General features: G+C 42.4%; 2 protein-coding genes and 3 long non-coding RNA genes across 14 annotated transcripts; 2 read left to right on the top strand and 3 right to left on the bottom strand.

Annotated features, from left to right (window-relative positions):
* Nucleotides 1–1642: 1642 nt before the first annotated feature.
* LOC110536956 (lysine-specific demethylase RAD23B) lies at nucleotides 1643–19726 on the bottom strand. 2 transcript variants are annotated; one of them, XM_021622638.3, is made up of 10 exons: nucleotides 19121–19726; nucleotides 18305–18386; nucleotides 15023–15102; nucleotides 8678–8856; nucleotides 8055–8110; nucleotides 7665–7792; nucleotides 5868–5988; nucleotides 3932–4059; nucleotides 2798–2986; nucleotides 1643–2506 (listed from the first exon to the last, which is right to left on the bottom strand). In XM_021622638.3, the coding sequence occupies exons 1-10, from the start codon at nucleotides 19184–19186 to the stop codon at nucleotides 2393–2395; spliced, it is 1143 nt and encodes a 380-aa protein (XP_021478313.3). In that variant the 5' UTR covers nucleotides 19187–19726; the 3' UTR covers nucleotides 1643–2392. The 2 variants fall into 2 exon arrangements, with proteins under 2 accessions (XP_021478313.3, XP_090047866.1); XM_090191740.1 differs by having other exon boundaries at nucleotides 7593–7792; nucleotides 19121–19519.
* Nucleotides 19727–22357: 2631 nt separating this feature from the next.
* Nucleotides 22358–25360, bottom strand: LOC149979070 (uncharacterized). The gene is made up of 2 exons (XR_016484870.1): nucleotides 25147–25360; nucleotides 22358–24962 (listed from the first exon to the last, which is right to left on the bottom strand). It is a non-coding gene; the product is annotated as an uncharacterized LOC149979070 (long non-coding RNA).
* On the top strand, nucleotides 22689–26861 carry LOC110536957 (uncharacterized). 2 transcript variants are annotated; one of them, XR_002475531.3, is made up of 3 exons: nucleotides 22689–22996; nucleotides 24035–25044; nucleotides 25159–26626. It is a non-coding gene; the product is annotated as an uncharacterized LOC110536957 (long non-coding RNA). The 2 variants fall into 2 exon arrangements; XR_016484869.1 differs by having other exon boundaries at nucleotides 22700–22985; nucleotides 25159–26861.
* Nucleotides 26862–36189: 9328 nt separating this feature from the next.
* On the top strand, nucleotides 36190–36438 carry LOC149979071 (uncharacterized). The gene is made up of 2 exons (XR_016484871.1): nucleotides 36190–36279; nucleotides 36330–36438. It is a non-coding gene; the product is annotated as an uncharacterized LOC149979071 (long non-coding RNA).
* A 1952-nt stretch (nucleotides 36439–38390) lies between these two features.
* Nucleotides 38391–109526, bottom strand: LOC110536958 (zinc finger protein 462). Of its 8 annotated transcripts, none has more exons than XM_036936915.2 (13): nucleotides 109023–109526; nucleotides 75086–75342; nucleotides 69529–74861; nucleotides 69060–69197; nucleotides 65127–65497; nucleotides 64113–64231; nucleotides 57883–58083; nucleotides 50344–50602; nucleotides 49923–50059; nucleotides 49247–49470; nucleotides 47955–48156; nucleotides 47595–47724; nucleotides 38391–41385 (listed from the first exon to the last, which is right to left on the bottom strand). In XM_036936915.2, exons 2-13 carry the CDS (start codon nucleotides 75309–75311, stop codon nucleotides 41157–41159), a joined length of 7569 nt encoding a protein of 2522 aa, XP_036792810.2. In that variant the 5' UTR covers nucleotides 75312–75342; nucleotides 109023–109526; the 3' UTR covers nucleotides 38391–41156. The 8 variants fall into 8 exon arrangements, with proteins under 8 accessions (XP_036792810.2, XP_036792808.2, XP_036792809.2 ...); XM_036936913.2 differs by having other exon boundaries at nucleotides 65127–65500; XM_036936914.2 differs by having other exon boundaries at nucleotides 65127–65500; nucleotides 108118–109323.
* Between the last annotated feature and the right edge of the window lie 34653 nt (nucleotides 109527–144179).

The following is a 144179-nucleotide window of genomic DNA, read 5'->3' on the forward strand; positions in this document are numbered from 1 at the left end:
ATCTATTATTTCAAACTATTTTTTAAGATTTTCACTTAAAAAAGTACTGCCAAAATGTTTTTAGGCACGTGCAGATAGGGCATTACCTGTGCAGAACACATTCCCCATTTGCCCTTCATCTCTAGTGTCCTTTTGTTTTGGGTAAAAATACCTTTTCGTATACAGATTGTCGTTGTTATTCTGAACCCTCTGCCCGCAAGTCGTTAAACTTACCGTGAATGTGTCATTTAATTTGCCATTAATATTTGGCCATCTATTGTTTTTTTGTAAAAATAATTCTAGCCATAATTGCCCAACCAGTCTGTGACCGAAGGCTTCGGGGGGATTTTTTTTTTTTTGGGGGGGGGGGGGGGGGGGGGGGGGGGGCTTTTTTAAGTTTGAGCACCTGTCACCAAAAGGCCTGCGCACGGGCATGTCTAAATCCATTATATTTGGACATGATCATGAATGGGAAAGATGTCATGCTTGAGTGCTACAGACAGATGAGTCACCCAGGCAGGTTGATGTACCGGGAGAAAGTCGATGTTTAGGTAACAATCACACAGAAATCTGCTGGTACCTGCGCAGAACTGAGGGTATTATTTATTGGTACTGAAGAGGGCTAGACATGCGCAGGGTTAGGGTGACGTTATCCTTAGACACTAATCCTGGGTCAGTTTTGCATTGCTCCGACTTTCAATGCGTGGAGGGGCAAGCTGATCCTAGATCTGTATAGGGGCAACTTCCGCAGAACACTTACGTGTCATGTGTTTTTATAACTATCCTAATGCAATCTCCCTTCTCTGAGTGAAATCATATACTTGACTTGAATGTTTGCCATTTGACTGACTGATCTTGACGAAGACTTAACATTCAAATTATATTTAACCAGGCAAGTCAGTTAATGGCTTAGTACAACGTTCTCTTTTCCTATGTTAGATGATCACACGCTGTTCCGTCAAAATTGGCCTTGCATAAATCAAAATGTCTCCCCAGCTTCATATCATAGTTTGAATTAAAGTAAATCAGAGCCAGCTTGCGTTATAGTGGTGAATTTTGATGTCAGACAGTTACAACAAATGTTGACTTGAAAATAACATTTACATTCGGTTTCTGAGTGGAAACAGAGAAGGCTCATTTAAGGGTCATAAATCACAAAATATCAAACCCTTGAAAAGAATAAAACACTAGATATTTAATTGCCAAAGTTCGTTATAGAAATGTCAATAAGCAACAGATGCACGATGTCGAACTTCACTTTCAAACGGAACACATCTCACAGTACAATAATGTACCAAGCGTAGTTAAGTCAGTCAAAAATGTATTTCATTGAGTGTCAAGTGACATATAACATGTGGAAAGCCGGTTCTCACACAGACGCACACCTAGTGGTCTGGATCGAGCATTTCAATGTATGTTGGTCAATACTGCCCCCTGCTGGTCTATGTAGAACAGTCTGCTCGGGGAGGGAGGATTGTTTACATGTGATCGAGTATGGTCGTATGGCTTCCTCTCATGTAGAAGACTATGGTGGTACAGAACCTGACCAAAATGCATTTTTAAATAAGAACAATATCCTATTCCTAGTCTTGAGTATTATTCATGGGGTTAACTGTTAAGTCAATAGGATGTTTTTACCCCCACCAACACAAATTGGGCATTATTCAAGTTGAAAAGTTTTATTTTTGTAAAAATGACAGTAAATCAAGTTGATAGTAACTGTAAACACTAGGCTACTATAAGCAAGGGAAACCATATACATGCCTCGGATGACAAAGAACTAGGTTAAACTTATTTTTTCAGGTTGCATGAAAATATATCAGTACTTCCCATATTTGTACAGTTGCCTTGGCAACTCATTTTAGATGTTGTATCACACTTCTCTAGAAGTTCATGTCGGAAGTTTAATACAAGTTTAAAAACTTTCACTGTAATTTCAAATTGCAATTTATTTTATTATGTACTGGGATCCCTATACTGGTAAATTGAGACACAGAAAAAAAGCAAGAACAATTATGTATAGGAATGAATATACCATAAACTTCCCAATCACATACAATCTCCTCTTTTATAACATTGGGAAACAACATTCTGCGATTAACCCTTTAAACCAGTATTTATTTCCTTGTGAGAAACAATCATGTTGGTCTTTGGCTGAATGAAATAAAAACAGGTACACTGGTGATCTGATGAACTAAGTAGCTGTTACTCAATTCAACCATTAAGGTGATTAGAAAAAGCTTTTATTTCTCACAAAAAACTATGATCCACTGTTACCAAGAAGATGTATCATGTATTTGTAGGAAAATTCAGGAAACCGTGAAGACCCATGTTTTTATGCTTTTATGAGATATTGATCAATCAAAAAAGTAGAGGGGAAAAAAGGATCAAAATTACTATCATGGCTTCCTTTCTAGTCGTCGTCAAAGTTCTGTTGTAAAAGGAAGTTAGCAGCCAAGTTCTCGTTCTTCTCACAGGCAAAGTAGGCCTGTATAACAAGTCCTTCTGGGAATCCTAGGGCTTTTAGCTGAAGAGGAAACAGACAAAGTCAACATGGAAATTCAATTAACAAAGATCAGAAATTACAGGATTTGCATGACTTGTTCAGATAGATATCTATGTAATGGAGTCATTCATCTTCAGTTGAAAACAACGCAGTCAGAAATCAACACTTGGCTTTTTGTTATTAGGTTTATTTGACATGGAGAATGCAGATTAACTGACATTTCTGTAAATGTTCCAGATTTAGCGAACTAGCTAATTTTCAACTGTAGCCACATATCAACAGCCATCATGACCTGTGAGATTCCTTCCTTACCCGCTCAATGGCCTCCTTCTCCTGGGGTGTGACCTGGATGTAGTTCATGCCACTTCCAGCCTCCCCACCAACCCCCACTCCACCACCACCACCACCACCTCCTCCTCCTCCTCCTCCTCCTCCCTGTCCCCCCTCCTGGGCTGGCTCATTCAGCATCTGGATAAACTGCTCTTGGTGGCTGCTGATTTGCTGGGAGGGAAACAAACAAGACATGGTCGTGTTCATTAGGGCACACTGTAGCAAAACATTTCCAACGGAAAACAACAGCCATTTCTTAAAGGGATACTTCCGGATTTTCACAATGAGGCCCTTTATGTACTTTATTTTTTAAATGTAACCTTTATTTAACTACCCAAGTCAGTTAAGAACAAATTCGTATTTACAATGACCGGCCTAGAGTCAGATGAACTTGTGGATATCATTTTTATGCATCTGTGTCCAGAATGAAGGAAGTTAGTGTCGCGAGGTAATGCTAACTAGCACTAGTACAATGACTGGAAGTCCATGGGTATCTACTAGCATGCTAGTAGATGCCCTGGTCAAAAGTAGTGCACTGTAAAAGGGATTAGGGTGCAATTTGGGACATACAACTGTGTTTTAGACAAGTCTCCCAGTGGGGGTCTGCTGCGATGCCTTCAGGCTCTGATCTCATCACTATGTAGGCCTGAAGAGATGAAGGATACAGAGGGGAATTGATTTGGCAGACAAAACTATCTGGAATTCAGCATTCAACTAGTCTCCCTACTGCTCATTTTAACCAGTTCAACTACAAGATCGTGGAATAATAGTCTGGATCATCAATTCAGGAGTATATCGTAAATAGCAGTGTGTGTGTTGTGTCTTTGGTGGCGGTAAGAGTGGCGCAGCGGTCTAAGGCACTATATCTCAGTGCTAGAGGCGTCACTACAGACCCTGGTTCTGTATCACAACCGGCCGTGATTGGGAGTCCCATAGGGCGGCGCACAATTGGCCCAGCGTCGTCCGGCTTAGGGGACGGTTTGGCCGGGGGTAGGCCGTCATTGTAAATAAGAATTTGTTCTTAACCGACTTGCCTAGTTAAAGGTTAAATAAACACAAAAATAATAATAATAATAATAATAATAATGAAAAGAGCAGTGTGCGAGTCATCCATACTTGCAGAAGCTGGGGGTTCTCCCTCCCTATCTGCTGTAGTAAGGCAGGGAGCAGAGAGGGGTTCTGCTGGATGATCCGTCTCATCTGGAGGAACTGAGGCTGGTTAACCAGGAACCCCAGAGGATTGGCTGGATACACAGAGGGGAGAAGAGGTGTTCTGTTTCCACAGTTCAACATTACATGTCCACACAGGTCCTTGTACTATACTGATAAATGTAAAACGCAACAACTTCAAATATTTTACTGAGTTACAGTTCATAAGGAAATCAGTCAATTTAAATAAATTCATTAGGTCCTAATCTATGGATTTCACATGACTGGATCAGAAAACCGGTATCTGGTGGGACCCTCATTTGCCTCTCCTTTAGAGTTGATCAGGCTGTGGAATGTTGTCCCACTCCTCTTCAATGGCTGTGTGAAGTTGAACATTGGTGGAACTGAAACACACTGTCGTACACGTCAATCCAGAGCATCCCAAACATGGCGTCTGGCGAGAATGTACGCCATGGAACTGAGACATTTTCAGCTTCCAGGAATTGTGTACAGATCAGATCCTTGTGACATGGGGCCGTGCATATCATAACCCGACCTCCACCACGGGGAACTCTGTTTGCAACGTTGACATCAGCAAACCGCTCGCCCACACAACGCCGTCTGCCATGTACAGTTGAAACCGGGATTAATCCGTGAAGAGCACACTCCTCCAGCATGCCAGTTGAAACCGGGATTAATCCGTGAAGAGCACACTCCTCCAGCATGCCAGTTGAAACCGGGATTAATCCGTGAAGAGCACACTCCTCCAGCATGCCAGTTGAAACCGGGATTAATCCGTGAAGAGCACACTCCTCCAGCATGCCAGTTGAAACCGGGATTAATCCGTGAAGAGCACACTCCTCCAGCATGCCAGTTGAAACCGGGATTAATCCGTGAAGAGCACACTCCTCCAGCATGCCAGTTGAAAGCGGGATTAATCCGTGAAGAGCACACTCCTCCAGCATGCCAGTTGAAACCGGGATTAATCCGTGAAGAGCACACTCCTCCAGCATGCCAGTGGCGATCAAAGTTGTGTTTGCCTATTGAAGTCGCCTTACGACGCCAAACTGCAGTCAGCTCAGGACCCTAGTATGGACGACTAGCACGCAGATGAGCTTCCCTGATACAGTTTCACAGTTTGTGCAGAAATGATTTGCTTTTGCAAACCCACAGTTTCATCAGCTGTCTGGGTGGCTGGTTTCAGACGATCCCACAGGTGAAGAAGCCAGATGTGGCGGTCCTGGGCTGGCGTGGTTACACGTGGTCTGTGGTTGTGAGGCTGGTTGGATGTACTGCCACATTCTCTAACAATGGAGGCGGCTTATGGTAGAGAAGTTAACATTAAATTCTCTGGCAACAGCTTTGGTGGACATACCTGCAGTCAGCACGACAAATGCATGCTGCATCAAAACTTGAAACATCTGTGGCAATTGTGCTGTATGACAAAACATCACATTTTAGAGCGGCCTTATTGTCCCCATTACAAGGTGCACCTGTGTAACGATCATGCTGTTTAAATCAGCTTCTTGATAAAGCCACACCTGTCAGGTGGATGGATTATCTTGGCAAAATAGAAATGTTCACTGACAGGGATGTAAAACAAATTTGTACACAACATGAGAGAAACAAACTGTGTATGGAATATTTATGGGATCTTTTATTTCAGCTTATTAACCTCCAGTATGACAAACCGCTTACGGCATGGAACAATCAGTGCAACATGGAGGCCATCTCAGAATCTAGCTGATGCTGAGAATGGTCAGTCAATATGTTACCAGTTTCTTATTATTTCAGAGAAAGAAAAAAAAAGAGAATAAAAATGCATCAAATGTTTTCTTAGTGTCCACAGCATACATAAGTGTTGTTACCCAGTGTAGAGGCAGGCGCGCCCACCCACACTCACCTCCTGTTGCAACGCTGGCGGGGGTTGTCATACTGCCTGTGTTGAGAGCTGGAGTTCCTCCACCCACAGAGGGCACCACTGGGTCAGCACCCGCATGGCTCTCCTCCCCAGCTGGGATCCCCTGAAGAACACACACGACAACGTTCACTACCGCATTAGCGACCCAACGTGAGAACTGTCAGACTGTGGAGGAATCTAGCTTGCTTCATTCCAGCTCTATGTAACATGTGGATGAAAACCATCATAAAATAGAAAACCTGAAGTACTTGAAAAACAAGGGGTATTTTGTTTGTTTTACTATGGAATAACCAGTCAATATCATGTGTGACTCATTTCAGGAAACTCGGCGTATGGCGCACGACACTACTTCACAGGAGAGGTATTTGAACGTAAACATAATTATAAAAAAATATTTAAAAAATCGAAATTCGTTTTTTTGTCGTTGCAGAAATGCCTACTGGAACATGTGAACTTTCATGTGACATAATAAACTTATATGCCATCTGTAAATACTAATAAAATCGTTAAATTACGAACCTAGTTGATTTAGCCACGGAAAAAGCCAGGAACCCTCCCGCTAGCCATGATTGGCTGAGATAATGGATGGGCTGGACATGCCGAGAGATGAGTTCAGATTGGTCTGCCATGTAGCACGCTTCTGTCTATAGCATGAGCTGCTCAGTATGTGTAGATAATCCTTTCCACTGCAGCTTTTTTGAAAGATATCATGAATAGCCACAAAAGTGTTGTTTCTGATGACAGTGATGGGGAAGAAATGGCAATCACAGAAGTTGAGTTTTGAAATCAGTCAAATGCCCGGTGGAAGAGTATGATAGCTAAGGAGATGGAGATAATTCTGGCATTTTGATTGCAAATATGTGGAGGGAGTTGAAAAGAGAACACAGAAGGCTGTTGCATAAAACACCTGTCCCCGGATAACATCTTCAAACTAAGGGCATCCACGGCATCGTGACAGAGGAAGAATCGTTCATTCATACGGGTAAGATAGCTACATTTTCAGATATTATACATTTATAATTTTGTCAGAAAGTCATTATCATTCATTGCAAGTTAAAGTTAGCTAGCTTGCGTTGGCTGGCTCGCTAGCGTTACATGTATGATCTCTGAAATAATATTATTTAACATTGAACCTAGTTAGTTAGCTTTAGTTACCTGCAGATTCAAGCTTGGTGGCTAGCTATGACAATCAGTTTTTATTGCTAGTAGTATGGGTTGGAACTATTGCCCCATTCAAAACAACTGGCAAGTCGGAAATCTGACTTCAGTGCGTTCAAGACAACTGGGAACTCTTGGGCGGGGGGTGTTAAATGGGAAAAAGTCATGATTTTACCTTGTATTTTTCCAAGTTCCCAGTGGTCTGAAAGCACCATTGGGTTCATTGTTTAGCTAGCTACCTACTTGTCTAAACAAAATACTAAAATTCTCTAGATGATTACATGACCCATCCGGTTAGCCAGGTGTGTCTGTGGGTTATTACGGCCATCTATTGTATTTAATGAAGATGTGTATACGTCTAGACAATAGTTACCCATCCACTAAGCTAGATGTGGCTGGGGGTTGGTTATAGCATTTCTTTCACATGACCATTCACACTGAATAAAAAGGCGTGTCAGACTAGAGAAGGGTATGGTGTGATGGGGAGATACTGTTAGCAGGTACTCCACAGCTGTACGGGTTGCTAAAGCTTTGTGTGTGTGTGTTTACTGTAAGCAGGTACTCCACAGCTGTCTGGGTTGTTGAAGCTGTGTGTGTGTGTGTGTGTGTGTGCGCACTTACTGTAAGCAGGTACTCCACAGCTCTGTCTGGGTTATTGAAGCTGGCTCTGAGCGCTGCCACTACCTGCTCCCTCTCGTAGCCCATCAGCATCATCTCTGTCACCATGTTCTCATACGATTGGCCTGTCACTGAAGAGCAGGAAGAACAAACCAACCAGACAGCATTTTGAGCTGAGAGATTCTGTAAGCTTCAGATGACGTCATTCACTAGGATAAACATAGCCTAATAAAAACAGATTGTGAGGCAGAGCTATACCTTTCACTTCTTTATCTATATAGGGAAGACCACCAAGACACATGGCCATATACCCATCTATTACAGGACAAGGTAAAGGATAGTCAATCACATAAACACTCAATAATGTTAACTTATATCAGGAAGACCATTTACCCAGAGCAGAAGTTGCCTCCTCGAACATGTTCACATTTGTCAATAGACCAGAGGAACTGAAAGAGAAGGAGCGTGACACCGATGAGTACTGTTCAAGTAGTATATCACATGGTCTGCCCTGTACTAAAATACAACCACAAAGAGATGCATTCATCCTTCTATAAGCTCAGACACTAGCAACATGTCTACTGGCCTCGTCTTAGAAGAGAACACACACACCGCACGTCCATCTGCCGTTCGTTCAGTGTGTTTCAGGGACCACCCACCGGTGGGCGACTGCCGACATTTTTACACATGATTCTACATGTAGAATCAGTTCGCAAATGACGGCTGGCACTCTGTTCAGAGGTGCTAAGTAGTCTCAGCTGGCAAACGCTACCGGCGTGTCTGTGCCTTTGCATGAGGCTACCGTTGAGATGGACCGGTAAAAACAGCCTCCTATTAATGGCTGCCAGCTGGGCTGTGGTCTTCAGGCCGAGGTAACATCGACAGCATCCCCCAATGGCACCTTACTCCCTATGTAGTGCACTATATAGGCAACAGGGCTCTGGTCAAAAGTAGTGAACGATATAGAGAATAAGTTGTCATTTGTGACACAGCAGTGACTGCCAAACCAGACCTACCTGGTGGGGGTTGATGCTGGTGCTGAAGTGCTGCAGGGCCTCTCCTCGGCTGGTTTGGACCCCTCTGGTGGGTTATCTGAGCCTGGCGAGGCAGCAGTGGGTACAGTGGGGGCTGTAGTGCTGGAGGAGGTGGTGGCGGCAGAACCGGAAGGCTGGGCAGCTGCTGGGGCTGCTTTAGGCTATAGAGAGAAAGGGGACGCCCACAGCGCTCGGTTTTTGTTTCTTTCCAAGGCATCTTTTAAAGAACACTTATGCCTTTAAGTGATACAGTAACAATGATTTAACCAATATGGATCGTGTCATGTAAGAAGCCTGTGATCTGCTTTAGGCTACATACAGACATGGACACATTGGGAATTACTGTGAAGCAGTATTCATTTTAGGTGACTTTCACTTTGTGAGGTAGCAAAAGTTCCTTTTTTACTAAGCAAAAACACAGCAAGAAAACAAGCTTGCTAGCCTCGTAGGCTACTCATCTTGCTTAAAGTTAGATTTTTCCATCAATATAGGATCAGAGCCAAGACTCATAGATATGCAAATAAACAGCCATCTTTACCATTCAATCTTTCAAGGACACTACCTGCTGCCAACTATCAGACACTCAAACTGCGCAGAAGTGACATATTGTAGCTCAGTGTGGTAGAATATTCAATCATTGGATGAACTGTTGCTGCACCTGTATGCATGGGAAGGGGGGCCTGTAACAACGGATTCCAATCGACTCTGCACAGTGGGATGCAATCTGCATTCTGTCAGTGTGATATTGAGGTGTGTGTCAGCTAATTTTGGCACTTATTTTTTTAGATTTAGTCATTGACTAAAATATCATTAAGTCTTATTCAAATGACAAAAAGGATTGAGTCTACAGTGGCAAGAAAAAAAGTGTGTGAACCCTTTGGAAATACCTGGATTTTTGCATCAATTGGTCATAAGATTGTGATCTTCATCTAGGTCACAAGAATAGACAGTCTGCTTAAAATAATAAACAATTATACGTTTCCATGTCTTTACTGAACACATCGTGTAAACATTCACAGTGCAGGGTGGGAAAAGTATGTGAACCCTTGGATTTAATAACTGGTGGACCCTCCTTTGGCAGCAATAACCTCAACCAAACGTTTTCTGTAGTTGCAGATCAGACCTGTAGAGCTGCTGGCAAAACGCACAAAAGTGCTGTTTGAATGAATGCTTATGAGCCTGCTGCTGCCCACCACCGCTCAGTCAGACTGCTCTATCAAATCATAGACTTAATTATAACATAACACACAGAAATACGAGCCTTAGGTCATTAATATGGTCGAATCCGGAAACTATCATCTCGAAAACAAGACGTTTATTCTTTCAGTGAAATACGGAACCGTTACGTATTTTATCTAACGGGTGGCAGGCTGCATTGTACAACCTTCAATGTTATGTCATAATTACGTAAAATTCTAGCAAATTAGGCGGCCCAAACTGTTGCATATACACTGACTCTGAATGCAATTTCACCTGGTTAATATTGCCTGCTAACCTGGATTTCTTTTAGCTAAATATGCAGGTTTAAAAATATATACTTCTGTGTATTGATTTTAAGAAAGGCATTGAGCTTTATGGTTAGGTACACATTGGAGCAACGATACGCAACGCAGGACACGCTAGATAAACTAGTAATATCAACCATGTGTAGTTAACTTGTAATTTTGATTGATTGTTTTTTTATAAGATCAGTTTAAATGCTAGCTAGCAACTTACCTTGGCTTACTGCATTCGCGTAACAGGCAGGCTCCTCGTGGAGTGCAATGTAATCAGGTGGTTAGAGCGTTGGACTAAACTAAGGTTGCAAGATTGAATCCCCCGAGCTGACAAGGTAAAAATCTGTCCTTCTGCCCCTGAACGAGGCAGTTAACCCACCATTCCTAGGCTGTCATTGAAAATAAGAATGTGTTCTTAACTGACTTGCTTAGTTACAAAAATATTCAATAAAAAGGTGTAAATTATTATTATTATATTTTTTTAAATCGGTGTCCTAAAATACCGATTGTTATTTAAACTTGAAATCAGCCCAAATTTAAAAAATAAAAAAAAATTGGTCGACCTCTAGTCTTGTGAACTGCTCTCGAGATCATGCCACAGCATCTAAAATCAGGTTGAGGTCAGGACTTGGACTGGGCCACTCCAGGTGTATTTTCTTCTGTTGAAGTCATTCTGCGTTTTGGGTCGTTGTCCTGTTGCATCACTCAACTTCTGTTGAGCTTCAATTGGTGGAAAGAGTCTTACATTCTCCTGCAAAATGCCTTGATCGACAGAAAAATACATTTGAAAGTTTATGATAGCAAGATGTCCGGGCCCTGAGGCAGCCCCCAACCATGACGCTCCCATCACCATACTTTACAGTTGGGATGAGGTTTTGATGTTGTTGTGCTGTGCCTTTTTTTCTCCAAACATAGTGCTGTGTTCCTTCCAAACTCAACTGTAGTTTCATCTGTACACAGAATATTTCGCCAGTAGCGCTGTGGAACATCCAGATGCACTTTTGAAAACTTCAGATGTGCAGGAATGTATTTTTTCAGACAGTAGTGGCTTCTTCTGTGATGCCCTCCCATGAACACCATTCTTGTTTGGTGTTTTACGTATTGTAGACTCGTCAACAGAGATGTTAGCATGTCTTTAGCTTTAGCTGACACTCCAGGATTCTAGGACTGCTCTTGCAGTCATCTTTGCAGGACGGCCACTCCTAGGGAGAGTAGCAACAGCGCTGAACTTTCTACAATTATAAACCATTTGTCTTACCGCGGACTGATTAACATCAAGGCTTTTAGAGATCATTTTGTAACCCTTTCCAGCTTTATGCAAGTCAACAATTCTTAATCTTAGGTCTTCTGAGATCTCTTTTGTTCGAGGCATGGCTCACATCAGGCAATGCTTCTTGTGTTTTTTATAGGGCAAGGCAGCTCTAACCAACATCTCCAATCTCATCTCAGTGATTGTACTCCAGGTTAGCCGACTCCTGACTCCAATTAGGTTTTGGAGAAGTCATTAGCCTAGGGGTTCACATACTTTTTCCAACCTACACTGTGAATGTTTAAATTATGTAATTTTTTTGTCTATATTGAATACAATAATTTGTATTAAACTGTTTGTCTATTGTTGTGACTGATGAAGATCAGATCAAATTTTATGACCAATGTATGCAGAAATCCAGGTAATTCCAAAGGGAGAATCGGGAGAATGTCAAATGTCATGGCATCCCCATTGATTTTACGTTGGAGTCACTCAGCATAAGCACCCGACAAACCAGGGCAAAGTGTAGAATTGCAGGAAAGGTGCTTAAAAACTAAAATCCTCTCCGCACCATGCCAAAAGGTGTAGGATTGCAGGAAATGAATAAATAGGCAACAAAATGGCTACAGGGACTGAGTTGACCATTGTGTGTGGAGTCAGTATAATATTAAATACAATCTTTCTTGTGCTCTTCTATTTATCACGAGTTTTTGTTCCACCTTGCTATTTTTAGTATTACATTCATAACTGCATTTAGAGCTGGCAAGAAAGGCATTTATCTGACAAGTCTCTCTCGACACTTCTTCAAAGTATTTGCAAAGTAGTATGGGTTGCATCTCAGTCACATTGTCATCGTTATCAACGGTCCAACAGCCCAACGTTATTTACTCAATAAATTGTTTGCTATGCATTTGTTTCTGTGCCAGCAAAATGTTTGCATACAGGCTACAGGGCCACGTTCAGTTGCAAAAACAGAGCCGACGTTATTCCTTATTCAACATGTCAGACAGCCAAGTTTGTTCTACAAAGCTGAAAGTTACCAAATGTTACATCCCGCTGAACCAGGTTGTTAGCAATAGCTAGCTAATGACATAACATGACTGAACAAGGCGTAGCCTAAACAAATGGTTAACAATCCGGGCCGCAAATAGCCTTGTTTTAGAATGGCCCGCAATATGCTTTATGAATGGAAAATGCGGCATGCCAATGTCGCGGCGGTATTATGGGTCATACGTTTTGAACAGTAATGGCTAGAATCAAGCTGCTTTCTCTGAAGAAAAGAGGTAGACTTAGCTAGTACGTTGGCTACAGAACCTGGCTAAGAAATGCAGTGAGGAAAGTGTGAGGGTTGCGCAAGACTAAAAATGTAAATACTTTTCTATACTCAAGGGAAGGAAAAACAGATAGTGCCTTGAGAATGAATTCACACCTGACTTTCTCCACATTTTGTTGTGTTAAAGACAATTTAAAATGAGTTCAACGTGGACCCCCCCACTGGCCTACACACAATACCCCATAATATCCCATAAAAGTAGAATTATGTTTAGAAATGAATTAAAAATGAAAAGCTGAAATGTCGAGTCAATAAGTATTCAACCCCTTTGTTATGGCAACCCTAAAGTTCAGGAGTAAAAATGTGTTTAACAAGTCACCTAATAAGTTGCATGGACTCACTGTGTGCAATAAGTGTCTACCTCATCTCTGTAGCCCACACATACAGATAATTGTAAGGTCCCTCAGCAGTGAATTACAAACACAAAGACCAAGGAGGTTTTCCAATGCCTCCTTCCAATGGCACTTATTGGTAGATGGGGCAATATTTGTATTTTTTTAAAGCAGACATCAAATATCCTTTTGAGCATGGGGAAGATACTACACTTTGGATGGTGTATCTATACACCCAGTCACTACAAAGAGACAGGTGTCCTTCCTAACTATGTTGCCGGAGAGGAAGGAAACCACTCCGGATTTCAACATGACGCCAATTTGACTTCAAATCTAAATGCATTTGTCACATGCGCTGAATACGACAGGTGTAGACCGTAGTGAAACACTTACAGCCCTTAACCAACAATGCAGTTAAGAAAAATGTGTGAAGTAAAAATAGATAAATCAAATAAATAATTGAAGAGCAGCAGTAAAATAACAGTAGTGAGGCTATATACAGGGGGTACCGGTACAGAGTCAATGTGCAGGGGGCACAGGTTAGTCGAGGAAAGATGTACATGTAAGTAGCTATTAAAGTGACTATGCGTCGATGAACAAACAGAGTAGCAGCAGAGTAAAAGAGGGGGTGGGGGGGACAACGCAAATAGTCTGGGTAGCCATTTCATTAGCTGTTCAGGAGTCTTATGGCTTGAGGGTAGAAGCTGTTAAGCCTTTTGGACTTATATTGGTACTCCGGTACAGCTTGCCGTGCAGTGGCAGAGAGAACAGTCTGACTAGGGTGGCTGGAGTCTGACCATTTTTAGGGCCTTCCTCTGACATTGCCTGGTATAGAGGTCCTGGATGGCAGGAAGCTTGGCCCCAGGGATGTACTGGGCTGTACGCACTACCCTCTGTAGTGCCTTGTGGTCGGAGGCCGAGCAGTTGCCATACCAGGCAGTGATGCAACCAGTCAGGATGCTCTCAATGGTGCAGCTGTAGAACCTTTTGAGGATCTGAGGACCCATGCCAAATCTTTTCAGTCACCTGAGGTGCAATAGGATTTGTTGTGCCCTCTCCACAGCTGTCTTGGTGTGTTTGGACCATGATAGTTTGTTGGTGATGTGGACACCAAGGAACTTGAAGCTCTCAACCTGCTCCACTACAGCCCCGGCAATGAGAATGAAGACATGCTCGGTCTCCCTTTTCCTGCAGTCTGCAATCATCTCTTTTGTCTTCATCACTTTGAGGGAGAGGTTGTGGTGCTGGAGAATAATTCCCCTTTCAGCAGGACAATAACCAAAAACACAAGGCCAAATCTACACTGGAGTTCCTTACCAGGAAGGAAATAAAAGTTCCTGGGTGGCCGAGTTACAGTTTTGACTTAAATCTGCTTGAAAATCTATGACAAGAACTGATGTAGGCTAGACGTGTGCACCCAATGCTGAACAGAACTGAGCCTCTCTGCTGCTAATATTAATTGTGCTCGTCACTGAAAAGCGCTCAATCTCTCCAAAAACTATTGTTCAGTCCACTGAGATTTTAGTCACAGGGATAATAGTCTTGTTTCAGTCAACTGAAATTAAAAATAATTTGTTTAGTAATTTTTTCCTGGGTCTATTTAGTCAGTTATAATCTCGTCAATTGCCACTGAAAAGAAATTGATGTTTGATTAATATTTGTCACAATTTTTGTTGACTAAATGAACACGGGTGTGACAGGCCTAGGAAATCTACATCACACACACAGACACGTACGTCCAATGACATGGAAAGTTAATTAAGTCCATCTGCCAATATCAGTGGGTGCCACAGTATGTGTGTTATGGTCTGGTGTGTGTGTGAAAATGGTTTTACGATGCAAAAACAGTTCTGTGCCATCTACTCTTAAATTCTCCACCACAATAAAGGCCAGATCTCAACCCCTCTAATACCTTACCTTTGCCACCATGACAACCACAAAGTTCTTCTCATCAATCTTATAGTCCTTGATAGCAGTGTCATCATTTAGGATTTTCCCTGCAAGGAACAAACATGAAGATTAGAGGTTGACCGATTAATTAGGGACGATTTCAAGTTTTCATAACAATCGGAAGTCAGTATTTTTGTACACCGATTTGGCAGATTATTATAAAAAAAAATTTACACCTTTATTTAATCTTTATTTAACTAGGCAAGTCAGTTAAGAACACATTCGCCTTTTTCAACGGCGGCCTAGGAACGGTGGGTTAACTGCATCGTTCAGGGGAAGAACAACAGATTTTTACCTAGTCAGCTCGGGGGATTCAATCTTGAAACCTTACAGTTAACTAGTCCAACACTAACCACCTGCCTCTCATTGCACTCCACGAGGAGTCTGCCTGTTACGCGAATGCAGTAAGCCAAGGTAAGTTGCTAGCTAGCATTAAACCTATCTTATAAAAAAACAATCAATCAATCATAATCACTAGTTAAACTAGTAATATCATCAACCATGTGTAGTTATCTAGCGTGTCCTGCTAGATATAATCGATGCGGTGCGTATCGTTGCTCCAATGTGTACCTAACCATAAACATCAATGCCTTTCTTAAAATCCATACACAGAAGTATATATTTTTAAACCTACATATTTAGCTAAAAGAAATCCAGGTTAGCAGGCAATATTAACCAGGTGAAATTGTGTCACTTCTCTTGCGTTCATTGCACGCAGAGGGTGTATATGCAACAGTTCGGGCCGCCTAATTTGCCAGAATTTTACGTAATTATGACATAACATTGAAGGTTGTGCAATGTAACAGGAATATTTAGACTTATGGATGCCACCTTTAGATCAAATACGGAATGGTTCTGTATTTCACTGAAAGAATAAACGTCTTGTTTTCGAGATGATAGTTTCCGGATTTGTCCATATTAATGACCTAATGCCTTTCTGTGTGTTATTATGTTATAACTAAGTCTATGATTTGATAGAGCAGTCTGACTGAGCAGTGGTAGGCAGCAGCAGGCTCGTAAGCATTCATTCAAACAGCACTGTCGTGCGTTTTGCCAGCAGCGCTGCCGTTTATGACTTCAAGCCTATCAACTCCCGAGATTAGGCTGGTGTAACCGATGTGAAATGGCTAGCTAGTTAGCGGTGTGCAAGCTAATAGCATTTCAAACGTCACTCGCTCTGAGACTTGGAGTAGTTATTCCCCTTGCTCTACATGGGTAACACTGCTTCGAGGGAGGCTGTTGTCGTTGTGTTCCTGGTTTGAGCCCAGGTAGGAGTGAGGAGAGGGACAGAAGCTATACTGTTACACATAAGAACATCCAATAGCCAAAGGTTAATGAAATACAAATGGTATAGAGAGAAATAGTCCTATAATAACTACAACCAAAAACTTCTTACCTGGGAATATTGAAGACTCATGTTAAAAGGAACCACCAGCTTTCATATGTTCTCATGTTCTGAGCAAGGAACTTAAACGTTAGCTTTTTTACATGGCACATATTGCACTTTTACTTCTCCAACACTTTGTTTTTGCATTATTTAAACCAAATTGAACATGTTTCATTATTTATTTGAGGCTAAATTGATTTTATTGATGTATTATATTAAGTTAAATTGTTCATTCAGTATTGTTGTAATTGTCATTATTACAAATAAAAATGTAATTTATTTTATATACATATAAAAAAAATATCGTCCGATTAATCGGTATCGGCTTTTTTTGTTCCTCCAATAATCGGTATTGACGTTGAAAAATCATAATCGGTCGACCTCTAACGAAGATAGTTATCAGCCAACAATGCTTCAAGAACCCTGACAATCTATGCCAATGAAATTCACAGAAGCCTATCCCTGGGGAAAACCCTGATATCCTGTCACCTATAAGTTAAGTCATAGTGCATCTTTTAATGTTTCTTCACCACTATGCTGAAATCGCTCCACCATTTCCTAGTTACTAAGAATCTAACAGTTCGCCTAAATTCAGTTTATTTACAAAACAAGCAACTATAGTGTAGATAATCATTATACCATCTAAACCGCTGTGAAATATTTTTCATAACCAAAAATAGTATTTGAAGCTGGTGTAGAAAACCAAAAATTAAACACAAAAACTAAACTTAAGACCGGGAAGCATATAAATAATGTACATAGAACAGCTCTATCACACTTTCTTTCAATAATAATAATAACAGATCTATAACTTAAGTTGATATGTGAATTTGTTCAAGTCTCCCAAAAAGTCACATTTTGCAGCTTTAAAATGTCACATACACGGACTGAATACTATTTCTGCATTCCCACAACATAATTATACTGATCAAAAATATGAAAAACGCAACATGCAACAATTTAAATGATTATACTAAGTTACAGTTCATAAGGAAATCAGTCAATTGAAATAAATAAATTAAGCCCTAAACTATGGAATACACATGACTTGGCAGGGGCACAGCCATGGGTGGGCCTGGTAGGGCATAGGCTAACCTACTAAACCAAAATTATTTTTTCCCCACAAAGGGTTTTATTACAAACAGAAATCCTCCTCAGTTTCATCAACTGTCTGTGTGGCTGGTCTCAGACGATCCCGCAGGTGAAGAAGCTGGGTGTGGAGGCCCTGGGCTGTTGTGGTTACACGTGGTCTGCAGATGAGGCTGGTTTGACGTACTGCCTAATTCTCTAAAATGACGTTGGAGGCGGCTTATGGCAGAGAAATTAACATCTCTGGCAACATTCCTGCAGTCAGCATGCCAATTGCACACACCCTCAAAACTTGAGACATCTATGGCATTGTGTTTTGTGACAACTGCACATTTTAGAGTGGCCTTTTTATTGTCCCCAGCACAACGTGCACCTGTGTAATGATCATGCTGTTTAATCAGCTTCTTGATATTCCCCAGTGTCTGCTGGATAGATTATCTTGGCAAAGTAGAAATGCTCACTAACAGGGTTGTGCACAACATTGTTGATAAATAAGCTTTTTGTGCATATGGAACATTTCTGGGATCTTTTGTTTCAGCTCATGAAACATGGTACTAACATTTTACATGTTGTGTTTATATTTTTGTTCAGTATACATGAAAACATTGAGATGACAACCTGTGTACTGACATACTTATGCAGCTCTCTTATCAGTGCGGCGCAAGGCAAGCCAACAGGAGACATGTAATTATATTATGACAGCACAAAGATTTATCAAAGTCCTTATACTGCCAAACGAAATGTAGAGTAGGGTAATAAAATACAAACTGTACCTGCATATATCAATTTCTGCCCTGCAACCGGAAAACCATCGTTTCCCTTCTCATTCTCAATTCTTTCCTTTAAGGTTTTTACCTGTAAAGAAAAAGAGTAGACAAAGTATAAAGGGATCGAAGTCCATTGTGAGAAATATATGTTGTCAAACCTAGAGCTGTCGTTAGATAGCTAGCTATATGGATCAATGATCTGAACCATTAAAATGTTCCAAATAGGTAACAAACTATTCAACTGCTTCATAATTAGCTAGCTACCGAGCTACGTGTGACTAACGTTAACAAATTAACGTTAGCTAGCTATAATAGATAACTAATATTACTTAACAGTAGTTAGCTAGCGAACGTTTGCTAGCTAACTAGCTATAAAACAAACCCAAAAGTTGCCGTTTTGAATAAATATCTATTGTAAACATAAATTGCAACTATGCATGACAAAGGTGATTTAACTAGACAGCGTTGGCTAAATGAGCTCGCTAGTTGAGATTGATAAAGTTCAGCTAATTAGGTAGCTAACGTTACTAGCTAAAGCTAGCATAAATCAGCCAACGTTAGTTACTATTTCCTCAAGTTTCAGATCTGTTTTTGCATCATAAAATCGCAATAAGTGTATATGAAGCAATTTACTACTTTACGTTAAAGACTATTACTAATTCACTACTTGAATGGGGACTTGAACATGTTTAAATTGCTTCGCTACCTACATTAGTTATCCATGTCAAACTAGCTAGAATGTGTGCTAGCTAACGTTAGCCAACGGTAACTTAGCCGAAGCCACCCACCCCCTTCAACAAATGCATGGTGGTTTCAACTCACCGTCTCCTCTTCGTCTATGTCGATTTTAAATGTCTGCTGCTGGAGGGTTTTCAAAGTGATCTGCATTTTCGCGATGAGCAATTTAGCTTAGGTTTCTTTACTTATTTCACCACGTACTCTTTCCGAGGGTGTAGGTCGATTCGTTACTATTCCCGCTAGCTCATCACAACCTGTCCGGCGCCATTACGCTTTTGGCTTTTCAGTGCATAAACAAACCTGACTTTGCACAAAAAGACGAGTAGGCATGTGCAACTGGTGACGCGAGGGCGACATTGCAAGAAACATGGGAAATTGAGTATTCATTTGAATTAATCCGTCCATTCATTAATTCATACATGCATTCATTGTTAGCAGCGCATCACAGATATAAAAAAAAATAATTAAATAAAAACTTGTTTTGAGTGCATCATCATCAACACCAGCATCATCTGCGCATCCATGATCATGCCGGATCGAGGGAATACTTTTTTTGTTTCCTCGCGACTAAAGATTTGAAGCTAAATTAACGCACTCGGGTTTAATTTTCTCTCAAGTTAAATAGTTACCCACTCACTAGCTTTTAGGCAGGTGTGTGTCTTTAACAACATTAGCGTCAGCAACAATAGTGGAATCGGCGGTTCGCCTTCAAAATAAATCACCCATTGAAACATGCAAAAGGATAAACATTGTGAAAACATGCCACAATTGGACTAGATAATGATAAACAAGGTTGGAATGTTATATAAATTCAACAAAGAAACAATTATGAATCAAATTGACCCCCAAAAAGTACAAATATGTTGAAAATGCAATGTGGATGCATTTAAATTCAGAATTGCATTGGGCGCATGCTTACACGCGCTGTACAGCCTAACCTATGGATTGAGCATCCATGAAATGTGGTATAAACCTACACAGTGACACCCACAGAACACAACAATACGGAATACGCATTTAGATCTTCTTGTAATTGAATGACTGTTTCATTTGCCAATTTGAGCAGATGGTGCTAACAAACTACAGTGTATATCCTTCCTGTATTTCCTGCACCTTCTGCTTAGTAGTTTACTTTCGAGCACTGTTGCGTTTTGGCCTCATGCGATTTTTTTAGTTGTTGGACTATTTAGCTAACCATCCTAGAAAATTTTGTTTAGTTAACCTTTATTTAACTATGCAAGTCAGTTAAGAACACATTCTTATTTACAATTTACAAAAATCTCAATAAATTAGGTGTTGTTTTTGGTGTAACAGTAACGTGATAGTATGCTATTATATGTGTTTCTCTTATGCAGAATACTACTGAATCATTATGTGATCTTCCAAGACATTGATTCAGCTTTGATTTTAACTTTACTAAACGAGCACCACTGTCAGAAGTGGCGAAGTGACGCTCCGGTGCGCTCTGGCAGCACTACAGTATACCTACCCCCTGCAGTTCGCTGCACAGAACGAGCTCATTTAAGCGCACCAGCCACACCTAGTCTATTATTTTCCCTCGTGCAAACTTTGGTGATGCAAAAACGAGAGACCACAAGTGTGGCTGGTTTATGACAATATGGGAATATGTGGCACAGGAAACATTCTGGTTGGTCTCGGGGACTTCTTAAACGGTATTGAGTGAAGAAGCGGCAAATGTGTTGAATGAGCAACTAATGAGCATTGAGACTGGAGAGCCTGACAAGTTTGATTAAATTATCTTATATCTTTCAGTCTAATTCGGCTATTTAGTTACTTTTGCTCTTCAGCAGAAGCACGCATTTTGTGAGTAGTCAGGACTAACTGTCCTCTTCAAGGTTAGCTGGAATTTAGCCTGAAAGGATTTCAAAAATGTGATTGGTTGACTATAGGCCTCTGACATTGGCCTACTTCTCGTCTTGCGCTCCGCTAATATTAGATCTCAACAATAATTGGACAAGTGTTAATCATCAGTACCACATCCGTATATGCTATATATATTTTCCTACCAGCAACATTAATGCAAGAGACAGGTTGGAATGTCTGACTGAAATACGGGACAATTTACCTTTTGTTCTACATTTGTGGTGTATGAATTTGTTGATAAAATGCGGGACATTGTTTGGTTGCGGGACGTGGAATAAAGGGCCAAAATGGAGGACTGTCCCGCACAATCCGCGTCACCCTACTGTGGGTCTCAACAAGTAGGTTGATACCCCAATTTCATTGGTGCACAATCTATATGTCAGTCTGTACAGTGCAAAATTAATGTTCATTACACACAATAGACTAACTGGGGAGGTGATTGTCCACAGTCAAAGTCCCGAAATAAGATTATGCTTATATTTGTTCAACTCTACAGCGTTGTGTTCTGTGGGAGTCATAGAGTAGGCTGATACCCAGTGGTGGAAGTAACGAATTACAACTACTCACGTTCCTGTAATTGAGTAGCTTTTCTGTGTACTTGTACTTTTGAGTATTTTTTAAAGGCTGTACTTTTACTTAAGTACATTTTTAATAAAGTACATTTTCAAAACCATCTGTTACAGAGTACAATCTAGAAAACGGATACACATCATGGCAAGCACATAAAATGTGCGCCTTTTGTAGCAGCTAGAACTTTTATTACATTTTTATTATTAACTCAATACAGGAAGTACATGTGGGAACACAAGTATATATGAAAAATATACAATGGACAATTGGGCTAGGGGCGGGGCTAGGGTGTACAATACACATTACACAAGGACCTTAAGGGACATACTGTCAAGAGTCCGTGTGCAGCAGGTAGGGCGGAGTCAGGCGCAGGACACAGAACTGAGTAACAACGTACTTACACTGAAAATCAAAAACAAATTCCATACAGGGAAAAATATTCCAGCTCGACACACCAGAGCGACTACTTAACAAAGAACAAACACACACAAAACCATGTGGGAACCAGAGGGTTAAATAGGGAATACATTATAACTTAATGGAAACCAGGTGTGTACAATCAAGACAGAACAACTGGAAAAATAAACGTAAATCGGTGGCGGCTAGAAAGCCGGTGACGTGGACCACCGAATGCCACCCGAACAAGGAGAGGCACCAACTTCGGAGGAAGTCGTGACACATTACACATACACTTATAATTCCAACAGCTTTTTTGTTAGCAGAGTATTTAATTGTCTTAAAATACAGTTCAATTTATTTTTGTAAGGTAAGAAAATGTGTTTTTTTGTTTGTACATTTACATTTGTGAATATGAAACGTGGCCCAAATAATAATAAAATTAATTACATAAAAATGTTTCAGCTTATTTCTATCGTAGGTAAAGAATCCAAGCGGTATATCTCTCCACAATAGTGTAAGAACTTCATAAAAAATGTGTTCAATTATAAATCTACTGATGGCTTACCACAGTTTTCTTATATGACTACAATGGCAAAAAAAGATGCAACACTGTTTCTTAGAGGTCATTACAAAAGGAACAATTTGAGTTTATGTTTTCCTTAAACTTCTTTATTTTGTAGCAGCTAGAACTGTTCACTTCTTTGTCAGTGACAAGTTACATGACCAGATGGACCAATATAATTCAATTTCACGCGTCGCATAAAAGCGGCCCAATCACAGCTGTGTATGTAAACCAAATGATGATCCGTAGCAGGATTGTGTAACAGTAAAAAAAAAAACGTAGCTACATGCCATGAAAAAAAGGTTGTCTAATCAACTTGAAAAACAAATTGAGCAGGTTCAGGAGACAATACAGACACATACAGAGACAGTGGTCGGGTCTTCTGAAGACCACGAGGAAGGAAATCCCTGACCGCTTCTCAAAAAACACAAGCAGAGAAGAGCAGACAGTGTAACTATGGAATGTAAACTCTGCTTACCAAAGATGGTGGAGGTGGCTGCCTACATTTACTCTGCTTCAAACTTGAGGAAACATGTAAGTTAATGGTACGAAAAGTAAAGTTCTAAATATATTTTATCGCCATGAATGTCGTTTGTTGTGTAGGCTATGTAATGAATGCCAGTTGCATTCAATCTGTAGCATAATGCTAACGGTAGCTAGCTCATCCTGTTGCTAGCTAGTTAGAAGCTAACCCTGACCAATGTCTTTACACAGCTGAAGGAACTATATATAAGCTGTAGTGCGGGCTACTACCTCATTGACATTATGGTGGCTAGTAGCTAGCCATCCTCATAATTTAAGATGTTGGTGATAGCTAAACCCCATTATTTCTATCTCTACTTTGCACATTCTTACACTGCAAATCTACGATTCTAGTGGTTTACTTGCTATATTGTATTTACTTCGCCACCATGGCCTTTTTTTGCCTTTACCTCCCTTATCTCACCTCATTTGCTCACATTGTATATATACTTATTTTTCTACTGTATTATTGACTATGTTTGTTTTACTCCATGTGTAACTCTGTGTCGTTGTATGTGTCGAATTACTTTGCTTTATCTTGGCCAGGTCGCAATTGTAAATAAGAACTTGTTCTCAACTTGCCTACCTGGTTAAATAAAGGTGAAATAAAAAAACGTGAAATTAATAAACTTGTGAAGATAAAATAAATAAATCATTTTGAGACCTGGGATTTGTAGGTGTGTGCATTCTTTTTTGTTTGTTTGCTTATTACCTAGCTATATCTGGTTGGATCACTGGGTTTCAAATAATAGCCAAAAATCATGTTTGGTAAAACTATAGTTCTTATAACTGGGGAAAAGAAAGAACAATATCCATATGCATTTGGAGAGTGACATTATTCAAAACACCTTCTTATAGCTGACAGTCTGCATTTTAACCCCATTGTCATTGTAGATTTTAAAATCCAATGTGCTGGACTACAGAGCCAAAACAAAAATGTTGTCATTGCCCAAATACGTACAGATTGCACTTTAAGTGCTGGTTTAAGTTAATTTGTATAAAACCAAACTGGTCAGGCTATATACATTTTGCCCAGACTGATGCAGTCATTTTGTCCACAGAGGAAACATCCATTAAAGATGACAAACTACAATATGTTCACCTCTGCAACCACATACAAACGAACCAAGGAACTATCAAACACCTCTTCAACTTACAAGCAAGCAATGATGTCTGATGATGGCAGTGGGAGGAGCCAGGTGCATCTCACAGGCAACCGTTGACAAGCTTGTCATTCATTTGATCTGTGAGGAGAGTTGGTAACCACCCTGCATCCTCAATGCAAAGTAATCTCCAGTCCTACTGTTCGTTCAAGAATACATGAAGCTGCCAATCACATGAAGAAGACGGTTATGGCACACCGTGGCAAGGTAAATTATGTTGCCACCACCACTGATTGTTGGACAGCTCATCAAAGGAGTTACATCGTGGTCACATGTCACTGGATAGATGAAGAAACTCTGGTGAGACATTCTGCTGCACTCGCTTGCAGGAGATTGAGAGGTTCCCATACATATGATGTGCTTGTAGGTGCCCTCGATGACATCCATTATGCATACAGGATCAGGGCGAAAGTGGTAAGAACCACAACAGACATTGGATCAAACTTCATCAAAGCATTCAATGTTTTTGGTGAGCAGAGCCAGGCAGTCGAGTCAGCAGACCCGAGACTCGGATGCTGAAGAGCCAGCAGAGCAGGTTGAATACCAAGACACCTATTCCATCCTGGAAAATGACAGTGGCCTAGAATATCAACTCCCTCAGCATCAACGGTGTGCCTGTCACCTGCTGAACCTGATTGCAACAACAGATTCTGCTTTGGCAGAAACAAATAGTGATGGCTACAAAAGTTTGTCCAGGTTGTCTTTTGCCAAATGCCATGTGGAATAAAACGGGGCGGTCAACCTTTAGCTGCTGAAGTTGTAGAGACTGAGTACAAACTGCAGTAGATCCATCCAAATCAAACACGCTGGAACTCAACTTACCTGGCTGTGGAGAGGATCACCGGTATCATACAAGAGAAGTGGGAGGATGCCATAAGAAATGTGTGTGAAGAATTAAAAGTGAAAATGTGAGTAGCAATTCTTTGAATCAATGTAATGTTTTTCCTATTACAGTAATATGTATTGTCCATGAAATGTTAGAATTCTAAGAGGTATTACATTTACCTTACCTTATCTTTCAGGCTGAGCCCGGCAGAAATGTCCTTCTTGAATGTGTACTGCAAAGTTTGGTCTCAGCTCTAAACATTCTACAGTCTGAGACCAACACGGAGTGTGGTGTCAGGAAAATAACCTCACACTCAACGTCAACAAAACAAAGGAGATGATCGTGGACTTCAGGAAACAGCAGAGGGAGCACCCCTCTATCCACATCGACGGGACAGTAGTGGAGAAGGTGGAAAGTTTTAAGTTCCTCGGCGTACACATCACAGACAAGCTGAAATGGTCCACCCACACAGATAGCAACAGCGCCTCTTCAACCTCAGGATTTTGAAGAAATTTGGCCTGTCACCAAAAGCACTCACAAACTTTTACAGATGCACAATCGAGAGCATCCTGTCGGGCTGTATCGCCGCTTGGTACGGTAACTGCTCCGCCCACAACCGTAAGGCTCTCCAGAGGGTGATGAGGTCTGCACAACGCATCACCGGGGGCAAACTACCTGCCCTCCAGGACACCTACACCACCCGATGTCACAGGAAGGCCATAAAGATCATCAAGGACAACAACCACCCAAGCCACTGCCTGTTCACCCCGCTATCATCCAGAAGGCGAGGTCAGTATGTGTGCATCAAAGTTGGGACCGAGAGACTGAAAAACAGCTTCTATCTCAAGGCCATCAGACTGTTAAACAGCCATCCCTAACATTGAGTGGCTGCTGCCAACATACAGACTCATCTTTAGCTACTTTAATAATTAATAATTGGATGTAATAAATGTATCACTAGTCACTTAAACAATGCCACTTTATATAATGTTTACACTACTCATCTCATATGTATATACTGTACTCTATACCATCTACTGCATCTTGCCTATGCCGTTCGGCCATCGCTCATCCATATATTTATATGTACATATTCTTAATCATTCCTTTACACTTGTGTGTATAAGGTAGTTGTGAAATTGTTAGTTTACTTGTTAGATATAACTGCACGGTCGGAACTAGAAGCACAAGCATTTCGCTACACTTGCATTAACATCTGCTAACCATGTGTATGTGACCAATAAGATTTGATTTGATTTGACACGCATATGGCGTGGCTGCTGCCAGTGATCTTCTTACTAAAAACAAAACTTCAAAGGCTGGATGCATCTTGCCAAATGTGCCTACCACTTATCAGAGCCATTCAGAACGGTCTCCAAAAGTGCTTTGGAGAAATGATGGAGTAGCCACAGCTTATTGCTGCTGAAATCCTTCTGCCAAAGTTCAAGACGTCTTGGACTGACAAAGCTGATGTCATCACAGCCGGTATGATTTCTTTACTCCGAATGGTTTTAACCTCATTGTCCATTAATTATATATTTTTGTCTTTGAGTCTTTTCTTTAGTTGTTTTTTGTTATGATTTTTATTTTTTTCATTATTTAAGTTGCATTACAGATGCTGAACAATAACCTTTGCATATAACTAAACTCAGCAAAAAAAGAAACGTCCTCTCACTGTCAACTGCGTTTATTTTCAGCAAACTTAACATGTGTAAATATTTGTATGAACATAACAATATTCCACAACTGAGACATAAACTGAACAAGTTCCACAGACACGTGACTAACAGAAATGGAATAATGTGTCCCTGAACAAAGGGGGGGTCAAAATCAAAAGTAACAGTCAGTACCTCAGACCTTGCATATTCCAGGATGAGATAGTAAAAGCTTTGTGTTCCATAGTGTCTAGTGTTGCCATTTGTGTGGTTTAGGCCCGGACCATTAGGTGTGAGCAGAGCATGCTGGGCGTCTGGTGCATGCCTCTTGGGTCGCAGGATGGGGCTTGGGCGGGTGTATTAGTGGAGGTTGGACCTGTTGCTCTACTCAAGGTCTGGGCATGTGCAGCTGCCATGTTGAGGTCCTCGCTGTAGGGGCGGGGGGCATGGGCGGGGGCAGAAGGGCAATAGGTCTGATCTGGGGGTGCCTATATAGGGTGTGGCCAAGGTCTCAGCTCACACACACATTCTGTATTTTTCTTTCTCTCTCTCTCTCTCTCTCTCTGACACACACACACACACACACACACACACACACACAGTTATGTTCTTCTATCCTTGTGGGGACCTAAAATTGATTTCTTTAACCCCTAATTCTATCCCTAACCCTTACCATAACCATTGCCTTTACCTTTACCATAACCCTAACTTTAAAAAGAAAAACTACTTGGGAGTATATACCCACTAGAGACACAGTATAGACCCACTAGAGACACAGTATAGACCCACTAGAGACACAGTATAGACCCACTAGAGACACAGTATGTACCCACTAGAGACACAGTATAGACCCACTAGAGACACAGTATAGACCCACTAGAGACACAGTATATACCCACTAGAGACACAGTATGTACCCACTAGAGACACAGTATAGACCCACTAGAGACACAGTATATTTCTACTAGAGACACAGTATAGACCCACTAGAGACACAGTATGTACCCACTAGAGACACAGTATAGACCCACTAGAGACACAGTATAGACCCAATAGGGACACAGTATAGACCTACTAGAGACACAGTATGTACCCACTAGAGACACAGTATGTACCCACTAGAGACACAGTATAGACCCACTAGAGACACAGTATAGACCCACTAGAGACACAGTATAAACCTACTAGAGACCCAGTATGTACCCACTAGAGACACAGTATAGACCCACTAGAGACACAGTATAGACCCAATAGAGACACAGTATAGACCCACTAGAGACACAGTATAGACCCACTAGAGACACAGTATATTTCTACTAGAGAGTATGGACCTACTAGAGACACAGTATAGACCTACTAGAGACATAGTATAGACCTACTAGAGACACAGTATAGACCTACTAGAGACACGGTATAGACCCTCTAGAGACACAGTATAGACCTACTAGAGAGACAGTATAGACCTACTAGAGACACGGTATAGACCCTCTAGAGACACTGTATCGACCTCCTAGAGACAGAAAAATCTACCCCCTTTTTCTCCCCAATTTCGTGATTGCGATCTTGTCTCATCGCTGCAACAGCAGAATGGGCTCAGGATAGGCGAAGGTCGAGTCATGCATTCTCTGAAACATGACTCGCCAAACTGTGCTCCTTAACACCCGCCCACATAACCCGGAAGCCAGCTGCACCAATGTGTCGGGGGAAACACCTTTCAACTGACGACCAAAGTCAGCCTGCATGCGCCCAGTCCGCCAGATGGCATCGCTAGAGCGGGATTAGCCAAGTAAATCCCCCCCGGCCAAACCCTCCCCTAACCCGGACGATGCTGGACCAAACCCTCCCCTAACCCGGACGATGCTGGACCAAACCCTCCCCTAACCCGGACGATGCTGGGGCAATTGTGCACCGGCCTATGGGACTCCTGGTCACGGCCGGTTGTGACACAACCTGGGTTCGATCCCAGGCTGTTGCCTTAGGCATCCTGAGTGGTGCAGCGGTCTATCGTAACCCTAACCTTAAACCAATTCTAACCCTAATTGTAACGGGGGAAATGTCCCCACGAGGGAGAATTTTCCATGTTTAACTATCCCTGGATACAATAACCCCCCCCCCCACACACACACACTCTATCTTACTTCCTCTCTCTCTCTCTCTTTCTCTATCTCTCTCTCTCTCTCTCTCTCTCTCTCTCTCTCTCTCTCTCTCTCCCCCCCACACTCCCCTGTTTCATTCTGGTCCAGTCATTGGATAGCGGTGCCTTAAAGCATCAGGATTCCTTCTATCCCTCTCCGTCTGTCTCTAGGGGTCGTCAGTCTGCTGTCGGCCCCTCAGAAGTGGTGAGCTTCAGAGATTACTACTCCTGATCCCCCATGTCTTGGAGATATTTTTAAAGATGATGTTAGACCTGTGAAATACTAAGCTGAGAGTAAGACTTTGATTTGGACGTAGTAAGAAAAGAAACTCAACGCTTAAACGAGGTGGTTTGATGAGCGACTCATTGACGAATAACAGCTGTCTTTTAACACTACAAGTATATTATATTCTAAAATGCCAAAGGCTACTTTTTAATTAGTCATTTATTATTATTATTATTATTTTATTTTTTACATAGGCCTACATTTCCCCACTGTTTCTGTGTCCCAAATGTATCCGTTGTCGTTTATCATGTACACGACTAGCAGTCTTGCGTTCCTCTGGGATTGTGGTTCGGATCAGTTGAACTCAGTTCCACAGAGTTGATGAGCGAGATGTGAATGAGTGAGAGAGAGAAGCCATGATCATGTAATGGGTGGAAGGGTGGAACACAGAGTTGCAGACCACTGGGATGTCGCCTCACTCCAGAGCTATTTCCTGTGGACAAGCTGTTTTGACAAATATGGGCTGCTCTGAGTGTAGACTCTCCATGGCAACCATCCAAGAGGACAGCCTACATAGAGCATGGTAAAATCAAATGCATTTTGAGTAAAACTATGATAGATATTGACATCAACAAGAGGCAGAGCAGAAGCGGTCAATATGGGGTTGAGACTGGCATATCTAGTATTGGTATTTGGTTCATCAAAATATTAGAAGGGTTCAATGAAAGTCCTGTATTTAAGGTTGATATATACTTCAAAGTGCACAAGACTTCACTCTCATATCTTACTATCACTTCGATAAGGTCAGGTCAGTTGATGTGATCATGTCGCAGTAAAAAAAATGTGGCAGTGGTGTTTGCACCAAAGACGAGTAGCAAACAATGGCTGTTTAATACAAACAGATAGTTCTAAGAACTCTCGCCTGTCCAAGAACAGCTCATATTTCTGGTAGCTACAGTACTGGCTGTTGTCTTTGTCCTTTCTCTCTCTCTTCTCTGGCCACTCTCTCAGACAGATAAAGAGGGAGCCCCAGCCTGGCTTTGTCCGTTGGTTTCAAAGCCTAAACGACTGTCTGTCACATTCTTTTATTTGAGACTGGAGGTGAGGGATTCAGGCTTGCGTCCCAAAATGGCACTTTATTCCCTACACAGTGCACTACTTTTGACCAGAGCACCTATGTACCCTGGCCAAAAGTAGTGCACTAAATAGGGGATAGGGTGCCATTTTGGATGCACCCTCACTACGCCTTCTCCTGTCAACCTTCTCTTTGTCCTCTGCTGCCCAGGGGTGGCTGCATCCCTCCACTAACACAAGATTGACGATGCATAAAGACATTTGATCTAACAAAAGATTGCCACTGTCTCTGACAGACACATTCAAACAAGCCACGTGTACTACCACAACTACAGCAAATAAAAGGTATTTGGTATTATTATCCATGTCTCGGCAATCATCCAAAAACAATAATTACACTCAAAGGTGATGAGAACTCATGAGGGTTGGGATGAGTAAATACTATGTAAATAATGAATGATCAGTGCAAGGAATTAAAATGTATTGGCTGGCATAGCCGTGATTGTGAAACACTTCAGTATTATTTTATCTCACTGAATCACATCTGTTCTGCCCTTGAAAGCCAAGCATTCATTTTTGCTAATTGCTTTCCTGGGAGCTTGCTTACCTTTATTTGACTATGCAAGTCAGTTAAGAACAAATTATTATTTACAATGACGGCATGCCGCAGCCAAACCCAAACCCGGACGACGCTGGGTACTCCCTATGGGGCTTCCAATCACGGAATGGAATCGAACCAGGGTCTGTAGTGACGCCTCTAGCACTGAGATGCAGTGCCTTAGACCGCTGCACCACTCAGGAGCCCCTTAGAGCTTATTCATTTACGATTCATGACATCTGTCGTGATAAGTATACTAATAGATACGCCTGTACAAAGTGCTGTTTTTGGAGTGTCAATAACCTGAAACAATGGTATGGTGTCCTATTCAAAGTATTGGGTGGATTGACCTGGAATTTCTGGGAATTTGTGACAATGGAGAATATACTGATCCTGTGGTGTCAAAAGACACCATATACAGTGCCTTGCGAAAGTATTCGGCCCCCTTGAACTTTGCGACCTTTTGCCACATTTCAGGCTTCAAACATAAAGATATAAAACTGTATTTTAAGAATCAACAACAAGTGGGACACAATCATGAAGTGGAACGACATTTATTGGATATTTCAAACTTTTTTAACAAATCAAAAACTGAAAAATTGGGCGTGCAAAATTATTCAGCCCCCTTAAGTTAATACTTTGTAGCACCACCTTTTGCTGCGATTACAGCTGTAAGTCGCTTGGGGTATGTCTCTATCAGTTTTGCACATCGAGAGACTGACATTTTTTCCCATTCCTCCTTGCAAAACAGCTCGAGCTCAGTGAGGTTGGATGGAGAGCATTTGTGAACAGCAGTTTTCAGTTCTTTCCACAGATTCTCGATTGGATTCAGGTCTGAACTTTGACTTGGCCATTCTAACACCTGGATATGTTTATTTTTGAACCATTCCATTGTAGATTTTGCTTTATGTTTTGGATCATTGTCTTGTTGGAAGACAAATCTCCGTCCCAGTCTCAGGTCTTTTGCAGACTCCATCAGGTTTTCTTCCAGAATGGTCCTGTATTTGGCTCCATCCATCTTCCCATCAATTTTAACCATCTTCCCTGTCCCTGCTGAAGAAAAGCAGGCCCAAACCATGATGCTGCCACCACCATGTTTGACAGTGGGGATGGTGTGTTCAGCTGTGTTGCTTTTACGCCAAACATAACGTTTTGCATTGTTGCCAAAAAGTTCAATTTTGGTTTCATCTGACCAGAGCACCTTCTTCCACATGTTTGGTGTGTCTCCCAGGTGGCTTGTGGCAAACTTTAAACGACACTTTTTATGGATATCTTTAAGAAATGGCTTTCTTCTTGCCACTCTTCCATAAAGGCCAGATTTGTGCAATATACGACTGATTGTTGTCCTATGGACAGAGTCTCCCACCTCAGCTGTAGATCTCTGCAGTTCATCCAGAGTGATCATGGGCCTCTTGGCTGCATCTCTGATCAGTCTTCTCCTTGTATGAGCTGAAAGTTTAGAGGGACGGCCAGGTCTTGGTAGATTTGCAGTGGTCTGATACTCCTTCCATTTCAATATTATCGCTTGCACAGTGCTCCTTGGGATGTTTAAAGCTTGGGAAATCTTTTTGTATCCAAATCCGGCTTTACACTTCTTCACAACAGTATCTCGGACCTGCCTGGTGTGTTCCTTGTTCTTCATGATGCTCTCTGCGCTTTTAACGGACCTCTGAGACTATCACAGTGCAGGTGCATTTATACGGAGGCTTGATTACACACAGGTGGATTGTATTTATCATCATTAGTCATTTAGGTCAACATTGGATCATTCAGAGATCCTCACTGAACTTCTGGAGAGAGTTTGCTACACTGAAAGTAAAGGGGCTGAATAATTTTGCACGCCCAATTTTTCAGTTTTTGATTTGTTAAAAAAGTTTGAAATATCCAATAAATGTCGTTCGACTTCATGATTGTGTCCCACTTGTTGTTGATTCTTCACAAAAAAATACAGTTTTATATCTTTATGTTTGAAGCCTGAAATGTGGCAAAAGGTCGCAAAGTTCAAGGGGGCCGAATACTTTCGCAAGGCACTGTATATCTGATTGGAAACAACAGATGCACTAAGTGGAAATATGATCCATAACAACAAACACAATATACCGTTATCTGATAACTTTATTAACAAGTTAAAAAAAGACAATGAATTACAATATTTACAGAATATCCAGAGATCAAATGGAATACAATTGTAAACAATCATTCTAGGCCCACCTTTAGGAATCAGATTTTCACAGGAGAAAAGGCAAAATGGAGAATCTAAAGTAGTAAAACTATAGAGAACAGTCTGAAGAGAGGAGAGAAACGTAATGAAGACAAAGTAAATATATATATTATATATATATATAATATATATATTACACACACACATACAAGTATCCAGTGTGTTATGACGAGCAGGGATTAAATTGGGAGGTGGGAGGAAGGGGTGTGACCAACAACCAATAGTCCCACCACCTTCAGGGTACAGTGACAGTTCAATAGATTTATATGAAAAATTTAGCAATTTTGTGGGACAGAGAGACAGGACAGTTTCATCACCTTACAAAATCCATATTTAACCCCTGGTTTTAAGTGGAGCGGCTGCCACTTTAAAAGCTTATTTCCTCAAACAAACATTTCTCTAACGGGTTAATGTTTAAAAAGCTAGGCTAGTCCTTTAAAAGGAAAATAGGACAAGGGGTAAAAGACTCAGCACCCCCCCTCCCCCCTGCCCCCCAAGTTGTTTTTAAAGGTACAAAAAAATAACCGATATTTCTTATCAACCAGACGTTGTACAACAGCTTATTATTAACATTTTGATTTGGGAGTCTGAAAAACACTCCAAAAGGTTTTTATCTTTAGATTTTTTGTTTTATTTATTTGTTTAATTTGAGACCAACACCTAAAGGAAAAAGGTTAAAGTATCCTTTCTGAAACACCACAGTTTCAAACACTTAACAAGCAGTTTGTTTTCTCTATACACGGCTGCATGTCACATACGTACATGCAGGACACCCTATAGGGGAACTGGATTCTATCAGAGCCATATATACATTAATACTGTATATATATATATATATGTCTCTGGGTTCTTCCCCCTATGCAACAATGGTTCTTTACCCAGGAAAGACATTTGTAGCAAACATAGCCAGCTAAATATTTTGGTACCAAGAAAACATTTTTTTTTTTTCTGTCATTTTGATGGCTCAAATGAGTTATACCAATAACTGTCAATCACTTTGTATTGTATAGTTTTTTTGTATTGGTTCCAACCAACCACTGTTGGAAAGAAAACATTTGTTTTGATGAAGCTTGAAATAATTGCTATTCATAATTCTAATAAGGCTTTGGGGTATTTGAGCAGCAACTTCTAACATATACAATCTCTGCCTTGTTTGTCAAAACAGCCTAGTCTAAAAAGAAGCATACAGAAGAGCAGGCTCTCCTAGTTATCTCCATCAACAATGACATAATCATAGAATACAGCACAAATGCACTGGAGAACATTAGTTAAACACCCCAGTGTTCTACTTTCACATTGCTGGTCAGTCACATTTAAAATCATTTTTCTTTAGCATACAAGTTGGTTGTCTTTCAAATGCTGTCACAATTCTCTATTGATGAGGTGAATTAGCTGCTTACGTCATGCTATTTTCCCCACATTATTCCCTCTATTGTCTTCTGACGTTGAAGATATATATATATATATATATATATATATATATATCACCAGAGTACAGTGTAGCTCGCTATCGATAGACAAAATAGCAAGGGAACTTAACCAATTAAGTCAAGCTGCTGGTTATCATGTTGTGGGAACACGGTTGTGTCAGTTCACTTTCAAATGTCAAAATCTCAACTGTCAGAAGTTGAACTATAGACAATAAATGCAGTTATAAAGAGTGGAAGTGATGGGAATGCCTAAGGCTGAAGGCATCACATCATATTCAAGGAAACCATATTAGGGCAAAAGCCAAGACAATATTCTAAAAGTTGGATATATACTATAGATAAATAAGGTGCAACTATTCCTCAATGAATTATTCTACTTGATTTACACAATGCTAAACAAAAAAACGACTGTAAAGTTATCATTCGGGTCAAATCACAGAAATGTCCTACTGTTTTACAGCTAGTATAGATGGGTGAAGAGTGACACGTTGAGAAGGCATATCTAGGATCAGGTCCACATAATCGTCTTCATTATGATCTAAAAGGCTAAACTGACCCTAGATCAGCACTCCTACTCAGAGACACTTGAATACAGGCACAGGTCAAGAAGAGTCATCTCTCATATACTGTCCGTCTCTCAACATCATGAAACCGACGGCAGTCAGCTGCTCACAGTATATCGTCCTCCACTGTCCGTGTCCCCATAACGGGCTCAAACCAGCGACCATCCTCCTTGACAACGTACCGGCCGATTGAGCTATACAAAAGGATCCAATTTGATGGCTCCATCGACAACATTTCAAGCTAGCTGTGGAGTGACCTTACGGCACATTCTTAACTCTGTGACAACGACAACACTAGACGATGGGATTATTAGGATACGGAAATGAGGATCTGGATGGTAGCAGTGAGGTTAAAGGTGGGTCAGGGATTAAATGGGGGTCAGTGAGCTGAATGTGTTACCCCATACAGGAGGAGGTTAAAGGGGGGTCAGTTAAATGTGTGACACCATACAGTAGGAGGTTAAAGGGGGGTCAGTTAAATGTGTGACACCATACAGTAGGAGGTTAAAGGGGGGTCAGTTAAATGTGTTATCCCATACAGTAGGAGGTTAAATGGGAGTCAGTTAAATGTGTTATCCCATACAGTAGGAGGTTAAATGGGGGTCGAGGTGAAGGGGGATCAGGGAGCAGGAGGAGGTTAAAGGGGGATCAGGGAGCAGTAGGAGGTAAAGGGGGATCAGGGAGCAGTAGGAGGTTAAAGGGGGATCAGGGAGCAGTAGGAGGTTAAAGGGGGATCAGGGAGCAGTAGGAGGTTAAAGGGGGATCAGGGAGCAGTAGGAGGTTAAAGGGGGATCAGGGAGCAGTAGGAGGTTAAAGGGGGATCAGGGAGCAGTAGGAGGTTAAAGGGGGATCAGGGAGCAGTAGGAGGTTAAAGGGGGATCAGGGAGCAGTAGGAGGTTAAAGGGGGATCAGTAGGAGGTAAAGGGGGATCAGGGAGCAGTAGGAGGTTAAAGGGGGATCAGGGAGCAGTAGGAGGTTAAAGGGGGATCAGGGAGCAGGAGGAGGTTAAAGGGGGATCAGGGAGCAGTAGGAGGTTAAAGGGGGATCAGGGAGCAGTAGGAGGTTAAAGGGGGATCAGTAGGAGGTAAAGGGGGATCAGGGAGCAGTAGGAGGTTAAAGGGGGATCAGGGAGCAGGAGGAGGTTAAAGGGGGATCAGGGAGCAGTAGGAGGTTAAAGGGGGATCAGGGAGCAGTAGGAGGTTAAAGGGGGATCAGTAGGAGGTAAAGGGGGATCAGGGAGCAGTAGGAGGTTAAAGGGGGATCAGGGAGCAGGAGGAGGTTAAAGGGGGATCAGGGAGCAGGAGGAGGTTAAAGGGGGATCAGGGAGCAGTAGGAGGTTAAAGGGGGATCAGTAGGAGGTTAAAGGGGGATCAGGGAGCAGTAGGAGGTTAAAGGGGGATCAGGGAGCAGTAGGAGGTTAAAGGGGGATCAGTAGGAGGTAAAGGGGGATCAGGGAGAAGTAGGAGGTTAAAGGGGGATCAGGGAGCAGGAGGAGGTTAAAGGGGGATCAGTAGGAGGTTAAAGGGGGATCAGGGAGCAGTAGGAGGTTAAAGGGGGATCAGGGAGCAGGAGGAGGTTAAAGGTGGGGTCATAGAGTAGGTTATATATCTTTAAAGAACCCCTTGTTTGGAACTTCCATGGTGTCAAAGGTGCTTTGATACATACAGTGCCTTCAGAAAGAATTCACACCTCTTGACTATTTCCCACATCTTGTTGTGTTACAGCCTGAATTTAAAATGGATTAAATGTAGATTTTTTTGTCAATTGCCGACACACAATACTGAATAATGTCAAAGTGGAATTACAGTACTAGTCAAAAGTTTGGACACACCTAGTCATTCAAGGGTTTTTCTTTATTTTTTTTACTATTTTCTACATTGTAGAATAATAGTGAAGACATCAAAACTGTGAAATAACACATATGGAATCATGTAGTAACCCAAAAAAGTGTTAAACAATTCAAAATACATTTTATATTTGAGATTCTTCAAAGTAGCCACCATTTGCCTTGAAGACAGCGTTGCACACTCTTGGCATTCTCTCAACTAGCTTCATAAGGTAGTCACCTGGAATGCAATTCAATTAACAGGTGTGCCTTGTTAAAAGTTATTATTAGGTATTTAAAAGGTATTTCATTCCTTCTTAATGCGTTTGAACCAATCAGTTGTGTTGTGACAAGGTAGGGGTGGTATACAGAACATAGCCCTATTTGGTAAAATACCAAGTCCATATTATGGCAAGACCACCTCAAATAAGCAAATAGAAATGACAGTCCATCTTTACTTTAAGACATGAAGGTCAGTCAATTCAGAAAATGTCAAGAACTTTGAAAGTTTCTTCAAGTGCAGTTGCAAAAACCATCAAGCGCTATGATGAAACTGGCTCTCATGAGGACCGCCACAGGAATGGAAGACCCAGAGTTACCTCTGCTGCAGAAGATAAGTTCATTAGAGTTACCAGCCTCAGAAATTGCAGCCCAAATATATGCGCTTAGTGGGACTATCATTTGTTTTTCAACAGGACAATGACCCAAAACACACCTCCGTGATGTGTAATGGCTATTTGACCAAGAAGGAGAGTGATGGAGTGCTGCATCAGATGACGTGGCCTCCACAATCACCCGACCTCAACCAAATTGAGATGATTTGAGATGAGTTGGACCAAAGAGTGAAGTAAAAGCAGGGGGTGATTGTGGAGGCCACGTCATCTGATGCAGCACTCCCATCACTCTCCTTCTTGGTCAAATAGCCATTACACATCTAGGAGGTGTGTTTTGGGTCATTGTCCTGTGCTATAGTATATGTGGGAACTCCTTCAAGACTGTTGGAAAAGCATTGCAGGTGAAGCTGGTTGAGAGAATGCCAAGAGTGTGCAAAGCTGTAATCAATGCAAAGGGTGGCTTTGAAGAATCTAAAACATATTTTGATTTGATTAACAGTTTTTTGGTTACTACATGATTCCATATGTGTTATTTCCATAGTTTTGATGTCTTCACTATTATTCTACAATGTAGAAAATAGTAAAAATAAAGAAAAACCCTTGAATGAGTAGGTGTGTCCAAACTTTTGACTGGTACTGCACGTTGTTAGAAATGATTTGAAATGAATAAAAAATGTCAAGCTGAAATGTCTTGAGTCAACAAGCATTCAACCCCTTTGTTATGGCAAGCATAAATAGGTTCATGTTACATAATACGTGGCATGGACTCACTCTAGTGCAATAATAGTGAATCATAGTAAAAAAACATGATTTTTGAATAACTACCTCATCTATGTACCCCACACATACATGTAAGGTCCCTCAGTTGAGCAGTGAATTTCAAACACAGATTCAACCAATGCCTCACATAAAAGGGCACCTAATAGTAGTTGGGTAAACAAAAGCAGACATTGAATATCCCTTTGAGCATGGTGAAGTTATTAATTACACTAATTACACCCAGTCACTACAAAGATAGAAGCGTCCTTCCTAACTCAGTTGCCGGAGAGGAAGGAAATCGCTCAGGGATTTCACCATGAGGCCAATGGTGACTTTAAAACAGTTACAGTGTTTAATGGCTGTGATAGGAGAAAACTGAGGATGGATCAACAACATTGTAGTTACTCCACAATATTAACATAATTTACAGAGGGCAAAGAAGGAAGCCTGTACAGAATAAAAATAATCAAAAACATGCATCCTGTTTGCAATAAGGCACTAAAGGAAAAAAGCAAAAAATGTGGCTTTTTTTTTTTTTTTTTACATTTTTTGTCCTAAATATAAAGTGTTATGTTTGAGGCAAATCCAATACAACACATTACTGAGTACCACTCTGAGTACCACTATTTTCAAGCATAGTGGTGGCTGCATCATGCTCTGGGTATGCTTGTAATTGTTAAGGACTGGGGAGTTTTTCAGGATAAAAAATTAATGGAATGGTGCTAAGCACTGGCAAAACCTGGTTCAGTTTGCTTTCCACCAGATACTGGGAGATGAATTCACCTTTCAGCAGGACAATAACCTAAAACAAAAAGCCCCATCTAGACTTGAATTGCTTACCAAGAAGACTGTGAATGTTCCCGAGTGGCCGAGTTACAGTTTTGACTTAAATCTACCTAAAACTTTATGGAAAGACCTGAAAAGGGTTGTTTAGCAATGAACAACAACCACTTTGACAGAGCTTGAATGATTTTGAAAATGATAATGGGCAGATGTTGTACAATCCAGGTGTGGAAAGCTCTTAGAGACTTACCCAGAAAGTCTGTACTCGCTGCCAAAGATGCTTGTATCTCCAACAAATTGACTCAGGGGTGTAAATACTTACGGAAATTAGATATTTCTATGTTTAATTTTCAATACATTTTCAAAAAAATCTAAAAAACATGTTTTCACTTTGTCATTATTGGGTATTGTGTGTAGATGGGTGAGAAAAAAATAATATTCAATACATTTCGAATTCAGGATGTAACAACCAAATATGGAATAAATCAAAGGGTATAAATACTTTCTGAAGGCACCTAGGCTTCAAAATTGAATTCTCCAATTTCAAACATGTTTTGGGGAAATGTCACCCACTCTTTCTTTAAACAAAATAAATATCTTAGTTCAGTAGACGTGAACTAGGACTTAACCTGTGGAAACTGACGATTTGACCTGAATGTATGCTTTTTACAGTACCATTACTATTGGTTACCAATATATTAACATCTATTCTATGGGACCAGTGACTCATTTTAAAGTTCAGCCATTTACATTTTTTTGGGATGTAACACAAACGGTGATGTATATAAACCCTGGATTGCTGATGCTATGTATTGGCCAATGAGAGGCTTTGAAGCCACCGGTCGGCCATATTGGCACTCCACAGAAGAAGCAGTCCATAGAAATGAATGGAATTCTACAGTATTACAATATAATGATTCAAGGTCAAAATTAAATATATTTAAGTATTTTTGTTGCTGTAGTAGGGAAAGTAACATTTGCACTTTCAAAACATTATACTTTAATGAAAATGTTTTTATATATATATATTTTTTCAAATTTTATTTTTATGTTTAGCTCACATAATATAATAACAAAAATATGCATTAACATGTCTGTAATATACTGAACAAAAATATAAATGCAACATGTAAAGTGTTGGTCCCATGTTTCATGAACTGATATAAATTATATGTTCCAAATGCACAAAAGCTTTTTCTCAGATTTTTTTTTACATCCCTGTTAGTGAGCATTTCTCCTTTGCCAAGATAAACCATCCACTTGACAGGTGTGGCATATCAAGAAGCTGATTAAACAGCATGATCATTACAGGTGCACCTTGTACTGGGGACAATAAAAGGCCACTCTAAAATGTGCAGTGTTGTTACATAACACAATGCCACAGATGTCTCAAGTTTTGAGGGAGTGTGCAATTGGCATGCTGTCTGCGGGAATGTCCACCAGAGCTTTTGCCAGAGGTCCACCAGAGCTGTTGCCAGAGAATGTTATGTTAACTTCTCTACCATAAGATGCCTACAAGGTTATTTTATAGAATTTGGCAGTACGTCCAACCAGTCTCACAACCGCAGACCACGTGTAACCACGCCAGCCCAGGACCTCCACATCTGGCTTCTTTACCTGCGGCAGCATCTGAGACCAGCCAACTGGACAGCTAAAGAAACAGGAGTATTTCTGTCTGTAATAAAGACATTTTGTTGTGAAAAATTCATTCTGATTGGCTGGGCCTGGCTCGCCAGTGGGTGGCGCAGGCTCCCAAGTGGTTGGGCCCTGCCCAGTCGTGAAATCCATAGATTAGGGCCTAATTTATTTATTTAAAATGACTGATTTCCTTATATGAAGTGTAACTCAGTACAATCGTTGAAATTGTTGCATGTTGCATTTAGATTTTTGTTCAGTATAGAATAAACATGGCAAAAACAAATGTAGACTTTATAAATGCATTTCTATAGCTTCCAAAATATTTTTTCAACGGTGGGGGAGTTCCAAGATGGAGGCGCGGTGGCTTCAACACAATGGTGGGGGAGAGCCAAGATGGAGGTACGGCGGCTTCAAAACAGCGCTCCCTGTCAGTCATCTAGTGTATATATAAATCATTGAACACAACCTATTGTTTCCAATATGTTACACTTAAAAGCTAACAATGCTCCAAAAGGTGACAATTCCTTTGACTTAGTTTTTTATGTTTACATCTTTTTTTTTGCAGCCTATTTTTGATACCCAACCCAACATCAATATCCATACAACCTAATGTTATGGTCTCTAGCACAGTGACTACAATGTTAGGCCACAGTTCTCTTCTCTTCCATCTCTTCCTATAGGTCATTTTTGGTCTCAAGTATTTCTTTGTCTTCCTCATTCTGATTTTTACTACTCTGTGATAGGTCAGAGGCATATCCTCTCTCCACCTCCATGCCGTTGCTGGATAGGTCCATCCCTCTATCGGTCATTGTCACGACATCCAACGAGCCAATAAGAAGCTGAGCTGAGGTTTCTATTGCTGGAGTGGTGCTAGTGTCTGTTGTTCTGCTGTTGGTAACAGTCCTGCATGGGGATGAGAGGGTGAAAGGTCAGTGTCCATCACCATAGGAACATACTGGGGGAAAACATGCCGAAGGAAGAGGCTGAGAGGGAGGGAAAGAAGTAGGAATGGAGAGAGAGACGGGAGAGAGATGGGACAGGGAAAGGAGAAGAGAGGGATGCAAGATCTTAGTAAACAAAATTATGTTGAAAATATGTCTTTTAGACATCTAGTTGCTGAATCAAAGTTGAAAATATGTATTTTCCGGACTTTGAAAATACATATTATACAGGGCATTGAAATCGGGTGCATTTCAGGTGCGGAATGAAAGGTGAAAATACCAATTATACAGGGCATTGAAATCGGGTGCATTTCAGGTGCGGAATGAAAGGTGAAAATACCAATTATACAGGGCATTGAAATCGGGTGCATTTCAGGTGCGGAATGAAAGGTGAAAATACATATTTCCCAGACATTGAAAAGACATTAAAATACTTATTTTTTCAGTCATTGATTCTATGGCCAACTTTCATATGCATATACACTACCGTTCAAACGTTTGGGGTCACTTAGAAATGTCCTTGTTTTTGAAAGAAAATAACCTTTTTTGTCCATTAAAATAACATCAAATTGATCAGAAATACAGTGTAGACATTGTTAATGTTGTAAATGACTATTGTAGCTGTAAACGGCTGATTTGTAATGGAATATCTACATAGGCCCATTATCAGCAACCATCTCTCCTGTGTTCCAATGGCACGTTGTGTTAGCTAATCCAAGTTTAGCATTTTAAAAGGCTAATTGATCATTAGAAAACCCTTTTGCAATTCTGTTAGCACAGCTGAAAACTGTTGTTCTGATTAAAGAAGCAATAAAACAAACCTTCTTTAGACTAGATGAGTCTCTGGAGCATCAGCATTTGTGGGTTCGATACGGGCTCAAAATGGCCAGAAACAAATAACTTTCTTCTGAAACTCGTCAGTCTATTCTTGTTCTGAGAAATGAAGGCTATTCCACGTGAGAAATTGCCAAGAAACTGAAGATCTCGTACAAGGTTGTGTACTACTCCCTTCACAGAACAGCACAAACTGGCTCTAACCAGAATAGAAAGATGATTGGGAGGCACAACTGAGCAAGAGGACAAATACATTAGTGTTTAGTTTGAGAAGCAGACGCCTCACAAGTCCTCAACTGGCAGCTTCATTAAATAGTACCCGCAAAACACCAGTCTCAACGTCAACAGTGAAGAGATGACTCCAGGATGCTGGCCTTCTAGGCAGAGTTCCTCTGTCCATTGTCTGTGTTCTTTTGCCCATCTTTTCTTTTTATTGGGTCTGAGATATGGCTTTTTCTTTGCAACTCTGCAAAGAACTCAGACACTGTGTTTTCTGATCAATTTGATGTTATTTTAAATGGACAAAAATGTTGCTTTTCTTTCAAAAACAAAGACATTTTTCAGTGACCCCAAACGTTTGAACGGTAGTGTACATTCTCAATGAAGTATGCATTATATCACAATATTTTTCAAGCCTCTTTATTATATGAAAAAGGAACTCAAGATTACAACAGAATATTTATTCTGTCACATGCACTTATTTATGTGAGCTTTTTCAAAAGCTTTAAAATGTGCTATTCTTGCTATGACTCTGATATTTTGTGGTTTATCTACTTAAGTTGAATGCACTGACTGTAAGTCGCTCTGGATAAGAGCGTCTGCTGAATGACCAAAATGTAAATGTAAAAACAAACACTTGCAAAGCATGCCGGGTATTATTCTAATATGAGCCCCGCCCCAAACAAGTACATATTTGGTCAGTATGGACCAGATCCAAATCTGAAGAAATCATAGATGTCTATGCTATGTTTCATCAATTTGAACATTACAGTATGGTACAGTACAGAAGAGTACAGAAGAGTACAGTACAGTAGAGTTTAATTCAATAGAGTAGAGTACATTAAGAGTAAAGTAGGGTACAATACAGTAGAGAGGGTGGGGTGAGTTGAACCAAATGGGTAAGTTGAGCCACCCTTGTTTCTAGGAAACCATACATAAAATGAATAAGGTCATCCTTTCATTTAGTCTGTGAAGGAAGAAACCACATGGAAAAATTGGTAAGCAAGTTGCGTAAAAAAACAAACATTTTTTTTACAAAGTCAAATTAATTTATTGTGTTAGAGGTTTTGTGATGCTTGTATCGAAACCACATTAGATAATGTAAAGATTATTCTATACATCAGTTGGGATCTATATAAGCTTCAATATAAGGTCATAAAACTAGCATGAAAGTGCTTCATTGTAGCTGTGGGCTAATAGTCAAAATGTTTGCCTTGGGGTAAGTTGAGCCAATGGCCATGGGGTAAGTTGAGCCAATGGTCATGGGGTAAGTTGAGCCAATGGCCATGGGGTAAGTTGAGCCAATGGCCATGGGGTAAGTTGAGCCAATGGCCATGGGGTAAGTTGAGCCAATGGCCATGGGGTAAGTTGAGCCAATGGCCATGGGGTAAGTTGAGCCAATGGCCATGGGGTAAGTTGAGCCAATGGCCATGGGGTAAGTTGAGCCAATGGCCATGGGGTAAGTTGAGCCAATGGCCATGGGGTAAGTTGAGCCAATGGCCATGGGGTAAGTTGAGCCAATGGCCATGGGGTAAGTTGAGCCAATGGCCATGGGGTAAGTTGAGCCAATGGCCATGGGGTAAGTTGAGCCAATGGCCATGGGGTAAGTTGAGCCAATGGCCTTGGGGTAAGTTGAGCCAATGGCCATGGGGTAAGTTGAGCCAATGGCCATGGGGTAAGTTGAGCCAATGGCCATGGGGTAAGTTGAGCCAATGGCCATGGGGTAAGTTGAGCCAATGGCCTTGGGGTAAGTTGAGCCAATGGCCATGGGGTAAGTTGAGCCAATGGCCATGGGGTAAGTTGAGCCAATGGCCATGGGGTAAGTTGAGCCAATGGCCATGGGGTAAGTTGAGCCAATGGCCATGGGGTAAGTTGAGCCAATGGCCATGGGGTAAGTTGAGCCAATGGCCATGGGGTAAGTTGAGCCAATGGCCATGGGGTAAGTTGAGCCAATGGCCATGGGGTAAGTTGAGCCAATGGCCATGGGGTAAGTTGAGCCAATGGCAAGTTGAGCAAATTCAAGTGTTTTCTTCCCAAGCGTAATGCAAGGCATTATCACTGGGATATATTGGCCAATGTTAAAAGTGTTTACAAAAGTACAAAGTGTTTGTTATTTGTTCAAAGATGCTTAAAATGATTAAAGTACAAAAAAAAGGGATTGTGTTGAATTGTGTTTGGGGAAAAAATACAGATATAGTTTTTAAAAGGTAGTGGTAATATTTCATTCAGTACATAAATGTGTAGGCGGCTTAACTTACCCATTCCCCTTTTTTTGGACAAACTATGTTTTCAAAACAGTAATGTTTACAAGAATTCAGATTTTTTTCCAGGGATACACAATATCCTGAAATATGTGTAGATATCTTTATTAGAAAGAATACTATATTTCCCTTGATGAAGTGATGCTGAATGTAAAAAATGGCTCTACTTCACTCTACTTTATTATTATTATTTTTTATTTTATATTTTATATTTTTTTAAATATTTTTTTCAAAAAAATAAAGGGAACACTAAAATAACACATCCTAGATCTGAATGAATGAAATATTCTTATTAAATTATTTTTTCTTTACATAGTTGAATGTGCTGAGAACAAAATCACACAAAAATGATCAATGGAAATCAAATTTATCAACCCATGGAGGTCTGGATTTGGAGTCACACTTAAAATTAAAGTGGAAAACCACACTACAGGCTGATCCAACTTTGATGTAATGTTCTTAAAACAAGTCAAAATGAGGCTCAGTAGTGTGTGTGGCCTCCACGTGCCTGTATGACCTCCCTACAACGCCTGGGCATGCTCCTGATGAGGTGGCGGATGGTCTCCTGAGGGATCTCCTCCCAGACCTGGACTAAAGCATCTGCCAACTCCTGGACAGTCTGTGGTGCAACGTGGCGTTGGTGGATGGAGCGAGACATGATGTCCCAGATGTGCTCAATTGGATTCAGGTCTGGGGAACGGGCGGGCCAGTCCATAGCATCAATGCCTTCCTCTTGCAAGAACTGCTGACACACTCCAGCCACATATGGTCTCACAAGGGGTCTGAGGATCTCATCTCGGTACCTAATGGCAGTCAGGCTACCTCTGGCGAGCACATGGAGGGCTGTGCGGCCCCCCAAAGAAATGCCACCCCACACCATGACTGACCCACTGCCAAACCGGTCATGCTGGAGGATGTTGCAGGCAGCAGAACGTTCTCCACGGCGTCTCCAGACTCTGTCACGTCTGTCACATGTGCTCAGTGTGAACCTGCTTTCACCTGTGAAGAGCACAGGGCGCCAGTGGCGAATTTGCCAATCTTGGTGTTCTCTGGCAAAGGCTGTAAGCACAACCCCCACCCTCACAGAGTCTGTTTCTGACCGTTTGAGCAGACACATGCACATTTGTGGCCTGCTGGAGGTCATTTGCAGGGCTCTGGCAGTGCTCCTCCTGCTCCTCCTTGCACAAAGGCGGAAGTAGCGGTCCTGCTGCTGGGTTGTTGCCCTCCTACGGCCTCCTCCACGTCTCCTGATGTACTGGCCTGTCTCCTGGTAGCGCCTCCATGCTCTGGACACTACACTGACAGACACAGCAAACCTTCTTGCCACAGCTCGCATTGATGTGCCACCCTGGATGAGCTGCACTGCCTGAGCCACTTGTGTGGGTTGTAGACTCCGTCTCATGCTACCACTAGAGTGAAAGCACCGCCAGCATTCAAAAGCGACCAAAACATCAGCCAGGAAGCATAGGAACTGAGAAGTGGTCTGTGGTCACCACCTGCAGAACCACTCCTTTATTGGGGGTGTCTTGCTAATTGCCTATAATGTCCACCTGTCTATTCCATTTGCACAACAGCATGTGACATTTATTGTCAATCAGTGTTGCTTCCTAAGTGGACAGTTTGATTTCACAGAAGTGTGATTGACTTGGAGTTACATTGTGTTGTTTAAGTGTTCCCTTTATTTTTTTGAGCAGTGTGTATATATATTTATATATATATTTATTTTTACTCTACTATACTATACTTTTCTGTATTGAACTATACTTTTCCTTACTGTACTGTGTATTGTACTAAGCTGTGCCATACTGTACTTTGCTGTGCTCTACTGTACTGTGTACTGTATTGTACTCTACACTGCTCTACTGTGTTGTACTATACTCTGCTGTGCTTTACTGTACTGTGTACTGTACTCTACTGTACTGTATTGTACTGTACTCTACTGTGCTTTACTGTACTGTACTGTACTCTACTGTGCTCTACTGTACTGTACTGTAATGTACTCTACTGTACTCTGCTGTACTGTATTGTACTGTACTCTGCTGTGCTCTACTGTCCTGTGTACTGTATTGTACTCTGCTGTGCTCTACTGTACTGTGTACTGTACTGTGTAATGTACTCTGCTGTGCTCTACTGTACTATTGTACTGTACTCTGCTGTACTCTATGGTCCTATACTGTACTATATTGTACTGTACACTGCTGTGCTCTACTGTACTGTACTCTGCTGTACTCTATTGTACTGTACTCTGTGCTCTACTGTACTGTAATGTACTGTGCTCTACTGTACTGTGTACTGTACTCTGCTGTGCTCTACTGTACTGTGTTGTACTGTACTCTGCTGTGCTCTACTGTACTGTGTACTGTACTCTGCTGTACTGTGTACTGTACTTTACTGTACACTGTACTCTGCTGTACTGTGTACTATACACTGCTGTGCTCTGCTGTACTGTGCACTGTACTCTGCTGTACTGTGCACTGTACTCTGCTGTACTGTGCACTGTACTCTGCTGTACTGTGCACTGTACTCTGCTGTGCTCTACTGTACTCTGCTGTGCTCTACTCTACTATATTGTACCGTACTCTCCAAACGTATGAAACATAGAACTCTATGATTGCTTTTTGGTAAGGACCAAATCTGAACCAGTTATAGATGTCTACGTTTGGGCCAAATAAAGGCCAGACCGGACCAGTTCTGAATCAAACATAGACGTCTATGATTGGTTCAGATTTGGTCTGGTCTGGACTAAAAATCTAACCAAAAAAAGATGTTTCTGTCGGTAAATGCTTAGCGGGGGTGGGTGGGGGGCACAGAACTAAATACTAATATAAGATATTATAATGTATCTCTATGGACTCACATTCCGTGTCGGAGGACGTGGCGTTCCCACTCTATGTTGTTGGTGAAGCAACGACCACAGAATTCACAGGGGAAACGCTTCTCAGCGGAGGCAGACACACTGCTGCTGCTAGGGGAAACCACAGGGACATCTGGGGGACAGACAGCGATCAGATGATGAGGGGTTAATATCAGACATACAGCAAACACAGATATAACAGGCCCCCAGTCACATCACATTACTGATCAGTGACAGGGCCAGTAACAGGGTTGTGTTCATTAGGGCACATGTAACAAAACGTTTTGAAACAGTCCCTCCCTGATTCAGTCAGTTTTCTTCTGTTTGGTGCCTAATGAACACAGCTCAAAGATTCTTGTTTACCTTTAGGAAAATGCTTTTCTGCCACTCCCCCTTCCTCTTCCTCCTCTAGATCTTCATCTCTACACTCCTCCATCATCTCTTCTTCCATGACCGTTCCTTCCTCCTCTCTCTCCTCTTCCTCCTCGGCGTTACTGCGAATCTCCTTTAAAGCATCCAGCTGATCCAGATTGACCCGCCCCATCGACTCAAAGTTACGGATCACCTGATCAACAAGAGAAAGACAGAGGTATCAGCAGTATGTTCTTACTGCTGTCAAGTTGTTGTTTACTTGTCTCCTCGTAAAACCCAGAAAAATGGCCCCTCTGGGATGAATTCAGCTTATTGGATTGACTTTATTAGAATTAAATGTGACGTTTTTTTTGCATCTATTCATGTTTAACGATACTGTATAACACCATGATTCAACGTGAAGCACAATTTCTATCATTTATGAGCACCACAAACCATGATTGATAAGTATCATGTCAGAAAATAATTATATAATTGGCTTTTAGTACAAACAATGAGTTCAAGGAACAGGAGCTTCTTAGTCTTCCCTTAAAAAACAGCTAGCGTTGTCTGAGCCCTTTTAATGTCACTTCAACCTCATGAAAGGCCATCTGCACTCGTTCAGCATCTCATGCATTATCCCCATTTAGGGACTATGGGAAATGAAACCTATTCTTTGTGATATGCACTCAGAATAGATAGCAGGATGTATGTGTGTGGGATGTGAATCATCTTGCTTGGTTTACTTTGTATGACTTCAGATCCTTTTTTACAGATAAGCACATTTTATCTGCATGTAATGGAGGTTTAATAAATTCTATGATAAAGTACTGAAATAACTCAGAACTTATTAGACACGGATGTAAAATGCACTGAGACCTCTTGAAGCCATCTCTGAGAGGAAGGGATGCCAAAACAGAATTGTATACAAGTTGGCACGATCTTGTGATTTTCTCAGGATGACATCCTTAGAGAACTGCCTATTTTAAAAAGCAAGTAGGTAATTTTTTATTTTTTTTAAAGCCGACCCATCCCCAGGACACGTACAGCTGAATTAAAGATTGATGTGTAGGCTACCCCAAAGTAAAAATAAATAAAAAGATGAACAGGAAAAGCATGGGTCAAGGCAGAGTATGATGGGAGTTGGAGTTCAGACCACATCGTGGAGGGGTGTGTGCCACAGAGTGAAAACAAGACTATACTATAATATCGAACACTTTCAATATTGACAGGATGAAGTTTCTTGCATATGTGCCAGCCAGACAGGCTGCATGATGGGAGTTGTAGTTCTGGGTCTGACTTACCTTGTGCTCGTCTCGGAGGTGTTCCTCCAGCTGGTAACGCTGCCTGCTGTCGTAGTAACACAGCTGGCACTGGTAGGGTTTCATCTCGTTATGCTTGGTGATGTGCAGCTGCAGGCTCTGGTCGCTGGAGCAGGTGAAGGTGCACTTGTGGCAGCGGAACACCACGCCCGCCAGGTGGCGAGACAGCTTGGAGCGGGACACCTCCAGGGGTACCACACGCTCCTCTGTGGGGGTGAGGGAGAGGGCGGAGAGAGAAAGAAAGAGATAATGACTATTGTGTAAACACCATAACACTTACAACTGTGAAGTCATATCTTAGCACAGGAGGTTGGTGGGACCTGGGGAGGAGGGGCTCCTGGTAATGACTGGGGCGGAATCAGTGGAATGGTATCAAATACATTAACCACGTGGTTTCCATGGTTTCCAGGTGTTTGATGCCATTCCATTTGCTCCATTCTGGCCATTATTATGAGCCGTGCTCCCCTCAGCAGCCTCCACTGTATCTTAGTAAGTGTAGCTAATCACTTTGGTTTGCGACAATATAGTGTAATGTCCCGGAACTCCGAGGCTAGCACAGCTGTGACTTTAAGCTCAATAAGATCATGACACCTGGCACTAAGAGATATTTCCCTCTGAATTGTCTTATCAATATTTGAGCAGATAAACTATGGCATACCCCTGTGCAGGACAATGTGGTCGATCATATTGCTCTTGTATTTGGTGTGGTAGAGACAGAGTGGACAGCGTAGGTCTTTGTGACCCTCCTCAAGAACCACGGTGTGTCCTGCTTCCACATGCATGGTGAATGCTGACCTGAGAGGAACCGAACAGATGCAGTGAGGCCCAGCGGACAGAAGAAAACAACAAGCACAATCAGTTGCCAAGCAACCATCATAAAACTCCCCCCCCAAAATAAGATAAATAAGACCATTTTTCTTTCCTTGATTCCTCATGTCCACTCTCCTCTCCATTTTGTCAGCATGTATTTGTGAGGGACCTTGGATCCTCTCCTCCAATGCGGTTTAAGGAGGAAAGAGGATGTGAGGACTCGAGGAAAGACAAATTTGTTGTCACAGTATCATTTATCATTTTCTTACTTGGAGCAGGTGAAGAAGGAGCAGTCCTTGCACTTGAACAGCTTCTTCCCTCCGTGTCTGTCTCTGTAGTGGCGGCGCAGGCTCTGCATGTACCCCGAACTGAACTCACAGAACTCACAGGTCAGGATGCCATCCGGACGCGTGTCGGAGGTCGCGCCCTGGGCCGGGGCGGTGGGGGAGGTCACATGACTACGAGATGCTAGCTGATAGTGACTGAGCTGCTGCCGTACGTCCGCCGTCTCATGCAGGTACCCAGCGTCTAGAGTGCGGGAAGAGAGAGTGGGGGCTGAGTGTGTATATCATATAATACACTACCATTCAGCAGACACTTTTATCCAAAATGACTCACAGCACAGTTACAGTACAATTAGTGTTTGTTTTTTGTGTGTGATCCCTCTGGGAATTGAACCCACAACTTTGGCATTGCTAGTACCACGCTAATGCAAACTAAGCCACACAGGACCATATGGATAAAAACCATGAATAAATACTGCCTTACAGTAACTTCCTTTTTTATACTGTAGTAATTAATCATCTACTAGTTATTAACAGAGAAAACACATTGTCAAGAACTCAAACTGGCTGTGAGGATTCACCCAAAGAGCTATAAAAGTAAACATTGCTTCAGAATCTGGATCTGGAGTGTGTTGGGTTTTACTTATAGAATGCCAGAGGATTCCGGAATGGAAATCAAACCCACCACGGCTCTACACACTAAGAATGGGTTCTTCAAGGGTTCTTTGGGAAGAGTGATGGTTCTATGAGGAACCATAATGACTCAAAGAAGACTTCGAGCCCTTCAATGGTTCCTTACAGTTTACAAAAGGGTTCTTTGCTCTTTTAGTGCTAATTAAAATGTAGGGGAAGTGGCTCAATATAATATTTTGGGGCGTGGTTTACGCACAGCTGTTTTTGTGCAACCATGAGTGAAAGTGTCATTCCAGTTTATCTAATCTGTTGTTTTATGCCATAACATGTTATACATGTCAGGTGCCAGTAACAGTGTCTTGTGAAATAATCAAGTAAAGGCCTTGTGTCAATTGAGAACTGTTGACTAAATCAGTGGTTATCAATTCTCTCCTCAGCGACCCCTGGCCTTTCCAGAGCTAGTACAGCTGATTCAACTGGTCAATTAACACAATAATGACACCCATGGAATTTTAACAATATGGCTAACCAGAATAAAAAACCTTGTATGATTCTTCAAAATGATCAATAAAGAACCTTTGAGATTGAGGAAGGTTCTCTATAGAACCACTCTCCATAAAGGTTCTGTAAAGAACTATTAAAAAGTGTTCTATATAGCCCCAAAAAGGGTTGTAACCATAGCGAAACCCTTTTTGGTGCTACAGTGGCAATAAAAAGTATGTGAACCCTTTGGAATTACCTGGACTTCTGCATAAATTTGTCATAACATTTGATCTGATCTTCATCTAGGTCACAACAATAGACAAACACAGTCTGCTTAAACTAATAACACACACAATTAAAATGTTTCCATGTCTTTACTGAACACATCGTGTAAACATTCACAGTGCAGGGTGGGAAAAGTATGTGAACCCTTGGATTTAATAACTGGTTGACCCTCCTTTGGCAGCAATAACCTCAACCAAACGTTTTCTGTAGTTGCAGATCAGACATGCACAACGGTCAATAGGAATTTTGGACCATTCCTCTTTACAAAAAAACTGTTTCAGTTCAGCAATATTCTTGGGATGTCTGGTGTGAACCACTCGAGGTCATGCCACAGCATCTCAATCGGGTTAAGGTCAGGACTCTGATTGGGCCACTCCAGAAGCCGTATTTTCTTCTGTTGAAGCCATTTTGTTGTTGATTTACTTCTGTGTTTTAGGTCGTTGTCCTGTTGCATCACCCAACTTATGTTGAGCTTCAATTGGCGGACAGATAGCCTTACATTCTCCTGCAAAATGTCTTGATAAACTTGGGAATTCATTTTTCCGTCGACGATAGCAAGCTGTCCAGGCCCTGAGGCAGCCCCCAACCATGACGCTCCCATCACCATACTTTACAGTTGGGAGGAGGTTTTGATGTTGTTGTGCTGTGCCTTTTTTTCTCCAAACATAGTGCTGTGTTCCTTCCAAACAACTCAACTGTAGTTTCATCTGTACACAGAATATTTCACCAGTAGCGCTGTGGAACATCCAGATGCTCTTTTGTGAACTTATGACGTGCAGCAATGTTTTTTTTGGACAGCAGTGGCTGCTTCCGTGGTGTCCTCCCATGAACACCGTTCTTGTTTAGTGTTTTATGTATCGTAGACTCGTCAACAGAGATGTTAGCATGGTCTAGAGAGTTCTGTAAGTATTTAGCTGACACTCTAGGATTCTTCTTAACCTCATTGAGCATTCTGCTCTGTGCTCTTGCAGTCATCTTTGCAGGACGGCCACTCCTAGGGAGAGAAGCAACAGTGCTGAACTTTCTCCATTTATAGACAATTTGTCTTACCGTGGACTGATGAACATAAAGGCTTTTAGAGATACTTTTGTAATCCTTTCCAGCTTTATGCAAGTCAACAATTGGGTCTACTGAGATCTCTTTTGTTCGAGTCATGGTTCACATCAAGTAATGCTTCTTGTGACTAGCAAACTCAAATGTTGTGAGTGTTTTTTATAGGGCAGGGCAGCTCTAACCAACATTTCCAATCTCATCTCAATGATTGTACTCCAGGTTAGCCGACTCCTGACTCCAATTACGTTTTGGAGAAGTCATTAGCCTCGTGGTTCACATACTTTTTCCAACCTACACTGTCAATGTTTAAATTATGTATTCAATATAGACAAGAAAAATACAATAATTTGTGTGTTATTAGTTTAAGCACACTGTGTTTGTCTGTTGTTGTAACTTTGATGAAGATCCAATCTAATTTTATGACCAATTCATGCAGAAATCCAGATCATTCCGAAGGGTTCCATACTTTTTCTTGCCACTGTATATAGAACATTTTATTAATTGTTCTTTATAGAACCTTAGGAAAGGGTTCTTTATAGCACCACAGAGGTTCCATTTAGAACCTTATGAACATGTTTCTTTACATAATCTTCAAAAAAGGTTCTATATAGCTCCAAAAAGGGATCCTCTGTGGTAACAAGCCAAATAACCCTTATTTGGCACTATATAGAATCATTTGTTTTTAGTGTGTACTGTACCATCCCAGAACTGTGCATGTGATTGGCACCACAACCACAGTGGATGTCTGCATGTGAAAAATGCCTCATTCAGCACAGTAGCAAGACGAAGCCAGTGAATATGTAGATGAGATGGCAGGTAAAGTCAAATTCTTTGAGAAAGTAGTAATCTGTCTTCTTAAATGGTAGTAACAGAAGCCAATAGTTCTGCCCAAGAGCTGTTGAACCGTGCTGAACCACTGTGAGGCAGGAAGGAAGCAGCAGACTCCTTGGGGACTTTAGGAGATCAGCCAAGTGAAATATTTTTACACTAGTATCATGACGACCACAGATATTCAACAGTCAATAACTTTCATAGGAAAACCCTGCACCTAACTACAAGACAGCACAAACACTAGTTGTAACGTTTAGAACTGCTAACGTTCTGCTCTGTTCCCCCTCAATGGTCTGCTGTAGCCAAGGGTGACATGGCGGTTGCATTCCACAGTGCTTCTCTGCTCTGCTCTCGGTGTTCCACTTCCACCTAGAGGGAACATTCCATTGTGCCCGCAGCTAGATGACACCTGCCAAGAACATTCTAGAACAGAGCGGGGCGGTCGGTTGGAGGGCCAGGCACCTGACATGCTAGTTTAACACCTCCTGGAACCAGTCATGGGCACAAAAAGAAAGGTGGATTCTGTTTGATCAGGTCTAACAATGTGAATCGTGGGATTTCAGAAGGAGACCATATGTTAGCTCCTATCCCAGTGTTTCTCCTAGCGGTGAGAAGGGCTGCCCTGCTGAGTTATGATGCTCGACAGACTTGAAATGAATGAGGCTTGTACTGGTTGTAATTGAAAATGTGTATTTGTGTCAACAGCACCCAACCCCAAATATTGTGTTTGTAGTATTATTGTTCTGTATATATTGTGTTTGTTTAGGAATTGTACTATTTGATGTTAACTGTGTTGTACATTTGTGTACAATTCAGTCCATTATTGCATTAAACCTATAAAACCTATTAATACTACTACTTGAGGCCTTTTGTAAAGGGTGTTTTTTGACACTTGGTCCTTTTCATACAATTTTTGTGAATTCAGGGCGGTTCGCTTAATTTTTTGTGCAGTGTGAACACTCCTACAGAACTCAGACCCCTCAAAAGAGCCCCCGAAGTGAACCAAACTGAGACCATCTCACGTGGTCTGAGTTCGGTTAGCTTGAATTCCACAGTCCTGTTCCCTTTTTTTGTGGGCAATGTGAACACAAAGCTGCCCAGGTTCTCTTGTCATTATTCCAGAACCACGCACTAGACTACTGCAACACTGTTTCCCCTGACATAAACCCTCATAATAGTGGCACAAAAGAAACGTATGCTCTTTTTGGATATTGATTAGAGATTGTCAAGGATGCAAAGAAATTCCAAAATATGCGTAGAGTTTTGTACTGACACAATGTTCAGATTATTTGTTTTCAATATGTGATCTACAGTATAAGCTAGGAGAGCGTCATAAGCTGTTCATTCCATTCGATTACAGGCTCAAAATGGCAAATACAGGCTCAAAATGGCCAGAAACAAATAACTTATTTCTGAAACTTGTCAGTCTATTTATGTTCTGAGAAATGAAGGCTATTCCTTGAGAGAAATTGCCAAGAAACTGAAGATATTGTACAACGCTGTGTACTACCCTCTTCACAGAATAGTGCAAACTCACTCTAACCAGAATAGAAAGAGGAGTGGGAGGCCCCGGTGCACAACTGAGCAAGAGGACAAGTACATTAGTGTCTAGTTTGAGAAACAGATGCCTCACAAGTCCTCAAATGGCAGCTTCATTAAATAGTACATGCAAAACATCAGTTTCAATGTCAACAGTGAAGAGGTGACCCAGGGATGCTGGCCTTCTAGGCAGAGTTCCTCTGGCCAGTGTCTGTATTCTAGGCAGAGTTGCAAAGAAAAAGCCATCCTCCACCAAACTTTACAGTTGGCACTACACACTGGGGCAGGTAGCGTTCTCTAGGCATCCACCAAACCCAGATTTGTCCGTCAGACTGCCCCTCCTGCGGCGGGCCGGGCGCATACACGCTGACACGGTCGACAGTTGTACGGGGTTTTCTTCGACACATTGGCTGGCTTCTGGGTTAAGTGAGCAGTGAGTTAAGAAGCAGTGCGGCTTGGCAGAGTCGTTGTTTCGGAGGATGCATGGCTCTTGACCTTCGCCTCTCCTCAATCAAAAGGCAAGGGGAGTGTTCTTCCTGGGTTTTTTTTTAACCCCAGAGTTCACTTTAAACAGGACTGAGATAATCTATTTTAAAAAAGGAGTTCTCCTGTACAGTGCCTTGCAAAAGTATTCACCTCCTTGGCGTTTTTCCTATTTTGTTGCACTACAACCTGTCACGCCCTGGACATAGAGAGGTTTTTATTCTCTATTTTGGTTAGGCCAGGGTGTGACTAGGGTGGGCATTCTAGTTTCTTTATTTCTATGTTGGTGTGGTTCCCAATCAGAGGCAGCTGTCTTATCGTTGTCTCTGATTGGGGATCATATATAAGTTGTCCTTTTTCGTTTGGGTTTTGTTGGTAGTTGTTTTCTGTTTAGTGTCTGCACCTGACAGGACTGTTTAGGTTTTCCCCTCTTTGTTATTTTGTTCGAGTGTTTTGAGTATTACATTTATCATGAACACTTAGCACGCTGCGTTTTGGTCCACTCCTTCACACAACGATCGTTACACAACTGGTAATTTAAATAGATTTTTATTTGGATTTAATGTAATGGACACACAAACTAGTCCAAATTGGTGAAGTGAAATGAAAAAAAAATTACTTGTTTAAAAAAAATGTAAAACTGAAAAGTGGTGGGTGCATATATATTCACCCCCTTTGCTATGAAGCCACTAAATAAGATCTGGTGACACCAATTACCTTCAGAAGTCACATAATTAGTTAAAGTCCACCTGTGTACAATCTAAGTGTCACATGATCTGTCACATGATCTCAGTATATATACACTTATTCTGAAAGGCCCCAGAGTCTGTAACACCACTAAGCAAGGGGCACCACCAAGCAAGCGGCACCAAGACCAAGGAGCTTTCCAAACAGGTCAGGGAGAAGTACTGATCAGGGAGCACCACATTATAAAAAATGGAAAGAATATGGCACCACAACAAACCTGCCAAGAGAGGGCCACCCACCAAAACTCACGGACCAGGCAAGGAGGGCATTAATCAGAGAGGCAACAAAGAGACCAAAGATAACCCCGAAGGAGCTCCACAGCGGAGATGAGAGTATCTGTCCATAAGATCACTTTAAGCTGTACACTCCACAGAGCTGGGCTTTACGGAACAGTGACCAGAAAAAAGCCATTGCTTAAAGGAAAAAATAAGCAAACACGTTTGGTGTTCGCCAAAAGGCATGTGGGAGACTTCCCAAACATATGGAAGAAGGTAGTCTGGTCAGATGAGACTAAAATTGAACTTTTTGGCCATCAAGGAAAATGCTATGTCTGGCGCAAACCAAACACCTCTCATCACCCCAAGAACAACATCCCCACAGTGGATCATGGTGTTGGCAGCATCATGCTGCGGGGATGTTTTTCATTGGCAGGGACCGGGAAACTGGTCAGAATTGAAGGAATGAAGGATGGTGCTAAATATAGGGAAATTCTTGCGGGAAACCTGCTTCAGTCTTCCAGAGATTTGAGACTGGGACGGAGGTTTACCTTCCAGCAGGACAAAGACCCTAAGCATACTAAAGCAACATTCAAGTGGTTTAAGGGGAAACATTTAAATGTCTTGGAATGGCCTAGTCAAAGCCTAGACCTCAATCCAATTGAGAATCTGTGGTATGACTTAAAGATTGCTGTACACCAGCGGAACCCATCCAACTTGAAGTAGCTGGAGCAGTTTTGCCTTGAAGAATGGGCAAAAATCCCAGTGGCTAAATGTGCCAAGCTTATAGAGACATACCCCAAGAGACTTGCAGCTGTAATTGCTGCAAATGGTGACTCTAAAGAGTATTGGGGGGGTGATTAGTTATGCACGCTCAAGTTATATGTTGTTTTTTGTCTTATTTCTTGTTTGTTTCACAAGAAAAAATATTTTGCATCTTCAAAGTGGTAGGCATGTTGTGTAAATCAAATGATACAAACCCCCCCAAAAATCCATTTTAATTCCCGGTTATAAGGCAACAAACTAGGAAAAATTCCAAGGGGGTGTATACTTTGGCAAGCCAGTCTATATATGAAAACATCCTAAAATAAACGGTATATCAGCGAATAAATTAGGGCTCATTTGAATAAGATATGTTAATCGCAATTACCTTCCTGGTTAAAAAAAAGTATAAAAAATATCAAACTAAAAACAATCTACGATCAATAAAAGTCTTCCATCTCAGTCTGCTTGGTAATACAGATGGAGCTCTTACCGTCAAGGTTAGAGGTCAGGGGTGTCTGGTGAGGGTCTGAGCCCAGCCTGAGGGGCCTGGTCTGGGGGCCCTGGGTGGTAGCGCCAGCACGAAGCCTGGGGAGGGTCAGGGCCTCCCCATGGTCCCTCAGAGAGTGCTCCTTCAGCTGGCTGATAGTCATTGAGGAGAAGGGGCAGGACAAGCACTTATAGGTGTTCTCGCCTGTAAAATAGTAATAATAATAATAATAATAATAGCAAGTAAAGTAACCCAGAGTCAGAATGGCTCATAATAAAACATGGGTTTTATGTAACCGTTAGAGATTCTCAAGGACCCAAAGACACCTGTATGTGTCAAGAATAAATAAAGATCATATCAATATTTCATGTATCTTTTGCAGTTTGATGATAATATATCCCTAAATATAATTTCATTAAAGTCACAGTAAAAAAAACAACTAAAAAGAAAAAAACTATGATAGTGTAAAAGAAAGGACTCTCTCTCTTCGGCAAAGTAGCAGAAACGTTGGTCAGAGCGGCTCTCTTTTGAGAGCGGCTTTGTCCAACTTAGTATGGAGTCGAACACGCCAGTCGGTTTTTAGACTCCGAGTCGCTCAAGACACGACAATCTGCCGCTCGTCTGACAATTTTCTTTTTTTGACACTTTTTATGATGAGAACCCCGAATCTATTCAAGGGCAAATCGATTGGCTTGATACTATATTGTAAGGCCAAAAGCTTTCAGCTAGACTGACAGAGCCACAGTGCCTTTGGCAGCCAACAGACCTGAAAAGAGGGGTGCTGACACTCATTTTCTACTGCTCTACCCTTCAATGACTTTTGCACCTTATCGAGAGAAGCAGCATTCACATGCTACAAGCTATGGATTCCACCGCATACACATGATCCATTACCAAGGCAGCAATCCAAACCCAATCTTTTTCAACTGTCCTGTAATCTGGTTTAAATGCCCATTCTAGAATGCCCTTCCAACAAATCAGAAACAAGTTTTCAACACTGCTGTGGTATAATATACTGTAAACAACAGAAGACGTTTTGAAGAAAACCACCACTAACAAACCATGTTAGAACACCTTCAACATGTAATCAAATGTTAAATGGCTCTGCTTTGGAGTCGATTATCTGAAGCAATTGTTGATTGTTGTTGACTCATCTTTCTGTGTTCTTTTCCCATCATAACTGAGACAACATTCATGACTAGTTTTTAGATGATTCTTCTATGTACTCGCATTGTCATTTGTGATGATTGGCTATCATATCTATTCCTCTGTTCTGGAGTTGGTTCCCTGGCTGCATCAGTGCAGCCTATAGGAGTAAATATCCAACAACATCACACACAGAGCAAATCCGCAGCCACTTGTATGACAGATATTCCTTGCACTAAATGACAGGCTGAGTTTAAGATATTCCCATAGGGGACATCTAAGAAACTACTGATATTAGTGTTGATTTAGTATCCTCGAACAGCTCTGGTAAAGTCATACATTCAGACTAGGCCACAGCCCCAATACACAGCTGGGGACAATAATAACCCACTAGCTTGGTCCTAGATCAGTTTGTGTTGTTTAGCCAGCTCCTATTAAGTCATGTTTGGCAGCATGAACAGATCTGGGACCAGCAGGTACACGTGGGTTGCGTCTGAATTGTTATACTATTAACCACAGCCCTGTAAAGGTAATGCACTACCCACATGAAAAAATACTACAGTTTACTATACTGCCCTACCAAGTAAAAGAGCAATAACTACTCATTGAGTGTAACTGGGAAAAATAGCTTTAAAGTTTTAATTGTCCAGCCAAATGAGTTGGCAGATCACTGAAAATCTGTTGTCTTACTATAAGGTCTTTTTTTTTTCATATTGACTCTGACCTCTGACATGACCTTTGACCCTAGACTGCAGTTACTGCCTTCTTGCTTCTTACACCCACTGGAATACATTTCCATTATGATTTTTTTTTTAAACACAAACTTGTGTTCATACATTTATTTGTATGTGGCTATCAGTTTCATATAGTTTGATACTTGTATCAGCAAAGAAGAATCAATAATACCAAGGTAAACCGTACACACTGCAGATTGGTGACACCAAGGTCAAAGGCAGTAACTGGCGTGCTTTTTTCCTTGTTTTTTTCCCCCTTGGTTTCCTTGGTTTTTGCAGTTACTGAAAACATGACACACCATTCTCTCCATAACACAACACAATGGAGGTAGAATATTTGTCCACATGATAAAGCATGCATTTAATGTATCAAAAATGTCAGTAACACATTTTTGACCAAATGTGCAGTTACTACTCTTTTGCTTGTGAAGGACAGTATAGAATACTACAGTACATACTACAGTATTCTATAGGAAACTGTATTATACTGTAGAATACTATACTACATACTGTTGTATCCCTTGATCATGTGCAGTACTTACTATGGAATGTTGTAGTATACTGTAGAATACTATAGTAAATACTACAGTATTATTTTTTTTAAAAGACTGCAGTAAATACTACAGTAATGTCCGCAAAAACACTACAGTCTGCAAAAACGCAACACTTTTTTTTTATATAACTACAGTAAACACTACAGTATCTTTTTTGCATAAACCGGGTAGCCTAGTGGTTAGAGCGTCAGACTAGTAACCGAAAGGTTGCAAGTTCAAATCCCTGAGCTGTCGTTCTGCCCCTGACCAGGCAGTTAACCCACTGTTCCTAGGCCATCATTGAAAATAAGAATTTGTTCTTAACTGACTTGCCTAGTTAAATAAAGGTTTAAAAAAATCCCCTCCCCATTTCATAATTTGTGCCACCCATGAGTGAGAAACCTACATGCGAAGTGAAGACCAACGTGTTCACCCTACAGGTGATAGAAAAGAGCAGGAGCCCTGAATTATCCGTTCAGATCCCAGTCTTAACTACCTACCTATACAGCTTATGGAAAATGTGCTGTTTTAGTAGGTTTCCTGAAGGAGAAAGCCTCCACTTCCATGTCAAAGATAATTAAACAAAAACACTACAGTATAGTACAGTCCACAAAAACACTACAGTAAATACTACAGTATAGTACAGTCCACAAAAACACTACAGTAAATACTACAGTATAGTACAGTCCACAAAAACGCTACAGTAAATACTACAGTATAGTACAGTCCACAAAAACACTACAGTAAATACTACAGTACAGTCCACAAAAACACCACAGTAAATACTACAGTATAGTACAGTCCACAAAAACACTACAGTAAATACTACAGTACTGTCCACAAAAACACTACAGTAAATACTACAGTATAGTACAGCCCACAAAAACACTACAGATAAATACTACAGTATAGTACAGTCCACAAAAACACTACAGTAAATACTACAGTACAGTCCACAAAAACACTACAGTAAATACTACAGTATAGTACAGTCCACAAAAACACTACAGTAAATACTACAGTATAGTACAGTCCACAAAAACACTACAGTAAAGTACAGTCCACAAAAACACTACAGTAAATACTACAGTATAGTACAGTCCACAAAAACACTACAGATAAATACTACAGTATAGTACAGTCCACAAAAACACTACAGTAAATACTACAGTATAGTACAGTCCACAAAAACACTACAGTAAATACTACAGTATAGTACAGTCCACAAAAACACTACAGTAAATACTACAGTATAGTACAGTCCACAAAAACACTACAGATAAATACTACAGTATAGTACAGTCCACAAAAACACTACAGTAAATACTACAGTATAGTACAGTCCACAAAAACACTACAGATAAATACTACAGTATAGTACAGTCCACAAAAACACTACAGTTAATACTACAGTATAGTACAGTCCACAAAAACACTACAGTAAATACTACAGTACAGTCCACAAAAACACCACAGTAAATACTACAGTATAGTACAGTCCACAAAAACACTACAGTAAATACTACAGTATAGTACAGTCCACAAAAACACTACAGTAAAGTACAGTCCACAAAAACACTACAGTAAATACTACAGTATAGTACAGTCCACAAAAACACTACAGATAAATACTACAGTATAGTACAGTCCACAAAAACACTACAGTAAATACTACAGTATAGTACAGTCCACAAAAACACTACAGTTAATACTACAGTATAGTAGAGTCCACAAAAACACTACAGATAAATACTGCAGTATAGTACAGTCCACAAAAACACTACAGTAAATACTACAGTATAGTACAGTCCACAAAAACACTACAGTAAATACTACAGTATAGTACAGTCCACAAAAACACTACAGTAAATACTACAGTATAGTACAGTCCACAAAAACACTACAGTAAATGCTACAGTATAGTACAGTCCACAAAAACACTACAGTAAATACTACAGTATAGTACAGTCCACAAAAACACTACAGTAAATACTACAGTACAGTCCACAAAAACACCACAGTAAATACTACAGTATAGTACAGTCCACAAAAACACTACAGTAAATACTACAGTACTGTCCACAAAAACACTACAGTAAATACTACAGTTTAGTACAGCCCACAAAAACACTACAGATAAATACTACAGTATAGTACAGTCCACAAAAACACTACAGTAAATACTACAGTATAGTACAGTCCACAAAAACACTACAGTAAATACTACAGTATAGTACAGTCCACAAAAACACTACAGTAAAGTACAGTCCACAAAAACACTACAGTAAATACTACAGTATAGTACAGTCCACAAAAACACTACAGATAAATACTACAGTATAGTACAGTCCACAAAAACACTACAGTAAATACTACAGTATAGTACAGTCCACAAAAACACTACAGTAAATACTACAGTATAATACAGTCCACAAAAACACTACAGTAAATACTACAGTATAGTACAGTCCACAAAAACACTACAGATAAATACTACAGTATAGTACAGTCCACAAAAACACTACAGTAAATACTACAGTATAGTACAGTCCACAAAAACACTACAGTTAATACTACAGTATAGTACAGTCCACAAAAACACTACAGATAAATACTACAGTATAGTACAGTCCACAAAAACACTACAGATAAATACTACAGTATAGTACAGTCCACACAAACACTACAGTAAATACTACAGTATAGTACAGTCCACAAAAACACTACAGTAAATACTACAGTATAGTACAGTCCACAAAAACACTACAGTAAATACTACAGTATAGTACAGTCCACAAAAACACTACAGTAAAGTACAGTCCACAAAAACACTACAGTAAATACTACAGTATAGTACAGTCCACAAAAACACTACAGATAAATACTACAGTATAGTACAGTCCACAAAAACACTACAGTAAATACTACAGTATAGTACAGTCCACAAAAACACTACAGTTAATACTACAGTATAGTACAGTCCACAAAAACACTACAGATAAATACTGCAGTATAGTACAGTCCACAAAAACACTACAGTAAATACTACAGTATAGTACAGTCCACAAAAACACTACAGTAAATACTACAGTATAGTACAGTCCACAAAAACACTACAGTAAATACTACAGTATAGTACAGTCCACAAAAACACTACAGTAAATGCTACAGTATAGTACAGTCCACAAAAACACTACAGATAAATACTACAGTATAGTACAGTCCATAAAAACACTACAGTAAATACTACAGTATAGTACAGTCCACAAAAACACTACAGATAAATACTACAGTATAGTACAGTCCACAAAAACACTACAGTAAATACTACAGTATAGTACAGTCCACAAAAACACTACAGTAAATACTACAGTATAGTACAGTCCACAAAAACACTACAGTAAATGCTACAGTATAGTACAGTCCACAAAAACACTACAGATAAATACTACAGTATAGTACAGTCCACAAAAACACTACAGTAAATACTACAGTATAGTACAGTCCACAAAAACGCTACAGTAATTATTATAGTATATACTACAGTTTTCTTTTACTACAGAATTTATACTATAGTTAACTGTAAATACTACAGTATAATACAGTATTCTACAGTAAATACTACAGTATAATACAGCAGTCACTGTAGTGTTCTTGCAGATTTTTGTCTGCAAAAACAGTATTTACACCATAGTATAATATAGTATTTCTTTACGTGGGTGTGTAGGGAATAGAGTTCTATTTCGGACCCCCCCATGAACACTGTCCGTTTCAGGTAGTCGTATAGAGCTCAGTGAGGTGTGTTGTGGTTGTTTTCTACCTGCGTGTGCTTTGTGTAGGTGACTCTTCAGGCGACTCAGGTAGGCAGACTTAAAGGGACAGAGCTTGCATCTGAAAGGCTTGTGGTGCCCATGGTGGGACTGCACGTGTCTGTCCAGACTGAAGAGATGGAGACAGAGAGGAAGTAGGAGGAAGAGGGTTAGAGAGAGGGGAGACAGACAGAGCGAAGAGACAGAGAGGGAGACAAAGAGAGATATAGAGAAAGAAATATCTTCACACATGTTCCAACACATCACAACAGAATGCTTTCAGGGAAGCAGAGGGAATCTGTTTTCATATTACTTCCCTTTTCAAAACCACAATTTCCAATGACTATTGAGCAGAGGCCGTAGGGGAAAACATCTACCACAGTCCCTGTATCCCTAGTGTATCTCTTTGTGTCTGACTGCAAACCACATAGAACCTATCTGGGGAATATTAGTGTGTTTTCATCCAAGCCTCTTGGGTGGCATGGGAACGCATTTCCTTTCTGGGTCAGGGCACATGCAGTACAGTGGGATTACACAATGGAGCTCAACAAAGATGAAGTCTTTCAGCTTTGGATAAGAAGACAAATTCAAATCAAAATGACTGCCATGCCTGCAGTGTCTCACTGGAGTGGACTGGAGTGAGATTGGGAGGCAATGTGTGTTTCATCTAGCCTGGTGCCAGATATGTTTGTGCTCTTTCCTTCTCTATTGCTGTCATTGTCAATCGCCAATAGACTGGCACTTAGGCTCCATTCCATCCAGAAAGAATGTTGAAATAAATCACAGCTAAGGAGACAGGTGCAGTAGAGTAAATGCCATACAGAACATAGCCATACACACACACACCAAGACATTAGAGGATCTAAGAATCTTAAACAATTCAGAGGGCCTACGAAAGTGAACTCCAAATCCCAGAATGCCTCTGATATATACATGTACTGTATGCCCTTTGGTGTGTGTGTGTGTGACAAGCAGTGAATCAATCATTTATATTATCTCTTTAAGTCTATATTATGTCCTCTTACTTGTGTCTGAAGGGGGAGACGAACTGGCAATACTGGCAGCTGTACTTGTCCTCTCTGGTGAACATGGCCATGGCTGAGTGGCTCCTCTCGTGGGACCTCAGCCCCTGCATCGACATGAAGACGCGGTCGCACTGAGCACACGGGTGTCCCCCAACAAGCCTCTCCTTCACCTGCTGGCCGACGGGCGCCACTACCCCAACCCCCTCTCCAACTGACATCTCCGTTGTTTCTATGGCAACCGCATCCCCGGCAACCATCGTCATGTCCTTGGGGGATGTCTCCATGATGGAATTGTCGGTCACCTCTTCCACCTCTCCGTTGGTGATGCTGTTCTCTCCCGGGATGGTGGACAATGGTACATCTGTGACTTCCTGCTGAGGTGAAGGACAGAGGGAGAACAGCATTATAGCAGCTATATTTATTTATAATTTCCATATGCTTTGGCAGTTAACAGGTCGTCCTGACTAATGTACTCCAAACTATTCATTCTACCAAACTAACCTTGCTTTAGGCTTTGGCTCACTGGGTTAACAGTCTCGTGGTGCGTACAGAACTTGAGATTGAGCCTAGTCAGTCACACCATCATGGTCGAATATGTTATTTGATTCCTGAATTTTATTTAAACCAATATTGCTAGCTGTGATTGAAGTTAATTTCGAATAACCTCCCTACTGGCATGGACATACTGTAGAGCAGGGATAGCCAACTAGATTCAGCCGCGGGCCTTTCTTTGTCGGAGTGGATGGTCAGGGGGTAGGAACATAATCATAAACATTTTTACACTGCAAATTGACCGCAACTAAGCCCAAAACTATATTGTATGTGAAAATAACAATTATTTCCTACCTTGACTACATTGATACACGATCGCATAAGTCTCTTTTTTTCATTTGTGGACATACTTGGGAACATATTTCCTAAATTAAACTAATGTCTTGCTGAATTCCTGCTCTTTTTTGACCAAATGTTAAAAAAAATAAAAAATGTATAAAAACTTTGCAAGCCAAGAACAAATCACTTGCAGGCCGGTTTTGGCCCGCGGGCCGCCCATTGCCTAGCCCTGCTGTAGTGAACAGTAAATTAGACATACCGTAGAGAACAGTAAATTAGACATACCGTAGAGAACAGTAAATTAGACATACCGTAGAGAACAGTAAATTAGACATACCGTAGAGAACAGTAAATTAGACATACCGTAGAGAACAGTAAATTAGACATACCGTAGAGAACAGTAAATTAGACATACCGTAGAGAACAGTAAATTAGACATACAGTAGAGAACAGTAAATTAGACATACCGTAGAGAACAGTAAATTAGACATACCGTAGAGAACAGTAAATTAGACATACCGTAGAGAACAGTAAATTAGACATACCGTAGAGAACAGTAAATTAGACATACCGTAGAGAACAGTAAATTAGACATACCGTAGAGAACAGTAAATTAGACATACCGTAGAGAACAGTAAATTAGACATACCGTAGAGAACAGTAAATTAGACATACCGTAGAGAACAGTAAATTAGACATACCGTAGAGAACAGTAAATTAGACATACCGTAGAGAACAGTAAATTAGACATACCGTAGAGAACAGTAAATTAGACATACCGTAGAGAACAGTAAATTAGACATACCGTAGAGAACAGTAAATTAGACATACCGTAGAGAACAGTAAATTAGACATACCGTAGAGAACAGTAAATTAGACATACCGTAGAGAACAGTAAATTAGACATACCGTAGAGAACAGTAAATTAGACATACCGTAGAGAACAGTAAATTAGACATACCGTAGAGAACAGTAAATTAGACATACCGTAGAGAACAGTAAATTAGACATACCGTAGAGAACAGTAAATTAGACATACCGTAGAGAACAGCAAAATGGTTTAGGTGTAAAAGTAGGGCTTTAAGAAACTGATTGGTTTTTCTAGTCAACGTTTAAAACGCCCTGTGAAAGTAGAGCCAATTCCCAAGGTCTACATAATGAACAACTAAATTCTTACTACTGCTGTTACCACTAACACTAACCAGGTCTTCTGTGTGGTTTCTTTAATCTGACAGTTGGTGATGGTTAAAGTAGGTTCTGTTTTTTAACAGACCTTCCTCATTATTAGCCAAAGAGGAGTAACTTTGCCCTCCTGTGACTGTAGTTGATTATGTGGACATTAACCTTAAAGACGCCACGACAGAGACCAGGCGACCAGAGATCACAGCCTGAGACATATTCAATGGCCCATTGAAAGAAAAAAAGTTTTTAAATGCTTTGCAACAGGAAACAGAAATGAGTATTTCTGACTGGGCAAGTCCATGTAGTCCCTCCCGGTTTCAGTCCGTTTTCCGTTGTTTGGCGCCTAATGAATAAGACCACGGTCTGTCCTGGTCTGCATGTCCCACTTCCTTGATCTGGGAAAGGCAGCACAAAGTGTTTTCTGTCCTAGGCCCCGTGCAAACTCTCCCTCTCTCTCTTGCTTTCTCACACTGACATGACGGCCAACAGACAACCAACGTGGCTTTTTATGGCCTACAGGAAGCTCACTATTTCTGCTCAAGGACCTGACCCCGCACTTCATAGGACCATAAATAAGATGGGCGTCCGCAGAGCTGGCCAGCCTTGCATCGTCAGCCTATTCTCACCCACCCTCTGGGAGAGCTAGGGGACAGGCCAGGGCCAATGTAAATGGCAAGAGATCTAGTACAAACTAGTACAGAACCATGTAATAGCCTAGATGTTCATATGAAACAAATATGCAGTGTAAATATTTGCTATAAGCTGTATTTCTCTGATTTGACTTTGTCTTCATATTCAAAATATTTCCACCACACTTAGTTGGGGGCAAATTTCCAGAGTGGTTTAGTTTAGTTTTCTAGTCCTAATAGTTGGTGCCATCATGGAGATGGCTTCTCTCGCTCTCTTTCTGACAGGACTTCAGCCATGCCATCTTCTGTATACAGCATTACAACGGCCTGGGGTGGCATGGCCCGCAGAATCAACCAGGCATTCATCTGGCTTCCTTTTTGGGTGAGGCTTTAAATCTTCAGGCCTGTCGTCCCTTTGCCAAGTCCCTGGCAAGCTCAGTGGAATACTAATGTCCAAGCGGTTATCCACTGCACTCAAAGTTATGGCTTCTTTTTCCCCTGCCTGCCCTGCAATGGAAGGGAGGGACTACCTCACTTGTTTTCTCCAGGGGAAGTTGACAGACTGTCTACCCAGGTGCCTGCCTGCCTGCCCTGCCACGGGAGGGAGGGACTACCTCACTTGTTTTTTCCAGGGGAAGGTGACACTGTCTACCTAGGTGCCTGCCTGCCCTGCAATGGGAGGGAGGGACTACCTCACTTGTTTTCTCCAGGGGAAGTTGACAGACTGTCTACCCAGGGGCCTCCGTTGCAATAAACAAAACTGAAAACAGAACCCTGCTGTCCCCTAAAAACCGACCTCAGCAGTGTGGGGGTTTCTGAGGGCTAGGAGTCAGAAGTCATGACGGACTCTGAACCAAAGAAAACGGGGGACACAGTGGCTTTTAGAGATACGTTTTAGGGGGATTTTAAATATTTAAAAAGCAGCTTCAGAAGTAACCTTTCAGTTTCAGCTGAGATCATGTTTTAATGAGAGGTAAAAGGGCTAAAATGTGTTATGGGATGAAAACACGCATAATAATAAATTATACTTCTATTTGTAAGAATGTATTTAACCATCTTAATGCACGTACATTAATAATATGCATATAAAGCATTTATATAAGCAATAAACCTACTAACTCTACAGTCAAAATGAACTAGTGACTGAATACTGATAAAAAAAATATATACTTAGAGCCTGCAGCTGCAGGTAGAAGGCATTATGATGCAGTTATAATTCACTGTAAGACTTGTCAAGAGTATGTGTGACACCCGTATGTTACCAAACCCTTGGCTATGTGATCATCATTACCTTGACATGGCCCTCCTTGACCTCCCCGTACTGGACGTGTTTCCTCAGGTGGTTACAGATGGCTCTGAGAGTGGGGTGGACCTCCACACAGAAGTTACACCTGTAGCCGATCGGAGCTTTGTCAGCATTGTTCACCAGCTAAAAGGCAGGGGTAACGGGGGGGGGGGGGGGGGGTCAGACAAAATTGTAAACAAGTTGCAATTATATTTTCTATTGCTGATGAAATTTCTTAAAATAATACTTAAACATTTCATATTCGTTATTCAATACTATGGGTAACATTGCTATTTTAGCCATCACATTTTAGACTAACAGTGAAATGCTTACTTACGAGTCCTTTTCCAACAATGCAGAGTTAAGATAAACGCTCCCTATAGTCTTGCTTATTATGCCTATCTCATTCGTCTCTGACCACAACTAGTATTTTACTGAGATGATAAATAACTTGTCCTTGAACTGTACAACTCACCTTCTCAGCCTTTGTCTCCGGTGGCTCAGATGCCTTCTGCTTGCTAAGGAGCTGCCTCCTCCTCTCCTGCCTCATCGCCCTCTTCTGGAACTCCTCGTTATGGTTCATCAGGTGAGTGCTGAGGAGAGGAAGGCCCAGGAATTTCAGCTCACAGTGGGCACACTGATAGAGCTCTGTCTCCGTCCCATCCTCCGTAAGGCTGGGGTGGATGACGAAGTCCCGCTTCAGGTCCTTGCCACTGTGATGGTCGTTGTAGTGCATGGAGAGCAGATCGACCGTGCTGAAGGATAGCTGGAAGCATTTTAGACACTTGAACGGCAGCCACTCGGCAACCTCTCCCTCTGGCTCGGGCTTCGGTTCAACCTCCACCACTTTGTTCACCTCTTCGATAGGTTCCGGTTCTTTGGCATAGAGTACAGTGAAGTAGCGTCCGAGTTTGCTGGAGTGTTGCCGTTTGGGGAAGACTCCTGGATGGCGTTTGATGTAGTGGGAGACTATGCTCTTCCTGCTGAAGGCCTGGAAAGCACAGAGCGAACACTTTCTCCTCTCCACGGCCAATCGTAACTCCTCAGTCAGCTCCGACCCTTCCGCCTCCGACGCCAAGGGCACCACCACTTTACTGGGCTTCTCCGTCAACGTCTTGGAGGCTGCCAGGCAATGTGTGTAGTAGGCATCAATGTCATGACGCTTCTGATAGTGAGCCGCCAGGCCTTTGCGAATGGGATTGGTGTACGAACAGAGAGCACACTTGAAGACATTGTTCTTGCCTTCCGGCTGAGCTCTGACATTGTTGTGTTTGATGCGGTAGTGTCGAGCTATGCCTTTTCTGGTCGAGCAGAAGTACTTGCAGAGCTGACACCTAAACACAGCATGGGCCTCTCCTTTGTTGATGGGGAACTGGGTGAGAGCGAGTTCGAATTCGCTGACCTCTTGTACCTCTGACGATAGACTCGTGGCACTGCATTCAGCCACCGGCTCATCTTTCACTGTGGAATATTGCATGTGGGGAGTCTTGAACATATCTGAAGCTGGCTGATTGTGATATTTCTCGTAGTGAATTTTCAGTTTCTCCAATGTCCCATGAGTGTAAGGGCACATTTTGCACCTGTACGCACCATAGCCCTGTCTTTGGGTTTTGCACTTGTCATCCACTTCAGTTATATCTTTAACCTGCTCTATATCATCTGAGAAGTCCTCCGCGGTGACCTTCACCAACGGATGCCTCTTCTGGTAATGAGTGAGAACTCCATGGATGCGTGAGTTCACATACGGACAGTGGCGGCACTTGTAAACCGAACTTGGATTGATATCAGCTTCCTGTGCGAAGTCAGCCGCCTTGACTTTCATGCCTGGGTGTTTCTTGCCATAGTGTGTCAGAAGTCCATGTAGGCTGTTATACTCAGACAGACATACAGTGCACTGGTACGGGCTGTTTGAGATAGAGCTGCTTGTGTGGGAGAGCCTGGGATGGTGTTGGAGGTGTTCTTGAGGTGGCGTAGGGATATCCTGTGAGCCTTCATCGTGCTCAGTCGGAAGAAAAGTGAAAGGTGGTCCTTTAGCCATCGACGGGTGGAGTGTCACTTGGGACCTTTGACCTTTGATGATGTCCAGTAGCACAGACTCATCCCCTTTGACAGCCCAGGGGTGGACAGCTTGGTAGTGGTTGGTGATATCCCAGATGGAACAAGCCTCGAAGGCACAATCTCTGCATTGGTAGTGCTTAGTGTCCCCAGCGTTCCCTCCCGGCTGGGAGGCAGTAGTATCAGGCCCTGCCCACAGCTTGCTGGCCATGTATGTGTAGTCAACGTTGTGCTCTGGGTGCCGTCTTTGGTAATGCAAGAGCAGCCCGTTGGGTTCTCCGTGGGAATAGATGCACCACTCACAGTGGTAACCAGCCTCCAGGATGCCATCTTGGTACGCCCAGTGTAAAATGGTCATGGCTGTGGCCTTCACAGTAGGATGATCCTTCTTCAGGTGCTTCTTCAAGGCATACACGTATGGAGATGTATAAGAGCAGTGCCTGCACTTCAAAGAGCGAAGGGTTTCGGAGGACGTCTCTATCTCAGCAGGAGCAGCAGGAGCAATGGCAGAGGCTGCAGTGCCTGACTGGCCCATCTGAGCTCGTTCTCGTTGACTGCGGACCACTGCAGTGTGCCGGCGTACAAGGTCAGCATTCGACTTTGCGTCCCTGTGCTTCTTTTGGTAGTGAATCAGCACTCCTTTTACAGTGCGGTTCCCATAGTCACAGTGCTGACAGAAGAAGAGCATCTCTGCTTCTCCCTTCTCTGTGCCAACCCTACCGTGGGAATTACTGGATCCATCGAATCCGTTGTTGTTGAACTGTTTGAGGAACTGCTTTGGAGGTGCAATCTGTAGCTCATCCATTAGTTTCATCAACCCAGGGGTGGGAGTGGCATGCTTGATGTATTTCGCTGTCACTTTTATTTCTGGATGTCTCTTTTGATAATGGACAAGAACACCCACAACAGAGCGGTTGCTGTAAACACAATGTTTACAGTAGTAGATCTCCTCATCCGTACCAAATGGCATTGTGGCGCTGGATGACTTCACAGGGGTGGGTATGTTGACATTGTAGGAAGAGCTGCCTGCTGACAGTGGCCTATCAACTGTGATAACCCTCATAGTTTTCTGAATGCGGAAATACGAGGCCTTCTGCTCTGGGTGCTTCTTCTGATAGTGAACTAGAACAGAGTGCATGTTAGGGCTAGCAAAGGAGCACACTTCACAGTCATACACCACAACGTTACCACCCTCTTTCAGGGCTTCCGTCTCTGCAGTTGTATCTTGCGTCTTTGCAGCATTTTTGTGGGCAGGACTGGATGAGGACTTGGGCGTGGAAGTGGAAGAGCTACAGGTGAAACTCTTGGGACCGGAGTTTAATATTTCTCTCAGAGTTTGAGATTCTGCACCCTTGTGTTGCTGTTCCACCACATAGCTTGAGAAGATCATAGCGTTGTTTATTTTAACTTCAGGGTGCATTCTTTGGTAATGGGGCATCAAGCTCCTGACGTTTGGACTTGTGTACGAACAGAAGCGGCACATGTACACCAGATCTGGCTGGTTGAAGTTCAGCACATTGCTGGCTTCTGGGTGGTGATCCATGTAGTGATCGTGAAGATCGTTGAAGTTGGTGTATTCGATGAAGCACTCCAGGCAACGGAAGACTGCGCTCTGATCCTCGGGGTCGAGGATGTATCTAAAGCTAAACTTGATATAAGGGTGCATTCTCTGGTAGTGGGTGCTTACACTGCGGGCTGACTTGTTGTGGTAGTCACAGTGCTTGCAATAGAAGCGTGCGACCCCAGAGACCTCTGAATAGTCCAGGTTCTCATGGAAAGAAGTGTCCCGGCTGTCTTGGCTGCTCTGGTCCTGGAAATCAGCTTTAGGATCAGCAGAGTCGTTGTCCTCATCCTCAGAGAGTGTCAGCGCAATGGGAATGTTTCTTAGCTTTGACGTAAGGGTTCTTTTTCTTTTCCCCACCCGGCCTTCGTAAAGCTTGTTGTAAACGTAGCCATGATTTTTACTATCGCTGTCATTCTCCTCCTTGTCTCTGCCCGCATCTTCATCAATGTTGAGCTCTCCTTCCTCTTCATCATCAATTTCTTCCAGATTAATCACCAGATCCTCCTGTTGTTGACTGATCTTACTCTGAAGGTTGTTGGCGATTTCATCAATCCTAGTTCTCTTTTTGACTGGAGACAGATCCAAAGGTAGGTCGTTGATGGACTTTCTTGCTGTTTTCCCAGTTAAGTGCTTTTTGGATCCAAGTCCAAGAATCGAAGTCTGGGTTTTTTGTACAAAGCTCTGAGAATTGGAGAGAGTTTCTAATTCAGTGTCCTGCTGCTCATTTGATGACTCCTCCAGAACGACAGCTTGCATTTCGTCACAGTAGGAGTGTTTGTGTTGCTGGTGGACCCTCAGACCTTTCAGGGTGGTGGTCGAGAAGCTACAAAGAGTACAACGGTGAGGGTTCTGCTGATTAAGGTCATTTAGCACACTGTTTAGCTTTTTCCCATTGACTTTGGAAGCAGCAACATTTCCTCCGTTCACTGGTTCTGGAGTCTCGTTCTGAGGACCTGGGCTTTCACTGGTCAAGTCCATGGTGTCCCAGTCTGAGGAGTGGCTTTGCTTGTGCGTGCCTAACTTGAGAGGGCTGGTGCAGATGAAGGGGCACACGTCACACTTGTACACTGTAGTCTTACCAGACAGGTGTATGTTTTCGATGTGACGGGAGATGCTTCTACGATGCATGGTGAGGAAAGAGCAGAAGGGACATTGGAACCTGTTCATGTACCTTCTGAACGGTATCCCTTTAGTCTCCAGCATCTTGTTATCCTCCTCAGACAGAAGCTGCTTAGCAGAATCACCGGCTGACAACGGGTCGGTGTATTTGGGGTCATCCTCGTCACCCAGTTCGTCGTCGTCTTCAGAGGTGCTCCTAGGGTCATCCAGCATGCCTGAATCCATCTCTATGGCAGAGTTGGAGACATCAGACATCACGAAGGTGGACCTTTCAGACAAAATGGAGGATCCTGTGCTGTTGGGCGCTACCGATTGGATCTGTGAATACTGATAGGGTGATATCCCAGAGGCGGTCTTGCTGAGCTTGAAAACTGAGCAGTTGGCTACTGAGGAGCCTTCATTAACACTCTGGTCATTGGAAACCATATTAGAGTTAGGAGGGCTTCTTGGGGAAGAGGGGGAATCCGATTTAGAAGAGCCTGCGCTTCCCTCTCCTTCTCCACCTGGGTGGATGGCTGAGATCCTTTTCGCCATGTTGTTGTTTTTCATCATGTTATCACACCATTCACCACGAAGAACCTGGTTCCCCCTGGACTTTCCCAGAGGTTTAACCATGGACTCCAAGATGCCATGGTCCACCACATCCTCTTCTAGTTCCTCACTGGGTTCCTCAGACGACAATGCCTCAGATTCTTCAACAGCCTCAGACGGAGATTCTGGGGGGTCCAGATGAAGTTTCCCTTTATGATACATCTTTTGGTGTTTCAGGATCCTGGCTTTGCGTGGAGACTTGTATGTACAATACTGGCAGGAGAACACTTTCCCAAGACTATCATGGATAAGGATGTTGTAGTTGGACTGTTTGGACGCCTGGGAGGCTGGTGAGCTCCCACCACTTAGTGTGGCTCCATGTACCTTCTTGGTGTGTTTACTCAAGAGAGATTTGGATCTAAAGTAACGGACACAGATCTTACACTGGAATAACTGGTTTGCTGACTTGTTGGACTGGTTTGTTGACTTGTTGTATGGCATTTGGTTCGAGCTGGAAAAGTCTGTTTCGAAGCAGTGGCCTGTGGGAAAGAAAGAAGAAAAAAAAGAGACCAGTGTAAAACTTGAATCAATCTTTCCGTTAATAATTATATGCATCTTTATATAAATATATAAAATATGTACGTATAAGAAATATAAATATGTAAAGTATAAATATGTAAAGTATAAGACATACCTATATCATTCATAATAATGAATCATAATCATTTGTCCATACACATCACAGTCGATGGAGTGCCCTTACCCGTTTCAGTTTGGGGAGATTCATTCTGCTCATCCTCCTCCTCCCCCTCTGTCTGGCTGGGGGAGTTAAGAGAGTCTGACCTGGACTGGCAGGGACTCCCGCCCCCCTCTCCGTCTCCGACGTCCGTGGGCTGCAGGAAGGCTGTGTGGACATCCTGGATGTGGGCCTTGAGGTCGTCATATGACTCAGCACGGAAGTCACAGCCATCGCATTGTAGCACCTCCATCGCTGAGGACTCCCTGGAAAATCAGGGAAACCTGGTAAAGGAAAAGCACAAGAGAAGAGAATGGGTGAGTAAGAAATTAAAGTGAAGGGGCGATGCCTCAGTCTCAGTCAAAAACATGTCACATTTAGGCCACATGGGTGGAAACACAAAAGTATTTAGGTCTAGCACCGGTGTAGGCTAAAACCCTGGTATAGAAATGAATGTAGGCTAAAACCCTGGGATAGAAATTAGTGTAGGCTAAAACCCTGGGATAGAAATTAGTGTAGGCTAAAACCCTGGGATAGAAATGCAACAGTAGAGACATTTTAGAGAAGGCAAGACAAGATAATTGGTCAGTTTCTGCCTCGGTCTCACACGTCAACATTAGAGACATCTACAGACGGCTGGATTCTTCAGCTCTGACATCACTGCAGCGCATACTAAGAAGATCTGTTGTTGTTGTTGTTGCATGGTTCCAAGAACAATGGGCAATCTGAGGAGGGATTACTGAGTTGATTTGTTCCATTTTTATTACCTTGGGATAAACTACAGCTGGAGAGCAGCGTCATCAGGATGCGTCCCAAATAGTACCCTATTCCTGATATGACGCACTACATTTGACCAGGGCACTATGGGCGGTGGTCAAAAGTAGAGCGCTAAAAAAGGGACTAGGGTACTATTTGGGACGCATAACCGTCAGACTGCGTCCCAATATTTACATCACACACACACACAGACAATTCCCTCAGATTGCATCAAGTCCCTCCCAAATAAGACTTAAATCAATCCACACAGAGAGAAAGATAAAGCTTTGTGGCCGCAGTGCTATTCTGTTCCATGATGAAACACACAACTGATGTAACTGATAATGGTCAGTGCTATCTGGTATCCTTGGGACGTCCCTACCCTAATCCTTAACCCCTACCCTAACATTAACCATAATCCTTACCGTAAACATTTTAAACGGGGTAGAGAAGTCCCAAGGTTCACGGATAGCGAGGACCAACTGATAATAACCTGTCACCTCTGACCTCGACATTCTAACTAACCAATGGCATTGCTTGTTGGTCAAACTGACTTGCTGCACATAAATACACCGATATGCCATTCATTGACATTTCTCTGTTTCAAATAGACAGTTTTCAATGTAGACCAATGCCACATAAACACACACTGGTGTGTATTGTTATGATACAAACATAAATCCCCAACTTGTGGACAGACTAGTCCCAAGAGGAATAAAGTACTACACAGTGTGGCAAAAAACACACAATTCCAAATGTAACCTGCTTCCCATTCTAAAACATGTTTCCAAAACTATGGATGGTAAACGCATACATACATAGGTAAAATGGCACAGGGCAGTTTTTAGAGCGTCACAAAAGACAATCCTAATTAGCCATCTCTGTCTACAGTCCGTGTCAGTTAAAAAGCAAAGAACACAGAGAGTGAAACATGAGTGGGGCATAAAATGGCTGTTTATGTGGCAGTTATGACAGCTATTTCATCAAAAGGGCTTTCGCCTCTTGTCCAAACTTCTTTGTGTGATGACACACAGAGAGACACACGGCATTACCTTGAAATGTAACTCATGAACATTCAAACTCGTCACAGCGTGATGGGCACTCTCTTTTTTTTTTTATATATTATTAACACTTTCTAAATGAAGGCTGAACTAAAACACCAGGCCTAATTCTGCAGAAAGCAGAACAGGCCATATTTAATACATTTGCCACAGGTCATCTGTGCTGTGCATTCGTCTAGACCAAGGACATTAATATTTGCATGTATTCAAAGAGGATTATTGCTTCCCTCTACTATCACAGTGTAGCCCAGTGAAATATGCATCGTATTGTATAATCCTTTGTTCTTGGCAGAACAATCATAACATAGCATTCTGGGGGTTATTTATTGGTAAGGTGTCTATAGAATTTGACCAGCCCTTATGGCAACAGTCTATACAACCAGCACTAGTTCCTATTCAAATATATACTGTTCAGAAAAGTAGAAGGTAGGAAGAAGAGCACTAAAAAGCTGTTGACTTTAGAAAGCCTCTGTTATTCGACTCCCTGGCCCTATCTTACAGAGCCATCCACCAGCATTCCTGTCCTAGGAGGATCTTTGCAATACCACCACAAGGCCAATATATATCCTGTTTATCCGAAGCTCCTGCACCTGTGGCAAAATGGTGGCAAGTAAATGTCAATTTGAGTTTGAGCACAAACTCTTCCTTTACCTGGTCCTGTAAACATACACCATAGTAGCAACAAAATAACAGGTTGAACAGTGTATCCTGGTGCAGAGCTCCAATGACACAGTGACTTCTCCTCTCCTATGGCTAACTGTGGTAGAAGGGGACATTATTTTCAGTCATCTGTCCATTTGTTTTGGTATTGCCCCTATGTAGCTTATTTTTGGCTGCAGGTTCAGCTGACCTCTGGTATGAAACCATGGCAGTTAACGTCCGTCCAGTAACCAACCAATCTCCACTGGAACAGCCCCTGCAGCCTGCCAGTGGGTACCGAGAAGCCAGTTCCTGCTCCCTCATTGTTGTCCAGGGTCAGGTTGCCACCCTGATCTGTGGCAGCTCTCTCGTCGGAACTCAGAACATGGAATACAAAACAAAGATGCATTCTAATGCCAGGATCCTTGACATGGATATCAAGAACGTTCCTGCTACTATCTCCCTTGGTGTCAGTTTAGTGACTCCATGCCAGCCACACCAAGTTAATGGACGGTATTTGTAATGCTTTTATCTGCTCTGTCGGCGCTCTGACAGTCAGGCACTGAGCTGTGCAGCAGATCCTTTGAGCTTCAAGGGCAGCCATTTTAGGAGCCAGCCAGCTATGTGTGCTTAGGTGTTCAGCCAGTGCTCTCACTGCACAACATGGCTCCACAGATCAGATCCTCCTCACAGAGGCTGCATCCCAAATGGCTCCCTATTCACTACGTTTGACCAGATCCCTATGGGGCCCTGGTCAAAATGGGTCTCTGGTCAAACGATAGGGCTCTGGTCAAATGTAGTGGACTATATAGAGAATAGGGTGCCATTTGTGACGGGTCCTGAGACAGCCCAGACAGTCACTTGAGAGCTGCTGACAGAAATCTATCTGCCAGATGTACTGTGTCTCAAGTCCTTCAGCCTGCCTGCCTTGCCTGCAATGTAGCTCAGCAAAACCACCTCGCACTTGCCAGCCTTCCTGACTTAGCTCTTTCATTCATTGATGACAATACATTTATTGGAGACAAAAAAAATGACTTTAAAAATAACCAAATAATTAAGAGGGTCAGGACTTTGGAATGACACCACACCAGCTTCTTTAAAACAAATTGGGAAGAGAAAAAATATTTTGAAATTGCCAACTAAGCCCCACAAGGAGGTCTTAACATGTCTGAACTTCTTTTTTTCAGAGCTCGGAGAAACATCTGCAGTCTTTGGCTTGAAGAGCCAGAGAAGAGGGTTGGAGAGTAGAGGTCGACCGATTAATCGGAATGGCCGAATCATTAGGGCCGATTTCAAGTTTTCATAACAATCGGAAATCAGTATTTGTGGGCGCCGATTTGCAGATTATTATTATTTTTTATTTTTTACACCTTTATTTAACTAGGCAAGTCAGTTAAGAACACATTCTTATTTTCATTGACGACCTAGGAACGGTGGGTTAACTGCCTCATTCAGGGGCAGAACGACAGATTTTCCTCTTGTCAGCTAGTGGGATCCAACCTTGCAACTTTACAGTTAACTAGTCCAACGCCATAACGACCTGCCTCTCTCTCGTTGCACTCCACAAGGACACTGCCTGTTACGCGAATGCAGTAAGCCAAAGTAAGTTGCTAGCTACCATTAAACTTATCTTATAAAAAACAATCAATCACAATCACTAGTTAACTACACATGGTTGATGATATTACTAGATATTATCTAGCGTGTTCTGCGTTGCATATAATCTGACTGAGCATACAAGCATACAAGTATCTAAGTATCTGACTGAGCAGTGGTAGGCAGAAGCAGGCTCGTAAACATTAAATCAAACAGCACTTTCGTGCGTTTTGCCAGCAGCTCTACGTTGTGCGTCAAGCATTGCGCTGTTTATGACTTCAAGCCTATCAACTCCCGAGATGAGGCTGGTGTAACCGAAGTGAAATGGCTAGCTAGTTAGAGCACGCTAATAGCGTTTCAAACGTCACTCGCTCTGAGCCTTCTAGTAGTTGTTCCCCTTGCTCTGCATGGGTAATGCTGCTTCGATGGTGGCTGTTGTCGTTGTGTTGCTGGTTCGACCCCAGGGAGGAGCGAGGAGAGGGACGGAAGCAATACTTTTACACTGGCAAAACTAAAGTGCCTATAAGAACATCTAATAGTCAAAGGTTAATGAAATACAAATGGTATAGAGGGAAATAGTCCTATAATTCCGATAATAACTTCAACCTAAAACTTCTTACCTGGGAATATTGAAGAATCATGTTAAAAGGAACCACCAGCTTTCATATGTTCTGAGCAAGGAACTGAAATGTTAGCTTTCTTACATAGCACATATTGCACTTTTACTTTCTTCTCCAACACTTTGTTTTTGCATTATTTAAACCAAATTGAACATGTTTCATAATTTACTTGAGGCTAAATTGATTTTATTGATGTATTATATTAAGTTAAAATAAGTGTTCATTCAGTATTGTTGTAATTGTCATTATTACAAATCAAATTTTAAAAAATTGTCAGATTATTCGGTATCGGCTTTATTGGTCCTCCAATAATCGGTATCGGAAAATCATAATCGGTCGACCTCTAGTGGAGAGGAGTGAGGAAGAGAGGGGAGGACGAGAGGAGAGGAAGATGGGAGAGGAAGATGGGAGGAAGAGAGGAGTGAGGAAAGAAGGGAGGAAGATAGGGAAAACAGGCCAGCATGACCCTGCCACCTGACTCTGCTCCCCAAATTCCAAAGTCTACTGACATTTGTTAATCACCAACCAGTCTCTCTGCATCGGCGAGGCCTGCCAGCAGTCACACCCTCTACTCAAACTGGGCCCGGCCTGGCGGCAGCAGCTGCCCTGTCTGAAAGAGGGCCTTTGAATAAGCCAGCATTAAGCTGATTAAGAGTACAGAGGTTTTGTTCTTAACCGTTGGTCGGTCTGGTCTCAACCAATCCACCATCTCATGCAGTATACAGGAGAGGCAGGCAAGGGAAGATGCAGATTAAATTATGTGGCCACATTTAACTGATAACACACTACAGACATGTTATGGAGGTGTAGAGATCCTCAATTATTAATCCTGGATTGATTGAGAACGTTATTGATTATTATGTTGTGTCATCTCTCATGGACATCAATCTATTGTTGTCCATGAGAGATGACACAACACAAGAGATTAATAAATTATCATTCAATATTTGAAAAGGCTTACAAATAACAAACATACAACCAAATTGACAGAAACCAGATCTCTGACACTTCATCTAGAAGCTCTCTGACACTTCATCTGGAATATCTCTCCAACAAATCTAACACTTCATCTAGAAGCTCTCTCCAACAAATCTCTGACACTTCATCTAGAAGCTCTCTCCAACAAATCTGACACTTCATCTAGAAGCTCTCTGACACTTCATCTAGAAGCTCTCTGACACTTCATCTAGAAGCTCTCTGACACTTCATCTAGAAGCTCTCTGACACTTCATCTAGAAGCTCTCTGACACTTCATCTAGGATATATGTCACTTCATCTAGAAGCTCTCTGACACTTCATCTAGAAGCTCTCTGACACTTCATCTAGGATATCTGTCACTTCATCTAGAAGCTCTCTGACACTTCATCTAGGATATATGTCACTTCATCTAGAAGCTCTCTGACACTTCATCTAGGATATCTGTCACTTCATCTAGAAGCTCTCTGACACTTCATCTAGGATATATGTCACTTCATCTAGAAGCTCTCTGACACTTCATCTAGGATATATGTCACTTCATCTAGAAGCTCTCTCCAACAAATCTCTGACACTTCATCTAGAAGCTCTCTGACACTTCATCTAGAAGCTCTCTGACACTTCATCTAGAAGCTCTCTGACACTTCATCTAGGATATATGTCACTTCATCTAGAAGCTCTCTGACACTTCATCTAGAAGCTCTCTGACACTTCATCTAGGATATCTGTCACTTCATCTAGAAGCTCTCTGACACTTCATCTAGAAGCTCTCTGACACCTCATCTAGAAGATCTCTGACACTTCATCTAGGATATATGTCACTTCATCTAGAAGCTCTCTGACACTTCATCTAGAAGCTCTCTGACACTTCATCTAGAAGCTCTCTGACACTTCATCTAGAAGCTCTCTGACACTTCATCTAGAAGCTCTCTGACACTTCATCTAGAAGCTCTCTGACACTTCATCTAGAAGCTCTCTGACACCTCATCTAGAAGATCTCTGACACTTCATCTAGGATATATGTCACTTCATCTAGAAGCTCTCTGACACTTCATCTAGAAGCTCTCTGACACTTCATCTAGAAGCTCTCTGACACTTCATCTAGGATATATGTCACTTCATCTAGAAGCTCTCTGACACTTCATCTAGGATATCTGTCACTTCATCTAGAAGCTCTCTGACACTTCATCTAGGATATATGTCACTTCATCTAGAAGCTCTCTGACACTTCATCTAGGATATATGTCACTTCATCTAGAAGCTCTCTGACACTTCATCTAGGATATATGTCACTTCATCTAAAAGCTCTCTGACACTTCATCTAGGATATATGTCACTTCATCTAGAAGCTCTCTCCAACAAATCTCTGACACTTCATCTAGAAGCTCTCTGACACTTCATCTAGGATATCTGTCACTTCATCTAGAAGATCTGACACTTCATCTAGGATATATGTCACTTCATCTAGAAGCTCTCTGACACTTCATCTAGGATATCTGTCACTTCATCTAGAAGATCTGACACTTCATCTAGAAGCTCTCTGACACTTCATCTAGCATATCTGTCACTTCATCTAGAAGCTCTCTGACACTTCATCTAGGATATATGTCACTTCATCTAGAAGTTCTCTCCAACAAATCTCTGACACTTCATCTAGAAGCTCTCTGACACTTCATCTAGGATATATGTCACTTCATCTAGAAGCTCTCTGACACTTCATCTAGGATATATGTCACTTCATCTAGAAGCTCTCTGACACTTCATCTAGGATATATGTCACTTCATCTAGAAGCTCTCTGACACTTCATCTAGGATATATGTCACTTCATCTAGAAGCTCTCTCCAACAAATATCTGACACTTCATCTAGAAGATCTCTGACACTTCATCTAGGATATCTGTCACTTCATCTAGAAGCTCTCTGACACTTCATCTAGGATATATGTCACTTCATCTAGAAGATCTCTGACACTTCATCTAGGATATATGTCACTTCATCTAGAAGCTCTCTGACACTTCATCTAGGACATATGTCACTTCATCTAGAAGCTCTCTCCAACAAATCTCTGACACTTCATCTAGAAGCTCTCTGACACTTCATCTAGGATATCTGTCACTTCATCTAGAAGCTCTCTGACACTTCATCTAAGATATCTGTCACTTCATCTAGAAGCTCTCTGACACTTCATCTAGGATATATGTCACTTCATCTAGAAGATCTCTGACACTTCATCTAGGATATATGTCACTTCATCTAGAAGCTCTCTGACACTTCATCTAGGATATATGTCACTTCATCTAGAAGATCTCTGACACTTCATCTAGGATATATGTCACTTCATCTAGAAGCTCTCTGACACTTCATCTAGGATATATGTCACTTCATCTAGAAGCTCTCTCCAACAAATATCTGACACTTCATCTAGAAGATCTCTGACACTTCATCTAGGATATCTGTCACTTCATCTAGAAGCTCTCTGACACTTCATCTAGGATATATGTCACTTCATCTAGAAGATCTCTGACACTTCATCTAGGATATATGTCACTTCATCTAGAAGCTCTCTGACACTTCATCTAGGACATATGTCACTTCATCTAGAAGCTCTCTCCAACAAATCTCTGACACTTCATCTAGAAGCTCTCTGACACTTCATCTAGGATATCTGTCACTTCATCTAGAAGCTCTCTGACACTTCATCTAAGATATCTGTCACTTCATCTAGAAGCTCTCTGACACTTCATCTAGGATATATGTCACTTCATCTAGAAGATCTCTGACACTTCATCTAGGATATATGTCACTTCATCTAGAAGCTCTCTGACACTTCATCTAGGATATATGTCACTTCATCTAGAAGATCTCTGACACTTCATCTAGGATATATGTCACTTCATCTAGAAGATCTCTGACACTTCATCTAGGATATATGTCACTTCATCTAGAAGCTCTCTGACACTTCATCTAGGATATATGTCACTTCATCTAGAAGCTCTCTGACACTTCATCTAGAAGCTCTCTGACACTTCATCTAGGATATCTGTCACTTCATCTAGAAGCTCTCTGACACTTCATCTAGGATATCTGTCACTTCATCTAGAAGCTCTCTGACACTTCATCTAGGATATATGTCACTTCATCTAGAAGCTCTCTGACACTTCATCTAGGATATATGTCACTTCATCTAGAAGCTCTCTCCAACAAATCTCTGACACTTCATCTAGAAGCTCTCTGACACTTCATCTAGAAGCTCTCTGACACTTCATCTAGGATATCTGTCACTTCATCTAGAAGCTCTCTCCAACAAATCTCTGACACTTCACCTAGAAGCTCTCTGACACTTCATCTAGAAGCTCTCTGACACTTCATCTAGGATATCTGTCACTTCATCTAGAAGATCTGACACTTCATCTAGGATATCTGTCACTTCATCTAGAAGCTATCTCCAACAAATCTCTGACACTTCATCTAGGATATCTGTCACTTCATCTAGAAGATCTCTGACACTTCCTCTAGAAGCTCTCTCCCAAAAATCTCGGACACTTCATGTAAAAGCACTCTCCCACAGCTCTCTGTCACTGCCTCTAGAAGATCTCTCCCACAGCTGCCACTTTATCTATGTCAACATTGTACAGATCCAGATTCTTCAGAACATCATATGGGTTCATATGTTAAGGTAATTGTCATATATTCAAAATATAACTTTCAGAATGAATATGGTACAATGAAGACTAGGCAATGTCAACAAAAAACAAGATTTAGACTTTGAGCTTCAGGCTTATTACTTCTGACCTTATGAATCAAATATTTATATATTCAACCCATGGCTTTCAGAATGAATATGGAAAAAACAAGACTACCACTAGACAGCTTCAGACTTCAGACCTAACGGTTCAACATGTTGTCCTTTCATATATCTAAACCAGAATGAATGTTACAAGCAAGAGTCTGCCACCTATAAAATTGCCTCATAGGTCAAAGGAATTAAGTGGAATATTAATATTGTCTGTATATGCATTGTTCTTTCGGAGGCAAAACCCACCATTTTGTGTGGCCAAAGAGCTCTTTTTTCCATGTCATATAAACATAGCACCGGTTCTAATCTTAGTGCCAATACAGTTTATCAAACTCCAGGCGGTGCAATTGTCAGATGACATGAAATAGAGCCGTTTGGCCACGCACACCAATGCTGGGTTTGGCCTTCAAAATAACAATGCATGTGCAAAAAATACTTCCACCACCATATTTTACAGTAGGGATGATCTTTGATATTATGGGGCTTCTGGGCCCTGGGCCCTGGGGCCCTTGTTAAGGTCAACTGCATCATGAATTTTATCAAGTACCAGGACATTTTTGCCAAAACCCTGGTTGCCTCTGCCAGGAGGATGAAACTTGGCCGCAAATGGATTTTCCAGCAAGAAAATTACCCCAATTTGTATTTTTCTATATATAGACACACTCTGTGTATTAACTTGGATCAAACATTTCGGGAAGCCTTCCACAAGCTTCCCACAACAAGTTGTCCTCCTGACAGAGCTGGTGTAATTGAGTCAGGTTTGTAGGCCTCCTTGATCGCACACAATTTTCAGTTCTGCCCTCATATTTTCTATAGGATTGAGGTCAGGGCTTTGTGATGGCTACTCCAACACCTTGACTTTGTTGTCCTTAAGCCATTTTGCCACAACTTTGGAAGTATGCTTGGGGTCATTGTCCTTTTGGAAGACCCATGTGCGACCAAGCTTTAACTTCCTGACTGACGTCTTGAGATGTTGCTTCAACATATCCAAATAATTTTACATCCTCATGAGCCATCTATTTTGTGAAGTGCACCAGTTCCTCCTGCAGCAAAGCACCCCCACAACATGATGCTGCCACCCCCGTGCTTCAAGGTTGGGATGGTGTTCTTTGGCTTGCAAGCCTCCCCCTTTTTCCTCCAAACATAACGATGGTCATTATGGCCAACAATTCTATTTTTGTTTCATCAGACCAGAGGACATTTCTCCAAAAAGTATGATATTTGTTCCCATGTGCAGTTGCAAACCGTAGTCTGTTTTTTTATGGAGGTTTTGGAGTAGTGGCTTCTTCCTTGCTGAGTGGCCTTCCAGGTTATGTTTATACAGTGGGGCAAAAAAGTATTTAGTCAGCCACCGATTGTGCAAGTTCTCCCTCTTAAAAAGATGAGAGAGGCTTGTAATTTTCATCATAGGTACACTTCAACTATGACAGACAAAATGAGAAAAAAAATCCAGAAAATAGGATTTTTAATGAATTTATTTGCAAATTATGGTGGAAAATAAGTATTTGGTCACCTACAAACAAGCAAGATTTCTGGCTCTCACAGACCTGTAACTTCTTCTTTAAGAGGCTCCTCTGTCCTCCACTCATTACCTGTATTCATGACACCTGTTTGAACTTGTTATCAATATAAAAGACACCTGTCCACAACCTCATACAGTCACACTCCAAACTCCACTATGGCCAAGACCAAAGAGCTGTCAAAGGACACCAGAAACAAAATTGTAGACCTGCACCAGGCTAGGAAGACTGAATCTGCAATAGGTAAGCAGCTTGGTTTGAAGAAATCAACTGTGGGAGCAATTATTAGGAAATGGAAGACATACAAGACCACTGATAATCTCCCTCGATCTGGGGCTCCACGCAAGATCTCACCCCGTGGGGTGAAAATGATCACAAGAACGGTGAGCAAAAATCCCAGAACCACACGGGGGAACCTAGTGAATGACCTGCAGAGAGCTGGGACCAAAGTAACAAAGCCTACCATCAGTAACACACTACGCTGCCAGGGACTCAAATCCTGCAGTGCCAGACATGTCCCCCTGCTTAAGCCAGTACATGTCCAGGGCCATCTGAAGTTTGCTAGAGAGCATTTGGATGATCCAGAAGAAGATTGGGAGAATGTCATATGGTCAGATGAAACTAAAATATAACTTTTTGGTAAAAACTCAACTCGTCGTGTTTGGAGGACAAAGAATGCTGAGTTGCATCCAAAGAACACCATACCTACTGTGAAGCATGGGGGTGGAAACATCATGCTTTGGGGCTGTTTTTCTGCAAAGGGACCAGGACGACTGATCCGTGTAAAGGAAAGAACGAATGGGGCCATGTATCGTGAGATTTTGAGTGTAAACCTCCTTCCATCAGCAAGGGCATTGAAGATGAAACGTGGCTGGGTCTTTCAGCATGACAATGATCCCAAACACACCGCCCGGGCAACGAAGGAGTGGCTTCGTAAGAAGCATTTCAAGGTCCTGGAGTGGCCTAGCCAGTCTCCAGATCTCAACCCCATAGAAAATCTTTGGAGGGAGTTGAAAGTCCGTGTTGCCCAGCAACAGCCCCAAAACATCACTGCTCTAGAGGAGATCTGCATGGAGGAATGGGCCAAAATACCAGCAACAGTGTGTGAAAACCTTGTGAAGACTTACAGAAAATGTTTGACCTCTGTCATTGCCAACAAAGGGTATATAACAAAGTATTGAGATAAACTTTTGTTATTGACCAAATACTTATTTTCCACCATAAGTTGCAAATAAATGTGATAAAAGATCAAAATGTGTATCAAATCTTAAAGTACTGCGTATATACTAACAGGATAATAACTGGTTATAAAGTGGCGGAATTGACCCTTTATAGCAAGTTGTTTCATCGTGTCAAAGCTTAATCTCCTTGCAGCTGGAGATGAAACTGTACACTTAAAAGAGACACGCCCCAACCGGCGATGACGTTATCGATATACAATGACACAACACAAGCTCTTACGGTTATGGTAAAGAACATATAGGCTACAGTATCACAACATGCTCTTAGAGTTATTATGGTAAATAACACGTATCACAACGTGCTCTTACAGTTATTATGGTAAATAACACGTATCACAACGTGCTCTTACAGTTATTATGGTAAATAACACGTATCACAACGTGCTCTTACAGTTATTATGGTAAATAACACTTATCACAACATGCTCTTAGAGTTATTATGGTAAAGAACATCCAGTGGGGTCCGGAACACTGAGGTATAATCAAAACTGGAGACTGCATCCAAGATGTCCGACCATTGTTTTAAAGGTAATCTACTGGTATTCGCATATGCCGATTCATGGACCATCTATGTCCGGGTTGCACTACGTCATCACACATTGATTTTGATCTGAAACAAGTCTGTTTGGTGGAAACACACCACCGCTGGGAAAATGTGAATATTAAAAATGCTTTATTAGGGAAAAAACTCAAATCAAACTTATGTTAGGTTGTGTTGAAAGGGTCCAACTGTATTGAACCACACCCTAATCCATGATCTCCTGTGGACGTAAATACATGGCTTTTGGTCCTCCCACTACGAGTCGGAAAAACATGCAGTTTATTAGGCTACTGTTTTATAATACATGTAAAAACAGGCCAGCACAGCCTTTATGACAATAATTGACATGATCGTTAGGTAGGCCTAGTGTAGGTCTCTATTCTATAATGTCAGAGGTGTCCCTGGTGCCATGACGAGGGAAGAGAACAGGGAATACATTATGCATCACTGTGCCTTGGTATAAAAGAAAGGCCCAACGGACACCAGTCTGTTAGCGAATCGGCTGCACTGTGTTGTATTTCTGGCTGTGGCATTGGATGCCATTTTTCACACTTGACCCCTTACATTCTTGATATAATTACAATCACATTCTAAGTGCATTATTTATGTTGAACGGACGAGACTATCAGACCCAGGGCTGCTCTCCTGTTTCTAAGTTGCACACTTGAGGAGAGAAGCTCCTAAATCACATATCACCTTAGCTAGCATTGGTAAGTCTGTGCTGAGTATGTCATGGGCCTGTTACCTAAAAAGGGTCTCCAAAGGATCTCCAAACGCATGCTTTGCTAGTTATTTTGGTTCAAAATGGGACTGGTGCCCCCCACTGTGCACACAAAGGTTATGCAAGCAACCAAAATAACTAACTAATCTCTAGTTCAAACGGATCATTTTGGCTATACTACATACATAGTATCTTCTCACGAAAACGTCCTTAGCGTCAGAACGTTCTCCGTTTTTCTCTACGACCCTCACAAGCCCCACGGGACTCATCTGCACTCAGTAGCGCCAACGTGCCAACTTCTGTCTGTAGAGTCCAAACCATTTGGGCTACAAACTAATACGATCTTATGGAAAGGAGATACTCTCTCTTTTGCTCTATGACCCCACGGTAAAAATATATATTTTTTAAATATGGAAGTTCAGAGCCTTCAGAAAGTATTCACACCCCTGGACTTGTTCTGCATTTTGTTGTGTTACTGCCTGAATTTAAAATTGATTAAATTCCGATTTTTTCCCCCCACTGGCCTACACACAATACCCTATAATGTTAAAGTGGAATTGTGTTTGAACAACTGAAATCTATTGGGTGTGGATACCGTGGAAAGATGTGGGTCTGCGCAAGTGTGATGTCATTAATGTTTGTGGAAATGCATGTATGTAACTGTTCCTCTCCATCTATGGGAGACAGTGACAGTTAACATCACACAACAATTCTCCAAAGGTAAGAACGTCATAAACAACCTTTGTTTGGCCTTTGTTTTCCAGTGTATGTAGTTACGTCATAAACAACCTGCACTGCGTTTTCCATTAAATGTTACTTATGTAGGCAAGCTATACATAAAACTCCATTGCCCCACTCCCCAAAACCCATGCCCAGTGGCCCACGCCCCAAAACCCAGGCCCAGTGGCCCACGCCCCAAAACCAATGCCCAGTGGCCCACGCCCCAAAACCCAGGCCAAGTGGCCCACGCCGCAAAACCCAGGCCCAGTGGCCCACGCCGCAAAACCCATGCCCAGTGGCCCACGCCCCAAAGCCCAGGGCCAGTGCCCCACGCCGCAAAACCCATGCCCAGTGGCCCACGCCCCAAAACCCATGCCCAGTGCCCACACTCAGAAATACAGGCCCAGTGCCCACACTCCGAAATACAGGCCCAGTGCCCACACTCCGAAATACAGGCCCAGTGCCCACACTCCGAAATACAGGCCCAGTGCCCACACTCCGAAATACAGGCCCAGTGCCCACACTCCGAAATACAGGCCTAGTGCCCACTCTCCGAAATACAGGCCTAGTGCCCACACTCCGAAATACAGGCCCAGTGCCCACACTCCGAAATACAGGCCCAGTGCCCACACTCCGAAATACAGGCCCAGTGCCCACACTCCGAAATACAGGCCCAGTGCCCACACTCCGAAATACAGGCCCAGTGCCCCACACTTTAGTAGCCTAGCTACAATTAAACTGTTACTCATACTGTATAATTAATGTGTGCATACTAATACAAAATGTATACTAATACTAAACTCATACTGATGATAAATCCATACTAATACTAAACCCATACCGATGCTAAATCCATAATGATGCTAAATCCATACTGATGCTAAACACATACTAATACTAAATCCATATTGATACTAAATCCATATTGATACTAAATCCATACTAATACCAACGCCATACTGATACTATACTAATACTAACGCCATACTGATACTAAAACAGTAATAATACTAAAGCCATACTGATACCATTCTAATTCTGAACCCATACTAAAACTAATACTAATACCAAACCCATACTAATACTAAAGCCACACTAATACTATACTAATACTAAACCCATACTGATACTAATACTAAACCCATACTGATACTAATACTAAACCCATACTGATACTAAACCCATAATAACACTAACCCCATACTAATACCAAATCCATACTAATACTAAACCCATACTGATACTAATACTAAACCCATACTGATACTAATACTAAATCCATACTGATACTAATACTAAACCCATACTGATACTAATACTAAACCCATACTGATACTAAACCCATAATAACACTAACCCCATACTAATACTAAACCCCTACTGATACTAAACCCATAATAACACTAACCCCATACTAATACTAAACCCCTACTGATACCAAACCCATACTAAACCCATAATAACACTAACCCCATACTAATACTAAACCCCTACTGATACCAAACGCATACCAAACCCATACTAATCCCATACTAATACTAACCCCATACTAATACTAAACCCCTACTGATACCAAACCCATACTAAACCCATAATAACACTAACCCCATACTAATACCGAACCCATACTAATCCCATACTAATACTAACCCCATACTAATACTAAACCCATACTGATACCAAACCCATACTAATCCCATACTAAGCCCATACTAATACTAAACCCATACTAATACTAAACCCATACTAATACTAACCCCATACTAATGCTAAACCCATACTAAGCCCATACTAAAACTAAGCCCATACTAATACTAAGCCCATACTAATGCTAAACCCACACTAAGCCCATACTAAAACTAAGCCCATACTAATACTAAGCCCATACTAATGCTAAACCCATACTAATACCAAGTCCATTCTGGGATTGTTGAGAAGTAGACCGTTTTGAACAGGGTTTAATACTTATTTCCATGGACCATCAATTTGTAACAGTTCCTATTATGCAATTGTTTCTAGTCACCAACCGATAGCAGTATATTACCACAACCTCTAACCAATTAACTTACTATTCATCACTACCTTACAAGTTCTACTCAATAATACATGTTTCACTACTTATTTACTATATACATGAGTGGTAAGCCAGGACTGATGATGTTGACCGATTTCCTTAACCTTTATTTAACTAGGCAAGCAAGTTAAGAACAAATTCTTATTTACAATGACAGCCTAGGAACAGTGGGTTAACTGCCATGTTCAGGGGCAGAATGACAGATTTTTACCCTGTCAGCTCGGGATTCGATCTAGCAACCTTTCGGTTACTGGCCCAACGCTCTAACCACTAGGCTACCTGCTGGCCTGCCACCCCATATATGAACAATAATTCAGTAAATCTTTGTAATTCTTGCATGTTGAGTCTATATTTTTGTTCAGTGTACATAATAAACTCAGCAAAAAAAGAAACGTCCTCTCACTGTCAACTACGTTTATTTTCAGCAAACTTAACGTGTAAATATTTGTATGAACATAACAAGATTCAACAACTGAGACATAAACTGAACAAGTTCCACAGACATGTGACTAACATAAATGGAATAATGTGTCCCTGAACAAAAAGGGGGGGGTCAAAATCAAAAGTAACAGTTAGTATCTGGTATGGCCACCAGCTGCATTAAGTACTGCAGTGCATCTCCTCCTCATGGACTGCACCAGATTTCCCAGTTCTTGCTGTGAGATGTTACCCCACTCTTCCACCAAGGCACCTGCAAGTTCCCGGACATTTCTGGGGGCAATGGCCCTAGCCCTCACCCTCCGATCCAACAGGTTCCAGACGTGCTCAATGGGGTTGAGAGCCGGGCTCTCGCTGGCCACGGCAGAACACTGACATTCCTGTCTTGCAGGAAATCAGCCATACTGCTCGTTCTGCTCGTGGTAGCATTGTCATGCTGGAGGGCCATGTCAGGATGAGCCTGCAGGAAGGGTACCACATGAGGGAGGAGGATGTCTTCCCTGTAACGCACAGCATTGAGATTGCCTACAATGACAACAAGCTCAGTCCGATGATGCTGTGACACACCGCCCCAGACCATGACGGACCCTCCACCCCCAAATCGATCCCGCTCCAGAGTACAGGCCTCGGTGTAACGCTCATTCCTTCTACGATAAACGCGAATCCGACCATCACCCCTGGTGAGACAAAACCAGTCCTGTCTGGTCCAGCGATGGTGGGTTTGTGCCCATGGGTGATGTTGTTGCCGGTGATGTCTGGTGAGGACCTGCCTTTACAACAGACCTACAAGTCCAGCCTCTCTCAGCCTATTGCGGAAAGTCTGAGCACTGAAGGAGGGATTGTGCGTTCCTGGTGTAACACGGGCAGTTGATGTTACCATCTTGTATCTGTCCCGCAGGTGTGATGTTCGGATGTACCGATCCTGTGCAGGTGTTGTTACATGTGGCCTGCCACTGCAAGGACGATCAGCTGTCGTCCTGTCTCCCTGTAGCGCTGTCTTAGGCATCTCACAGTACGAACATTGCAATTGATTTCCCTGGCCACATCTGCAGTCCTCATGCCTCCTTGCAGCATGCCTAAGGCACGTTCACGCAGGGACCCTGTGAATCTTTCATTTGGTGTTTTTCATAGTCAGTAGAACGGCCTCTTTAGTGTCCTACGTTTTCATAACTGTGACCTTAATCGCCTACCGTCTCTAAGCTGTTAGTGTCTTAACGACCGTTCCACGGGTGCATGTTCATGAATTGTTTATGGTTCATTGAACAAGCATGGGAAACAGTGATTAAACCCTTTACAATGAAGATCTGTGAAGTTTTTGGGATTTTTACAAATTATCTTTGAAAGACAGGGTCCTGAAAAAGGGATGTTTCTTTTTTGCTGAGTTTGTTAAATTGTCTTTATGTTTAAATTGTCTTTAAATTTCACAACATTTTAGGCCCCACAGGCTGTCCCAAGATATGACATGAAAGTGAATTCTGACAAAGGCCCTTACTTGACTCTAAAAGGTTGTATTCTATACCCATTTGAAGATAAACAAGTTATTCATGTGTATGATAAGATTAAAGACTCTCTCTTGGGACCCAATTTAAATTTTAGGGGACCCCACATGGGTCCCGGATCCCAAGTTTGGGAACCAGTGTACTACTACCTTCTCCCCCTGCTTGCTACAATGCTTCCACTCTCTGTGTATCTCCTTTGCCTCCTTCATTGCAGCCCGACTCACCACTGTCTGTCTCACTACTCTCTATAAAGAAAAGGTATTTTGTTATGAGAACTTATAGTTGCCCATCTTTTGACTATAGCTAGCTTAATTTCAGTCAACTCTCCTGCTGAGGTCAAGCTCCGTTCAACATTAGCTTCTAACGTCATCCTTTTAGCCAGCTAGTTATAGCTAGCTACCTGGCTAACAGCCAGATCCCTTGAGCTAGCTAGCTAGCTAGCTAGACATCTGACTGAAATATCTATTTACACGGGGATGTGTGTTTCACGGCAGAAGTCGAGAGATGTGAGTGAATGTGCTGCTAACAAGGCAAATCCAGGGGGAGCAGGCAAACATAACGAGCATTCAACTCGTTCGCAGAGGTCGGCACAATTATAACTCAGATCAAGAAGCCTTTGAGCGTTGATCAACGTTGGGAATGCAATAATATAATAATATAATAACTAAATAAAAAGGTGAGTAAATGCTATTTCACAAATAAAAAGCTGTGTAAACAGCTTTTACGTGTGTTTACCCTCCACTACATCCCTGGTTGAATCTGGAAAAAAACATTCATAAATGTCAATATCCTGCCAGGCAAAATTGAATCTACATTTGTCTGGCATTTTAGCTATCGATGTGACGTTTGGAGCGTGCCTAATCAGTCAGTTCTGTACCTACCTGGCTGAGTGGCAGTGTGGGTGGAATGAGCAAGCTCGCCTGGAAACCAGAGTGCGAAACACGTGAGGACATCTGCTTTACAAGACCAATACATTTCTACTATTTTTCATATTAACATATGTGATCATTTTCTGTTCTCTCTTTTTAATTCAAGTACTTTTAAAGTACCAACTTGAGAAAATGTCTGATTTTCAAGGTATTCCAGTACTTGAATTTCAGAGTACCAAATTCAAGTACATCAAGCAACTTGTGCGAACCCTGTTTGAAACAAAATACTTACCTGAAGAAGAAAAAAACATAATATACACAAATTGTTCTCCTATATCCATTTATCAATATTCCACATTTCTACACATTTACGGAGATTAGCCAGTACTCGGTTCACAACGGTGAGGAAAACAATTACTGTTTATTCTATTCCCTCTGTTCACCCTGTCAGCTCGGGATTCGATCTAGCAACCTTTCGGTTACTGGCCCAACGCTCTAACCACTAGGCTACCTGCTGGCCTGCCACCCCATATATGAACAATAATTCAGTAAATCTTTGTAATTCTTGCATGTTGAGTCTATATTTTTGTTCAGTGTACATAATAAACTCAGCAAAAAAAGAAACGTCCTCTCACTGTCAACTACGTTTATTTTCAGCAAACTTAACGTGTAAATATTTGTATGAACATAACAAGATTCAACAACTGAGACATAAACTGAACAAGTTCCACAGACATGTGACTAACATAAATGGAATAATGTGTCCCTGAACAAAAAGGGGGGGGTCAAAATCAAAAGTAACAGTTAGTATCTGGTATGGCCACCAGCTGCATTAAGTACTGCAGTGCATCTCCTCCTCATGGACTGCACCAGATTTCCCAGTTCTTGCTGTGAGATGTTACCCCACTCTTCCACCAAGGCACCTGCAAGTTCCCGGACATTTCTGGGGGCAATGGCCCTAGCCCTCACCCTCCGATCCAACAGGTTCCAGACGTGCTCAATGGGGTTGAGAGCCGGGCTCTCGCTGGCCACGGCAGAACACTGACATTCCTGTCTTGCAGGAAATCAGCCATACTGCTCGTTCTGCTCGTGGTAGCATTGTCATGCTGGAGGGCCATGTCAGGATGAGCCTGCAGGAAGGGTACCACATGAGGGAGGAGGATGTCTTCCCTGTAACGCACAGCATTGAGATTGCCTACAATGACAACAAGCTCAGTCCGATGATGCTGTGACACACCGCCCCAGACCATGACGGACCCTCCACCCCCAAATCGATCCCGCTCCAGAGTACAGGCCTCGGTGTAACGCTCATTCCTTCTACGATAAACGCGAATCCGACCATCACCCCTGGTGAGACAAAACCAGTCCTGTCTGGTCCAGCGATGGTGGGTTTGTGCCCATGGGTGATGTTGTTGCCGGTGATGTCTGGTGAGGACCTGCCTTTACAACAGACCTACAAGTCCAGCCTCTCTCAGCCTATTGCGGAAAGTCTGAGCACTGAAGGAGGGATTGTGCGTTCCTGGTGTAACACGGGCAGTTGATGTTACCATCTTGTATCTGTCCCGCAGGTGTGATGTTCGGATGTACCGATCCTGTGCAGGTGTTGTTACATGTGGCCTGCCACTGCAAGGACGATCAGCTGTCGTCCTGTCTCCCTGTAGCGCTGTCTTAGGCATCTCACAGTACGAACATTGCAATTGATTTCCCTGGCCACATCTGCAGTCCTCATGCCTCCTTGCAGCATGCCTAAGGCACGTTCACGCAGGGACCCTGTGAATCTTTCATTTGGTGTTTTTCATAGTCAGTAGAACGGCCTCTTTAGTGTCCTACGTTTTCATAACTGTGACCTTAATCGCCTACCGTCTCTAAGCTGTTAGTGTCTTAACGACCGTTCCACGGGTGCATGTTCATGAATTGTTTATGGTTCATTGAACAAGCATGGGAAACAGTGATTAAACCCTTTACAATGAAGATCTGTGAAGTTTTTGGGATTTTTACAAATTATCTTTGAAAGACAGGGTCCTGAAAAAGGGATGTTTCTTTTTTGCTGAGTTTGTTAAATTGTCTTTATGTTTAAATTGTCTTTAAATTTCACAACATTTTAGGCCCCACAGGCTGTCCCAAGATATGACATGAAAGTGAATTCTGACAAAGGCCCTTACTTGACTCTAAAAGGTTGTATTCTATACCCATTTGAAGATAAACAAGTTATTCATGTGTATGATAAGATTAAAGACTCTCTCTTGGGACCCAATTTAAATTTTAGGGGACCCCACATGGGTCCCGGATCCCAAGTTTGGGAACCAGTGTACTACTACCTTCTCCCCCTGCTTGCTACAATGCTTCCACTCTCTGTGTATCTCCTTTGCCTCCTTCATTGCAGCCCGACTCACCACTGTCTGTCTCACTACTCTCTATAAAGAAAAGGTATTTTGTTATGAGAACTTATAGTTGCCCATCTTTTGACTATAGCTAGCTTAATTTCAGTCAACTCTCCTGCTGAGGTCAAGCTCCGTTCAACATTAGCTTCTAACGTCATCCTTTTAGCCAGCTAGTTATAGCTAGCTACCTGGCTAACAGCCAGATCCCTTGAGCTAGCTAGCTAGCTAGCTAGACATCTGACTGAAATATCTATTTACACGGGGATGTGTGTTTCACGGCAGAAGTCGAGAGATGTGAGTGAATGTGCTGCTAACAAGGCAAATCCAGGGGGAGCAGGCAAACATAACGAGCATTCAACTCGTTCGCAGAGGTCGGCACAATTATAACTCAGATCAAGAAGCCTTTGAGCGTTGATCAACGTTGGGAATGCAATAATATAATAATATAATAACTAAATAAAAAGGTGAGTAAATGCTATTTCACAAATAAAAAGCTGTGTAAACAGCTTTTACGTGTGTTTACCCTCCACTACATCCCTGGTTGAATCTGGAAAAAAACATTCATAAATGTCAATATCCTGCCAGGCAAAATTGAATCTACATTTGTCTGGCATTTTAGCTATCGATGTGACGTTTGGAGCGTGCCTAATCAGTCAGTTCTGTACCTACCTGGCTGAGTGGCAGTGTGGGTGGAATGAGCAAGCTCGCCTGGAAACCAGAGTGCGAAACACGTGAGGACATCTGCTTTACAAGACCAATACATTTCTACTATTTTTCATATTAACATATGTGATCATTTTCTGTTCTCTCTTTTTAATTCAAGTACTTTTAAAGTACCAACTTGAGAAAATGTCTGATTTTCAAGGTATTCCAGTACTTGAATTTCAGAGTACCAAATTCAAGTACATCAAGCAACTTGTGCGAACCCTGTTTGAAACAAAATACTTACCTGAAGAAGAAAAAAACATAATATACACAAATTGTTCTCCTATATCCATTTATCAATATTCCACATTTCTACACATTTACGGAGATTAGCCAGTACTCGGTTCACAACGGTGAGGAAAACAATTACTGTTTATTCTATTCCCTCTGTTCTATTCACTCATCGTCATAAGAGGACAAACCTTCCTTAAAGGATTTGATCATGTGGCTCTGCTCATTTGAGGAAGTGTCTGAAAACACACAGACATGAAGAATTGATTCCACCTGGCTGATCGATGAGGCATCCGGCCCTATTATTATATTCAAAACGGGAAATATTTAGTAGAAAAAGCACCATGTCGTTCAACATATATCAACTAGTGTGTGTCCAAAATGGCACCCTATTCCCTATGTAGTGCACTAAACTGACCAGTAGTGCCCTATAGGGAATAGTATGCCATTACAGACACAGCACTGCTGGTATCATGGGCCATATGAGGTAACATCAGCCAGACATAGTCATCTCCCAGTGAATCTCTCTCTACCCGGTGGGGCAGCTGCTAGTTGTGGTGGAGGTGACATCAACCCAGGCTCATAGTTTTGAGTATGAGATGTCTGAACCGTGGTGACATAAGTTAACCATTTAGTGATTAATCTATTAAAAGGACTTAATCTAGCTAATGTTAAAACCACAGTTTGGCTGGATGATGAATCAAATCAACCACTATGGATAGATCAGGATCATCATAATTCAATATTTTACAACATTTTCTAAATTAGTTGCAAAGTGTTTTCTTATTATGATGCCTTGGCTTGAAACATTACTAAATTAGATGATTGTATATTACAGTAATCTTCTCCACCACCAACACCACCATAATGGCTTTTATTTTAGATGAAATGTGTTCCAGGAAGCATATGGCATATGGAGCTGAACTAGGTCAACCATTAACGAACTAACACGAAGCTTCTCAGACAGAGAACACCCAACTGAAGCCCCGCTTCTAATCTACACGGGTAGATATTTCACTGTTTGACTGACCTTAGCTAATGTATGAATGGGCCCTAGTTAATAAGGGTGCACTATAAAGGGGATAGGGCTCCATTTCACATACACACCTATGTTTATGGAGCAACAGCTCTCCGTCCCCAGAAATATTTATCTGCAATCTTCTTGTTCAACAACATTTGAATGGATCTTGGAGTAATAACAAACAAATCAATTCACCGCCAGTCAGCCTCAGATGACAGATGGTTTACCTGACGTCACCCGAGCTAGCTAACGCTCAGCTAGCATTATTACTTAATATGACCACATCGCTTTCTTCTTCTGTACGGGGCCGGCCAAGCCTACTGCCTGCCTGCCGACCAAACCATTTCCCATTTTGTCTTTCCATCAAAGCCATCAAAGAGCACATCATGGCACAGTACAACCTTGCTCCGAGGATAGCGTAGCCTTTGTCTCTTATAGAAAGCTTCTATTGTTGCTCCACTGATTCTAAAAAGGGTGGTTGTGACAGAGCACTCAAGAGCAATGGCCCCTCTTGCACAAGCAGGAGATAATGGCCCCTCTTGCACAAGCAGGAGACAATGGCCCCTCTTGCACAAGCAGGAGACAATGGAACTGCAGATCAAGAAGAATGTTCTCCCATAGCTGTCCCTCTAATGTCATCTAGCAAGCTGGGTATTTCCTCATGTTAGAAAGCATCACAAACATGGCTGATACGATCTAATCATATACAATGTGCTAGTTTAATATTCTACTAACATTAACATTTCCTGAAGCAAAAGTACAGTTGGCTTTCAAAAAGAAAGGAGAACCAAGGAACTATTCATATAATGAAATGGCCTTTGTCAGGGAGTACCACATACAAGAGGTTACATTCAATAACAAACATTTCTGGATTAATCAAAAGTGAAGCCATTATCATTTCACCATCTGACTGTGTGACCTTCAAACCTTCAAACCGAAAGGAAAAGCAATCAACAAAAGCAACAAAACATAGCATATTAAATCCTTAAAACCCTGTAGGTTTGGTTTGAAGGCAGCTAAGCTAGATAAGTCTCAGCACTCTGGATCCTTCTTGCCATGCATGGCTATGGTTCAATGTCTAATCAGAATATTGCTCAACCTGCTTTAACAGAGTCACCTCACTTGGCTGGCTGCTCCCTCTGGCCTGACAGAATTATCTTCTGCATCACAGAGAGACCAGCAGAGCAGAGATTGGGTGAACAGAGCTAGCTACGCAGAGACAGAGAACTCCATTTCATAGAGCACCCACTGCAGAGCAAAACAGAGAGAACAGGGAAGTATCAGTGGCTCAGTGGCATTGGACGGTCATCCACCATTTTGTGATCCTCAAGGTCTGCATGGGCAACCCAGTCCCCCTCCCTGCCCTGCCTGCCTATACCCTGCTATCTTGTTACACAGATGGGACTGTTTAGCTAGGAGCACAGACCTGGACCAGTTTCCTTTCTCGATTTCTGCTGTCATAGCTGCCAGAGAAAGGAGAAGTGAAATGTTCTATCTGCTCGGTGGTTGCCTTGTCACCACAAGGTCTTCTTCAGAAGACAGGTAGACAAAAGAGATTTGAGGATCACAGTTCAGCCACCACCAAATATGGAACTTAATCTCCCTTTGAGATAGCAGTCATGCTGTAGGTTAACCAAGGTTTCCAGAGGAAGGCCGTGAGAAGGGTTTACTGATAACACGATGAAACACAAACATACATTTGCAGTGCTTCAGCCTACATTTGCAGTGCTTTCAAATTTAGGTAATTGGGTTTTATTTCTGATAAAACCACACAACTCAGGCTTTTAGGCTCACAGCAATAAGGTTAATTAAATATGCCATCCCCAAAAAGTATTAAGTGCACAAACTAATTGCAAGCCTTCAGCACAATTATTTAAAAAAACATTAGTATTTTTTTTAATCGGTGGAGGTACTTCTCACTTGGTTTCTCTGCCCTTTGGGTTAGATTATTCTCCATGGTCTGAGCTGATACATGTACCTTAGCAACTTCTCCAATGACGCAAACCTCACTTCTCTTTGATATTGCTCCTGCTCAAAACACCTGGTCTAGAGTGTTAAATCGCAAGGTAAAACATTCTGAATACATACAGGCACAGGTAAGCACCGTCAATGTGTCACTGTGTCAAATTATACAGCCTATTTTGTTAAAATGCCATTCATGTCATTTAATCCCCGAGGCCATATCACAGTTTTATATTGTTACATTTTAGTCATTTAGCAGATGCTCTTATCCAGTGTGACTTACAGTAGTGAGTGCATACATTTTCATACTTTTTTCAAACCGCATCACAGTGCTTGGCTTGGCATCGTGTCAAGAGTTTCATCATCATTTTTATTAACACACTTACTGGCTACATTAGTTGCTAGAAATGCATTAATAGTAAAGGAAATCTGTGTAGTATTGAGAAGAAGAAAAAAACATATCATACTGTAAAGGCCTCAAGAAGCAATCATTCAGCATTCATTCAGCATTTATTACTCATTCAGCATTCATTCATCAATCATTCAGCATTCATTCAGCATTCATTCAGCATTTATTACTCATTCAGCATTAATTCAATCAATCATTCAGCATTCATTCAGCATGTATTACTCATTCAGCATTAATTCAATCAATCATTCAGCATTCATTCAGCAGTTGTAAATGAGAACTTGTTCTCAACTAGCCTACCTGGTTAAATAAAGGTGAAATATTTTTTCTTTTTTTTAAAATTCATTCATCAATCATTCAGCATTCATTCATCAATCATTCAGCATTCATTCAGCAATCTTTCAGCGACCATTCAGCAATCATTCATCAATCGATTCAGCGACCATTCAGCAATCATTCATCATCAGAGGCAGAGCCAATATGAAACAATAATAATATCCGCCTCCCACACTAACAGTTAAACCACCACATAATTAAACAGTCATCTCACACTATTTGACATTTCCATTATCTTACCCAGCTGACTGCTGCTCGCCATTCACAAGGCAGTGGAAATAATCAGAACAATGACTAATCCAGAGATCTCAATCAAAAATCAATCAAAATGGTCTGATTGTCGAAAGTTCTCTCAAGGTCAATTACAAAGCCAAAAGGTTTGCATAAATACAAACAAGTTGAACCACATTTACTATGTGCCCATTAAGAAATTCTTGAGTTCTTTACTACAAGTAAAACACTGTAATGTTATCTTACAAACATTAGGTTCTTAGATGTAGTGACCAGTGGATAGGAAAGCCACAAGCCCAGAATGTCTGTTTGAAGCAAAACTCAAGCAAACCCAAACTCAAAACTCAAGCAAAACGCAAGCTGTGGCTCTGTTTTGAAAACGTCTTGGATTGTATTTCCCAAAGGGAATGTGCTGGGTCACGGATGAATACGTAGAGTTAAAGAAAGAAAACTGAAGAAGGATGTCCAAGGACATTCTTGGAGAATAACCAGGAAGTGTTTTTCCACAAAGACAATTAGGCCAACTTCAGCAAACCATGATGCATTCAGCATTCCACTACACAATCCATAACCCATCTCTGTTTGACTTTGGCACCATTTCCCAAAGTTAGGCCAACAGAGCCGACCTGCCAATGCTATGTGTCCAATTCAAAATAGATTTGAGGCACATGGATTTCTCCCCTGAGAGGTCACACATTGCAGGCCTACAGAAAGCATGACTATTATTGGTCACTGATGACAGAAACCCACATAGGTGTGAAACAAAGGCTGTGAATAGGTTGTAACAGGATTAGCCTACTACAAGATTACATCAGTTCTCTCTCTTTCCACACATTGGGGTTTGTCCACTACGTTCAGTGCTTTCATCTCCAGAATCAAACCATTTAATAAGAACATGGTTTACCTTGCTTCAGTGACGGTCATCATACTGGGCGTCCTCTATTGTTAGATCTAAGGTCAAAGCTCTGTAAATAATGTGTCCTAATCTTTTGCTCTTCATATTTTGAATTTATATATATATATTTTTACCTTTATTTAACTAGGCAAGTCAGTTAAGAACAAATTCTTATTTTCAATGACGGCCTAGGAACAGTGGCCGAACGACAGATTTTTACCTTGTCAGCTTGAGGGTTTGAACTTGCCACCTTCTGGTTACTAGTCCAATACTCTAACCACTAGGCTACCCTGCCGCTAGGCTATTCTGCTTAATTTAAAGATAAACGAGAGCATGACTGATCTTAAAACATTATTGCTCTTTATGAGGTGCAAGCAACATTTCTCATAGTGACGTTCTTTGTGGAAGTGTTCCAAAGCATTCAGCATTACTGTGGTCTTCCTTTACCTGCCATAGCAGATACCAGTTACAGGGTGAAGGTGAGGTTACAAGCTGGTAGGTCTTGAAGTGAACGAAGCAAGACAGTGGACATAGATACAGATCCCACTGGTGGAAACGGGGAAGCCTAACAGAAGTAATACTTTCTAGATGTGAAATTTTGGAACAGTTTTGAAACTGTTTCCGCTGTATGCTAGTCTCTCCTACTTGTATAGGAGTATCTTAAGGTCCCTCTTCAGGTGAGCCAAACCACCCTCTTGAAGAGCAACACAAGACCCATTAATATTAACTTACCAGCGAGACCTCCTTCCCAACTCCTTAAATATTTAATCAGCCTTGGACAGCTTCATTGCTCTGTAGGCTGAGGCCAGTGGATCCCCTTTACAAGACCACTCCTGTTCCCTCTCAAAGAGGGCCTTGTCCCCTGCCACTAGACTGCCTCACAAACTGGCGTCTCCAAAGAATTCAGAATTTTTCCACGGCAGCTCAGCTTGACTCGGCCGACAGAGTTGGTTTACTGTGTCTCGTTTGAGAAACTTATGAAGGATTGTGGATGAGACTGATCAGACTTGCTAACCTATGGGAAAGCTGGTGGCTACTGGCTAAGCCTATGGGAAAGCTGGTGGCTACTGGCTAAGCCTATATCAGTCTGATTAAATATGGTTTACTAGATATCTTGAAAACAACATAAAGGCACATAGAGCTTCTTAAATTCAGTTCAAAATAGTCCTAGATGTCCACAAAGACTGCATGCGTGTGCAATGATGCCTCATGTCTCATGATCGACACTGTGTCTGTTTAAAACAACAACATGTATTTAACCTTTATTTAACTAGGCAAGTCAGTTAAGAACAAATTCTTAACTTTGCGTGCCTCATCGCTTCAAAAAGTATAAATATAAGTGTACCCTTGTCACATACTAAGCAGTAAAAAGAAATCTCATCAGTATATAGTGTAAGATGTTTCTACAGATCAAACAAGGAAGCTCCTTACACAGGCTGACCTTACTAGGGATGTACCCCTGGCACTAACATCTTATGTAATATAAAGTAAATCTTATAAAATATTAAAAAACAGTTAAGTAACGTTATTTCATAACCCCTTCCAAAGTATACAGATAGAGAGAAGATGCCATTTGTGAACCTAGACAACAGTAACCAGAATGTCCCTTCCACAAGAAAATCACTTTGACAGTTTAATATATTCTACCATGATCTGTGCTCTTGTACCTAAATACAAAATAATGCCAAGAAGAGCTATAATGTGGGTTAGGTTTGATTTACACGCAAGCTAATCAGAAAGCAGGTAAGATGGCAGCTGTGTTTTGCGGTGGCAAAAAAAAAAAACACTCAAAATATCCAATATTGACAGAAAGGGAGCCATTCTGAAATAGGGCCATAGCATGAACTACTAAAAGAAAGTCTGTTCACCGTTGCAGTAGGCTAGGCCCTACATCTTATGAGCCAATGCATCATGTCAAGAAAGCACTCACTGGACCATTTCAATTGGCTTTTGTGCCTCTCTCTCTCGGCCCTGCCACGGCCCCAGGTATCTACACTAGAGTGCATCACTCTGCCACTCTGCCCGAGCTCCATTTCATTCTTCCTATATGTCCAAACCGTCACTGAACTAAGAGGTCACATTCATTCTGTTGTCTAATTCCTCCCCTTTTCTTCAGAAGACTGAAATACCTCGCTAAAATCCTGTTACGAAATGTTTATAAAAGTGTCTCTTATGATTATAAGAACTTGACTAATGTTCACAACAGTAAATATCTTACAACAGAATGGGGATAAAACATTCAATTATATATAATTGTATTTGTCACATTCGTCGACTACAACAAAGTGTAGTTGTAGTTGGCGCATGTGAAATGCTTACTTATTAGCCCTTACCCAAAAAATGCAGAGTTCAAAAGTAAGCAAAATGTGCAAAAAATGTAAAAAAGAAATAGTAACACAATAAAATAACAATAACGAGATCATAGACATGAGACATGAGTAGCGGTACCGAATCAGTGTGCAGGGGTACAAGGTAGTTGAAGTAATTGAGATGATATGTACATGTAGTTAGGAGTCAAAGTGACTCGGCAATCAGGATAGATAATAAACAGAGTAGCAGCACAGTATGTGAAGAGTGTGAAGCGTGTGTATGTGTGGAGTGCCTGTGTGTGGTGTCAATATTCATGTTTGTGTGTGTTATCGTATGTAGTGTTTGTATGTGTGTGTTGGGGTGTCAGTGTAGTATGTGTGAGTGTGTCGGTAGAGTCCAGTGAGTGTGCATAGAGCCAGTGCATAGAGCCAGTGCATAAAAAATGGAGGTCATAGGATTTTCCAAATGTTTTCTATGGGATACCCTTTTTATTAGGAACCTGGTTGCAGTTCCTATGGCTACCACTAGATGTCAACAGTCTTTAGAAATTGTTCGATGTTTTTCTTTTGAGAAATGAAGAAGTAGTCCTATTCATTGTAAGTGTCATTCCAGGTGGACTCTAATGTTTTGGTGCGCGTGAACTGGAGTGCGCTTCACGTTGTTTTTATCCGGTATTAGAAACAGTTCATTCCGTCTTAAATGTTATAGATTATTTACATTTTAGGGTACCGGAGGTTGGATTAGGAACGTTGTTTGAAATGTTTGGACCAAGTTTACAGGTAACTTATTAGATACTTTGCTGGCATGTTGGGCAAGTTGAAACTGGTGTATTTCTGAATCAAATGCGCCAAATAAATTGACATTTTTGGGACATTAAGAAGGACATTATCGAACAAAAGTACCATTTGTGATGTATCTGGGACCTTTTGGAGTGCCAACAGAAGATCAAAGGTAAGGCATTAATTATATTGCTATTTCTGACTTTTGTGGCGCACCTGCCTGGTTGAAATATGATTTTCATGTGTTTGTATGCGGGGCGCTGTCCTCAGATAACCGCATGATTTGCTTTCGCTGTAAAGCATTTTTGAAATCTGACAGCGGCTGGATTAACAAGAAGTTAAGCTTTATTTTGATGTATAACACTTATATTTTCAAGAATGTTAAATATTTGAATTTGTTATTTTTGAATTTCGCGCTCTGCAATTTCCCCGGCTGTTGGCCAGGTGGGACGCTACCATCCCACCTGCCCATAAGAAGTTAAATGGTGTTAGTCACATTGGATACAGAGAGCGTGATCACACAGTCGTCAGGAACAACTGGTGCTCTTGTGCATGGTTCAGTGTTGCTAGCCTCGAAGCAAACATAGAAAGCATTTAGCTTGTCTGGTAGGCTCGCGTCACTTGGCAGTTTGCGGCTTTGTAATCCGTGATAGTTTGCAATCCCTGCCACATCGGCGTCAGAGCCGGTGTAGTAGGATTCGATTTTAGTCCTGTATTGACGCTTAGCCTGTTTGATGGTTCGTCGGAGGGCATAGTGGGATTTCTTACAAGCGTCCGGATTAGTGTCCCGCTCCTTGAAAGTGGCAGCTCTAGCCTTTAGCTCAGTTCAAATGTTGCCTGTAATCCATGGCTTCTGGTGGAGATACGTACGGTCACTGTGGGGACGACGTCGTCGATGCACTTATTAATGAAGCCAGTGACTGATGTGGTAAACACTTCAATGTCTTTGGATGCATCCCTGAACATATTGGAGTCTGTACTAGTGAAACAGTCCTGTAGTTTAACATCTGCTTCATTGGACCACTTCCGTATTAAGCGCGTCTCTGGTACTTCCTGTTTGCCATTTTGCTTGTATGCAGGAATCAGGAGGATAGAGTTATGGTCAGATTTGGCAAATGGAGGGCGAGGGAGAGCCTTGTATGCGTCTCTGTGTGTGGAGTATAGGTGATCTAGGTTAATATCAATATTTGTATAGGAGTAAAAGTCGCCTTGTTTAATTTGGAAAGACTGAGGTGCTTTTGGTGACTTAATCCTTCCTACAGCAGGGCACAAATATTTAAACAAACACGGTAATAGCCTAATGCATTGTCAGTCAGTGCAATGAGGAAGTAGACTAAATATTTGTGCATTGATGCTGAAGAAAAACAAAACTACTTTGATAAGCAAATGCACTTTAAACCCCAGAGTGTCAACACACAACTTCTGGAGGTCTTGGACAATCCATCAGAATTGGGCTACTGTGTAACGCTGGAGATCTGCTAACTTCATCCAGACTGGTTGAGACTAAAAATAGCCTAGACATGAGGTTTCACAGAGATGTTCTATCAGTGATCAATTGTGATCATAGCATAATATGTAGGCTATAATGCAGCTAACTTGGGTCGTAAGTATCCTTCTTCAAGGTGGAAGCTATTTGCGTTGTACAGGAATGACTGATCTGTAAAAGATCAAGACTACAGCATGAAGTCTCGCAAGAACATAACTTCCCAGCAAATACCAAAATCTGCCCTGCTCTGAAGCCATCTAGCCTACATATTTTCACTCCAAACATCCCAGCTAGCTCCTCCTTGAGAACCTGTTTCCCTTGACATGTGAGACTGAGGCTAGCGCCACCATTTTGATTGCCTCCTAGCCCACAGTTGTCGCAGAGTGTATAGTTCAGTCTCCTTGTCAGCAAGATTTCCCCGTGGCCAGAGTGAGTGAGTCTGCAGGAGAGTCAGGCACACATTGCCTTCTCTTGACTGAGTGAATGACAAGGAATGCCATTCCTTCAGCCATAGGGTACACACCAGTTAAACTGAGGCTGAGGAGAACTAGATGTATTGTACATGCTGAGAACATAAGTACATAAATAACAAATCGATTAACAAACGACTATTCAAACTCTAAATCTCAAAACAATGTGAAATAAAACGTGTAAATTGTTCATTTCACTTTTTGGATAGCTCTGTCTATCTAATTTACTGTAGCCTAAATTGACGAATAGCCATATGGCATAGCCTGCATGGTGAGACGGTTGAAGTGTAGCAAACTGCTTTTGAAAGTTATCTACTTTACTCTCAAGAACTTTGTAAGACTGCACTCCTCTGTGTGTGTGTGTGTGTGTGTGTGCGTGTGTGTGTACTGTTTGGGGACCACCACTTTGTAGAGCATGAACAACCCGCAGCTACAACCAGTACATTATTAAGCATTAAAATTCCCATCTCATCCATGTGTATCTGCGACTGTCCTTCTCTCACCAGCACATTGACAGCTCCAAACCATCACAAACTAGACCTACCACTGGGACCCATAATAACACTCCTAACGTACTCTACATTTACCCCTAAACTCAATGACAATAATAGAACAGGTGGAAAGGAAATTAATCAAATTAATCCAAAATAGAATATAATCTTCACCTTGACTTGTTCTCATAAATCACTATAAATAAAACTAACAATACTTGGAGGTATCCATAAAGACTTCCAAACTATAGCTAGTTTGGCTGCTGTGCAGGAGAAGAAAGTCAACCTTTGTTCTTCCGTGAAGGCTCCTGTCTGACTCCAGGCTCTCCTCTGAGACTCATCTGCCTTCCTCCATTTTATGGTGAAGCCCCAATGACATACCTGACTTCAGAGCCTTGGCTGACAGCATAACATCCAAAACAGTTCTGCTTACAGCGCCACATCAGACTCAGAATACGTTTTAAAAAGAAGTCAAACTGATCATACGGATATTTCATCCAAGAAACTCGTAGCTAGATAGTTCCAATCATATGGAGAACCATATTAAATCCACATCAGATTAGATTGTAATTGGAGGAATAAACCATCGGCAGCATAACATAGTGGACATGGAGTGCCTGGACGTGTACCAGCGGCTATGCCAGCCAGACTGTCGCTAATGGAGGCTGGGCTCTCTCTTTCTGCTCTGGCTGGGAGTGGGAGAGGAGGTAGAGCAGTCCGTGCAATGGCTTCTCCTTGGAGCAATCGCACAACACAGCCGGGGGACCGACAGCTAAATCTCCTGACTCTTCAGACCTAGCGCAGCTCACAGCCTCGGCTTTCTTATTTCCTCCTTATCCAGTTTGACAAGAACACGAACGATAGATAGCTAGATAGCTACACGAATGGAAGGTTGGTAGCATATTGGTAGAAGAAGCTAGTTGACTTTGACTACCATGGTTTCCAGCGCCAGCCAGTTCGAGCATTCGTTTGTCCACTCGTTAATTCACGCTCGCCCAGGCTGGCTCAAGCAAGTCACCACGTCTGGTGCTACACTAACTAAGAAAGGAGATAAGCTCTTTCCAGGTCATTCACGAGGCGCTCTCTCTGTCTCCAAATTATTCCATCTATCAAACAACGACGTACTCGTGAACCATGAACCCAAACGAGCAGTGATCTTGAACAAACTGGCACATTTTATTATACACTCACAGTTACGTCTTCTTCCGGTGGAGAAGCGATCTTCTACATAAAAGTTGTCCTGTATTTCATGCGTTCGCCCGGTCTAATGGATGAACGCCATGTTTCCTGCTTCTCCTTTGCTGCAGCTGCAGATGACCTGAGATCCGCCTGTCTCTGAATAATGAGCAACCACAGAGACAAGGAAGACAATCTGCAAAGCAGGCAACACAAAGAAGTTTTGGAGACTAGCAAGCACCAGAGGGTGCACAAGAGTTTGCGATGAGACGACAGGAAAGGAGCAGCAGCAGGATGATGGTCAACGTGTGTATCCTCTGAGCAACTCATCACAACGTGTGTATCCTCTGAGCAACTCGTCACAACGCGTGTATCCTCTGAGCAACTCATCCTTCACCGAGTCAAATTAAACCCCAGTCTCAGGCAGCCATGAATGGGCGTCGTTAACATCCAGAGAGGGAATCTAGTGCATGAATATAGAAGTTATATCCATATGCACACGTCATGGGGGTTATCAACAGTTCACAGACTGAAACTGGGTAATGATGCTGGATACTGTATCCCACATCCTACCTGACAGACAGGCAGGCAGACAGACAGACAGACAGACTAGATTAGACAAACAGACATACTAGATTAGACAGACAGACAGACTAGATTAGGCAGACAGACAAGCAGACAGAAAATAAGAGAATTGGAGAGACTATAATACTAGTATAGAATAAAATAGAATAGAATAGCATATTGGCTTCCCCACCACCCTTGTCTCCCATCTTGTAATAAAATGCATGTGTATGTGTTATAAATAGATTCAGGACACATTTTTAAAAATCACAGTAGCTTAAATATGACTAATAAAGTCCATGATGATCCACTTGGCTGCTGTAGTCAATGTTGCTCTTCCATCAAGATGCTAACCAAGGGGAAACAAATAGGGGTGGCAGGGTAGCCTAGTGGTTAGAGCGTTGGACTAGTAAGTTCATATCCCCGAGCTGACAAGGTACAAATCTGTTGTTCTGCCCCTGAACAGGCAGATCAGGGACCCACTGTTCCTAGGCAGTCATTGAAAATAAGAATTTGTTCTTAACTGACTTCCCTAGTTAAATAAAGGTTAAAAAAAATAAAAAATAGGACATCCTGTTTTGATCCTGTATTGGTGGAGTGTGAGAGAGAATGAACTACCTCTCAAAATAGAAGGAGTTAAACATTTCCTGATGAGTTATCATGTTCTAAGTTCTGCCAGAGCCCTCAGAAACTATAATAAATGTCCAGGTAGCCTATAGTGTAGCAAGCTGTTTAGCAATGTAATTAACACCCACAACAATTGTCTAGACTCATTTTCTACTGTTGTGTTTTCATTACTGTGTAATTATTATTCTAAGTACATTGTAATAAGTATTGTATTTAGAGTTATGTTGGTTATGATAATAATTTTATGATGGATAATTGTGAGACTTTCTGACACAGAAATACTACATTAATTAATCATGTTTTGTTTGAAATGTTTTCATGTCATTCATGAATTATGAACAACTTTGGTTATAGAAGTGGGGGGGACATAACTTTTTATATATATTTTTTTATATTGTTTTAGCCTGTCAGGTAAACACTCCAAACAGCCTACCCAACCGCCCGGAGGCGTCCGCATGGTCCTAAAGCACACCGTCGCCTTGTTTTGTATCACATTCCAATGATAAAACTAAAGGGGAACAAAAATGCAATTTCAGAATGTGGGGGGACATGTCCCCAGTGAAAGTGTTAAATCCAAATCAAATAGTGTAGATGAAGGGGAGGAGACATGCTAAAGAAGGATTTTGAAGCCTTTTGACAATTGAGACATGGATTATGTATGTGCGCCATTCAGAGGATGAATGGGCAAGACAAAAAATTGTGCCTTTGAACAGGGTATGGTAGTAGGTACCAGGCGCACCGGTTTTGCTGCTGGGTTTTTCACACTCAACAGTTTCTCATTTGTATCAAGTATGGTGCACCACCCAAAGGACATCCAGCCAACTTGACAACTGTGGGAAGCATTGGAATAAGAATTTGTTCTTAACTGACTTGCCTAGTTAAATAAAGGTTTAATAAAAATAAATAATAAAAAATTGGACACAACAAGGGCCAGCATCCCTGTGGAACGCTTTCGACACCTTGTAGAGTCCGCGCCCCGACGAATTGAGATTTTTTTGAGGGCAAAAGGTGGGATGTGGTTGATTTTAAAACACTTCCGCGCCAGCAAAAGGATATTCATGAGAATCCTCGGCGAAAGGAGGCTATCGAGGAGTGGAGGACACTTCATAATTCGCCAACTAACAAATTGATACTCTCCTTGACGCTTGACCACTTTTTGGTTTCCAGGTCAAGGAGGAGAGGAGGACGGAGGAGCCGAGGAGAGGACAGACTTTTGCCAAATTTTGAATCTCCCAGAGGGAGCAGGTGTGTCAGGAAATGGGAGGATCCATCTTGACTCCATCTTGGTCAGAAATGAGAGGACTCCAATAATGCCCCAGGCATGCCCTGGGTGAACTGGGTTAGCGTTGACTGCATTTGATTTGGAGCCGGGTGCCCTGTTCTGGCCATAAGAGGCTTTTCCAGCAAGACAATAACCCCAAACACTAATAAAAATCCACAATGAAATGGTTATTGACCACAAAATCAACATTTTGCAATGGCCGCCTCAGTCTCCGGACTTGACCCCATTGAAAACCTATGGTTTGAATTGAAGAAGGCAGTCCATAAGAGCAGATGAAGGAAATCAAGGATCTGGATAGATTTAGTATTGAGGAATGGTTTGAGACAGGGATCATCAACTGGATTCAGCTGGGGACAAAAAAGAAATCTTGAGCGGATGGTCAGGAGGCCGGAACATAATTATAAATATTTTGTAGGCTGTAAATTGACAGCAAGAAGACCAAACAGATATAACATTTGACTAAAACATAATCATTTCAAATCGTGCTTAAATTTGAATACGATCATGTGTCTCTCTATTATGTGTGAGAATACTTGGGAACAGATTTCCAAAATTAAAAGCTGATTTCCTGGTGCTTTTATTATAGCCAACAATGAAAATAAAAAAATAATATACAGTACATATATATATATATAACAATATATATATATATATATATATATATATATATATATATATATATATATATATTGTTGCTCAGAATACTTGGGGGGCCAAATAAACCACCAGTTGGGGAACCTTGCTCTCCCAATGTGTTCTCCAAGCTCATAAAACATTTTAGAGAAAGGCTCCGTGTCGTTATCCTCGGGAGGGTGCTAGAGTGCGGGACGATGCTAGAGTATTGAAAACAGACGTGGCAATAGTTGTTAGCAATATATCTTTTTAGAGATGTTTTGTATTCATTTTTAAACAAAATATCTTTCTCTGAGCAATTATATTCGCATAAAATAATAAACATTTACATTTTTTGGGCGCATACAATATAGCTCAGTATTTGTGTTATTGGTTTTACCGAGCTTTTTTTTGCTAATCTTTATCAAGGGTGCTAATAATTATTGACCTGACTGTATATGTCTATATAACTACAGATGAATGATGATGGGATAACAGATATGACTAGTACATAATGTATTATCACACACACACACACACACACACACACACACACACACAGAGAGAGAGAGAGAGAGACAGATGGGATAACAGATATGACTAGTAACATACTGTATCATCACACACATACACACACAGATGCGATAACAGATATGACTACATACATACTGTAGTATCACACATACACTAAATATACATGGTATGTGGACACCCCTTCAAATGAGTGGGTTTCGGCTATTTCAGCCACATCCGTTGCTGACAGGTGTATAAAATTGAGCACACAGCCATGCAATCTCCATAGACAAACATGGGCAGTAGAATGGCCTTACTGAAGAGCTCAGTGTCTTTCAACGTGGCACCGTCATAGGATGCCACCTTTCCAACAAGTCAGTTCGTCAAATTTTGCCCTGCTAGAGCTGACCTGGTCAACTGTAAGTGCTGTTATTGTGAGGTGGAAACCTCCAGGAGCAACAACGGCTTGGCCGCGAAGTGGTAGAAGCACTGAAGCGCATAAAAATCATCTGTCCTTGTTTGCAACACTCACTACGAGTTCCAAACTGCCTCTGGATGCAACGTCAGCACAAGAACTGTTCATCAGGAGCTTCCTGAAATGGGTTTCCATGGCCAAGCAGCTGCGCAGAAGCCTAAGATCACCATGCGCAATGCCATTGAACTCTGGAGCAGTGGAAATGCGTTCTCTGGAGTGATGAATCACGCTTCACCCTCTGGCAGTCCAACGGATAAATCTGGGTTTGGTAGATGCCAGGAGAACGCTACCTGCCTGAATGTATAGTGCCAACTGTAAAGTTTGGTGGAGGAGGAATAATGGTCTGGGGCTGTTATTCATGGTTCGAGCAAGGCCCGAACACTACAGCATTCTAGATGATTCTAGCCTTTCCTGTTTCAGCAAGACAATGCTCCCTTGCACAAAGCATGTTCCATACAGAAATGGTTTATCGAGATTGGTGTGGAATAACTTGACTGGCCTGCACAGAGCCCTGACCTCAACCCCATCGAACTCCTTTGTGATGAATTGGAACACTGACTGTGAGTCAGACCGAATCCCCCAGCATCAGTTCCCGACCTCACTATTGCTCTTGTGGCTGAATGGAAGCAAGTCTCGGCAGCAATGTTCCAACATCTATTGGAAAGCCTTCCCAGAAGAGTGGCTGTTATAGCAGCAAAGTGGGGACCAACTCCATATTAATGCCATGATTTTGGAATGAGATGTTCGACGAGCAGGTGTCCACATCCTTTTTGGTCATGTAGTGTACAGTAACAATTCATCCCTACTAACATGATGACGTGTGTAGCTCTGTGAACGTCCTGTAGCCTACGCAGTAGGCCAGGAATCCATATGGTCAAAAGCACTGATGAGGGTTCCAAGATTCGTGTTGTTGTGAAAGTGAGTAATCCTAATTTGGCAACCTCCTCACCACTTTTGAGCACTCCTCTGTGACTTTAGTTATTTTTCTTTTTCACATTTACCACAGAGAAGATTACAGAGATCCACAAGCCTTGTTGTAGGCCTAAGATAGCCTTTGCTGGAGTGTAGGAATGTGTTCCGATATGTAAGGAGATCCTTGTAAAAGACACAGCCGCGGCCAGGGTTGAGAGTTGGTTGTGATTCCCAGAGGGGTGCTGGAAAAGGTGGCTGGGTCTATCACGCTGATACGACATATGGCTGCTGAGGAAAATCTGGTTAATGTGGGCGGAGTCCCAAATAGTGACCTATTTCTAATACAGTGCACTACTTTTGACCAGGGCTCATAGGGTAGTGCACTGTCTATGAGGGATAGGTTGTTATTTGGGATGTAACTCAGGACAGACTGCACCGGGAAACACCAACCGTTTCCATGTCCCCTCTGTGCCTCCAGGCCTTCCTCCAGCGCAGGCAGCTAAAAACAGACAGACGGACGTCACGGATTCACATGGTTCCACTGTGGAAGGGTGGGAGGTCAAATCAAAATCAAATCAAATGTTATTGGTCGCATACATGTATTTAGACAGATGTTAGTGTAGGTGTAGGGAAATGCTTGTGTTTCTAGCTCCAGCAGGGCAGTAATATCTAACAATATTAGGATGACCAATGTCGGGGGTCCAGAAAATAAATAAATATATATATATATATATATATATATATATGTGATGGGATGTATAGACATTATATACATTATGGTCAGTATGTGGATATAATATTTAGTATATCTGTAGAATACATGGGATAGAATAGTATATATAGATCAATAGTTGAATTGGATGGTCTTGACAAGAATACAGTATATACATATGAAATGAGTAAAACACTATGTAAACATTATTAAGGTGACTAGTGTTCCATTATTAAAGTGACCAGTGAGTCCATGTCTGTGTACATTGGGCAGCAGCCTCTAAGGTGCTGGGTTGAGTAACCAACCATGGGAGGGGAGGGGGAGGAGAGGGTGAGGCACAGAGGAGAGGGGAGGCACAGATTCAAGATGACCTAGAGCTTTATGGATCCATATTCAGACGGTCCTCCTTGTATATATAAATGGTCAATACTGGATCATAATTGTACATGTATTATTGACGGGGATGATTGGATTCACAATTGTGATTAGACAGATTGATTAAATAAGTGAATCTCATTAAAATAAATACTATGGGTGTACACAACTTATGTGGGGTGCCAGTAACCATCTTATGTTTGTAGTTGGTATTAGTACACAGGAAATACTATATATTTTATCAATTCAACAATCTCAGCTTACTTTGTTGACCTTTCAAGGAGCTACGTTCTTCAGCTGTCTGTTATTATCTCAGGACCTGTTCCATCACATCCACATCTCATAGTCTGATTTCTTCTCTCAGTTTCAAGCTGATGTCAGGGGGTGAGGTGCTGTGTCTAGGGTTCAATGAACTGTTACCCCAAAAAACATTGGGGCTGTTAAGACAGACGGACGGACGGACGGACGGACGGACGGACGGACGGACAGACAGACAGACAGACAGACACCAGAATGAAAACAGTTTGTTCAAAATGTGTGCAAAGATTGACAATGTCTGCAAGGTTCTTGGTCTTGTCTGAGAAAGCTTAGAGAGCGATTTGTTGAGTTTGTCAAAGCCTCTAGTCGTTTATTGGGTTTCGAGTCTTCAGAAAGTAATTTTCAAATCAAATTGTTACCCAAATCAAAACAAGAGGAACTGCTTTGGGGACACGTAGGCATGAATACAAAAAAGCAACCGTGAACTGAACAATTGCCGTGCCTGCTGTGTAATTTGAATGCAATTTTGAAATATTTTAAGTGAAAAAAAAAACACCATTACTTTTCAAGGGAAGCACCAGACTACCGGGGGTGATTTTAAACAGAAAATATTATAATATAAATTTAGATAAATGCAGGCTCAAAGCATACCTGATAAGGCCTCAACACTGTGCCCTAATTATTTCTCTGCAAACATAAAGAATATATTTTTTTTGCAAATCACACTCCGTTTTCAGCACATTGCTCAAAGATGAGAAAAAAATAAGAAACCCGCACACTGCTCTTGCTAGTATAACTGCTCTTTATTAAGCTTTGTGTATCGGTCTCAAGGCCTTCGTCAGAGCAATGTGCAGGTTTCTTGTTTTTTTATTATCTTATCCAACTATTACCATGCACCTGAAACAAAGGTAGCTCTGATGCGAACGCCTTTTGAATTTTGAAGCACATTCCTCAAAGACAAGAAGAAATTAGGAGGAACATGAAATGAAACAGATTATTTGTAGCTAGATCAATAACTATTCCTGTGAATTTTTTTACATTTTTAACACAGGTCTTATGTTCATCAGGCCATGAAATCCCCAGCAGAGGAGGCTGGTGGGAGGAGCTATAGGAGAATGGGCTCATTGTAATAGCTGGAAAGGAATGATTGGAACGTACCAAACACATCAAACATATGGAAACCACGTTTGACTCCGGCTTCATTCATTCCCTTCCAGCCATTACAATGAGCCCGACCTCCTATAGCAGGGGTGGGCAACTCCAGTCCTCAGGGGCCTGATCATGATTAGGTGATTATTGGAGTCAGGTGTGTTAGTTGGGGCTGGTGCAAAACTGTGACACCAATCAGGCCCTGGAGGACTGGAATTGCCCACCTCTGTACTATAGCTTCTCCCACCAGCCTCCCTCCCTTCTCCCTCTAATCCCCACATCAACCAGGGTGTTGCAGGAGCACCAGTGGTCATCTTGCCCATAACCTAGTGTGAAAGGTGGTTGAAATAATATCAGTACAACCTCATAACAACCAGAAGTGGTCCTTTCAACTATCTTTGCCCGCTGGGATTACACGTCACCAACACCTTCCAAACAGATTTGAGTAACACATGCAGAGACATGTACAGTTCCCTGGAATCAGCTCATCGTCATCGGTGTTAGACACTGTGTAGCACCTGCTAAAAAAAGATCCCTCTCTCTATCCTCTTTCTCAGATCCTGCCTTTTCTGATGCCACGCAGAATGCATTCCATATTTGCATAGCACTTACACCCAGAGGAGGCTGGTGGGAGGAGCTATAGGAGGATGAGCTCATTGTAATGGCAGTTGGTTGTTGATCTTTGCTAGACAATCCATTTTCAAGTCTTGCCATAGATTTTCAAGACGATTTAAGCCAAAACTGTAACTAGGCCACTCAGGAACATTCAACGTTATCTTGCTAAGCAGCTCCAGTATACAGTTTGCCTTGTGTTTTTTGTCCTGCTGAAAGGTGCATTTAAAAAAAATAATAATAATAAATGGAATAGAGCTAAGCACAGGCCAAATCCTTCAGGAAAACCTGGTTCATTCTGCTTTCCAACAGAGCCTGAGAGACAAGTTCACAAGATCTATGGCAAGACCTGAAAATTGCTGTCTAGCAATAATCAACAACCAACTTGATAGAGTTGTGCAATATTGTACAATCCAGGTGTGCAAAGCTCTTTGAGACTTACCCAGAAAGACTCACAGCTGTTATCGCTGCCGAAGAGGGCATGTTTGATTTACTCAGGTGTGTGAATAAATTTGATATTTGTGTATTTCCTTTTCAATAAATGAGCAAACATTCCTAAAACCATATTTGCGCTTTGTCATTATCGGGTACGAGAAAAATTATATTTTAAATTCAAGCTATAACACAACAAAATGTGGAATAAGTCAAGGGGTATGAATACTTTCTGAAAGCACTGTATGTGTTACCTTTAGAAGTGTCCAATTCAAATTAAAGTATTTACAAAATGTGATTTACAGTGACACAAGTCGAAAGGAAGGCTAGAGCTAAATTATTTCCTTTTACTGTTTGCTATTCACAAATTATTATTTTGATCCCCATGATTCGATTCACTGCAATTTTACCAAACCCCAACTACTACAATGGTGAAGCACATCACTCAGTCACTCAAAAGTAATTGTTTGAAAATAATCGATTCATATAAATGAAATGAATCCCTATTTTATATAATGTATAACTATTTTCAGAAATTTGGAGAGGGCAATCAGTTCTACGTTAAATAGAATTTGTATGACCTAAACAAGATCCATAGGAGAGTTTTTTTGAGCTGCGTGTCTCATGTCTTGACTGTTCTTTCATGCGCAATGACCCACCAGCCTCTTCGCTGCCTGTCAGATGTTCCTCTACGTTCTTGTGGAGTTATATTGAAAATTGGTACAGATTTGAATTATTTTATATGTGATGTGTTTCAAGTTTTAAGTTTGAATGTCACGTGCACAAATTCAGTGAGATGCCATTCTTTTTTATTTTTTTCTTTATTGATTATCCGAAACATAGAATATACTTGCAGTGAAGCCGCTCGACAACTACATCACACCAGTCATCCAACAGATTCCCATTCAGAGCGACACACAGAAGCATCCAGGGTCAATGCCCCTGCTCAAGGGCACGTTGACTGATCTACCATCAGGCCAAAAAACGGGAACCCAAACCCTCCAAGAAATGCCTTTCTTGCAAGCTCTTAACCCAACAATGCAGTTATCAATAAGTCTAATCTAATCTAATTTTATTGGTCACATACACATATTTAGCAGATGTTATTGTGGGTGTAGCAAAATGCTTGTAACAGTGTAATACTAAAAATAACATAAGGTAAAGTAAGTAAGCTATATACAGGGTCAGTCAGTTCCAGTGCCATATTTACAATGTGCAGGAATACCGGAATGATATATGTAGATATGCATAGGGGTAAGGCATCGGGATGAATGACGAACAGAGTAGCAGCAGCTTGCTTGTAGAGTCAGTATAAATGTATGTTCATATTATGTGTGTGTGTGAAAATGATGGAATGAGTGTTTGTGTGTGTGTGTGTGCTGGAGTGTCAGTGTGCGTGAGTGTGTAGGGCTCTGTGAGTGTCTAGGGCCCTGTGAGTGTCTAGGGCCCTGTGAGTGTCTAGGGCCCTGTGAGTGTCTAGGGCCCTGTGAGTGCGCATAGAGACAGTGGACAAATAAAAGGAAGAGAAGGCGCTATCGTGCCTTCTTCACAGCTGTGCATGTGTGTGTGGATCATTTGAAGTCCTTAGTGATTTGGACACAGAGGAAACTGAAGCTCTTGACCCGCTCCACTGCAGCTACTTCGATGTGGATCCCAGGAATCTAAGTTCGATTACGAGCTTGGAGGGGCAATGGTGTTGAACCCTGATCTCTAGTCAATGAACAGCATTCTCACATAGGTATTCCTCTAATCTAGGTGGGTGAGGGCAGTGTGGAGTGCAATTAAGGTTGTGTCTATAGATGTGTTGGGGCGGTATGCAAATTGGAGTGGGTCTAGGGTGTCTGGGATGGTGGAGTGAATGTGTGCCATAACCAGCCTCTCAAAGCACTTCATGATTACAGATGTGAGTGCTACAGGGTGGTAGTCATTGTGGCATGAATCCTTAGAATTCTTGCGAACAGGAATAATGGTAGTCATCTTATAACCAGCATGATTGCTAGGTAACTTACTGTAGATCTGGACAAACATACTATCATTGTCACTATGCATAGAGGGCAGGATAGCGTGCAGAAAAGTGTAGTGCTGAAGTGAAGTACCAAAACACCTTGAAATGGGAGGAGCATGCAAGCAGATGAGAAAATGTGGCTTTAAGTAAGACATTGTATGCAATAGTAAAACATACAAAATGGAGAACATAAACCAAGGAAAAAATGTGACCGAAATTGTGTTTTTTACATTGGATAAAAGTAGAAACTCCGAGCTAGAAAATGGTATATTGTACACTACAGTTGAGGAACAATGGGAAAGTAATTCTGCTTTGAAAGTTGATAAACTTGTAACCTCACTTTTGAGAAAATGGCCCTTGAATGTTTTGGTAAATGTACTGGAGAGCTCTTCTTTGTCTACACCCATTCAGCATCGTTCACACACTCTTAAGCCTTAGCCCTACCCATCTCTAAGGATTCACATGTGAGGCCATGTACTAAACAATCAAAGATTTCAAGACTAAAGGCTGGTTTATGCTTCCGGTGTGTTCGTAAATTCAATCTGGAGTGCCAGAGTCCGCTCTGGGCATTCATAAACTCAGAGCATTGTTAGATTGTCCATTCGTAAATTCAGAACGTTTCAGCCTCGAGGCGTTCAGAGCGGACACACTGGACACTCTGGCCAAGGAGTAGGTTTGATGTTGTGTTCTGACCTAACAACAGCAGTCAAGCACCGCAGCTAACTGGCTAACTTGCTAACTACTTCCAGACACAAATGAGAGCAGAACTGCTTAGGCTGTTTTTATGTGACCCGGTCGTGGCCGGCTGAGACAGCCTGGGATCGAACCCAGGTCTGTAGTGACGACTCGTGCACTGTGATGCAGTGAAAATGGATTTCTGACAAAATTTGAAATGTTTAATATCTGAAAATGTAGCTAGCTAGACTATCTTACCCATATACATGAATGGACACTTCTCCCTCTGTCACGGATGCCATGGTCGCCCTTAGTTTAAAGATGTATAAAACACCTGTCTCCAGATTACAACAGCTTTCTGTGTGTTCTCTTTTCGACTCCCTCTGCATATTTGCAATAAAACACCAGAACCTCCAGAATATCCTTTCATACTCTAATTCCACCAGGCATTCCACAAAACTCTGTCCTCCAGAAACTGGAGAGCATCACTTTTGCAATTCTACTATGTGATATCTTTAAAAAAAAAGCTGTGTTAGAAAGGATCACCTACACATACTGAGCAGCTCATGTTATAGACAGAAGCATGCTACATGGCAGACCATTCCGAACTCATCTCTCGGCATGTCCAGCTCACCCATCATCTCAGCCAATCATGGCTAGCGGAAGGTTCTTGTCTTTTCTGTGGCTAAACGAACTAGGCTCATAATTTAACAATTTTATTTGTATTTACAGACAGTTCACATGTTCCAGAAGGCATTTGTTCAAATGGCATTGTGTTCAAATGGCTCTCCTGTGAAATATTGAGCGACATATGCCTAGTTTTCTGAAACAAGTCACATATGCACTACCCTCCCCTGTGCCCAATAAAAAAATCACACAAGCCTTCCAAAAAATGTAGTTAGACAACCCTCCCCTATTTTGGACCAGCCTCCATACCCTAGTAAATTTCGAAACTGTCCCTAATTAGATTGACGCACTGGTGCTCTTAAAGACGTGCTCTTAGAGACTTATGGGATTAGAATAGATATCTCTTCTCTTGCCCTCAAAAGATCTATGATCCTAGTCTGGGTTTTAGGACAATGGCAAATGTAGCCTACAGTACCAGGACAATATTATAATCTACATATCGAAATCAATATTTTACCCATTTGATTGTGTTAGACTTAGTATTGTAAATACAAATTTCACATAATGTTACCTAATGATGACCAGAAGATATCACGTATTTTGTGGCTGTCCTTTTTGTTGCATTTGAATGTTTTTATGGATATGTCAATGGTCTATGGTTTTGAGGTACAGAGATGACATATCAATGACACACATATTTCACAGTTAGACAGTGTAGATCATTATTCTCCCACCAGTGACTGGGTCAATACTGCCAGTCGATGGGGAGAAATGAATGATTCTAGAGTGATGTGATGAATATGAATGATTCCAAAGAACAAAATGATCTCCTCATACTCTGTCTCCAACCAAAATGAAACCAAATTTAGCAACTGTCTAGATGATCTCAGAGAATGTAGAAATTTTAGGCAATTTGAAATACTGTAGTATGGTTTGATATTATGCATTGCACCATATTGCATCCCTCCCACATCGACACTGCAAGCCCAGGAAATGGTTCCGGAGTCCCATCTCCAGGTCCATCTTGTGTGGTAGGATAACCTCTCTTGGGTAGGGGGCAGTATTTTCACGCCCGGATGAAAAGCATGCCCAAAGTAAACTGCCTGTTACTCAGGCACAGAAGCTAGGATATGCATATAATGGGTAGATTTGGATAGAAAACACTCTAAAGTTTCTAAACTGTTAAAATTATGTCTGTGAGTATAACAGAACTGATATGGCAGGCGAAACGCCGAGGACAAACCATCTAAAGAAAAGTTCAGCTTACCACCGTTTTCAATGGCTGTCACTTTTATTATAAGGAGAAATCCTCCCAGATTGGAGTTCCTGGGGCTTCCACTAGATGTCAACAGTCGTTAGGAAGAGTTTCATACGGGGTTTTGGAAAAATGAGCCAGAAATTTTAGTTTTTCTAGGTGGCTCCCATTTTGGCTGTAGTGTTTCCAAGCGTGTGGAAGAGAGCGAGTTCTTTGGTATTTTTCTCCGGTAAAGACAACAAAGATTCTCCGTCTTAAATTGTATCATTTATTCATGTATTAGGGTACCTAGGGTTTGATTCCAAACGTTATTTGACTTGTTTGGAAAAGTCTATAAGTAACGTTTGGGATAAATTTTGCATGCATTTTGATGGAGGGAAACTGGGTAAATTATTGACTGAAGCGCGCCAGCTAAACTGAGTTTTTATGGATATAAAGAAGGACATTATCGAACAAAAGGACCATTTGTGATGTACCTGGGACCTTTTAGTGTGCCAACAGAAGAAGATCATCAAAGGTAAGGCATTTATTATATCGCTATTTCTGACTTTCATGGCGCACCTGCCTGGTTGAACTATGTTTTTCATGCTTTTGTATGCAGGGCGCTGTCTTCAGAAAATCGCATGGTGTGCTTTTGCCGTAAAGCTTTTTTGAAATCTTACACAGCGGCTGGATTAACAAGAAGTTAAGCTTTATTTTGATGTATTACACTCATGATTTTATGAAAGTTAAATATTTATAAGTCTGTAGTTTGAATTTCTCTCTCTGCAATTTCACCGGATGTTGGCCAGGTGGGACGCTACCGTCCAGCCTGGTTGTCATATGTGTGCATACTGGTAGCGAAGTCAGGTGCAAGAAAGCAGAGATTTGTGAACAGGCGCACACTTTATTTAGGCGAAAGTGCAAAACCGCAAAACAGTCACAAGAATTATGTTTAACAATAAACATCTTTGTGAAAATAACACGGAAAAACAAGCCAGTCTGGCGCGTCAACAATACACACGAACATAAACAATCTTACACAAAGACATGTTGGGGAACAGCGGAATAAATACATGTAGATTGATTGGGGAATGAAAACCAGGTGTACAGGGAACAAGACAAAACAAATGGATACATGAAAAATGGAGCAGCGATGACTAGAACGCCGGTGACATCGACCGCCGAACGCCGCCCGAACAAGGAGAGGAGCCGACTTCAGCGGAAGTCGTGACACTGGTCTTAGATCTGTGTGGTAGGATAAACGTGATCCTTCGGGGAGAAAGAGGTCCCAGGTGAGAGGATGAGAGAAGATGAGCACAGACCACCAATCAGTGAACAACCAACCGACCATATAGTACAGTAGACACCACCTGCGCCATGCTCTCTGAGAATTAAAAACAGCTGCATCCATTGCTTCCCCTGCTCTATTGACGGATGGAAAAAGCCTTGGACTTTACCTTATTGAAATAGGAGAAAGTGCCTTGGGAGCCATGAAATCCATAGACCCTGCTTAAATGGGTTTGTAAGAGGCTTCTGCCGAGAGGACCATGGATGCGTCCCAAATGGCACCCTATTCCCTATATAGTGCGCCACTTTTGACCAGGACCCATGGCCTATATACTGAACTATCTTTTACCAAGGCCCATGAATAGGGTGCAATTTGAGATGCAGAACCATGGCTGAGAGAGAGCACATTAAACACAGCTAGCTCCTCCCTGGCAGCAGATTCCAGGACCAGGGCAAATTCTTCAGAGAAGGAAGACAAAAATAATGATAGCTCGTGGCCTCGTGTGATAGACGGCTTGAGTGAGACATTTGCTCCATTGGTCTGCTCCAGGGGGACCCTGACAACAATAACATGGCCATTCTCCTCTCTCATTCTTCTTCTTCTTCTTCTTCTTCTTCTTCTTCTTCTTCTTCTTCTTCTTCTTCTTCTCCCTCTTTCACTGTCAATTCAATTATATTCACAGGGCTTTATTGGCATGGGAAATGTGTTTACATTGCCAAAGCAAATGGAATAGACAATAAACAAAAGGGAAATAAACAAGGGAAATAAACCATCAGTAAACATTACACTCACAAAAGTTTTCAAAGCATATAGACATTCAAATTTTATATTCTTGGCTATGTACAGTGTTGTAACGATGTGAACTTTCTCTCTCTCTCTCTCTCTCGCTCTCTCTCTCTCTCTCTCTCTCTCTCTCTCTCTCTCTCTCTCTCTCTTTCTTACCCCCCCCCCTCGCACCACTACCAAGCATGTTTCACAGTCAAGAGGTGAGTGGGGTTGGTGTGTTTTGTTCTAATTTCATAGTTGTGTTTGTTGTTGTATGGTCTCTCAACTCTCTTGTTTCTTTGGATTAATCATTCATTAACCTACACTCATTACCAGGAGCAATATAACAGGCTTTAACAAGATGCTGATGGGGTTGCAGTGCCCTTAGGAAACATGTAAAACACCATTATAACGTATTGCCACATTTGAATGTGGTCTAATCATTACCAGACAATCAGACCATGAATAATGTGACAGTAATAACTTTATTTTACTGTATGTTTTTGTTGTTGTATTTAACACTTATTAAACCAGGAGGTTTACCTCTTCCTCAAGGTAGACCTGGCCAAGAAGGGAAGCTCAACAGAAAATGACAGTGAAGACAGCATGTTCTAAAACTACAGAACATTCCAGAGCATCCCAGAACATTCCAGTGACACTCTGTCACCACAAAGGCTTTTACCTTGGGGAGACTATGATTAAAAATCAATAAACGCAATAATGGTAAAAAAAAAAAGAAAGACTTGTTGTTCTTCAAATCTGGTGGTGACAGACAGCAAAACAACATGCCAGATTACCAGAGGACTTATTCCAGTTCAAAGGATACGCTTTCCTTGTCAGATCAGACTGAGCCCCCCCCTGTCCCTCCCCTGTACCACCTCTGTAGGGAGCTTTGTGAAGGGTAGGAATCAGAGAGAGGAGGATTATTTAACCCTGCCTGCCCCTCCGTAGGTATGTAGCAGCCAGAAGAGCCCTTTGTGTGGTGGCTCAGGATGGAATGCTGTGTAGATTTGAATATCAATGTGCCAGGGGGGTCCGTGAGAGGAGCAGGGAGCAGGGAAGGAGAGAAGAGGAGGAAGAGCGGACAGCAAGAGGAGAGGAAAGGAGAGGAGGAGCGGGAGAGCGGGAGAGGAGAGCAAGCGGAGAAGCGAGGAGAGGCGAGGAGAGGGGGCCTCTGGCAGGACAGTGAGAGATGTGTAATTTGCTCTTCGTTCCACCTGCTCTCCTGTCATGCATCCTGCCCGAAAAAACACATCCCTCCCCTGACGTCTGTCTGAGAGGAGAAGGGCTGAGGGGAGAGGAGAGGAGAAGAGAGAAATATATGCATGTCATTGCGTATTCTGGGGTCTGGGGCTTGAGATGCGGTAGGTAACAACAGGGGCTGGCAGGTATGCAAATAGGAGGGAGTAGCAGTCAGCCACCAGATTACATTCTAGAACATTTGCTATTCATATATTTGCAAGGTGACTCACTTCAGACAAAGCAGGTGATCAAGAGCTTTCTCTCTCCATCCGCCTCTCTCTCTCCCTCCCACTCCCACCCTATCTCTCGCTCTCTCTCTATTTTTCTCTCCTTCTCCCTCTCCCACCCTCTCTCTTTCTTTCTCTCTCTCTTCCCCTCTCGCACTCTCCCTCCCTCCCTCCCTCCATCCATGAGGCAGAGGAGAAGAGAGGGGAAAGGTGTGATTGATCCAAAGCTTCAGCGCAAGTCATAAGCCTTGCAAATGAATGGAGCCACAAATGCACGCCGCAGATTTGATATGTATTCCGTCAGCAAACCCCATTTAATCCATTTTGCTGTCAGGGCCTTTTAAAAAAGAGCTTCAAGTAAGACAGAGTATAGTGGGAAGAAAACAGGCTACACAGACATGTGATAAACACCTATGGGGTAGTTACAAATGTGGAATATTTTCCTCCTGTTGTTCCCTATTCCAAACCTGCCGGCTAAAGATGAACATGAATCATCAGTGGTTTAAGTGATAAAAAAATGACCGTATGAATATGAACACTTCCTACAGTATAATTTACAGTAATTGATGTTCCTTTTTGAGTAGGTTGGAAGGATTCCGGCTTCAAATCAAATGTTATTTGTCACATGCGCCGAATATAACAGTAGACCTTACCGTGAAATGCTTACTTACAAGCCCTTAACCAACAATGCAGTTCAAGCAATAGAGTTATGAAAACATTTACTAAATCTATTAAAGTGAAGAAGATATACACTGCTCAAAAAAATAATGGGAACACTAAAATAACACATCCTAGATCTGAATGAATGAAATATTCTTATTAAATACTTTTTTCTTTACATAGTTGAATGTGCTGACAACAAAATCACACAAAAATGATCAATGGAAATCAAATTTATCAACCCATGGTTGTCTGGATTTGGAGTCACACTCAAAATTAAAGTGGAAAACCACACTACAGGCTGATCCAACTTTGATGTAATGTTCTTAAAACAAGTCTAAATGAGGCTCAGTAGTGTGTGTGGCCTCCACGTGCCTGTATGACCTCCCTACAACGCCTGGGCATGCTCCTGATGAGGTGGCGGATGGTCTCCTGAGGGATCTCCTCCCAGACCTGGACTAAAGCATCCGCCAGCTCCTGGACAGTCTGTGGTGCAACGTGGTTGTGCGGCCCCCCAAAGAAATGCCACCCCAGGATGTTGCAGGCAGCAGAACGTTCTCCATGGTGTCTCCAGACTCTGTCACGTCTGTCACATGTGCTCAGTGTGAACCTGCTTTCATCTGTGAAGAGCACAGAGCGCCAGTGGCAAATTTGCAAATCTTGGTGTTCTCTGGCAAATGTCAAACGTCCGGCACGGTGTTGGGCTGTAAGCTCAACCCCCATCTGTGGACGTCGGGCCCTCATACCACCCTCATGGAGTCTGTTTCTGACCGTTTGAGCAGACACATGCACATTTGTGGCCTGCTGGAGGTCATTTTGCAGGGCTCTGGCAGTGCTCCTCCTGCTCCTCCTTGCACAAAGGCGGAGGTAGCGGTCCTGCTGCTGGGTTGTTGCCCTCCTACGGCCTCCTCCACGTCTCCTGATGTACTGGCCTGTCTCCTGGTAGCGCCTCCATGCTCTGGACACTACGCTGACAGACACAGCAAACCTTCTTGCCACAGCTCGCATTGATGTGTCATCCTGGATGAGCTGCACTACCTGAGCCACTTGTGTGGGTTGTAGACTCCGTCTCATGCTACCACTAGAGTGAAAGCACCGCCAGCATTCAAAGTGACCAAAACATCAGCCAGGAAGCATAGGAACTGAGAAGTGGTCTGTGGTCACCACCTGCAGAACCACTCCTTTATTGGGGGTGTCTTGCTAATTGCCTATAATTTGCACCTGTTGTCAATTCCATTTGCACAACAGCATGCAAAATGTATGGTCAATCAGTGTTGCTTCCTAAGTGGACAGTTTGATTTCACAGAAATGTGATTGACTTGGAGTTACATTGTGTTGTTTAAGTGTTCCCTTTATTTTTTTGAGCAGTGTATATAATAATTATAAAATACAATAATTTTTTTATCAAAAAATAACACAAGAAAATTATATAATAATAACGAGGGTATATGCATGGGGTACCGGTACCGAGTCAATGTTGGGGGGTGCAGGTTAGTTGAGGTAATAGTGCGGATGGCTATTTGGTTAATTGTTCAGCATCTTATGACTTGGGGGTAGAAGTTGTTAAGGAGCCTTTTGGTCCTAGACTTGGCACTTCAGTATTGCTTGCTGTGCGGTAGAAGAGAAAACAGTCTATGACTTGGGTCTTTGACAATTTTTTGGGCCATCCTCTGACACTGCCTAGTATATAGGTCCTGGATGTCAGGAAGCTTGGCCCCAGTGATGTACTGTGCCATATGCACTACCCTCTGTAACGCCTTATGGTCAGATGCCGAGCAGTTGCCATACCAGGCGGTGATGCAACTGGTCAGGATGCTTTCAATGGTGCAGCTGTAGAACTTTTTGAGGATCTGGGGACCCATGCCAAATCTTTTCAGTCTCCTGAGGGGGAAAGGGTGTTGGCGTGCCCTCTTCATAACTGTCTTGGTGTGTTTGGACCATGATAGTTCATTAGTGATGTGGACACCAAGGAACTTGAAACTCTCGACCCACTCCACTTCATCCCGTTGATGTTAATGGGGTTCTGTTCGGCCCTCCATTTCTTATAGTCCATGATCAGCTCCTTCGTCTTGCTCACATTGAGGGAGAGGTTGTTGTCCTGGCACCACCCTGTCAGGTGTCTGACCTCCTCCCTATAGGCTGTCTCATCGTTGTCGGTGATCAGGCTGTTGTGTCGTCAGCAAACTTAATGATGGTGTTGGAGTCCTGCTTGGCCAGTCGTGGTTGAACAGGGAGTACCGGAGGGGAATAAGCACCCACCCCTGAGGGCCCCCAGTCTTGACGATCAGCGTGGCAGATGTGTTGTTGCCTACCCTTACCGCCTGGGGCGGCCTATCAGGAAGTTCAGGACCCAGTTGGAGAGGGAGGTGTTTAGTCACAGGGTCCTTAGCTTAGTGATGAGCTTTTGTGGGCACTTTTGTGTTGAACGCTGAGCTGTAGTCAATGAACAGCGTGCTCACATAGGTGTTCCTTTAGTCCAGGTAGGAAAGGGCGGTGTGGATTGCGATTGAGATTGCGTCATCTGTGGATCTGTTGGGGAGGTATGTGAATTGGAGTGGGTTTAGGGTTTCTGGCATGATGGCGTTGATGTGAGCCATGACCAGCCTTTCAAAGTAATTCATGGCTACCGACGTGAGTGCTATGGGGCGGTAATCATTTAGGCAGGTTACTTTCACTTTCTTGGGCACATGGACTATGGTGGTCTGTTTGAAACATGTAGGTATTACAGCCTCGGTCAGGGAGAGGTTGAAAATGTCAATGAAGACACTTGCCAGTTGGTCTGCCCATGCTTTGAGTACATTTCCTGGTAATGCGTCTGGCCCCGCAACTTTGTAAATGTTGACCTGTGTAAAGGTCTTTCTCACATTGGCTACGGAGAGCGTGATCCCACAGTCATCCAGAACAGCTGGTGCTCTCATGCATGCTTCAGTGTTGCTTGCCTCGAAGCGAGCATAAAAGGCATTTAGCTCGTCTGGTAGGCTCGCGTGACTGGGCAGCTAACGGCTGCGTTTCCCTTTGTAGTCCGTAATATTTTTCAAGCCCTGCCATATCCAACGAGCGTCAGAGCCCGTGCCGTAGCATTTAATCTTACACCTGTATTGACGCTTTGCTTGTTTGATGGTTCGTCTGAGGGCATAGCGGGATTTCTTATAAGCATCCAAATTATTGTCCCGCTCCTTGAAAGCTGCAGCTCTAGCCTTTAGCTTGGTGCGGATGTTCCCTGTAATCCATGGCTTCTGATTAGGGAAATATACGTATGGTCACTGTGGGGATGACGTCGTCGATGCACTTATTGATGCAGATGGTGAATGAGGTGGTGTACTTCTCAATGCCATTGGATGATTCCCGGAACATATTTCAGTCTGTGCTAGCAAAACAGTCCTGTAGAGTAGCATCCGCATCATCTGACCACATCCGTATTGAATGAGTCAATAGTACTTCCTGCTTTAGTTTTTGCTTGTAAGCAGGAATCAGGAGGATATAATTATGGTCAGATTTGCCAAATGGAGGGCGAGGGAAAGCTTTGTATGTGTCTCTGTGTGTGGCATAAAGGTGGTCTAGAGTTGTTTTTTACCTCTGGTTGCACATGTGACATGCTGGTTGAAATGAGGCAAAACGGAATTAAGTTTTCCTGTATTAAAGTTCCTGGCCACTAGGAACGCCACTTCTGGATATGCATTTTGTTGTTTGTTTATGGCCTTATACAGCTCGTTGAGTGCGGTCTTAGTGCCAGCATCGGTTTGTGGTGGTAAATAGATGGCTATGAATAATATAGTTGAGAACTCTCTTGGAATATTGTGTGGTCTACAGCTTATAATGAGGTATTTTACCTCAGACGAGCAATACCTCGAGACTTCTTTAATATTAGACATCGCGCACCAACAGTTATTGACAAATAGACACACACCCCCGCCCCTCGTCTTACCAGACGTAGCTGCTCTGTCCTGCCGATGCACGAAGAAGTCAACTAGCTCTATATTATCCGTGTCGTTGTTCAGCCACGTCTCGGTGAAACATAAGATATGACCGTTTTTAATGTCCCATTGGTAGGATAATCCTAATCGTAGATTGTCCAGTTTGTTATCCAATGATTGCATGTTGGCCAATAATATGTCGGCAAATTCTTACAGGGCACCTCCCCCTTTCCCTCCTCTTTTCTTCATGCTGATGATGGGGATTTGGGCCTTGTCTTGACAAAGCAGTATATCCTTCGCGTCGGACTCATTAAAGAAACAATCTTCGCCCAGTTCGAGGCAAGTCATTGCTGTTCTGATATCCAGAAGCTCTTTTTGGTCAAAAGAGACAGTAGTAGCAACATTATGTACAAAATGAGTTACAAACAATGTGGAAAAAATAAATAAAAATAGCACAATTGGTTAGGAGCCCGTAAAACGGCAGCCATCCCCTCCGGCACCATTATATAGATACATTATTCTAACAGCTTTCCCCTGCTGTTAGTTTAATAAGGAAGACCACTAGAATAGAACAAATCAGAGCTTATAGGGCTCCCTTGGCATACAAATGGAATGCACCACCACCCTGCCTGCCCTGACCAAAATGAAACCGCTGCAGTAGATAGGAGTCTGGAGATGCAGACACATGTATTTAGGAGAAGGCTGGCAGTGTGTCCTAGATACCAGCTCCTTCACACAGACACAAACCACCGTGGACCAAGCCTTGGAAAATGTCATATTTCCCTTTTTATTATTGCAACCTTCAGCTGCTATAAGTAACACAGAGCTCCAGTACTGGGATTTACTCTGGACTAACACTTTTGATTTCCATCTTAAATCATCGTATTCATAGCATGATACAACTAGAGTTATACACTATATTGTATATCAGTGGAGGCTGCTGAGGGCAGGACGGCTCATAATAGTGGTTGGAACGGGAAAAACCATGTGTTTGATCTAATCGATACCATTCCACCTACTCCACTCCAGCCATTACCACGAGCCCATCCTCCCCAATTAAGGTGTCACCAACCTCCTGTGGTGTATATGGTTCTATATACACGTGGCTCTAGATACCACCTTAGTTTGGTGTAATGTCCAATCTATATCATATTACTTGGCCAGTATGCTTGGACAGTACCTATGGTATATGGTAAGTACCTATGGTATATGGTAGAGTGTAGGCTGGACTTGCCGTGACCAGTTTGTCTTTGGGTCACCAGAGGGATGAGGAAACAAAAGAGACAGTACATTGGGTTCAGTGCCTTCTGAAGAGCTGCTGATGACTGCAGTCTGATTGCATTCTCTTGATGAAACACCTGCATGTTGTCCTGGAGAGGAGGGCCAATGAACATTAGGCAATAGATTATACACAGTGAGTATTAGTGAATGTATCAGTTTCGACCTAATTTCATATGATAAACATTATTCAAACACTGGAAATTAACATCAATCAAAAGCAATCCTTTGAACAAACACATCAACCTTTATTGGTGTTTTTTATAGATTGTAACATACGCCATATAGCACCAGTAAGGAATAGGAGCAAAGCAAACTGTCAACATAGGCATCCCTAAATATCACACCAACCCCCCCAGAGGCTGTACTGTAAGTAACAGGTCAGATTGATCAATAAAAGATATGAAAGAGGGATAAGAAATATTAGGGCAGCAAAATAGAAACTAGACGAGAGGAGAAGTTGTTGGCATTTCATTTATTATGAGTTCTTTGTTGAGATTCTAGAATGAGACAGGGCCTTGGTGTCAGCAGATTCCGCCCGGCAACAGCAGCAGTAGCAGCATTAGCACCAGGGTTGGATTCCAAATGGCACCCTATTCCCTATATAGTGCACTACTTTTGATCAGGACCCATAAGTCTCTGGTCAAAAGTAGTGCACTAAATAGGGAATAGGATGCCATTTGAGATGTTACAGTAGAATTCACGAGACAAGTGACCAAGTCAGCGTTTTCTCCCACAGCCACTGTATTAAAGAACATCACAGTTGTCAGCCTCACCAAGCAAAAATTATGAGGACAAATAAAGCTGCCTGTAGTAGTTTGCAGGCTGCACCTATTCTTACAAAAAAACACATGAAAAAAATCACACGTGAAAAAGAGCACATGGTTTTCAGACATGTGTGAACATATCACATGTAAATAATTTCACATGTAAAAAATATATATAATAATCACATGCAGTAAAGTCGGGAAAACAGGCACGAGTCAGTCACGTGGTTTTCGGACATGTGTGAAGTTTCAAATGAATTTTCACGACTCAGACACTTAGTTTCCCAACATTTCACATGTGACATTATCAGGGTTGGGTAGTTAACTTTCCAAATGTAATCCGTTGGAGTTACTAGTTACCTGTCCAAAATTGTAACCAGTAACATAACTTTTGGATTACCCAAACTCAGTATCGTAATCTGATTACATTGTTACTTTTAGATTTCCTTTTTTTTTTTTAGGGATCCCTTGTGGCGCAGCGGTCTAAGGCACTGCAAATCAGTGCTAGAGGCGTCACTACAGACACTGGTTTAATCACGGGCTGTATCACAACCAGCCGTGATTGGGAGTCCCACAGTGCGGTGCACAATTGACCCAGCGTCGTCCGGGTTAGGGGAGGGTTTGGCCGGGGTAGGCCCTCATTGTAAAATAATAATTGGTTCTTACTTTTCAGGTTAAATAAAATGTAAATAGGTTACTTTCCCCTTAAGAGCGATATCTGTTGCAGAATAAGTTAAAGTTTACATAGCTGGCCATATATGGATTTCAACTTTTACTTTATGGGTTGGTTATGTAGTCTTCTTCTAACCCATCGCTTTCTACCAAACATAATAATATGATTCAATTATATATTTAAATTAAAAACCTAAGTCTATCAGAATTCCAGTCATTCCAATAAATGTTATACCACTAGGTCTTCAAGAATATGTTACGGTGCGTGAATGAGGACCCAAAAGCGAATTAACTTAAACAGAGCTTCTTTAATTACCAAACATAGGTAGGCTCAGATAGACCGGCAGATTCCGACAGGACAAGACAAGGTTACAGCAAACATGACGACAGTCTGGTTCAGGCATGAAACACAACAAACAAGAATCCGACAAGGACAGGAGCAGAAACAGAGAGAGATATAGGGACCTAATCAGAGGGAAAAAAGGAACAGGTGGGAAAAGGGGTGACGAGGTGGTTAGGAGGAGACAAGGCACAGCTGGGGGAAAGAGGGGGAGAAAAGGTAACCTAACAACGACCAGCAGAGGGAGACAGGGTGAAGGGAAAGGACAGAGACAAGACACAACATGACAGTACATGACAGTACCCCCCCACTCACCGAGCGCCTCCTGGCGCACTCGAGGAGGAAACCTGGCGGCAACGGAGGAAATCCTCGATCAGCGCACGGTCCAGCACGTCCCGAGAGGGAACCCAACTCCTCTCCTCAGGACCGTACCCCTCCCAATCTACGAGGTACTGGTGACCACGGCCCCGAGGACGCATGTCCAAAATTCTACGGACCCTGTAGATGGGTGCGCCCTCGACAAGGATGGGGGGGGGGGGGGGAAGACGAGCGGGGGCGCGAAGGACGGGCTTGATGCAGGAGACATGGAAGACCGGGTGGACGCGACGAAGGTATCGCGGAAGAAGAAGTCGAACTGCGACAGGATTAATGACCCGAGAAATACGGAACGGACCAATGAACCGCGGGGTCAACTTGCGAGAAGCCGTCTTAAGGGGAAGGTTCTGAGTGGAGAGCCAAACTCTCTGACCGCGACAATATCTAGGACTCTTAGTTCTACGCTTATTAGCAGCCCTCACAGTCTGCGTCCTATAACGGCAAAGTGCAGACCTGACCCTCTTCCAGGTGCGCTCGCAACGTTGGACAAAAGCCTGAGCGGAGGGGACGCTGGACTCGGCGAACTGAGATGAGAACAGCGGAGGCTGGTACCCGAGGCTACTCTGAAAAGGAGATAGCCCGGTCGCAGACGAAGGAAGCGAGTTGTGGGCGTATTCTGCCCAGGGGAGCTGTTCTGACCAAGACGCAGGGTTGCGAAAAGAAAGACTGCGTAAGATGCGACCAATAGTCTGATTGGCCCGTTCTGCTTGACCGTTAGACTGGGGGTGAAAGCCGGAAGAGAGACTGACGGAAGCCCCAATCAAACGGCAAAACTCCCTCCAAAATTGAGACGTGAATTGCGGACCTCTGTCCGAAACGACGTCTGACGGAAGGCCATGAATTCTGAAAACATTCTCGATGATGATTTGTGCCGTCTCTTTAGCAGAAGGAAGCTTAGCAAGGGGAATGAAATGAGCCGCCTTAGAGAACCTATCGACAACCGTAAGAATAACAGTCTTCCCCGCTGACGAAGGCAGTCCGGTGACAAAATCTAAGGCGATGTGAGACCACGGTCGAGAGGGAATAGGAAGCGGCCTGAGACGGCCGGCAGGAGGAGAGTTACCGGACTTAGTCTGCGCGCAGACCGAACAAGCAGCCACGAAACGACGCGTGTCATGCTCCCGGGTGGGCCACCAAAAACGCTGGCGAATGGAAGCAAGCGTACCCCGAACGCCAGGGTGGCCGGCTAACTTGGCAGAGTGAGCCCACTGAAGAACGGCCAGACGAGTAGGAACGGGAACGAAAAGAAGGTTCCTAGGACAAGCGCGCGGCGACGGAGTGTGAGTGAGCGCTTGCTTTACCTGCCTCTCAATTCCCCAGACAGTCAACCCGACAACACGCCCCTCAGGGAGAATCCCCTCGGGGTCAGTGGAGGCTACTGAAGAACTGAAGAGACGAGACAAAGCATCAGGCTTGGTGTTCTTAGAGCCCGGACGATAAGAAATCACGAACTCGAAACGAGCGAAAAACAGCGCCCAACGCGCCTGACGCGCATTAAGTCGTTTGGCAGAACGGATGTACTCAAGGTTCCTATGGTCAGTCCAAACGACAAAAGGAACGGTCGCCCCCTCCAACCACTGTCGCCATTCGCCTAGGGCTAACCGGATGGCGAGCAGTTCGCGGTTACCCACATCATAGTTACGTTCCGACGGCGACAGGCGATGAGAAAAATACGCGCATGGGTGGACCTTGTCGTCAGAGAGGGAGCGCTGAGAAAGAATGGCTCCCACGCCCACCTCTGACGCGTCAACCTCGACAACGAACTGTCTAGAGACGTCAGGTGTAACAAGGATAGGAGCGGATGTAAAACGATTCTTGAGGAGATCAAAAGCTCCCTGGGCGGAAACGGACCACTTAAAGCACGTCTTGACAGAAGTAAGGGCTGTGAGAGGAGCTGCCACCTGACCGAAATTACGGATGAAACGACGATAGAAGTTCGCGAAGCCGAGAAAGTGCTGCAGCTCGACGCGTGACTTAGGGACGGGCCAATCAATGACAGCTTGGACCTTAGCGGGATCCAACTTAATGCCTTCAGCGGAAATAACAGAACCGAGAAATGTGACGGAGGAGGCATGAAAAGTGCACTTCTCAGCCTTCACAAAAAGACAATTCTCTAAAAGGCGCTGGAGGACATGTCGAACGTGCTGAACATGAATCTGGAGTGACGGTGAAAAAATCAGGATATCGTCAAGGTAAACGAAAACAAAGATGTTCAGCATGTCTCTCAGGACATCATTGACTAATGCCTGAAAGACAGCTGGAGCGTTAGCGAGGCCGAAAGGAAGAACCCGGTATTCAAAGTGCCCTAACGGAGTGTTAAACGCCGTCTTCCACTCGTCCCCCTCCCTGATGCGCACGAGATGGTAAGCGTTACGAAGGTCCAACTTAGTGAAAAACCTGGCTCCCTGCAGGATCTCGAAGGCTGAAGACATAAGAGGAAGCGGATAACAATTCTTCACTGTTATGTCATTCAGCCCTCGATAATCTATGCAGGGGCGCAGAGACCCGTCCTTCTTCTTGACAAAAAAAAACCCCGCTCCGGCGGGAGAGGAGGAGGGGACTATGGTACCGGCGTCAAGAGCTACAGACAAATAATCTTCGAGAGCCTTACGTTCGGGAGCCGACAGAGAGTATAGTCTACCCCGGGGGGGGGTGGTTCCCGGAAGGAGATCAATACTACAATCATACGACCGGTGTGGAGGAAGAGAGGTGGCCCTGGACCGACTGAACACCGTGCGCAGATCGTGATATTCCTCCGGCACCCCTGTCAATTCACCAGGCTCCTCCTGTGAAGAAGAGACAGAGGAAACAGGAGGGATAGCAGACATTAAACATTTCACATGACAAGAGACGTTCCAGGAGAGGATAGAATTACTAGACCAATTAATGGAAGGATTATGACAAACTAGCCAGGGATGGCCCAAAACAACAGGTGTAAAAGGTGAACGAAAAATTAAAAAAGAAATGGTTTCACTATGATTACCAGAAACAGTGAGGGTTAAAGGTAGCGTCTCACGCTGAATCCTGGGGAGAGGACTACCATCCAGGGCGAACAAGGCCGTGGGCTCCTTTAACTGTCTGAGAGGAATGTCATGTTCCCGAGCCCAGGTCTCGTCCATAAAACAGCCCTCCGCCCCAGAGTCTATTAAGGCACTGCAGGAAGCTGACGAACCGGTCCAGCGTAGATGGACCGACAAGGTAGTGCAGGATCTTGAAGGAGAGACAGGAGTAGTAGCGCTCACCAGTAGCCCTCCGCTTACTGATGAGCTCTGGCCTTTTACTGGACATGAAGTGACAAAATGACCAGCGGAACCGCAATAGAGACAGAGGCGGTTGGTGATTCTCCGTTCCCTCTCCTTAGTCGAGATGCGGATACCTCCCAGCTGCATGGGCTCAGCACCCGAGCCGGCAGAGGAAGATGGTAGTGATGCGGAGAGGGGGGCAACGGAGAACGCAAGCTCCTTTCCACGAGCTCGGTGACGAAGATCAACCCGTCGCTCAATGCGAATAGCGAGTTCAATCAAGGAATCCACGCTGGAAGGAACCTCCCGGGAGAGAATCTCATCCTTTACCTCTGCGCGGAGACCCTCCAGAAAACGAGCGAGCAAAGCCGGCTCGTTCCAGCCACTGGAGGCAGCAAGAGTGCGAAACTCAATAGAGTAGTCTGTTATGGATCGATTACCTTGACATAGGGAAGACAGGGCCCTGGAAGCCTCCTCCCCAAAAACAGATCGATCAAAAACCTGTATCATCTCCTCCTTAAAGTCCTGATACTGGTTAGTACACTCAGCCCTTGCCTCCCAGATTGCCGTGCCCCACTCACGAGCCCGTCCAATAAGGAGAGATATGACGTAGGCGACACGAGCAGTGCTCCTGGAGAAAGTGTAGGGCTGGAGAGAAAACACAATATCACACTGGGTGAGGAACGAGCGGCATTCAGTGGGCTCCCCAGAGTAACACGGCGGGTTATTGATTCTGGGCTCCGGAGATTCGAAAGCCCTGGAAGTGGCCGGTGGATCGAGGCGGAGATGGTGAACCTGTTCTGTGAGGTTGGAGACTTGGGTGGCCAGGGTCTCAACGGCATGTCGAGCAGCAGACAATTCCTGCTCGTGTCTGCCTAGCATCGCTCCCTGGATCCCGACGGCTGAGTGGAGAGGATCCGAAGTCGCTGGGTCCATTCTTGTTCGGATTCTTCTGTTACGGTGCGTGAATGAGGACCCAAAAGCGAATTAACTTAAACAGAGCTTCTTTAATTACCAAACATAGGTAGGCTCAGACGGACCGGCAGATTCCGACAGGACAAGACAAGGTTACAGCAAACATGACGACAGTCTGGTTCAGGCATGAAACACAACAAACAAGAATCCGACAAGGACAGGAGCAGAAACAGAGAGAGATATAGGGACCTAATCAGAGGGAAAAAAGGAACAGGTGGGAAAAGGGGTGACGAGGTGGTTAGGAGGAGACAAGGCACAGCTGGGGGAAAGAGGGGGAGAAAAGGTAACCTAACAACGACCAGCAGAGGGAGACAGGGTGAAGGGAAAGGACAGAGACAAGACACAACATGACAGTACATGACAGAATAGGACTTCGAAATATGGAAGTATAGATTAGCCAAATTGTTTAACCTGAGTATAACCCCAAAACTAAGGACTTATTAGCCAGTCCTACTCTGTTGTTTATGATTTTGTTGTCATGTAGGACTGATTGGGCTCAAGGATTCAAGTTGAAAAATAAATGCTGCTCTCATGGAATGGCATGCTTTGAGCACTACTGAAAAGTGCTATTTACAGTGCCTTGCGAAAGTATTCGGCCCCCTTGAACTTTGCGACCTTTTGCCACATTTCATGCTTCAAACATAAAGATATAAAACTGTATTTTTTTGTGAAGAATCAACAACAAGTGGGACACAATCATGAAGTGGAACGACATTTATTGGATATTTCAAACTTTTTTAACAAATCAAAAACTGAAAAATTGGGCGTGCAAAATTATTCAGCCCCTTTACTTTCAGTGCAGCAAACTCTCTCCAGAAGTTCAGTGAGGATCTCTGAATGATCCAATGTTGACCTAAATGACTAATGATGATAAATACAATCCACCTGTGTGTAATCAAGTCTCCGTATAAATGCACCTGCACTGTGATAGTCTCAGAGGTCCATTAAAAGCACAGAGAGCATCATGAAGAACAAGGAACACACCAGGCAGGTCCGAGATACTGTTGTGAAGAAGTTTAAAGCCGGATTTGGATACAAAAAGATTTCCCAAGCTTTAAACATCCCAAGGAGCACTGTGCAAGCGATAATATTGAAATGGAAGGGGTATCAGACCACTGCAAATCTACCAAGACCTGGCCGTCCCTCTAAACTTTCAGCTCATACAAGGAGAAGACTGATCAGAGATGCAGCCAAGAGGCCCATGATCACTCTGGATGAACTGCAGAGATCTACAGCTGAGGTGGGAGACTCTGTCCATAGGACAACAATCAGTCGTATATTGCACAAATCTGGCCTTTATGGAAGAGTGGCAAGAAAGCCATTTCTTAAAGATATCCATAAAAAGTGTTGTTTAAAGTTTGCCACAAGCCACCTGGGAGACACACCAAACATGTGGAAGAAGGTGCTCTGGTCAGATGAAACCAAAATTGAACTTTTTGGCAACAATGCAAAACCACGTTTGGCTTTCAAACGATTCAAACGTAATCGAGTGCCATCGCAGGATTTGCTGTGATTAAAATTGATCAAATTGAGCTGAAATTTAAGATTTTGTTACACAAAAAGTATTACAAAAATAGTGCAGTTTAGGTTTTGTCCAAAGTAAAGGTTAGCTAAATGAGGTAAAGTGGTCAACACACTTTCTTTAACCTCCAAGTCAACTTGTTTTGACATGGTTGTTTCTATACATATTATGAATTTTGGACGTTTTCAGTGTATTTTCAACCCTTTGAGGGAAAGAGTTTAAGAAAAACTATGCCCAAAAATTACAAAAAGTTAACGTGAGTTAACTGATTAACTCTGACAGGGCTAATTTGAACATGTTAAAAATAATAAATAAAGACACACTGAGCACTAGCTCCTCTTCTTTTCTGCTTCTTCCAACAGTCACTCACAAACGTATGAAGAAGAAAGGTGTGTGCCTGCAGCAGTGACACTCAGAAATAAGAAATAATTATTTGCAACACACTTGAATTATTATACTTGGGAAGGCTGTTACCTTTTTAAAAAATGCCAATCCAGAATTTGCAATTCCATTTGCAGAAACACTTCTACTGCAACATGTTAACACTATTTCACCACCACATGTGAATTTGCAATTCCACATGTGAAAGTTAGATTTTCATGTGAATGATTCTTACACGTGAAACTGCAAATGTGATTTTTACATGTGATTTATTTTCACATGTGAACTTGCAATTCCACATGTAAACGTGATATTTTCACATGAGAACGTTTTTCAGATGTGAAACTGCATATCCGATGTTCACGTCAACGTTTTTAACATGTGGAAGAGCAAATTTCACGTGCAACTGCAATTCACATGTGAGGTGAAAACATGTTATACTTCTCACATGTGAAAAGGTGGTGTTATTATGTCATATTTTGAAACAAGGAGTTTCTCATATACTCTCTATACGTTTCTCATATACTCTCTATACGTTTCTCATATACTCTCTATACGTTTCTCATATACTCACTTCATATGAGCAGATTTACAACTTTGCTGGCCAAGAATGTTACATGAGAATGGAAGTTTGCATTAGCCATCCCATGGTTTTATCATGTAATACATGTGGAATTTCAGCTCATGTGAAAACTGCTATGTCAACGTCAACGTTTTTAACATGTGAAACTGCACATTTTTGTAAGGGTAGCTCCACGAGAGGAGGAGGATTTTGAAAAGGGGAGGACAGGAGTATGGCCCATTGGGAGGATTGGAAGAGATTTCTCATGGTTCGACAGAGAGACATAATATCCATAGTTTGTGTATATATGCGTGTGTGTGTGTGTGTGTGTGTGTGTGTGTGTCACTATAGAGGCACACAGAGACCATCAGACCATATCGTTTGCATTTGGTTTATAGAGGACAGGTAAAGGGTTTGGATTTACTGTCTGACTGGTATTGGTTCTGGTCTCTGCTCATTAGAGAGATCCAGTTATATCCCAGTAATCCCTCCTATCCGCTTGTCATTCTCCATGACACCTGTCGGTACCCCTCCTGAGACACACCCTGCAAAACCCCTCTCATTAAAAAGTTGTATTTTCCATTCACTTGATCATAACAAAAACAGCAGCCCACTTCTTTCCCACGTTTTGAACCTAAAAGGCTCAATCCGAGACACACTGATGATAGAGTTGATGATGTAACACAGAGCAAAATAAGATGATGGTATAGATTTGTGGTTTAATATTCAACTCAGGAAGATGTAGCCCTTTCCTGCAGCCAAATTACTTAGTGGTCTCATAATCCATATTTTTCATAATTAATAAACATTATTTTTTTAAAACCTGCTGAAAATCCAATGTTTCTATCTCAAACGGTTTTGTTATATTTCAGTCATCTGTGATATGTATAAAGTGTAATATTGGCATGCAAACTCATACATTTCAACTCTATATTTCACATGGTACAGGTGTGTTATTTTAAACCCATAACCTTGTGTGTGAGGTGGATACTTTTGTTTCAAAATAGATTTAAGTCTACCAAGAAACACTCTGTGTGACCCCGATTTAGCCCACTGCAGTAAAAGGTTAAATGAAAAGACAAATAATTAACAGACATGTCCTTGTCTAAATTTAGTTAGTTACTTACATTTCTAGGGGCATTACAAGTCACTGTGACATCTAGTGATCCAGAACCAAAACCCTGCTGGTCACCATGGAACCACAATAAGAACATGTGTGATCACCAACATTCTGAGCCCCAACATTCTGAGCCCCAACATTCTGAGCCCTAGCCTGGTTACCAGTCTCTTTTCAGCTAACATTGCACTCATTGTACTCCATGTCATGTGCCAAAGATGTGTTTGTACAAGGAGTGGCATGTTAGCCTGAGAACACATACTGTTTCTGCTATCTGAGCCCCACGTCCACATAGGAGCTCCTTTTGATTCTACTGAACAGGTTAACACACTGGAGATTAGCAACATGACTGTATAATGACAGAACATATTCATCATATTTATTGCAATTAAATAATTAAAATAATCTGATGTGGAATTTATAATGTATATCATTGTCTGTTGGCAGAGTGAAATATAATTAGTGAATAGGTAAAGAAATGTGATTGAGAGTGCATTATGTTTATAAAAATGTGTGCACTGCAAACTAATTGTTAACACTTCATTTGGATAGTCCATCTGTAGATGCTCTACAGACTATCAGTAACATTTCAACTGCCACCATCAGACAACATAGAGATCTTCCAACCACATACTGTAGGCCTACTGCCCCTGTCAGACAACATAGAGATCTTCCAACGACATACCGTAGGCCTACTGCCCCCGTCAGACAACATGGAGATCTTCCAACCACATACTGTAGGCCTACTGCCCCCATCAGACAACATGGAGATCTTCCAACCACATACTGTAGGCCTACTGCCCCCATCAGACAACATAGAGATCTTCCAACCACATACTGTAGGCCTACTGCCCCTGTCAGACAACATAGAGATCTTCCAACGACATACCGTAGAACTACTGCCCCCGTCAGACAACATGGAGATCTTCCAACCACATACTGTAGGCCTACTGCCCCCATCAGACAACATGGAGATCTTCCAACCACATACTGTAGGCCTACTGCCCCCATCAGACAACATAGAGATCTTCCAACCACATACTGTAGGCCTACTGCCCCTGTCAGACAACATAGAGATCTTCCAACGACATACCGTAGAACTACTGCCCCCGTCAGACAACATGGAGATCTTCCAACCACATACTGTAGGCCTACTGCCCCCATCAGACAACATGGAGATCTTCCAACCACATACTGTAGGCCTACTGCCCCCGTCAGACAACATGGAGATCTTCCAACCACATACTGTAGGCCTACTGCCCCCGTCAGACAACATGGAGATCTTCCAACCACATACTGTAGGCCTACTGCCCCCATCAGACAACATCGAGATCTTCCAACCACATAACGTAGGCCTACTGCCCCCATCAGACAACATCGAGATCTTCCAACCACATACCGTAGGCCTACTGCCCCCATCAGACAACATGGAGATCTTCCAACCACATACTGTAGGCCTACTGCCCCCATCAGACAACATGGAGATCTTCCAACCACATACCGTAGGCCTACTGCCCCCATCAGACAACATGGAGATCTTCCAACCACATACCGTAGGCCTACTGCCCTTGTCAGACAACATGGAGATCTTCCAACCACATACCGTAGGCCTACTGCCCCCATCAGACAACATGGAGATCTTCCAACCACATACCGTAGGCCTACTGCCCTTGTCAGACAACATGGAGATCTTCCAACCACATACCGTAGGCCTACTGCCCCCATCAGACAACATGGAGATCTTCCAACCACATACCGTAGGCCTACTGCCCTTGTCAGACAACATGGAGATCTTCCAACCACATACTGTAGGCCTACTGCCCCCATCAGACAACATGGAGATCTTCTAACCACATACCGTAGGCCTACTGCCCCCATCAGACAACATTGAGATCTTCCAACCACATACCGTAGGCCTACTGCCCCCATCAGACAACATGGAGATCTTCCAACCACATACCGTAGGCCTACTGCCCCCATCAGACAACATGGAGATCTTCCAACCACATACCGTAGGCCTACTGCCCCCATCAGACAACATGGAGATCTTCCAACCACATACTGTAGGCCAACTGCCCCCATCAGACAACATGGAGATCTTCCAACCACATACCGTAGGCCTACTGCCCCCATCAGACAACATTGAGATCTTCCAACCACATACCGTAGGCCTACTGCCCCCATCAGACAACATGGAGATCTTCCAACCACATACCGTAGGCCTACTGCCCCTGTCAGACAACATGGAGATCTTCCAACCACATACCGTAGGCCTACTGCCCCGTCAGACAACATGGAGATCTTCCAACCACATACCGTAGGCCTACTGCCCCCATCAGACAACATGGAGATCTTCCAACCACATACCGTAGGCCTACTGCCCCTGTCAGACAACATGGAGATCTTCCAACCACATACCATAGGCCTACTGCCCCTGTCAGACAACATCGAGATCTTCCAACCACATACCGTAGGCCTACTGCCCCCATCAGACAACATGGAGATCTTCCAACCACATACCGTAGGCCTACTGCCCCCATCAGACAACATGGAGATCTTCCAACCACATACCGTAGGCCTACTGCCCCCATCAGACAACACGGAGATCTTCCAACCACATACCGTAGGCCTACTGCCCCCATCAGACAACATGGAGATCTTCCAACCACATACTGTAGGCCTACTGCCCCCATCAGACAACATGGAGATCTTCCAACCACATACCGTAGGCCTACTGCCCCCATCAGACAACATGGAGATCTTCCAACCACATACCGT

This window comes from Oncorhynchus mykiss, chromosome 12 (assembly GCF_057628025.1).
Source record: "Oncorhynchus mykiss isolate SJ-2025 chromosome 12, ASM5762802v1, whole genome shotgun sequence".
Classification (NCBI taxonomy): Eukaryota; Metazoa; Chordata; class Actinopteri; order Salmoniformes; family Salmonidae; genus Oncorhynchus; species Oncorhynchus mykiss.

Excerpts from the sequence above, each read along its gene's own strand:
- LOC110536956 (XM_090191740.1), bottom strand. The coding sequence starts at position 19,186 with ATGCAGATCACTTTGAAAACCCTCCAGCAGCAGACATTTAAAATCGAC. Across the intron at positions 18,387-19,120 it reads ACATAGACGAAGAGGAGACG|GTAAAAACCTTAAAGGAAAG; the intron begins GTGAGTTGAAAC and ends TTTTCTTTACAG. Across the intron at positions 7,793-8,054 it reads GGAGGCAACTTCTGCTCTGG|TGACAGGCCAATCGTATGAG; the intron begins GTAAATGGTCTT and ends CCTGCTCTTCAG.
- LOC110536958 (XM_036936913.2), bottom strand. The coding sequence starts at position 75,311 with ATGGAGGTGCTACAATGCGATGGCTGTGACTTCCGTGCTGAGTCATAT. Across the intron at positions 64,232-65,126 it reads GTCTCCCCCTTCAGACACAA|TCTGGACAGACACGTGCAGT; the intron begins GTAAGAGGACAT and ends CCATCTCTTCAG. Across the intron at positions 47,725-47,954 it reads AGAAAAGCATTTTCCTAAAG|ATGTCCCTGTGGTTTCCCCT; the intron begins GTAAACAAGAAT and ends TCTGTCCCCCAG.